We start from the raw sequence: 144,179 nt of genomic DNA, 5'->3' as shown, positions 1-144,179 counted from the left end.
ATAAGCTATCACTGCAATGTCTTCACTGTCACACTGTGTAAGGATAGCACCCAGTCCATGTGGACTTGCATCTACCACCAATTCTGTCGGTTTGGATGGGTCAAAGTAAGCAAGGGTGGAGGCATCGGACATGGCTTGCTTTAGGCTCTCAAGAGCATTTTGCTATCGTTTTGTCCACTCCCAGACAACATCCTTCAGTGTCCGTTCACGTAAAGGTTGTGTGAGGTCAGCAAGGTTTCTCAGAAATCTGCCTGAATAGTTGATCATTCCTAGCAGGCTCTTCACTTCTTGTGGTGATTCCGGTGTTTTAATCTGTAGGAAGGCTGCTATCTTCTTAGGATAAGGACGAACGCCATCAGCTGAAAAATTAAGTCCAAAGAAGTTCAGTTCACGTTGATGAAAGTGACACTTCTTTTCATTCAGTGTCAATCCAGCTTCTTGGAGTCGCTGCAGAACGGCTTCCAAGGACAAGTCGTGCTCCTGTTTTGTTTGCCCAAAAACAAGAAGATCATCACTAACATTCAGGACATTGGGGATGCCATTGAGCACTTGGCGTATGGTGTTCTGAAAGATTTCAGCTGCACTGCTGATGCTGAAGTTCAGTCGTTTGTAGCGAAACAAGCCAACATGTGTTGAGAACGTGGTGAGTTGCCTTGAGGAAGGGTCAAGTTCCAACTGGTAATATCCATTCTTTAAGTCAAGATTGGAGAACGTTGTTGCTCCATTTAAGGCAACAATGATGTCATCCACTGTTGGGAACAAATGTCGTTCCCGTTGAATGGCAGTGTTCACAACACGCATGTCAATGCAGGTTCGAATTTCATCAGGCTGATGCAGTTTAGGCACAATAACCACAGGGGACACCCACGGTGTAGGTCCTATGGCTGGCTCAATGATGTCTTCTGACAGGAGGCGTTCAAGTTCTTTCTCTGTGGCGTCACGTAAGGCAAACGGAATACGCCTGTGTGGTTGTGCAACCGGTGGGACAGTGTTGTCCACAAAAAGATGAATGTGGTGTTTTTTGAGTTTTCCAACTCCACTAAACAACTTGGGGAATGCTTCCACGATTGACTTGTCACCTTGATGCGCATTAACTTGGTATGTGATCTGGACAAGCCCCAGGTTGGATGCTGCTGTGAAGCTTGAGAGTGGTGCACAGTTTCCTCGAATGACAAAGATGTCTTCTTCAATGCAATTATCTTTGTATCTCATTGTGACAGAGACTTTGCCTAGAAGTTCAAGCGGAGATGTTGCTTTGTATGGGAACACTCTGATGGATGTTTCCTGGAGTTTCACCTTTAGCCGATAGCTCTCAAAGTCATTTTCGCCAAGAATTGACACTGTTGCACCTATGTCAATTATGAAAGTGACCGGCACATTGTTGACAGTGACAATAACTTTTGGAGATGGGCCTGTCTGAGGTGAGGTCATGGCAACGAAAACATACTCGTCACTGCTTGAACTGGTGTCACGGGTAGCAGCACATTCTTTGGTGCTAGAACTCTTCTTACTGCAGACTGTCTGATTCCTGTTTGGACCATTGTCACAGTCCACTGCTTGTACCATTTGTCTCGTTGAACGACAGAATTGTGCAAAGTGACCAACCTTGTTACATGCCTTGCATGTCTTGCCCCATGCAGCACAACTTGATCGTCCGCCTTGGTGAGTCCACTTGCTACCGCAGTTGCGACAATCTGCTGATGAGACACGAGGTCGTTGCGGTGCATAGGTTTGTCGTGGAATCTGTCGGCTGTTTCTTTGGTGTTGGCCATGGAGCTGTCCTTCCTTGTGCACTGCGAGCACCGCCGCATTGCTATTGACGTTCTTTTCGATTTCGGATACATCCCGTTCGACATCCTCGAGCATTCTTCCTTGTTTAAATAAGTCTGGTAAAGTGAGGGAATGAAGCATTGTGTATTTGCGAAGGCGAGACGACGTTGTGGCGAGGATTATTTGGTTCTGGACTTCAGCGTCGACGTTCTCGAAGTTACAGTGGCGTGAGAACTGCCGGAGGCGCGCGTAGAAGGCGTCCAGTGGCTCACCAACGTTTTGCTGAGCTTGGCGAAATTTGTAGATCGCAAATGTCGAGTTCACTCGCGGGACGAAGTATGCACTCAGTTTCGCTCGTGCGGCATCGTATTCTGGCGTCGATGGGCTCTGCGTGGTCTGGGTCGTGCTTGTAGCTGTTGTAGCTTGTGTAGGGCAGTCGGGGAGGGAGCGAAATATGCCGTAGACTTCCTCGCCGACGTAGTGCAGGAGGAGCGCTTTCTTGCGTGCATCTGCCGTGATATCACACGCTAAAAGAAAGTTCTCGAACCTTTCTATCCACTTGGTCCATTCGTGACCAGTATTGTTGGCGTCTGTGGCGCGGAGGTAGAAACTTGGGAAGGGAGGGAGCGCGTATGCCATGGCTGCGATTGTCGGTTGCCGCTTGCTGCTGAGGGATGATACGACGGAATGACTTGGTTTGGCACTTACATGGGACCAAGTAACACTTCTGACACCATTTTAGTGTTCGCGTAGACCGGGATGCGGTCTGATTGATTTAGATTGGAGTGACACAGTGATACTATAGTGCCTAGAATATACTGTAGAGAGTTTTAGTATAGCGTAAAATCCTTGCGTTAGCGTTAGCGTGCGACGCAACGCTAACGCAAAGAAAGACTGCACTGCGCGGCACAAGGTAGTGTTTTAGAATAGCGGAACGGAGAAAAGCGTTAACGTTAACGCAAACAAATACAGTGCCATCTAGATGTAAAAACACAAAGTACTGGAAAGCCGAATCCACACGAAATGTCGAGCTTATCCAATGCGGAATCCGCAAGTGTGTCCCTAAGTCAAGCTAATCGAAAGCCACAGTCGCTGCGTTAATTACGCATGTAGGTGTTTGGTTTGAGCGTTGTTTTGTCGAGAGTCGCGAAACACACCGATTATTCTTGGCATGCCGCGATCGAGTGTTCTGTGGGACTCATATTACGTGTCCTTTTTAAGTTGGGATGACATAGACGCCCTCATGCTTCGGGAATGAGAGCGACCGCGCAGGTTATACGTGTCCTCAAGATCCACTCAACGTCGAAGCTATACAGGAGGGGACGTTTCGCCGGCAATTTCGCTTCCAGAAAGCGGATTTCCCACTTCTTTCCAATTTTTTGCAACGGACGCCCACCTTGACGTCCATCCGAATGGGTTCAAGGCGAAAACCTCCTTCACGAGGTTCATATCGTCGTCGTTGGTAAAACGCACACGCATTGTGACCACAGCACCGACCACACTACTGTGTTTTGCCGAGGAAAACATGACAGGCATCGGCTTCACATGCGGCTTTACACCAAGCGAACGAGCGAAATACACTTGGGCGCCATCTCGAGGCGGATACAGCAAACATGAGCAAACATTAGCAAACCCTGTAGTTAAGCCTACTGCCCGGCTAATCGAGGACGTATATCGCAAACAACGCCCATTTGTCACCTGTGCGCCGCTGCCGAAGCATCATCACACAAATCTAAGGCGAACACGAGCATTAGTGGGGAAGGATAGAGCCTAGCAGTGCAGGCAGACGACTCGATAGATCCGAAGCGGGTTGCTCTCACTTCGACTGGCGCCGCCATCTTGCCGTACGTAAGGCTCCCCTTGCGTGCGTTAGCGTTCAACGCTAAATCCTGAAAATAGCGTACGTACGTAAGAGCTCCAGCAGCGTTTACGTATTGCGCATGCGCAGTGTGGTGCACGCAACGCTAACGCTAACGCTAACTCTTTGCGTTTGCTGCTTTACGCTATACTAAAACTGTCTACAGTGTCGTACGGAGCGCTCTCCCAATGGGAGAGGGTGGCATCGCGTGCGCTGCCTTCCAACTTTGGCCGCGAGAGGCGCTGCTCGTCGTTAAGGTGCCTTTATGCCGTCGCTGCCGGGCATGCCGCAGTCGCTGCAGTTGCATTGGTCGTGCGCGGTGTGTATTATAGTATTTTAGTCGGATCTGCGCTTTTTCCTGCGTTTTTCTCCGTCCTGTTCCGTGTGAGGGAAGACCACAGCGACTAATGACGCTAAACTCGAAGCATAAAGGCCGGGAAAAAACCTGTTTCGTGCCGCTCTGTCGGAGTGGCTACCGGTCGAATCCGGACAAAGGTTCCATGTTCGGTGTGCCCTCGGACCCAACACGGCTTGCGGAGTGGGAGCGGCTGATCAGAAGACAGGACCGCAAGTTGACTCCAACGTGTGTTGTCTGCGAAAAACATTTTGAAGACCGCTATATCGAAAGAACGTTCAAAGTGACGGTGAACGGTGTTGTCAACGAGCTCGCCCGAGACAGACCACGTCTCATGCCCGACGCAATGCCAACGCTATTCGACAACTATCCGAAATACCTTCTGCCTAAGAAGACATCGAAACGAAAAGTAAGGAACTTGTGTGACCAACCTGCCGCTAAACGGCAAAAGCGCAGTGCCGGTGCAGGCATCAGCGATGGAGCGTCAAGCACGCTCGACGATGTCTCCGACGAGCCACCAGCAACAGAAGAGCCGTGTGAGAACTCATGCCCGCAGCAGCAGATGGTTTGTATTGCTGTTAAAGATCACCATCCCTTCGACTCAATTTGTATTCCTGAAACCTGGGCCAAGCTATCTGAAGCACCTGCTGGCTCTGTAGCCTACGCACGTTATCGAGCGGAAAAAAATAACTTTGCCACTTTGTATATAGAAAGAATGTGTCCAGTTCTGAGTGGGGTTTGCGTGTGCTTCGTTCCATGCCCTTTCGTTTTGTTTGATAATAAAATTGTAGACCAGGTAAATCTTTATCAACCAGTCGTAAATGATTTATTTTCACTTAATCAACAATGATTACAGTGTAATGTCTCATTTGATGAAATCTTTTAGGTAAATAATGTCAAAATTTCGCTTGTTTTTGTTGCTGTGTATTTTTTATCTGTTTTTACTGTATTCCATATTTGTAAATAAGAATCAATTATACGATCACCATTTTCTTTTGTTCCGTTACAAAGGGAAGCGCAAGCTCATACACACCTGCGTAAGTATTTATGTATTAAGCAAGCTAGCTGTGACTTGCAAATAAAATACACCAATAGTGTGTCCTAATCTAACTGCTTGTGTTGATCGTCACATGCGATCTTTGAAGACGGAAGCCGTGGTAGGAAAGAGCGATAGTGCCTTGCTTTTGTTTTTTACCTATATGCGACGCCATTCCGGGTTAGATGTTCTGCTCGCCATTGACAATGGGGGCCACTACTCGGTCTTTCTACCTGCACAGAGCTGGCTGAGCGCTCACTCAGCATGAAGGTGTATACGATATCCTTCACCCGCGATCGCGATGCCTGATCGCAATCGACTGGCCCCTAGTCGAATAAAATCTCGATCAGAATTAAGTTTCCATGTAGCAACAATGAGTCCGGACCATACTCGATCGTTTTATCACAACAACGTAATGCGGCCAACGCATCAAATTTCGTTGCTTATTTCAAGTTGGGTACCTCGCTGAACATTAGCCGGTCAATATGACTTCTGCTTAAGTCCTCTCGCTGTTCACCACAAAGAATAAACGAATATAAATTTAGCAAACTGGACCTGGTTGTACGTGTCAAACGTTTCGCCGAGCGCTGTTTCAGTCCAGGATTTTTTCCGGATAATGCCAGGGCGGTAAGATTGTCTCCAGCCAGTAGAGTTTTTAAGCAAAAACTGCTCTCAAAGCCTTCAGAGACAGGCTTTCGCAGTGAAAAGCGCAGCGCACCAACGTCACAGTTGCCGCACCTACGCTGCCTCGGCAGCGAACGAGGCGTGGTGGCACGATGGATGGATGGATGATTGTGGCTCAACCCTTTGAATCGGGCGGCGGCGGCGCGCGCCACCTAGCCTTTAATGGTTATATATGCATGCATACCTATGTATTTACTCCTTTACTTTTGCGTTGATATTGTCCACCAATCAGATAGCCTCCGTTTAGTTATTTCTACCTGTTCAAAGTCTATTCTACTTTCACTGTCTTTAAAACCCAAGGCTTTGAATAGTTCCCCGTTAGATTCAACTGCAGGGTGAAGTTGTTTACAAGCAAGTATCAGGTGTTCCGCCGTTTCCTCCTCCTCTCTACACGCCTCGCACACCAAATCTATCTCCTGGTATCTGGCTCGGTACGTTTTAGTCCTCAGTACACCTGTCCTGGCTTCGAACAACAATGAGCTTCCCTTAGAGTTATCGTAAATATTTTCTTTGGCTATTTCTTGCTTAAACGTCCTGTATGTCTCCAATGCCGATTTGGTTTGCATCTCTGTACTCCACATACCCCTCTCTGCCTCCTTAACCTTTTTCTTGACAGATGATTCCTTACTTGTTCCCCCGCTACTGCCCAAGTATTTGCTTGTCAATTTTCTAGTTCGCTTCCTCCACCTCGTGTCAACATTCCTCGTGTATAAGTAACTGAAAACCTTCCTAGCCCACCGAATTTCCCCCATTTTTCTCAATTGCTCCTCAAATGCTATCTTGCTACTAGCCTCTCTGCCCTCGAAAGAAGACCATCCCAGATCCCCCTGCACTCAAAGATTTGGTGTCTTGCCATGTGCTCCCAGAGCGAGCCTACCCACACCACGTTGCCTAATTTCCAAGTGTTGCCGGGTCTCTGTTCTAATACATAGAACTGCATTGGCAAAAGTCAGGCCTGGTACCATTACCCCCTTCCATATCCCTCGTACTACCTCGTACCTATTGTAGTTCCACAGTGCCCTACTCTTCATAATCGCTGCACTTCTGTTACCTTTAGTCGTTAGATATTTTTCGTACTCAATGCCATTATTTATCCACACCCCAAGGTACTTGTATTTATCGACTATCTCCAGCGTGGCCTCCTGTATCTTATGCTCGCCGCAACTGTTATCATTAAAAATCATGACTGCTGATTTTTCTTTGCTAAACTTCAAGCCTAACCTGTCTCCTTCTGTACCACATATGTCCATTAATTCCTGCAGATCTTCTGCATTGTCAGCCATTAATACAATATCATCCGCGTACAACAGTCCTGGTAACGACTGTTCAATCAGTTTTCCTTGCTTGAGAAATGATAGGTTGAAGCCGAGTCCGCTTTGCTGTATTTTGGCCTCTAGACCTTGTAGGTACAGCATAAACATCAGAGGTGACAATGGGCACCCCTGCCTAAGCCCCCGCCGAATCATCACAGGCTCCGAAACCTGCTTTTCCCATTGTATAATCACCCGGTTACCTTTATAGATATCTTTTAAGAAATTGGTTACTCCATCTTGCACTCCTAAAGTTTAATTCCAGAATGCCCCACAAGCCCTCTTGAAGTACACTGTCATAGGCTCCCTTGATGTCCAAAAAAGCCAGCCATAGGGGTCTGTGTTCCTTTTTAGCTATTTCAATGCACTGTGTTAGCGAGAACAGATTGTCTTCTAGCCTCCTATGCTTCCGGAACCCATTTTGTAGCTCTCCAAGTACCCCCTCGTTCTCTACCCATGCCTGCAGTCTGTCCTTTATAATCTGCATAACCACCCTGTAAACCACTGAAGTCACTGTTATAGGCCGGTAGTTATTTATGTCAGCTTTGTCCCCCTTTCCCTTATATATCATTCTCATCCTACTTAGCCTCCATTCGTCAGGTACTTTACCATCCACTAGCATTTTGCTCACCACCTCCCTCAATGCTTTCTTAGATTTCGGGCCCAATTTCTTTATTAACATAATTGGAATACCATCGGGGCCTGCCGATGTGCTACATGGTACCCTCTTCTCCGCCCTTTCCCACTCTTTTTGTCCAAGCGTAAGCAGTGGGTTGACCGGGCTATCCCTCTCCGACGTACTGCATGTACCATTTGTCTGTTTTGTAAATTTTTCCCTCATCATGGTTCCTATATGCTCCATTGCCGCCTCTCCTTCTAACCGAGTACCTTGAGCTGTTACTATATACCTCTGCTCTAGGCTTGTCCTATTACCCAAGGAGTTCAGATGTTGCCAGAATTTTCTAGCTGCCTGTTTATCTTTTTTATTGCTTATTTTTGACAGCCATTGGGACCCTTTTGTCTTGATTTTCTCGTTGATCAAATAAGATGCTTCCCTTTTGCATTTTATGTAGTTTACCCATTTCCTCTCTACTTCTGCTTCAGGTTCTCCCTTACTTTTGGAATACCTGTGTTCCCTGGAGGCTTCCTGACGTTTCTTTATGGCCTTTTTAACCTCTTCATCCCACCAGCTCTTGAGTTTTCGTATCCCTTGCCTTGTTTTCCTGACTCGCGCCTTACCTAGCTCACGCTCAAATAGTCTCATTAACTTTGGGTAAGTCCAATCAGTTTCAGTACTCTCTGATATTTCCTCTTCAATTTGTTTGGCCGCTATTTCCACTTCGTCTTCTGAGTAAAAAATCACATCTGGCGTTTCCTCGCGCGTCGTTCGTGCTTTAGTTTCCCTCTTAAAACTCAACTTGATACGTTTGTGGTCGCTACCTATACTTCTGGAGCCCTGTTCATCTATAACCATGGCTCCTAATCTATCGTACATCCTATGTGACATTAACGCATAATCTATTGTTGAGTGTCGACCCCCTACCTCCCATGTTATGATCCCGCCACACTTTTCAGTAGAGTTACAGACAACTAAGTTAAGCCTCTCACACATATCCAGCAGCATGTTACCTGTGGAGTCTGTGTACCCATCCATATCTTCAACATGCGCATTCATGTCTCCTAATACAATTACTTCACATCCTTTTCCTAGCTCATTGATGTCCGGTGCTATACAGTCCAACATTTTTTTGTTTTCCTCTTTAGCATTTGATCCTGTCCAAAGGTATACAAAGCCCAGAAGTGTTTTCGCCCCTGTTACTTTTCCTTCTAGCCATAAATGCTCCTTGCATTCCTGTTTGACCCTTTGCCAATTTGTATTTTTATGAATGAATGCTCCAATTCCCCCACCCTTTCTGCTACCCTGCACTCTGTTGCAGTATTCCCATGCATAATCAGGGTTACAGGGCGGTTGTTCCATGTCCCTAAGATGTGTCTCTACAAACCCATAAACCATTAAGTTCTCCTGCCTTAGTTGTTCTTCGATTTCCTCCCATTTTATCCTATTTCTGCCACCTTGCATGTTAATGAACCCTATGTCTGACTTAATTTGGCTCTTGCGCTTATTCCTGTCACCTCTCCTACAGTACCGATGTTCGCGTGTTTATGGCTCCTGCCTCGAATCGTCCACGCCTACACTGCTTCTTTCAGGGCTCTGGGTCCCCCTAAAAAAGCTGTTGCCTGGCGACCCATCCTGCCCCCTATCCTTTTGCCAGTGGCACCACTGTAGTGAATACCATCCTGCACAAAAGGTCGGAAGCCGGTTCTGTACACATCCCTGTTGACCTCCATCACGAGGTACCCGAGTCGTCCGCTCAGACTCCTAATGACTGATTGGCCTCAACCACCCTCCTTTCTACCTGGTAAGCCTGGCCTTGGACCTCTGGGATAGTGCATATGGTCACATGCATCCTCCCGGAGGCCTCTCTAAGCTTACTCAGCCCAGTCTCAATGTGCCTCTCAAGGTCCTGGCTTCTCCCCTTAAGCACGTCATTCAGCCCAGAATGCATAATGACCAAGCTGTCGCTCTCCGTGCTGACCCCAATTACTTCCCGCGCCTTGGTCATTGCTTCCGCCATACCCTTGCCCGCTTGCACCTCCACCTGTACTCGCCCGTCCGCCTTCACTCTCGCCATCACGCCCTGTTCCGCCCTCCCCACATTGGAGTCCCCTATCACCAGGACCCTTCTACGTGCAAACCGTTCGACTGCAGCCTGTGCCTGCTGCCCCTCCCTTTATGCCCGCTGGCGCCCCTGTGGCTGCAGCGTCGCCTCACTCGGGGCGCGTTGTGCAGCTTCACTATAACTACGCCGTTTCACCGGCGGCGAGCTGACGACGGCTTGCTTTGGCTACCTGCCTCCCACTTCGCCTGTAGGGTCTGCCCTACTTTCCGAATTTTTGCCAACACTTTGTTGTCCTGACCCGACCTTCTCCGCTGCCCGCGTCTCCAGCGCGTCGAGCCGCCTTTCCAGTTCGGCGCTCCTTTCTTTTTCTGCCTCAAGCTCGGCCACGGTCCTTACTAACTGCGCGGCCTGGGCCGCCTCCACCTTGACAAAATTGTCAACTTTCGCCTGCAGTGCTACCCGCTTCTCCTGTTCCTCCCTCAGTTCTGCCTTAAGCTCGTCGAACTTAGCCGCCCAATTCCCTTCCAGTTTTTGGACGGCTTCCCTGACGCCCTCGCACGACCTGCACGTGAAGCTAGACCCCTCCGCGTCTGCTAAATTCTGGCACTTAGTTTCGTCGAGGAAGCACCATCGCAGGCACTCGTCGCACTGCACTTGCTCCCCGTCCCCCGCGGCCTTCGCGTTCTTCGATTTCATCGCTAGGCCTACCACAGAACACCTATACAAACTTAGAGAAGGGAAACTGTACCTTCCACAGTGCTGCGGAAATAAGCGTAGCGGTGGCGTCGTGAACTAAAGTATGGGACCACAGGTGGCGCTGTACAACAGGAAACGGAAACGGGGTTTTGCACACGCTTTAGCAGGTGTTCTGTGGCTTTACTGGGTTTCTGGCTGCTGCGCCTCGATCGTGCTCCCGCCAGTTTAGTTGCTGTGTGGCAAACGTAGCGCCTGCATATATATGTAGGCGCTACGTTTGCCACACAGCAACCAAACTGGCGGGAGCACGATCGAGGCGCAGCAGAATACATGTAGCGCAGAATCATATCGAGTTAAGGCACACTCTGAACTGACTTTTAAAGGCATCCCGAGCGGTTTTTCGTTTATTACGCCGCCGTTACCCCGAGTTGTGCCGCCGCGCTACAGCTGTTGCATTTCGTGTAGGGCTACTGACAGAATGCGGTTTCCAGGTGGCACGATGGCCTCGACTGGAATAAACGCACGCGAAACCAAAGATTGAGTAAGCCTGAAAATATTTTATTTGCATTTTACAAGTACAACAAAAAGCACACGTCTACGCATCCACACAAACGCGGTTACATAGTCAAGAACATAGTCAAGAAATGGCTCATTAATAAGGGTAGCACAAACGCACAAGAAAGAAGACCTAAGCTACAAAACGTACGGTCGGCTGCTAAGTATAATAATTTCCCTGTCACCGCGTGTCACTTTTATACAGCATCATTACAGCACTACCAGGCCGAGTAGTTTGGCGGAAAGAACGCAACAGCTTACGGCCGTCAGCTGCCTCTTCCTTACGGGTGTCATAATTATCCTAATCTCCGCATCAACGTCGTGCAAGTCCGCATACAGGCATCTGTATCTGAACCATATGTGCCAGCTTAATACATGTGTAGTGAAATTATGATAACCACTGCGTCTTATCAAACGTATTGGTTTTGCAAATGCGCATTACAGCTGACGGAACGACATACTGTAAGTGAAGCACAAGAGAACAAGGACAAAAGGAGGATACAACACTTGAAGAAATGAAGAATTAGTAGGCGTACAGTAAACAAGCGATGACGGAGAACACACAACGATGCATCGGGTGTTCTGTGACATCGGTTTGCGTACTTACGGTGTTATGGAGATCAACGGCATAAAAACGTACCTTCAAGCGTACTCCCTCAACCTCCGCCGCATTCATTATGATAATCAACGCCTAAACAAAATGAGGCACTATGTTTTGCCAAGAGTAGATCTCTTTACAGCAAGTCTATGTAATGACTCGCAGACGAAACCAGCATGCTTTCGAAAATGTTTTACCGCCGTAGTATTCGAACGCCAACGGCCAGGAAACACATCGATACCAATAGGCTGTCGGCGGTTAATCAAGTACAAAAACCTTGACGCTATGATTAAAAAGCAGCTTCAACAATCAAATAAAAAAAAATCAACTGCCTATTTGCCTGAGGTAACAAAACATCCTTAGACACCTTGATTGTTTATGTCAATGGTTTGTGTAAAATAAAAAATTCAGCATGTTCAGCGCCCCTAGCAGAAAAAGCACCAATTAAAGTATTCGACCAAATTACAGTAGCTCCACTTGCGCGCTTACGCTGAAACACGCCTCGATTGATTTTTCGCCCTCTGTGGCCATTTGTTGAACTTGAGAGTGTGCGGGGCCTGGGCCTACGTCCCGAGCATAGAGCTAGTAGAACAACTCTAGAGGAAAAGCTGGGCCGGAAAAGTGGGAACCTCTAGGGCGCCGCCCTGTTGCTACAGATCAATGTGGCCAGCGCAATTACTATTGAAAGAGCTGAAACCAAGTACAGGTCACCTTATGCTTTCTCATCTAAAAACGCATACCTGATGGCTTTATGAAGGTGGTACGTTAATATTAAGTTTACAGAAAGCGATCGCTAAGTCCGCGATTTATGTAAATCACGATGTACGCATTCTTGCAATAAAGGATGACGCGAATTTCGGTTTCGAATCTGTTTTTTGGATGCGTAGTAGTTTCGTACAGTTTAGGTTTGACATGCGATCGCGCGTTGACATCGGACGCTATGGCACACACACTCGTGCCTTGTGTGCCACCGAAGCCCCGAAGTGCTCTGGCATATACCTTCACATGTAAGTAAACAAATGTATCTCCTTGTTGAGAATATCACGCGAGTAGGCAGCTCTTGTGGTGCATCACAATCATTTGAGAAGCGTCACAGTAGAGCATTTTTCTGCATGCGGAGCGGAAGTTGCTGGACAGGCGGACCAGCGCACCGGAATTGTACTGGCGAAGCCGCAAGCAACTCAAAGAATCTGTTTAATTGTTGCACTTTGAACAATCATGCTTCTACAAAGGCCACAGCAGACAAACAGCCTGATGCCGAGTATTTCTGTGCCACGAAGTAATCAAGAGGCCAGTGCCTAATGCGGACGAAATCGAGTGCATCGAGACTTAGAACGGCAGAAAGCTCAGCTACTTGGTAAGGATTCATTATGCAAAACAGAGGTGAGGCGTGCAGACAGGACACAAGAGTAGAGAAGTGGGCGGCGCTCGTGTTGTTTGCTTGTAAATACTCTACTCTTGTGTCCTGTCTGCACGCCTCACCTCCGTTTTGCATAACGAGTGCATCAACCCACATATTAATAGCGTAGGCGTTTTATTAACTGTGCAATATTTTCAACACTTCCTTGCATGCCATTTCATATGGAATATCTTTTCTGGTCACAAATTTGTGCAGCGAATCTATTTGCATGATTGACTCCGGGCCTGCGGGAACGTTCACTTGCACTTGATGCTGAGTCTTTTACATGTATCCATAAACTGAAGATATGCACATCAGATCCCTGCGAGCATTTTCAAAATTCAATTATTTTAGACAACAGACACATATGCAATACTGACATAATCCCGAGTACCACTAAGCAGCTGGGACACATTTTTGTTGACCATACTCGCAGGTAAAATTAGTAGATCATGTGGACAGCTCCAGCTCATTCTCCTTAAATCAGTGTGTACAAGGGGTATGCAAAGATAATTTTTTTCTCGCGCACCGATTATTTTGCTGTATAAGCAAGAGAACCCACCACGTTAGTGTAACGTATCTTGCACATCACACTAATATGTGCTTTAATTTACCAAGTGAGATGAGTTACTTTTATGGCTCATTCAGTCATATCACACTGCAAGCTGCATTCATCAATCTTCAATTGGATTTTGCAAATGTTTAATGAAACATGTTTCCCTTTTATGCAGATATGCAATGGCAAGCCCTTCCGTGTGTTCCAAAGGTAAAATTTAAGCTCTAAATTAAAGAAGACATTTTTAGTCAGAAACAAGCAAAAATGGTGAATGCAGAGTATCGAAGACCAAGGTACAGAAATTATGAGAAGTGTCGAATGATTTTAAGGAAAGAGTCATATTTGAAAATGCAAGACTCTTTAGTGGAGGTCAAGTAAGTCAATATAGGTAGAATACTCTGCAAAATTATGCGAGTGAGGGGATGTCAAACAATGGGTCAGGAAATGCGTTGTTCTTCTGCAAAACAAAAGCTGATTGCCATTACATAAGTCATTTTAGCATCATGAGACTGGTGCTTGATAAATTCAGAAATAAACCAAAAAACAAGACAAGCAAAAATAAAAAAACTATTTAATGATGCTCTCTCCACAGTGGGATAAATAAAAACAAACACATCACATCTAATGTGGACATATCAGACATCTTGTGAAACACTAAAGGAAAAATTCAGTTTCGAGCTATGGAACTTGCCGCATAGTTGTGGGGGGCCTTGCACTAATAGTGATAGTTACCACTGCATTTAGAAATTGAAAGCATTCGTGCAGACAAGGATGATTCCTTATATTTTTGGCTACTACTTCAAATGCCTCCGCCAAGTGTTACAATGCTGCACGCAGCCATACTAAGGATCTCGCAGCAACACCTGCAGGTAAAAAGCAGAAGCAGTCAAAGTCCTGGTGTGTACTGGACACTATGTTTGAAAATTTTTGGGCAAGAAGAGTGCAAGAAGCAGACATAACTGCATTGATTTCAATAATTTCCCATTTGAATGGCCTTTTCTTTTTGCTTAGACAATGCCACGCCTAGTCACAGCAGCTCCCTCATACAGACTCCACAAGCCAAGAGGCCGTGGAGGCAAATGCAGGTAAGAGGCAAGAAGCAATAGCACTGGTATCGACATTCATCTAATTTCTTTCTTTTTCTTTCGTTTAGGCAGCCAGCACACCTCGAACAGCCACCTTGACTGCGGGTGTGTCACCCTAGTCGCCAAGGAAACATTTGAGGGAAAGCGGCAGGCAACGTGAACAGCCACTTCTCCATGTAAACGATACCCTTTCTCTTGGATGACTCCTTCGCCACGCCAGCACACTTGTGCACAAAGATGCCGTGGAGGCACGTGCAGGTCAGAGGCAAGAAGCAGTGGCACTGGTGTCGACATTCACCCAATTTCTTTTTCTTACACTGAGGCAGCCAGCACACCTCGAACAGCCACCTTGACTGCGGGTGTGTCAGCAGATTCCTGTTGTACATATGCTCATAATAAACTTCAGTAAACTTGAACTTGATAATAAACTTGAAGGCAAATGGGGCATTGATGCATTGTATTTTTGAACATTTATTGTACACATACAATATATGTTACACTTTGCAGTGCTACAGAGCGTATTTTGAAGCTTCCCCCTATATTTTGCACCTTTAATTACGTATGTGTTGTGTGGCCCTCAATGCAGTTCATGTTGTAGCAGCTGCTTTGTCTGTGTATCGCACATTGGCTTAAGCTCGTGATATCCACATACTTCTCTCACATATACAAAATAAAGTTCTATGTAGTCCTCAGTGTTACAACAAAAAATGAAAGTAAACAATCCAATCGTGGAATTGTGTTTGATACAGTGATTCCTATGACAGTTGACAACTTGAACTGGTCAATTGGTCCATAGCCTCCCCTATTTTTCAAAAATAAAGGAGGCTATGGATCCGTCATGGCATGGAATTGTATGTATACATAAAAAGAGGGGGGTATGTGTGTGTGTTTGTAGTAGGGGGTATAGGATTAGGGCGGTACGAAAAAATGTACCAACACCGTCCTCTAGACCCATTGCGTTAAGGTACCGTAACAAAGCGTATTATGCATAAAGTTCACACAACCAACTCTGATATTACTGCACACGCCAGGCGACGCGAGCTACATTTGTCATGACGAATTCGCGACTGTACCGGATGCCCTCCATATTATTCTCTTTAATCGTGCACACTGCACCGAGGCAAAAGAAAGATGATGGGCGCAGGTGCCTTTAAGGTATCTCGACCTTGCGAGGCTCTGCTGCGCGTGCCAGGGGAGCTGTCCGTGCGAACACTCCCTGGCACACACTTGCCTCGGCGGCCCCAACCTACGTACCGTTCTGCTTCGAGCTTTGATCTCCCCACTGTCCCTTGGGTGCCCTGGAGTTCCTGCGCCGCCTGCTTTATTATAATCTCAGGTGCTCTCCTGAGACTTCCGTTTGTAGGTTACATGTGCCCTACCCCAACTGGATCAGTGCTTATAATAATAAAAAAGCCCGACCTATCGTCGCGACGATAGATCGCGAAAGCGGCTTTTGCAACATACCGCGCCCGTGCGAAGAGAATTACGGAACGCCAACGAGGAATCTGACCACAGCTTCGAGCTCGTAACCTCGTCGAGTGACACTCCTGCAACAGGCGTGACCGCTGAAAACCGCATACCACGGGAAACTTCAACAGGATCATCCCTCGGTTGCATAACTGCCACCTGTACGGCCAACATGGACCACACCCGCACCGTTCCGCAACATAGAATAAAGAACCAACTTATAAAGCCCAAACACACGGCTGCACGCACACATCACGACACTACATGCGAGACGCCATGCTGCTACGCCATAGCTACGCTGCTACGGTTGCCGGATTAAAACTGACTCAGGAGTCAGTTAAGCGTCTCAGGAGCTGGTAACCTCGGCGCGTAGCAACATGGCGGCGCTCTTGCGGTTCCCGATTTCAATGCATGGGCCCTATGGGTAGCTTGTCCTCTAGAGTCAGTATAGTAACTCTATGGTCCCGAGGCCCTTAGTGATTGGCAGCGCCACCACGCGGTGGCTGCGGGAAGGCATTGCCTCGGCGGCCACGCGAGCCAGCGCCTTCGGCACACTAGCAAGTATATTCTAGGCATAGAATTTCCTACAATTTTTGTAGGAAACTCTATGATTCTAGGCACTATAGTGATACGCGCGTGCGTCTAATTGTCGTACAAAAATGCCTCACGTGACCTGATCCTAGGTGCCTAGGGACAGCATTGTTTAGGGATTTTTTAGAAGGCGCGATGCTGGCGCCGAGCGACGCCGTGGCGTGTTCGTCCTCGGCCTGATCGTTCTGTGGACCGCGCGTTGTTCAACATTGCTCATGTGATTGTACAGTACGTGCGTTGCTTGTGTGTTGGTTGTAGGTTCTGTGTTACTAGGCAGAAAGACGTGAGTAGTGGTGGTGCGGCAGTGCGGCTTTGGCCTCGGTGAACTCTGGCAGTACAGAATCTGCGTTGTGTGACCCGTGCTTTCTAGAGAACCCGGCGGTGGTGACGATTGAAATATCGAAGTGGCCCTATAGCGCCTCGGCAGCGAAGTTCAGCGAACCACGATGTGGCGTCGCCGTGTCCGACTTTGCTTAACGGACATCGAGGGATGTGCTGCTCGTTGCAAGTCATGTAAATGCAACTGCGTCGACTGCCCACTGTTCAGCGCTGAATGTGTGTTTGGTGCGCTGTGCTTGAAACGAGTGGTGCAGCCTGGCAGCGGGGGTAGCGGAGGAGCAGAGTGGCTTAGGGTTTGCTCGTTCACAGACATGTGCTCCCGTCTTGGTCTCATTAGTGGCTGTCGCGGGACTGCGGTGTGCTAGCTCCTTGCCTAGTATAATGTTTACGACGCTAACACACAGCATGTTCACGTTTTTCCGCGCTATATGTCATTTGCATGACGGCCGAGTTGAAAACGAGACATATAGTGTTCTTTGCGTTTGTGTGTTGCAAATTACTTTCTATTGCGGAAGTTCTGGGAGTCTTATTACGCAAGGAGTGCGAACGTAAACATAAACACATATGTGTCTCTGAAATTTTGAATTACCCATAATACCTTTTACGACTGATAAGTGGCCTACACGGCCTGTGTGAATCGGCTACCGTATGTTGCGACGCTCCTCCGTGTGGTAGACTGATGCATGGTGTGCGTTTATTTCTGTACTGTTGTAAAAACCATTTGTTTATTCACTCAATACAAATGTACGGCTTCTTCGCCGCAGTACATTTTAGGTACGCGGTGAAGCATACTAAGAAGTGGGAGGGGGCCGCTATCAGCCAGCATAGTATGTCCACTTAGGCGACCTGAGAGGCGGAGGGTTCGCGAGTGTATGATTAAAGAACTCTTGCCCCTTTTCACTTTTAGTATGCTTCACCGCAGTACATTGCTTAGGCTTCACCGCGAAATATTAGTGTATTGCGAGAAAGATGATCCTAAAAAGCCTAATTATGCAAAGTTTCTTTTGTAGCTTGCTACACCGCAATACATGGGTGTAAATAAGCATTGTGCAGTAAAGCATACTAAGAGTGGAAAGGGCACATAGGTTTGCTCATTATCTTCAATTGTGATATAATTTGCAAGTGCATCTGTGCTCGTAGTAAGCTTCATTGACAATTCTTTGTACATTACAAATTCATATTGCAGGGAAGCTTACTAAAGCACATTCGCCATTATGGTATGTGTTATTTACCTTCAATGCAGGAGCGCAATGCGGATTCTTGCCCCTGCTTTTGTCTGGACTGCACATGCTCTTTGAGAATTGATTCATTGTTCATAAGTGCACTGGTACTTTACTCTAAACTGGAGGGCTCAAGTTAATATGGAAGCACAATTTTTATTAAAGGGACAAGATGTTGCCGAGATGGTTGCAGCACAGCTTTTTTTTTTCTTCCGGGCACCCTTTATACTTGAAGCTTCCATTGCAGTGTTTCGAACCTCTTTGAACCAGCACATAGTGTATATTGTCACAGACAAAGCCACAAAAGACTTCGGTCGACGCTAGAGATCTTTTATATCTATCGCTGTCCTGGCACCTTCGTCGTTCTCTTCTTCTCGGAGCCACCCAACGTGCCTAGCATGTGGCACCGACTTGCACCGAGTGGCTGTCAGCTGTGTCGAGGTCGTGGCATTACCCCCCTCCCTAGAAGCATCGTCTCGATGCGGAACATTGACGCACTGGAGATAGCGACGGTGATACTGTTAAGACAGACGTAGATGGTGAGAGAGGTGCGGAGCTTTGCGTTCAGCGGGAGTGGTATAACTTCAATCTAGAGACGTGAACGACATCGGACAGGCCTGGGCGTCGGGGACGGCGAGTGGTGCCTTCTCCTTCAGGAATCACTTCGTATGTGACGTCGCCGAGTCGTTGAACTATCCTATAAGGTCCAAAGTAGCGGCGCAAAAGTTTCTCCGACCGACCACGCTGGCGGATCGGTGTCCACACCCATACTTTGTCACCGGGTTGATAAGTGACGTCGCGGTGACGAAGATTGTACCGGTCGGCGTCGTTGTGTTGTTGGTGGCGGATACGCATTCGTGCGAGCTGGCGTGCCTCTTCGGCACATCGAGCGAATTCCGCAGCATCAGTGACAACATTAGAACAGTAGGTGGGTAGAAGCATTGCGTCCAACGTTGTAACAGCTTCCCGGCCGTGTACTAAGCGAAAAGGGGTGAAGCCGGTAGTTTCTTGAACGGCAGTATTATATGCAAACGTAACGTATGGGAGAACGTCGTCCCAGTTTTTGTGGTCGACGTCAACATACATGGAAATCATATCAGCGATCGTTTTGTTTAGCCTTTCTGTGAGCCCATTCGTCTGGGGATGGTAAGCAGTGGCTTTGCGGTGAACTGTACCACTGAGAAGCATGATATCTTCTGTGAGCTGCGCTGTAAATGCTGTGCCCCGGTCGGTTATAACCACTGTTGGAGCACCGTGGCGGAGTACGATACCATGTACAAAGAAGGTAGCAATATCATTAGCAGTGCCTCGTGGGAGTGCTCGGGTTTCAATGTAACGTGTAAGGTAGTCTGTGGCAACAGCAATCCGACGGTTACCAGCCCTCGACGTGGGGAATGGCCCAAGCAAATCTATGCCAACCTGCTGAAAAGGGATCCGCGGAGGATCCACGGGATGGAGAAGGCCAGCCGGACGCGCGGGTGGTGTCTTGCGTCTCTGGCAGTCGCGGCAGGTCTTCACGTATTGCTTTACGTCACGGCGAAGGTTAGGCCAGAAGTACTTTTGGCGTATGCGTGAAAACGTCCGTGCGAATCCCAAGTGGCCCGAAGATTGCTCGTCGTGAGTGGCCCGCAGGATATCGTCACGCAGTGAAGACGGCACTACAAGAAGGCAGGCGGTTGCAGTCGAGGGAAAACCCAGTTTGTAGAGAACGCCATCTCGGAGAAAAAACGAGGATAATTTGCGGATGAACATACGAGGCGGCTCTGGTAGACGGTTCTCAAGGTAGTCGATGAGAGGCCGGAGTTCTGAATCATCGCGCTGTTGCTTGCTGATGTCTGATACTGTGATAATGGACAGAAATGCGTCCTCTTCATCAAAGTCGTATGGCGACGGTTGAAGTGGAGCACGTGACAGGCAGTCGGCGTCGGTGTGTTTACGCCCGGACTTGAACGCTATCGTCATATCGTATTCTTGCAAGCGAAGACTCCAGCGTGCAAGACTGCCGGATGGATCCTTGAGATTGGCGAGCCAGCACAATGAATGGTGATCTGTCACAACTCGAAATGATCGGCCGTACAAATATGGTCGGAACTTAGCAATTGCCCACACAACGGCCAAGCATTCCTTCTCCGTAGTGGAATAGTTCCTTTCAGCTGGAGACAAAGTGCGGCTTGCGTACGCAATGACGCGCTCGGCTCCATCTTGCCACTGTACGAGGACGGCACCAAGGCCAACGTTGCTGGCATCCGTGTGCAACTCGGTGTCACTGTCTTCGTCAAAGTGTCCTAGAACAGGAGGTGTGTGCAGACGTTTCTGGAGTTCACAGAAGGCCTCTTGTTGGTCCTGCTCCCAGACAAACGGAACATTATCCTTAGTCAACCGTTGCAACGGTTCGGTTATTCGTGAAAAGTTGGCCACGAAGCGTCGATAATATGCGCAAAGCCCTAGAAAACGGCGGAGTTCGTGTTTGTTCGAAGGTGTTGGAAACGAAGCAACAGCAATGGTTTTGTCGGGATCTGGTCGAATGCCCTCGTAGCTGACGACATGGCCTAAAAATTTGAGTTCGTCATACCCGAAATGGCATTTTTCAGGCTTTAAAGACAGGCCAGCAGTACGAATTGCGTCTAGAACTGCGTGTAAGCGCTGGAGGTGCTGCTCAAAAGTTTCTGAAAAGACAACGATATCATCTAAATAGACAAGGCATGACTGCCACTTGAGACCTGATAGAACCGTGTCCATCATGCGCTGAAAAGTAGCAGGCGCAGAGCACAATCCGAAAGGAAGGACCTTGAATTCGTAAAGTCCGTCAGGCGTAATAAATGCGGTTTTCTCACGGTCACGCTCATCAACCTCTATTTGCCAGTAGCCGCTGCGAAGGTCCATCGATGAGAAGTATCGAGCATTTCGAAGGCGGTCCAAAGAGTCGTCGATGCGGGGAAGGGGATAAACGTCCTTCTTCGTAACGTTGTTAAGCTTGCGATAGTCAACGCAAAAACGCAGTGTGCCGTCTTTCTTTTTCACCAGAACCACAGGTGACGCCCATGGACTGGTGGAGGGCTGTATGATATCGTCGGTAAGCATTTGTTGGACTTGATTTCGGATGGCGTCTTGCTCTTTACGAGAAACACGGTAAGCACGTTGGCGCACGGGTCTTTCATTGGGATTTGTAATAATTCTGTGTTTCGCAATAGGCGTTTGGTTGACCTTCGATGTTGAAGCGAAACAGTCTGCAAAAGACTGTAAAAGGCTTCGAATGCTAGCCTGTTGTTGACCCGATAATTTAGAATTCACATCAATATTGCTGTTGGCTGGTACGTCACAGTTAGAATCACCATCAGTTTGCCCTACAGTTAAACAAGCGGGAAAATCACTGACTGGCTCCAAATAGGCGATGGCAGTTCGTGGGGCGAAGTGCTGGTATTCACGACTGAAATTGGTCACTAAAATCTGAGCAGTCCGTGACGACAGCTGCAAGATGCCGCGGGCTACGCAAACCTGTCGAGCCAACAAGACTGACAGATTGCCTTCAGCGATTCCGAGATGGGGAGGATCATCGTCTGTTTCTACGGTGATCAACGCAGTACTCCGAGGTGGTAAAGTAGCACAGTCACCCGAAATGCGTAACACCGTGGACTGTGGGTGGTAGTCGTCCGAAATAGTTGCGTGTTCGCTGGAAAATGTGACAAGCAACTCGCGAAGGTTTATGATTGCGCCGTACTCCCGAAGAAAGTCCATGCCGAGTATGACCTGCCTAGAGCACTCTTCCAGTATAATAAATGAACCGACAAATGTGACCTCACGAATTTGTACCCTCGCAGTGCATTTGCCGATCGGCGTGAGGACATGACCGCCGGCTGTACGGAGCTTAGGTCCTGGCCACGGTGTCGTCACCTTGCGAAGTGCCGTAACCAGTTGTCCGCTCATGACAGAATAATCGGCGCCAGTATCGACAAGAGCGGTTACCGGGTGGTTATCGACAGAAACGAGTATGTCGGCTGAAACAGGCTCACGGTTTTCGAAGGAAGGTGTCGAAGGTACGCAGTCGTCGTTGTCTTCGTCGTTATCGTCGTCGTCGGGGTGTCGCAGCGGAGGATCTTTCGAAGTGCGTTGGACAGCGGCCCCACCTCCGGAGGTCGCTGTTCTCAGTTTCCCCGACTTGGGCTCGTGGGCCGGTTGCCCACGGAAGCGGAGAACGTAGTGTAGCGGCTAGGTGACGCCGATCGTCGAGGAGGTGGTGATCGTGACTGGCGCCTCTGCGGAGACGGAGATCGGGTCGTTGGCAGGGACTGTTCAACCGATGGGAACTGCGCGTACGGCGACGAAGGTTGACTGGCCAGATATTGCTGGATTTCTCTCGGACGCTCTCCCTCACGTGGGCGACGAGCGCCGGGGTGATAGCCCTGGAGTCCAATTCTTCGGTAGTAGCAGGCACGGTACAAGTGGCCCGCTTCGCCACAGTGGAAGCAGAGTGGCTGATAGTCAGGTGTGCGCCACACGTCTGACTTTCGCGTATTGATTCGGGGGCTCGTGGACCCGTACATATTTGTACGTGAACCTTGGCCCTGGAAGTGGCACAGCGGTTCTTCAGAAGAAGGCGGGTTACGGTGGTTCCCGGGTTGCGCAGGTAGCCTCACTGCTTGCGCATAAGTCAGTACGGGGGCGGCTTCAGGTCTGGTTTGCACGAATGGCTGTGCTGCCTGGCGAACTTCTTCGCGGACGATATCTGTGAGGGATGTTACGGTCGGTTGAAATCCCACTCCCTGTAGCCGGTCGAGCTCCTCACGCACGACACTACGCACAAGCTCTCGAAGCGCATCGGTGTCATAGGGTAACGAGAGCGAAGATGCTGATCCCAGATTGATTTGGCGATCGTAGACCGAGGAGCGTTGTTGAAGGGCTCGCTCCATTGTTGTCGCCTCACTGACGAACTCAGCTACTGTAGCTGGAGGCCTTCGCATCAGTCCAGCAAACAGCTGTTCTTTTACCGCACGCATCAGTAGGCGTACTTTCTTCGCTTCTGTCATGCCAGGGTCAGCACGCTTGAAAAGCCGCGACATGTCTTCTACGAACATGGCTACGCTTTCGTTCGGCCTTTGAACCCTATTCTGAAGGGCTTGCTCTGCTCGCTCTTTTCTTGCGGGGCTGCTGTACGTATCGCGTATCTGCCGTTGAAATTCTTGCCAGGTGGTGATGGATGGCTCGTGGTTAGCGAACCATGTTCGGGCAGAGCCCTCTAGGGCGAAGTACACGTTCCTTAACTTTTTCTGCTCGTCCCAATAATTGACGTCAGCCACACGATCGAAGTCGTCGAGCCAGTCTTCCACGTCCTCAAAAGGCTCACCATGGAACGGCCGCGGCCAGCGTGGGGTGTGGAGAACCAGCGACGCAGGAGGCTGTCCCGTACCGTACGTCACCTGTGTCTGGCTTGCGGTTGTGGTGGACATCCTCGGCAGGTCTTGCAGGCCGTATTCCGGAGGCAGTCTTTGAAGCCGTCGGCTTTTGCGTAGGTTGTCCGCTCCCTGTTCCTGGGGGTCAGAGTACATAGACGCGTACCCCGCACCTCACCAGTTTGTCACAGACAAAGCCACAAAAGACTTCGGTCGACGCTAGAGATCTTTTATATCTATCGCTGTCCTGGCACCTTCGTCGTTCTCTTCTTCTCGGAGCCACCCAACGTGCCTAGCATGTGGCACCGACTTGCACCGAGTGGCTGTCAGCTGTGTCGAGGTCGTGGCAATATAAAAATTGGACACTGATTGGGAACATCACCTAAGTTCATGCCTATCTATAGTAAAAAGATGTAGCACGACCAGACAAAATAAAAGAAGGGGGTGGGCTGTAGCAATACTAAGTGTTAAATGGTGCTTTATCCTTTTCCTTGAGTTTTCTGTTTTTGTGCTTTTTATGGATCCTCCGCAGTAACCATGCGAGTGCCGAACTTGAGCTTGTTGGTTTCAAGTCTCGTGGTTGTTACTAACAGAACAGTGTGATAAATGAACAAGGGCTTGGAGGCATCCGTTCACCTTGCTTGCCTCATGGTGCTGCTTCATAAGCACCATGAGCATCCAGGCCAACTAGGAAGGGAGGATTGTTGCAATTGCTTCTGAACTTTATTGCCACCAAACCAACAGTGCTCTCAATGACAGCTTTTGGACAGTAGAATACTTGCACCCAGCAAAGTCTTGAGAAGGAAGCATTCAGGATGTGCAAAATGGCCGTTTGAAGCTGGCAGCATTACTGAAGGGGCTTTGCCCATCTGCCCTTTTTATGGATACACAAAGATGATTTCCTCTGCAAGAGGGATTGTTTCAGAGGTCGTTACATGGCAACAGTGTTGGGTGTTTAGTAGCTTGTCTTTGCCCACTGTTAATAAGCTGTTTCTTCTCCAGTGCCCCTGTGAAGTGCCTACTTTTTGGACACAATGTGCTCTCCATGCATGCATGCATTTTTAGCTTGTAAAGACGTCCATTACCCCTTGCCTCAAGCTGGTCCTTGCTGATGTCACCCAAGAAGGCATTGGGGAGTATGGCAATGTACACTTACAAAACACTGTTGATACCAGTGAAACCAAATTAATGGAGCTGTTGTTCTTTTTTTGTCCACTCCATCTTTGTTAGTTACAATGAGCAATGTCCGAACAGAAGGCATATGTAGTTGGTTGTGCATAGCCTGCGCACTAAGACTTGTTGGCATGTTATGGCCTTAGCACAGTGTTTATATGTAAAAACCTTCTGATGTGTTGATGACTTCCTTCTCTTTATCATACTTTGCCTGATGGAGCCAGCAAGTGGGTCAACCAGATGTTCAACAGGCTTCCCACTAGTTTTCCCAGTCTCCTTTACCAGGGTGCTGCTCATAGATATGTTTTCTTGACCTTGCACTGCACTTCCACCATGGCCACACCTGCTAAACCTATAGCATGCAATCAAAAAAGTGCTATACATCATGTTGCTCCAAACTCGTGACATGTGCTACAAGGCCTTGAGGAACACCCTCATTTATTTACGCCCTCATCATACCGTACGAAGCTTCGCATGATAAGTGCGAGAATTAACATCTGCTGGTTTTTCAGTGTTATTCCTGTCCAGCTTGCTGAAAGCTATCCTGAGTGTTTCAAAAGCAAATGACTGCTGCTGGACAAGAAGTGCTTAAAACAAGGGTCGCTATAACCACATATGTCACACAAAATGAAAAAGGCTACTGAGTATACAGGCGGTTTACTTCATATCCAATAAGCTTGGTTCTCCCTTTGCTAGTGAGTGAACTCAACTTGCCCCGAATACATGGCCTGTGGCAAACTATGTGCCAGATGCTGTGTCCCCTGCAAAGCTGAAGATGTGTACGAGATCCTGACACCCTGCAGCGGCTTCTACACTGGGCAAACAGGCTACTATAAAAACGACTGCCTTTACTAATATGCTAATAACATGAAAACGGGCAAAAATTTGGCTATTCATTGGGCCCAACTGCAGGTGCAAAGCACTCTTCCACCAGATGTGTGTTGTTCATTGAAACTGGAGCCATACAAATGCAGATAAAAACAATGATGTTTGAAAGTAGTAAGAGTTGAACTATATTCTGCACAAGCAGTGCTATCTGCAGCGCTGGTACCTTATAGCCACAATTCATGGCTGCACCACCATGCAAAGGCACTATTCTTGAATTATTAACTTCTATTATAATTATGGTGGTCATATATTGCAATTACATATCATCCACATTGTGTGCAGTATGGTTAAATGTCAATTATGATAGCCATTCCTAATCTGAAATGCAACAAAAGAGCAAATATAGGCAACAAATTGCAATTCAAAGAGACAAAAGACAACCAGTGCACAGGACAAGTGACAGACTTCCTTTTATTGAAAAAGAAATGTCACATGTGTCATGCCACCAGCAGTGGGTAGCAATCTTTCAAGCGTGGGTGATAGAGGCAAAACTTAGCAAAATACTACAATCGCACTGTAAAACGGCCTTGGACACAAAAAACCGACATCAAATTGTACAGAATGAAAGGGCAAGACTCCGTCTAAGAACAGTCTATGGCACCACATACCTGAAATGGTGTAAAAAATGTTGACATGCCCTACCCATAAAGAAAAAGCAACAAACAGAGAAAACATGCCTTAAAATGCAACGTGCAGAGTCTGAAACCAAGAAAAAACAACCCGAAAAAGGTTTCGCTAAGTCTTTCAACGAATAAAGGGAAAATGAGACATCCACCCGTTTTGTAGCAATTGCTACAAAGGAAACCCATACGGGTTCCTCGAAAGAAAAGCCTCATAGTTGAAGAAAAATTCGTCCTGGTCCGGGACTCGAACCCGGGACCACCGCCTTTCCGGGGCAGCCGCTCTACCATCTGAGCTAACCAGGCGGCTAGCGATGGTAGGGCGAAGTCGAATTTGTCGACAACACGAAGCAAAGGCAAGAGTTTGACGTAGTAGTTCTGCGGAAACCCTGAACTACTACGTCTAAGTCTTTCAACGATTAAAATTGTCAAACTGTATCATCACTTCTTAATGAACCTGCACAGCTGAAAAGGAAGGAAGGAAAGCCCAACAGCAGGGCTGCAGAAAATGTCACCGAACAAGTATACTTTGCTTACCAACGATACCTGTGGTTTAGTTGTGGTCTGTGTATAAACTAATTGTGTATAAACTTTTCTTGTTTAGAATGCTTTAGCAGATAGGGAAAAAATGACCATAAGAGCACCAGGTGTATGCATAGTCTACGCACAAAAAGCCACTGCTTTCTTACTTTTTTTTCTCTCTACTACAGTTCATGAGTTTTAAGTGCCTTAATAGCACTGCTAACATCCTACTGCAAAACACAATATTGGGCAACTTGTAGCATAAAGAAAATTGCAGTTTCACTCATAATGGGAAGCAATGATGCAGTAGCTGGTGAAATATGCGCAGGAGGCTTACTCCATGCAGTGTTTGTTGAAGTGAACACCTGCCAATGCAAGTCGGTAATCTCCTTAAAAAAGTAAAGTAAGTAAGAGTCGTATTTATTTGTGGGAGTTGTGCCTCACAGTGTTAACGTGGAAAGACTCGGCTTTCCTTCCTCCTCTTTCATATCCGGACTTAGCCACTGATCTACACCAAAACAACACTTAAACTAAATTCGTTTTGGTTTTCTCAAATCTATATTTGGGCTAGCCATTGCTAGGTCTTGCACTTTGCTTGAGGAAAACAAGACACCAACAGCTCCATCCAGTAAATCTGAGAAGCCAAGCACTAGAAGAAGATTAATGAAGCAGGTGCACCCAATCATTGTCATCACATGTAAGAAGAAAATTTAACATAGGACTGCCTTCACAAGTGGGAAGGTGATGCGTAAGAACTTGAAGGTGTGGATGCCAGCTCTATATACAGTACGCAGACATTGAGCAGGTGTTAGCCAATCATGGCACCTGTTGGCTAGATCACGCTCTCCGGGATTGGTATTCACCGCGACTGAACCTTCAGCAGAGTGGCTAAAATGTAGAATTGTGGACTGCTACTCTTTTGATCATATGTTTGAATCCTCGCAGCACAATGAGAACATTATTTGCAATATTCCAGCAAGAAATTCGGGAATTCCAGTGACAACACCAGTAACATCAGAACAACCAGGGGAGTTCGCCCATAGCAGCTATTGCTGTAAAAAAGAAGACTGGCATAAGCACAAGAATTGAGATGGGCATACTATATGCCTTTGTTCTGGTAGTGGTCCACTACTTTGGTGCTACAGTTAATGATCTCCAGTGTCACTGGACATAAGAGTTCTTTAATTATACACTCGCGCACCCGCCGCCTCTCAGATAGCCTAAGTTGACATACTATGCTGGCTGATAGCGGCCCCCTCCCACTTTTAGTATGCTTCACCGCGTAACTAAAATGTACTGCGGCGAATAAGCCGTACATTTGTATTGAGTGAATAAACAAATGGTTTTTACAACAGTACAGAAATAAACGCGCACCATGCATCATTCTACCACACGAAAGAGCATCGCAACATACGGTAGCTGATTCACACAGGCCGTGTAGGCCACTTATCAGTCGTGAAAGGTATTATGGGTAATTCAAAATTTCAGAGACACATATGTGTTTGTTTACGTTCGCACTCCTTGCGTAATAAGACTCCCAGAACTTCCACAATAGAAAGTAATTTACAACACACAAACGCAAAGAACACTATATATGTCTCGTTTTCAACTCGGCCGTCATGCAAATGACATATAGCGCGGAAAAACGTGAACATGCTGTGTGTTAGCGTCGTAAACTTTATACTAGGCAAGGAGCTAGCACACCGCAGTCCCGCGACAGCCGCTAATGAGACCAAGACGGGAGCACATGTCTGTGAACGAGCAAACCCTAAGCCACTCTGCTGCTCCGCTACCCCCGCTGCCAGGCTGCACCACTCGTTTCAAGCACAGCGCACCAAACACACATTCAGCGCTGAACAGTGGGCGGTCGACGCAGTTGCATATACATGACTTGCAACGAGCAGCACATCCCTCGATGTCCGTTAAGCAAAGTCGGACACGGCGACGCCACATCGCGGTTCGCAGAACTTTTTGCCGAGGCGCTAGGCCACTTCGATATTTCAATTGTCACCACCGCCGGGTTCTCAAGAAAGCACGGGTCACACAACGCAGATTCTGTAGTTCCAGAGCTCACCGAGGCCAAAGCCGCACTGCCGCACCGCCACTACTCATGGCTTTCCGCCAAGTAACACAGAACCTACAACCACCACACAAGCAAGCACGCACGATCACATGAGCAATGTTGAACAACGCGCGGTCCACAGAACGATCAGGCCGAGGACGAACACGCCACGGCGTCGCTCGGCGCCAGCATCGCGCCTTCTAAAAAATCCCTAAACAATGCTGTCCCTAGGCACCTAGGATCAGGTCACGTGAGGCATTTTTGTACGACAAATAGACGCACGCGTGATACGCACTGATTGCTCAACCTCCCATGCTTTACATAGAGTTTCCTACAAAAAAAAATAGTAATTTTGTAGGAAACTCTATGATGCTTTATTCCAGGTTGCCAACCGAGTACTCACATTCGGCTAAATGCTGTTAATAGACACTACATCATCTGCAATACAAAAGTTGCTTTGATATTTACCATTGACCTTCCCTCCTAACCCTTCCCAGTCTAATAGTTTGAATACTTCTTCTAAAAGTGCAGTGAATGGAATTGGAGAGACTGTCTCCTTGCCTGACCCCTTTCTTCATAGGTATCTTCCTACTTTGCTTGTAGAGAATTAGGGTAGCTGGGGAATCTCTGTAGATATTTGCCAAGATATTCATGTGTGCCTCTTTTACTCCTCGATTATAGGCACTGCCTCTGTGACTGCTGGTATCTCTACTGAATCAAATGCTTTTTCATAATCTATGAAAGTCATATAGAGAGGTTGATTGTATTCCTCAGATTTCTCAATTACCTACTTAATGACATATGGATGGGATCCGTTGTAGAATATCCCTTCCTGAAGCCAGCCTTTTCTCTTGGTTGACTGAAGTCAAGTGTTGCCCTGAATATTCTATTAGAAATTGTCTTGGTGAATATTTTATGAAACACTGAAAGCAAGCTAATGGACCTATAATTCTTCAATTATTTAACGTCTCCCTTCTTATAGATTAACATTGGAAGTTTACTGATGGTTGAAGGACACCAGAGGAGCACCTGCTTTGAGCAAGTCCATATACTGACAAGCCCCTGGAGCAGGTGAAATCTGCAACAAAAAAAGTTGCTGTGGTCTAAAAACAATGTGTTGCTGCTGCTTGTGTGTGCACCTTGTGTGCTACAGGTAATTTGTCATTATTTAATAAAGTTGCGCATGTATCCCTCAAAAAAGATGCGCACTCGATCAGGGCAAATTTGTGCTTCCATCTACCTCTCGGTATCGTTTCTGTGGAATTTTATGAATCTCAACACTTCCAGGTTGGCAGGGACGTTGTTCACAAAAAGAGGGGGCACCGCTGCAGAGCCTGCTGACGTGCTCACAAGCCATATCCCAAATATGGACTGGAAAGTATAGCGCACCTTGTTTCTGCTCTTGTGAATTTTGCTCGACAAATCCTCCCAACCTGCTGTGCGTGTGCTCACCAGCAACATTATAACACTTAATGAGGTTTACAGTCTCCAATGCTGCACTTGATATACGGCAGCTGCTTCGGTGGTTGGGCTTCATATTAATTTCGACCACTGAGCTTCATTTAACCTGTAGCTAAATTGAAGTGCGCGAACTCTGTTGCATCTCACCCTATTATGGTTAGGGTCCTTCGTTTTCAGGTAGAGCCTCATAATTCCTGCTTTTTGTACCCCGAACAAGTTTAATCGAACTCAGGCTAAACCCAAATTCGCCCTGAAGTTGACTCTTATGTTAAGATAATAATAAATTTACAAAACTATAAATGAATGCTGCCCATCTTGTGTGAGCAAGTGATCAAGATATATTGTAATAATGTGCACATATTAATGCGATATATGCTTCCTTTCTTGCTAGAAACTCGGGCAGAAGCTGGCGTATATAATATATCCAGCACCTAGCCTTTGAGTAAACGAAAGCTTGTTGTTGCTTTTCTAGCAGCCGAGTTTACAATAATACTACAATGGCTCATCACAGTACATCTTCCGCTTTTCACGTACATGTAAACGGCCGTAATTAATGCACAAGTGAGCAAAGCGCTGATGCTTCTCTGCATTGCAAACAGTAGTTGTGACATTGATAGTATGTTTACTCAACTATGTCAATTTCACAGAGTGCACAAAAACCCTGTCATTAACAAGCTTTATTCGCTCCTATGAACTTTAATGGTTGTAAAGAACATGTCAGTATTATGGGCACCTCCATGCATGGGCACAAAGGCATCGATTATAATACTCTATGCTTGATGATGAAATTGCCACATTCATAGTGGCCTTCTTATATAGCCCAATTCATGGCTGATCCCTCAGAGTGGTTTGCACCGTTTCACTAGGGAACAACCAACCGACGTTAGTGATAGTTTTAGTTTAGCGTCCGCAACTATAGCGTACGCTATACGCTACACTCTTAGGTAAAGTTACACCCTTTGGCTTGCCCCTTCTGCCACACAACAATATTCGTTATCTGCCTTGATGCGTTTCCTTTCCTTAACGCTGCGAGCCCGGTACTTTCCAGTAACGAACGGCACGCGCGTTATCAGCATAGAACAGTTTACACCCTTTGGAGTGCAGAAGCGTCTCCCCGCAGGCTGGCTGTACCTAAAGCCCCTGCATCTACGCGCCACCGCCGCTTTCTTAAGTAGCGACAACCTTTGTAGTGCGCCGGCTTTTCCCCTCACACCAAATCCGGTTCCGGTATTTCCGGTTTCGGCATTCCCGGTTCCGGCGTTTCCGCTTCCTGGAGTTGCGCTGCGGGAATTTCCGCTTTGACTTCTGTTAGACGATGGCTGTGTACGATGGTGCGACGCCCGCGCGTGCTTAGCAGAGCTGTGGCAGTCACCATAAGAAAAATGCAAAAGGGACAAGCTGTTGTATTCCGCTGAAGTATAGTTCGCGGTTGCCGTTGTCCAAATGCACGAAAAACGGCAGTGGTCTCCAAGCGACCAGGCACTACATTCCACTGTACGTTGTCGCTCTTGCCACAACCCGTCGCAGGTTGACGCGAAGCAGCGAACACGAGCAGATCGCTGGTTACAGTAGGCGGTGGTTCTTGGATGGAATCGCATTCAGTTTCAACCGCAGCTCGTGCAATTAAAGCCTCTCCAGCGGCGCGAAAGTAAACAACGCTAAAAAACAAAGTGTCACTTCCACCCGGAACAGGAAGCTGCAGCTACGTAAGTTCCGCTTGACGCCGGAAGCTAAGGGGGTGAGTGGGAGAGGAACGTGGAGGAGGTGGGCAGGTTGGCGGTACTTAACCTGGTCGGCGGAAACGTGTATGGAGGGGCTTTAGCTGTACCTAAAGCCCCTCCATACACGTTTCCGCCGACCAGGTTAAGTACCGCCAACCTGCCCACCTCCTCCACGTTCCTCTCCCACTCACCCCCTTAGCTTCCGGCGTCAAGCGGAACTTACGTAGCTGCAGCTTCCTGTTCCGGGTGGAAGTGACACTTTGTTTTTTAGCGTTGTTTACTTTCGCGCCGCTGGAGAGGCTTTAATTGCACGAGCTGCGGTTGAAACTGAATGCGATTCCATCCAAGAACCACCGCCTACTGTAACCAGCGATCTGCTCGTGTTCGCTGCTTCGCGTCAACCTGCGACGGGTTGTGGCAAGAGCGACAACGTACAGTGGAATGTAGTGCCTGGTCGCTTGGAGACCACTGCCGTTTTTCGTGCATTTGGACAACGGCAACCGCGAACTATACTTCAGCGGAATACAACAGCTTGTCCCTTTTGCATTTTTCTTATGGTGACTGCCACAGCTCTGCTAAGCACGCGCGGGCGTCGCACCATCGTACACAGCCATCGTCTAACAGAAGTCAAAGCGGAAATTCCCGCAGCGCAACTCCAGGAAGCGGAAACGCCGGAACCGGGAATGCCGAAACCGGAAATACCGGAACCGGATTTGGTGTGAGGGGAAAAGCCGGCGCACTACAAAGGTTGTCGCTACTTAAGAAAGCGGCGGTGGCGTGTAGATGCAGGGGCTTTAGCTGTACCCGGTTTGGAGGCAAACCGGATGTGACGTAAGCCAGTGGCGTACTCCCTGCCCCCAGATAGGTATGTACTTGTACGCCTAGGGAAGGACGCTGCTAGGTGCTGCTGCTAAATCCCTGTGGTGTGTGCCGGCCACATGCCATGCACATGCGGCCACTGCCGGCTCACGTAGGTTCGTTCGCGTGGTCTTGTTACGCCTCGCTGGATCGTGTTCAGTCATGCCGTCCTTGCGCGGCGTCATTGTCGGTGAGTCAGGTTAAATTCTTAAATAGGTCGCGCCTGCGCCTAATTGAGTCTATGAAAGCCTGCACATTCAGTTTTGTGGACTACAATGCAGTGCGGCTGGCGTGAGCTGTCTCCACGATGCGCTTCGAGCGTGTCGATTTCGCCGTTTATGCTGGCGGAAACGACCTTGAAAGCAACATGGATCCACAAGAAATATGCGACAACATCAAGGTAAGTCTACTGAAATCACAAAATTTGAAACAATAAGCGCTAATAGTTGTGTTGTCTCTTAAATTTTAGGCCTTGAGACGGCCCCCGTCGTGCTGGTTTTCAAGGTGCTCCCTCGCTGCGTAGAACATGCTGATGCGGAACAGAAAATGCAAAATCGTCGCTTGCTCAACCGCAAATTGACGGCTACGCTGAAGCGCATGCCGTGTCTGCAGAATTTGAACCCCGAGGTATGGACCCCCCTTTTCCCAGCGGCATGCCGTTACATACCGTCAGGAACACGCTTGGCTTTTCTCTGACTCGGTAAAAAATGACTTTTTCTCGCTGCTCGCTGCGGAAGAAATGCGGACCGTTTGTCGTAGTTGTCTCCATTACAGGGTGGCATTACTGCGGTGAACAAAGCAAGTGTTGCCGTACATACTGTGCGCATTTCACCCTTTGTTGGGCGGTCGGAAAATATTGGTCCCACTTTTCAGGGCAACTTCGCTACTCTGTAGCGGTGAAGTGTAATTTCTACCATTGAACATTCCTGTGTAGATATGTTTCTGAATCACGTTAAGCACATTTTTTCGTCCATTTCTTTGTCAAACAACGCGATAGAGCGATTGCGCAGATTCTTTACTTCCCGTTCTACAATGTTTATTTTAATCTATTCTATCGCCTTCCTTCAAACCACCACAGCGGCAAATGGCCTCTTTTTATCGAAATTCCGTGTTTTCATATAAGCTGAATTTTGGTGCGGTTAGGTGTCTAAATTTCTCGTGCCCACAGCTACCAAAACAGGTGATCAAATTATTAGCATCGCGAACAAATCGCATTCCTACATATGCTTGTCACGGTGAGTTGGTGCGGGAACTTGAAGGTGTCGCTTTTCCTTCATTTTTGTGTGTCTCATGTTTTTGCTAAGGCTCTTGCCACAGCAAAGTTGCACTTGTGGTATTTTAGAAGGGTAATTTACTAATCACCTAGGCGATGTCATTTCCTTCATTTGGTTGCACTTTGTGCATCAGTGCAATAAATAGGTCAAACGGCTTAATACGAAATGTTGCCAGGCCATTTTGGCGCCAACACTTGTGGATAGCATTTTGGTGTGGCTTGGGCGAGACTGAAAGAGAGAAATTGACACATACAAGCACAAAGGCCAGGCACTGTTCCCTTGTGGCCTGCACAACCACTAGAATAGCAGCTAGTCTTATCAATTCATACTGAGTATCACAAAGTGTAACGTTGCAAAAGCTTGGTTGATGAGACAAGGCACTTACAGCTGTAGCTGAAACATGTGTGATCAACATGTACAAGGTTACAATACTCTACACCCTTTTTGTATTTAAGTTTTTAACTTTGCCCACAATCTGATTACAGCTTTCCAGAGTTCCTTGGAAAATCCTCCCATGCACCTACCATGTGGCGTGCAAGATGGCAGCAGCAGCTGTGGGAACAGTTGAAGAGGCGAAGAAAGGTCCACTTTATAATAGGTTGTATGTAAATAAAACTGATCGACCTCAACCGATTCGGCTTCCACTTTTGTCAAGACAATTGTCAGCAAAGCAATGGAGCAATTTCAATGGGCGATACTAATAAATAGTGCATAGAAATTCTTGGAAGCCCCGTCTGCTTTCTTGCTGTTAACAGGCTGTGTTGGTGAGGTGGTTTAGGCAGGGAATGCCAATTCATGAGGGATGGTCATGGCCACCATGTTCAATGTATGTGCAGCATTAATCAGTTCTCTAGACCGAGTGCACTAATGTCATGGCAGGCCAGCACTTTGTCACATGATACATTTTCGAACCTCGCATGCTTTCTTTGGGGCTGAGAAAATTAATGAAGCATGAAACTAAAATCGGCATGTTGCAGTTTTCAATTAACCATCACAGCATTTGTCCATTCTTGAAACAAATTTTATTGTACCAAATGCATACAGAATGAATTTGTCGAATATCCAAGGTACATTTTGCTTGTTTTGGTCAAGCAGCTGGCAGAACAAATCCACAAAGTTCCAAAGCAGAAAGGTAACACTTCTTTTGAAGTACACAATTGGTGAAACAGTGTTGCTAACACACGAGTGCAAAACTTGTCGCCGATTAAAAAAAGAAGGGAGCTGCTACACACCACTTGGTTCCTTGACCATTCATTTTTTCTTTTGTGGCTGATTTTTAAAAATCCTTGCTATAGCAAATGCAAGGACATCAGAAAATCAACGCACAACAGATATTGGTGCTATGGTGTAAAGTAATAGATATAATTTTGCATGCACATTATTTAGTCTGAAATAGAGGGATACAGCACAAACATTACTCTTCAATCCCAATAAAAAATATGGAACTCGTGGGCTACACGAGGGCTACGGATAAATCTTGAGGGCCTCGGCTTCTGTAATGTGCAGCTATACTTAAGTATATAAGCATTTTTGGATTCTGCCTCTACCTGGGTGCAGCTTTGTGACCTGGAATGAAAAGCCACAGCCATCAAGCTGCTGCAGTGGCGACATCACAGTAAAAGGTAATAGCGAAAAATTAAAACAATAATATGGCCATGCAACTTGCACATCAGATAGGTCACCTGAAGCTTCTATTTCCAATTTTTCTGGTGTTGCATAGAAGGACAAAAATTTTGAAAAGTAATAGTGTACGATTTTCATACATTAACAATTATGCATATCTAGTTTTTTTTTTTAACCATGCTGATATTTAGCAAAAAGTTTTGAGCACGGAGAGCCCGGCATTTTTGCAAAGGAGTTTCTAGGTGAGGTGGACACACTTTGCTGCTAATGCTAGTTTCAGAAAATTAATTTTGAAAAATTCAGTCACTTTTTTATTAGTAACTTGGCGGCAGCCTTCTAAATGGCATATTTGGAGGCAGTCGCATGTGAATGCACACCCTTTCTTTTTCTAAATCTCGAAAATTGCACTTATTCTGAAATATTGATTATCGCGCTCAATTGAGTACAATCAAAGCTTGGTGCATCCTCCTCCACATCGGGCGGCAGTGCCCTGTCAGGAAGTGTGGGACAAAGCTTAAATGATAGCCTGACATGGCACACTGACGCACATGCTTGCCAGGCAAAGTGTGTCGTATCAGCAGCTACAATGACTGGCCAAGATGTTTCCATCTGATGAGATAGCGGAACCTTCTTTTCTGCGCTCCCAGCACACTCGGTTCCAATATTGCCTCGATTTACCAGTGAAATTCAATGATGAATATCTTGAGTTAGGTGCAACTTTCAAGATTTGTAAGAAATGAGAGCGCATTAAAATGTGACTGCCTCCAAATTCGTGGAATTCCAAAATAGAGGAATTCCTCTGCAAGAATGCCACATTTGCCGCGCTCATAACTTTGAAACAAGAAAATCTGTACGGTAATAAAAGACACCCTGTACGTATACAGTGTGCATTGGAGCATTTCATGCAACCAATATTCAAGCACCTTCTGTCTACAAAGAATTCATAAAGCAAATTTATGCATTAAGACTGGAATCAGTTACGAGCACTGGAAATGCAAACACTGTTACGAACCCTGGTCACATGCCAGGCATTGTGTTGCTGCTCTCTGCGTAGGGCCTATGAATAAAAACCACCTTCAACATCGTACAGTAAGCTACCAATTGCTATGTGTAGGAAGACTTGCAGTTCTTCAAATGTAATTATGACCTAGACATTCTAAAGCTTTTCTAATAGTGTACTTTTAGTGAACAAGTACCCCAAACTTGAACAACTCTGAAGCTATAATGCCATTATTATCTGAAAGATGCACTACACATTTTTTTAACGCAGTAAGGAAACATTCATAATCGACAATGCCACCATAGACATGAGAGTCATATAATATTGCACTGTGTGCAGCAAGGATAGCACAATCTCGCACAAAAGATTAGTCTCTCCCGCAGCCTTTGAGGCCCCCTTTATTATGTCTCGCTTATGATGCCGTGACATGGTACGAAACCATGATGACGTAACTTATGATCATGAGTTACTCTTGAATGAAAGCTTGTGCACACATGCATATTCCTGCATTGTAATTCTGGAGTGCACTTACAGTAAGGACACTGTGAAAAGAAGAAAAGGCCAACAGCAATGACCAGGCAGCGCAGTGCTATTTGCACCTTCACAGCAGCAGAGTCGTGTTATGCGGCGAAGCATATTTATCATCATGCAGTGAAGCATATCTGAAGTTAAAGGGGACACTGTCACGGGGCCCCTGCTGGTGCTTATGGTTACCCGACACTATCAGCTTAAGTACTCGTACTGTGACCTCTTCATGCATTTGGACAACACCAATCGCCATGTGAAAACCTCTGTTCACTGCTGATCTCGCTAAGAGCCTAAATTGTTTCCAAACTACAAATTTCACCAAGTGGCAAACTTGGCAATGCTTCTGGAACCTCATTCTCAAGTACTTTAATACTACCAGGATGCTTCAATGTCAAACTGGATTGAAAACCTGGGATGAGATTGCGCAAGCTTCTAGCTTTCTGACTGTTTGCTTCACCTTCTACATCAGTGAGTAGGCAGTGTTCAATAGGCGCTCCCGCTTCACCAAGCAGATGACCGCTGACGAAAGCACGGTGAAGGCGAATAATGAGAGCGCAAGCAAACATTCAGAATGCAAGATCTCGCCCTTGGATTTAGAGAAAGGAAGGATAATTTCAACATCAAGGAACCCAAGTATGCGTTCAACAACAAAAGCTTCTGAACGGGCCACTTCCACATCAGCACTGCGGAAAGACTGATGAGCTTATCATCCAGCAGAAATTTTCACTCGTGGCAGAAATTTTCACTGCCACAATCGCAGGTTCAAAGATATTTGCATGATGACATTTTGGGCCAAAAAGAAGATCCGTTTGAGTGATGGTGTAAGCGTGGTGCCCACTGTTGGCTTGGCTTGTGAAGAGCGACCTGCTGATACCAGACACTCTAAGCAGCTCTTTTCGATGTCTGAATCGATGGTGACATGCACTAGATGTCACTGCTCTTTGAACATGTTGAGCTGTTGTCCTTGCTTCATGAAACATTAAGTAACTACAGTTATGACATTGTCAAACAAAAGTGTTGTATTAGAGAATTTTGTTAACCACGAAGCATAATATCCCTGTACATTATTTGCTATGCAGTAAGCTATTTTGCACCTCTGGTTGGTGAAAAAAAATGGATTTTTGCAATAGCAGTAGTATTCATATTCGAAAAATATTCGCTTCGCACTTAGGTTTCATTATTCGAATTAGCTTTGAAATTGAAAAATTAATATTTCCACACCCATAGTTTTGCTCAAATACCTGGAGCATAAGTCATTTGAGGACGTAACTTCAGGATTAGCAACAGTATGCCACCAAAGAGTCAACACAGTTCAAATTTTTTTACATTCTTTTACAATTGTTTCCTAATGTACATTCATTAAAACCATCTTAAGCCTCAATAATTGACTAAACTAAACTTTGATAACAGCTGCATGCTTGGATCGAACGGTGCATGTTCCGGCCACTCTAGGGTAGCAGTTTAGGGGAAAAAATATCCGTTACTTAGGAATTCCACTTGGTGACCTTGTGCAGAGAAACCCCGGCTGGACCTTACCATCTGAAGCTGCTGCACAATGGCTATCACTGGCTTTTTTGGTGTTCTCGATGGCATCCACTTGCTTGAGAAGCTTGACCTCAGACGTCTGACCACTGGCAGCACTTATTTCTGTTTATCACAGATGAAAATTGCCTATGAGCTCTTATTTCGCCCAAAACACAGACTTTTGCCACATTTAAGAAAGTGGCACTCTCCAACTCAGTGTGGTCAGCATGCCTGGCATGCACTTTCATCTCCTGCGTCAGAGTGAGTTACTATCCCAGATTAATGTGCTACAGAGATGACAGAGAGGTTGGCGAAGAAGTTGTGCCCAGACAGATAGAATGATAATATTTATGTCTATTGCAATTCAAAGCCATCTATTAGAGCACCTTGCACCACCAGAGAAATCCTAATGGCTTCCTTTTCTTTCATCTCATAATGTGGGCGGTAACACCCCATTAAATGATCCCTAAGATGGTTTTTGTCAACCCTGAGGAAATCTCTCACAGAAAACTTGTAGACAGTCTTAATAAGTGTTGTCAGATTACTTTTCAATGTGTTCTTTATCATCACTGTGGTGGTCGTAATTTCAATTCATGTGCAGCACTCACACAGTGCGCACTCCTTGCAGACATCTGTAACTAGTGGCAGTTCACCAGCATATTTGAAGGGAGGAAAAAAGAGCATGGCCACACAACCACATCACAGCATGTGTATGCATCAGATGACATTGTGGAACCTAATTCTATGTCAGCAGGAAATGCATGGCTGCTGTCGCTATTTCGAGTTCAAATATTTGTCCCACGGGTACAGAGAAGTCATTATGGCAACCACATAATCCAGGCAGCTTAGCGCTGGGCAACTGCAATATTTATGAAGCAGCACACTGCATTCAAAGCCAGGCACTGTCACACTTGTCTGGGAAAATCGGTGCTTGTATACACAGGGGCCGGACCATTTCAAACCACAGTCACATTGGAACTCTGTCCACTCTTGTAGGGTGCATTTTCTGTGTAGTCGATGCCACTGCAGGGATAATTTTCTTCCAACTGCACAAAGAGAAAATTGCAGCACTGTGCTCTTCAGTGCTTGGTGCAAAGGCAGAACAGCCATGAGCCTTCTCCCATCCACAATTCAGAAATCCGCCAATACATAGATGGCTTACAGTGGCATCCCTACAGGCAGCACACACCACCTATATGTCGCCACTTAGTTTGCAACACACTGAGGGTCTCCATGCCTTTATGTAAATGCTCAAGTATACTACAGGACAGGACCTTTAGGGAATAAAGGTTGTTTCACGGTCCTCACATCTATGCTGTGACAAAGCCAACTCCAACTGCACAGGTAGAAATTGCTGTGGAAAATTAAATTTTACAGTTCCATGTACCATATTTTCCATACAGTACTATAGTCTGCAGGATCTAATTTGGGCTGAAAAAGCCCCTCTCATTAAGCACCATGGCAAATTTTAGTTATAGGTACATTGGTACGTTGGAAGCCGTCAAGGGAGCATTTTCTCAAACAAATATTTCTAATTAGTTCATTATTAAAGGAAATGGAAGAAATTGAAACGTTGCATTTTCACGCTGCCAGGAGGCGAGTGCTAAAAGCAACAGCACTCAACCCCTTTGCCTCCAAGTGATCTTCCTTCTTCATCTTCCCCCATGACGGAGCCAAGGGTTCATGTCACACTCGCATGACAAGCCCTGTCTTTTCTTTCCTTTTTTTCTTCTCTTCCTTTTTTGCTGTGGGGCACACATCCAGGGATGGCATTTAACATTGTTTGGCTTACGAAAGTCACGTGCCATGGTTGGTGATATTGCAGGCAGCACGTTTTACATAGAGACATTTGTGCATGTAACCTTGACTCTGGCTGAAGCAGGGCTTCGTTGCGACCATGATGGCTTTTGTTTAAAATTTCAGCTGTTTTCCCACTGTGCATCATTTTGATAATTTGGAGACAGGTTTGTTAGTGTGTGATCAATGCATTGCACTTGTCGGTTTGCAACTTCCAATCTTGGTGAGACGCCTTTTCAAATAACAAAGTGCGACTGAACTTCCTGAAGGCATTTGCCTTCAGGAAGTTCAAGGGAAGCAGCCCACATCCGCATACCTTATTCACAGCTGTCAATTCTTTTTTTGCTGCTGCTCCGTATTAAAGATGGGAACCCAAGACTGTGGAAGTAGCGTGGGCTTGGTGGTCTGGAGCTTACCACTGGTTGTCGGATCGAACCGCTGGCACCAATTCTTACAAACTGTGCACCCAGGTGCTCAGGATCGTGCCGCTGACTGCATTTTGCAGCGGCTCGTGAGTCCTCAGGGGGCCAGGCAGGAGATACGGCAACAATGCAACGAGTAACAATGAATGTTTACTTCACATTGTTACGGAATGGTCAACTCTGCAAGTTTCCCGATGGAGAGCGACAGACATGCTAGTTTGATCAAAAACTGAAGGCTCAAGTCCATTGGCGAAGACGTCCTTTATAGTGTTTGGAATACCCTTGCTCAAAAGAAGGAGAGAGAAAACACTTTCCACGCTGGCGGCCGCCGCTCGATACATGGAAGTGTTCAACAAATTTTATAACCCCCACTGGCTCAGCAGAAGGAAAGGCACTGACGTGCGCGCGCGAGCACACAGACACACACACACACACACACAGAACGCTGGCACCTTCCCTGCCGAGGACGAAGAGAAAGAGCGAATGCACACACGAAGCTTAACCGTCCAACTTGCTGAAGGGAGACAGCACTGTGGAGACTACGCAGACATCAGGGTGTTGTGCAAGCCGTGGGTAAGAAGGTGAAAATGCCTGTACAAATGATAAGGTCTTTTTGCTATTGGGGCCTCCTAGGCGTTTTCCAACGGTTGCAGGCGGCTCGACGTATTTAAAAGGTCCAGCCTTTCACTGTTGCTTTGGCGCCGCGACACAAATCGTTGACCACACAGGCCAGTCATAACATCAGTTAGACTAGTTCTTGCGCACGCTCAAGGACACTGAGCTTGAACGACGCCATGAATGCTCTGTCTTTTCAGTGCTATTAGAACTGTTCTTGTATTTTCTGTGTATACGAAGTCGATTATAAATCTCTTGTGCATTTTGCAACGTGGCCTTAGATATCCAAGCACTGAAACGCAGCCACATGATCAGAGTGAGCAGCATTCACTTGCATATCGTGAGTTGCCAGAATAAATTTAAGATATTGTGCTGCGACTATCATTACTGCGTCATGAAGCAACCAGAAATGACAGCACCATGCTTCACAATGCGACTTTCATTTCTCCCCTGGTGCGCTTGTACTTCTCTGGTCCCCTTTCCACTGTGTAGGGCTCCCAGAAAAGCTTTTCTCAGGACAGGGGATGGTGTGCCGGACTCCCGCTACTCTTTCTAGCCGGTTGGCCACCCCGATCATCACGAGGTTGAAGAGAAGCGGGGAGATCACCGAGCCCTGCGGTGATTCCACCGACAGGAGCGGGCAGGAAAAGAAAGAACATGGAAGTCAAGTACGAGCGACCACAGATCACGGTCAAGACAGCGGGAGGACAAGTGATATCGGAGGTCGAGAAGATTAGAGTGCTCGGGCTGCTCATCCAGCGAAATCGAGTCAACGGTGAAACGGTCAACAAGCTCGCGGGCAAAGCGGCCGCGGCAATGAGACTCATCAAGAGGGTGTCCAACAGAAGAGCGGGGATGAAGGAGGAGAGCCTGACTAGGCTCGTTCAATCCTTCGCAGTTAGCCACATAACGTACGTGGCCGCCTTCCACAACTGGAGGCCGAGCGAACGTAACAAGATAGACGCCACCATACGCAAGGCGTATAAGGCGGCACTCAGCCTCCTCGGAAGCACGAGCACCGAAAAATTCATGGCGCTGGGAGTCCACAACACGCTGGACGAAATAGCCGAAGCACAGAGAACGGCGCAACTCGAGCGTCTCTCTGAAACAAGAACCGGAAGAAAGATACTGCGGGACCTTGGCCTCGAGCCGAGGGAAGGCGAGCAGCAGAAAGACGTGCTTATACCGGATAGCATCAACAGAAAGCTCAGGGTCTGCCCGATCCCGAGGAACGTGAACCCCGAGCACAACAAGGAGTGGAGGTTGGCGAGGGCCAGGGCTCTTGTGGACCTCCACACCAGAGAAGAAGGCGCCATCTACGTGGACGCGGCGGAGTATCGAGGGAGCAGCGACGCATACGCGGTGGTGGCTGTCGGGGCATCGACGGGTGCAACGAGGACCGCGGCGAGCGTCCGGACTCGAGAGGCACACCGGGCGGAGGAGGTGGCCATCGCCTTGGCCGTCTCCGACCCCGGATGCACTACAGTGTTGTGTGACTCTAGAACGGCAGTAAAGAACTACGCCAAGGGTAGGGTATGTAGTGAGGCTGCGCGCATACTGCGCAAGGCCGAAGACATCGGATGCAAAAGCGCTGTGGTGATCAAGTGGTTTCCGGCCCACATGGGCAGTGACGTGTCGGAACGCGGGAACGTGAACCACAACGAGACGGCCAACTCGGCCGCGCGAGGACTAACCAACCGCGCGGCTGCAAGCACGGCCGACTCGGAGTGTTGGTCACGGTGCAGTGCCAAGGACAAAATGACCACCTTCAACGAAATAGTGAAGTGGTACAGACTTAACAGACTATGCCGCCACCTCACCCGGGGCTTACCCGGGAGGAGGCAGTGTTATACAGGCAATTACAGACGGGGTCCCTGCTCACCCCGGTGCTAGCTAAGCACGTGTGTCCGAGCGTGTACGCGAGTGACGTGTGTAGACTGTGCGCTAAGGAGAGAGCCACCGCGGCTCACATCATTTGGGACTGTAGTAGAAATCCACGAGAAGCCAGTGAGAAGACGACGATCCCGCCGCGGCTAGAGGCTGCAACGAGGACCTATGACCAAGATACACAACTAAAGGCCGTCCAGCAGGTCTCGGCAGCTCTAGAGAGGCAGCGACCTCGCGAAACCGAGGAGAAGGGGGGAGCACCCCTAGGAAGGGGATGGCGGCCCTCTCGGATCCGCGGCAGTAGCGAGGAACCAAGACCTCGAGGAGCACAATGCACGAGACTGACGTAGTGGCCGCGTCGCGGTAAAAGCTTGTCCTCCCTGTGTGGAGGGAGCCTAACCGACTCTGCAGGCATATTTACTAAAGTTGTTCTCTCTCTCTCTCTCTCTCAGGACAGGGGACCATACTGTGCGCTCAACCAGGTGGCACCCATCACCGCAACATTGCCCCAATCAGTCTCACCTTGTCATCTCTCGTCCTGTCCAGTGACGTCCTTCACATTTCAAGGATGAAGGTTTAGCACTGTGTTTCCGATGACTCTCTTTAGAGCTCTGGGACAGCGCTTCCGCTGCCAGGGGTAATGCTACAGAACAGCGATTCCACTGACCCCAACCAGGTACGCCATGTTTGAAGAGACAAAGATAAAACCTTGTACAGGCTGTCCGACATGCATATACATCTTTTTCTGCGCCTCTTTCTAAGCAACAATACTTTCACTGGTGAACAGGAAGGCAGCCTTTGTTTCTTTTTTTCATTATCGTTTCTCAGTTTTACAAGGCCATAAAGAAAAATAAAGAAAACAAGAAAGATTGCAAACCAGCCCTGCAATTTTTCTGAATTATTGGAAACGAATATGTGCGAACAGAGGATGCCAAATGAAATGAACAGCCAGGTGCAACGACAAGTGACATCATTCAGGTGGTGCAGGCGGTTTGGCGGGCCCATAAAATGCCTTAATAACGAGATTTATTTGAGCGTGAACATGGTGAGATGGCTGCTTCTGCCTTGCAGTGGTGTAAAGACTGCTGCATGTCTGGAGGTTAAAATGCTCATCATTCTATCATACATGGAAGTATTCCGACTATTTAGTGGAGTCACGGGAAAGCCACTCAAGCCTACATTAGCAAAATGTGTGGTACTGATTACAGCGAACACACTCCCTCCATATTCATGCAACCGAATGCAAACCTGAGGTGTACCTGACGAGTGTACCTGCCAACAGCCCATAGGACAGGAAAGGCAAATCCCTGTGCACGCATAGTGAATTCGTCACTGCTGTGCATGCTCATTTCAGCAAACTGGCATAACAGATGAATTGCGAGTGCAATATGTGACTGTAAAGCACGCGGCGCATCTTTGTCACCATAGCTTGAGTTTGGTGAGAATCAAGTGGTTTGATAAATGTACAACAGAGTCAGCAATGGTGGGACAGTTCTTAGAAACTTCACAGCATGCCCGTCTGCCTCTACAATGTAAAAAAAAAAATTGGCTTTGTTCCAAGAGCCAGATCTTTCTGACTGGGCAACATTCATGCAGCAGCTTTGTCAGTTTTTTGATGCTCCCACTACTTGTGCTGAGGTCGCGAGAAAAGCCTGGAGAGAGTATAAAATTCGAGAATGATGTACCTCTTACATTGTGGATGTCCTTGCACTGTGCTAACGCATGAACACCACCACGTCTCAAAATGATCGAATGCGACATATTAAAGGCACAAACACTGTTACCTTATACGTCCTTGGTATGCAGAACCCCAGCACCTCCACCACTTCTAAGGAGCTGCTTTATTCTTGCCGAGCTAGAGCTATGGCGAGGAAGAAGCGACACACACTACGTACGGATGAGGAAGATGAAGGAAAGTCACATTGCGCTCACAATATCGCTAACGTGGTAGTTTCCCAAAGGAAGCGGTCACACCACTGCATATAAAGTGTATGCACAGGGATTCTCATATGTCTTCCCTGTCCAAGGGACTGGTGGCAAGCACCACAGAGCAGCACTGGTCAGGTGCATTCCAATTAAATTCTTAAGAATTGAGAAAAGGCCGATTCAACACAAAGCAACGATCTGACACCCTTGCCAACAAACCTGTTGCACTGGCATTAAGTTTCAGATATTTGCGGCCACACATAGGTAAACCAATGGGCAAGGTTCTGACTGGTGTTGTAGTGAGTACTGCTCCAGGAGGGCACATGTAACCGGCAAACAGAGGCCTCAGGAGAGCATTAGAATATAATCAAGGAGGCGGCAGGGTACCCAAGGGGCAGCGGAGGGATCGAAACTGGAAGCAGGGCGGTCCTAAACTGGAAGCAGGTTATGTTGCTCCAACTCACGGACCATCCTGACTCCAGCCTTGTCCGCGAAAGCGGACAGCTGATCTTAAAATGCGTCAGAAAATTCGGAAAGTACGACTTACACACAGCCTACAGACATCATAGATATACTACTAGCACGCGCAGGCCTCGGCGAGCCCCAACCCATGGACCAGTCCGCGTTCTAGCTCTGGTGTCCCCGTTACCGATTTGGTGTCCTGGAGACGCCGCCAATAATATGAAATAGTGACACGTTGTTACTAGTAAAAAACACGATTTAAGCCGCTAACGCTACGTTCAGCACTGCCGCGCCCAACAACTTCTACAACGCCTGTGAGAACTTCACCAAGCAATGGTTGTTCTTGGCAATACTAAGAACTTGTGAATTTTGTGCACCGCTCATGCTTAACTTTGTAGTGCACTGTGGCTTAGTGAAGCACTACGATTGCGTGTAGCATACGTACACATCTTACCTGATAGACGGTGAACAGGGTCTTGTTCCGGTGAATATCCGGTGAAGAAGAAAAGAGTATACACCTTCACATGTGTTAAAACACATGCCAAACTTGAAAAAACAGACGTACGATGAACCTCCACACGTTAAAATAGCAAAAGCATCACTTAAAAGGCGAAAACTATTGAAAACTTTGCAAGCGCCATGGCAAACGCAAATCCGCCATTGCTGCTGATATTGATGTTGATCAGGCTGTCCCCTTGCGATCGAGTCGGCAAGCGCGTGGAAGCGCGTTTCCTTATTCTATGGAAGCGCAATTGGCGCAATGTAGCCAAAATAAATAAAGAAAACTGCATCAACTCCAAATACACACACGCAAAAGAAAATCGTCGGGATTCTCTATAACGACGTTTCCAACCCCTTGACCGATATTTTATACAGCTCGTTGCATTAATTAAAATACCTCCAGTGCATTGTTTTCGTAACGCGCTAAAAAAATTCTGCGCTTAAGCTTACCCGCACAAAAACTCGGCGCAAATTCGTAGAACGCCACCAGTGCAGCCCCCCACCCCCCAAGAAAATATATGACTAGTCAATAATAATAGCATACAATTATAACGTCAGCGTCGGCGCAATCAATGGAGAATTCAATTTTATTTGTTATAGAAAATCAAATGCAATGCAGTAAACAATGGATAGAATTAAGCATATAGCTTCCTGGAGTCTAAAAAAAATCTGCCTTGAAACTTGACGCGGTGACGCGGCAAATTGTGAGTATATGATTGAAAATAATTTGTGTTCGTGTATGAGTAAGCTTCTCAAAAGGAGTTTCAAGTGTTTCCATGGTATGGTAAGCTTATATCTTGATTCCTCAAGTTTTTTTTATTCATATAGGTCAATTATGTTTAAAAAGCGAATTGGAAATCCCAATGGTTTTGTTTTTTACCGGGGGAACACAGAGTTGAGCCACTGTTTTGAAACAAACTTTTATTTAAAGTAGTTACAAGTAACACCGACACCCTCGCTCATGACAAAACAGCTTTCACTCACTGTGTCCAGACACTTGGTTCAAGTTGCATGTAATGCTTCATCTCCAAGCTTTGCGTGGTTTCTTAAAGGCATTGTGAAATCTACACGGTGTTTTTATTTTACACCTCCTCATCTCATAGCACAAGATCTAAAATGTGTGAACAAGAAGAATCAGGCCAGCACATATTCACAGAAATGAACTCTTCACAGTGCAGTTGACAAGTGCAAAAATTACAGCAGAAACTGCCAGTCACATGATATGAGCAAAACATAACTGTTCTTTTTGCGGGAAAGCCTCAGTCCCATGCCGACATTAACCCATATGGTGGTCACCACTAGCAATGTTTGAAAGATTTTCATAAAATAGAGACTGAATGTCTGGAGTATTTATCATAAGGGAAGTAGAAACTCGCACGTCTTCTAAACAGCCCTTTGCAGTGCTAAATGTATGCTGGCTATTGATAGTAATAAATAGTATGACTGTTACAACTGTTAAACAAGACAAAAACTCACAGGAATATGAAGGCTTGAAGAGATAAACAGTGTTTGGAGGGAGAATGTAGCTGGAGTGAACCCTTTGACAAAGATTTGTCTTCATCAGTGCCGCAATTAAGTTCGGCACAGCAATCTTTATGCACACTTAGCTCACTTTCCCACACCCTCAATGTAGGATGAAGAGGAGAATAAGATAGTGCGTAGAATGAAGTTGAAGTGTAGAAAAGAAATGGGGATAGAGAAGGTAGGAGCACTGTTGTAGATTATTCTTCCAAGGTTACTCTTCCAAAAGAAAGAAAGAAAAATATTAAATGTGTAAGGAAGCATTGCCAATTGTTATTATGCCTACTCAAGTAAGAGATGCACCATAAGGGATGCAATATAAAACTGATCTGATATGTAGGGTGGCCTAAAGCTTTCTGCATAGTCTTTACAATCATTATGACACTGTCTGCTGCAGCTAAATATGCAGAAGTTTTAATTGAGTGCTCATGACCAGAGCAACTTATCCAGACTGCACACAATACCATTGCATATGCCCTCTATTTTGGTAATCTGAAAAATAAAAGTTTATTCAAATGGGCAATAAGAACATCACATGGAACACAAAATCTAGATCGAATTATGAGGCATGCCAAAGTGCGGGACTCAGTATTATTTTTGACCACCTTGGGTTTTGTGATGTGCACTTAAATTCAATTACACACTTTTTTTTTTCATTTCACCACCACTGAAATGCAGCCACCTTTGCTGGGATTGAACCCGCAAGCTCGAGCTCAGCAGTGCAACATCATAACTACTGCGCTACTGAGTGTTTACACAAATTTATAAGTAGCAAAACACATTGGAGGCTTTTGCACACTGAAGCACTACACACCATCCAATGGACTTCCTTACATCTATGTACAGACATACTTACCAGCGGTTCATATGACAAGCATGGAGGCGTGCTCTAACACACTACCATCCAACAGCTGCCACATGACCACTGGGTTTGTACCTATTTTCACAGAACACTTACCAGCAGCTCATACAACAAGCATGGTGGCCTCTCTCGTGCTCTAACACACATACCATCCAGCTGTGACATATGGCTGCACACCACAGACAAAAACAGACGGGCTAATCATCAGAGACCACATGTCATGATTTGTTAACATGCGAGCCCTCAACCTGCTTCAATAACGCATGACAGCACAGCACTACTGCACCACTTCTCTCTTCCTAACTGCACTGGAGGCTTGTTACCAGTAATCGTGCCCTGCTGACGTGGTTATCTCTTCAGTTTCTATGTTGCTGTCCCTAAGCTGTTATTTAAGGACTTCCTTTTGAGCTTCAGTGGGCCTTGAAAGGCTAGATGATGGCTGCCACAATCTAGGGTTTTTTGTAGAGTGAAATCTTAACAGGTGCACAACTTTTTTGTTGGCTGGTTCATTTTAATGGTCTGGTATCTTTCTTTTTGGGTCACTTTCACTTTCAACAAGCATGAAAACTGGCTCAAACAAATTGTTTGCCTTCTCAGCCACACCCTCAGAGACTTCACTATCTGATATTGCCTGTCTGACTGAGTCCATTTTTGCTCTTAAGAGTGCCGAGTTTGACACTGCTTTGGCTGCTTCCAGCTCTGTTATACTCTGTACAATGTGCAATGCCCGACTTGCCTCACATGCTTCTTCGGGTGAGCTCTCATGGGCCTTGTTGCTGCTAGTTGGATTAGCGATGACCACACAGTGAATGTGCTTGCACACTGTAAAGTGTATAAGATGGTCATAGCAAGTGCACATATAAGTATGCACACACACTGCGCATTCCTTGCACCTCAAAGGACAGCAAGCACCATCTCCCACTTTTGACACTTTATATGAGAGCCCTTTAATAGACTGAGATGGCACAGTCCATATGCCATCTTCATTTAATTTGGCACAAGCTGCCATTTCACTGCCAGACCTGTGGTTCTTCTGAATTCTGCTCAGCTTCTTACCCTTTGCCCCTTTCATCATCTGGATAGCCCTTATCATTAAAAAATGATTTGTCAAGTCCATGAGGGCAGAAATTAGTTTGTCACCATGCTTATTCTGTTTTCTCTCCAGCATAGTATGCTTTAACGTCCTGTGCTTGCTCTCAAGGTGCATGTTAGTGTTGACAGCTGCTCTAGTCCTAAAGCAATAGGCCCACTCTTGCGGCCTAACTATATAGTGGTCATTGAAGTACTTCAGGAAGTCCCTCAGTTTTTCTTCCTCACTAGAAAGGAATTGCTTAAAATAATCTTCAAATGCCTTTTCCGCGAGGAACTCTAAGAGTAGCCACACACTATGGTAAACATGTGGCCTTAACTGTTTCTCTACACACTCGAGTATCTTCTTATGCCAATTGTTATCCACATGCCAGGCACAGAGAAGTTTCTGTTGTGCAGCACCCATGACCATGGACCATGCTTTGTAGAATTGCGACGCATCATCAGATATCAATGTCTTAGCAGCCACTTTTTTGGCCATGGCAGACTCCAAATATTTGAAGAATGCTGTCAAAGTTTGCTCGTTCATCCGGTTGCAGATGAAATAAGCTATAGCTACACCTGATCCTACTTTATCTAGCACCAGAAGAGTGGTCAGCTCAAACTGGTACTCTGTAGTTCCATGTGTGGAGTCAAGACATACAGTACCTGCAGGGCCCAATTTTTCTAGTAGTTCCTTCTGAGGCTCTGTCATCAGAACAAGAGCAAAGTCTGCTGAAGGAAATGTACCACTTGGGTCCACTGCACCTTGTGCCTTGTACAGGGGGACAAGTGTTTCACCTTTTTCTTTCATCACAAGCACCCACATGTCTACACTGATAGCGTCATTAGTGTGACAATGTTCAGGAGCAGCAATGTTCAACTGCTGTTTGATGTTATGCAGGGTTGAGCACTCTGCCAAGTGCACTGGCCTCAGCTTGGATGCCACAGATGTTCTTACTCGCTTTAGAATGGTTTTCATGGGCACACCCCTTTCTAGGTTCTCTGCTACGCTGGCCTTTTCCTTGTCACTCATTCTCAAGTGCTGAATTTCTGGCTTATGACCATAATGGTTTCTTTGATACTGTGATGTTATTGGGGCCGGATCACTCCAGAAAAGGGAGAAGCAGCACGCGAAAGCACGAACACACATCGGACTTGTATTCACGTACACGACACAGATAACGGCACACACACTTGACAATGCCTCATAGGCGACATGCACTATCTCTATGGATGGGTGGATTATGATTGGCCTACAGTTCCGGCGGAAGCGTGTGGCGCCTTGTCTGAGACCTCGCGGAACTGATGCTGGCCAGCGGGGTCGGACAGCAGTGTCGGCCGGCGGGTCGGACAGCCGTGTAGGACGTCCGGGTCGGACACCTGGGTCGGACAGCCGGGTCGGACGGCCGGGACGGACGGCTGGGTCGGACAGCCGGGTCGGACCGCGTCGCGGGGCTCAGGTAGCCGGCCGCAGTCACCGGGTCGCGTCCACAGCTGGCGGGGTAGCCCTGTGGCCGCTCACCCGAACGCTCGACCGCCCCGGTTCAGGACCGCCAGCCTCCTGGACCAGTGCCCAGCGGAAGAGCGGGGCGAGGTAACCTCCCAGCAGTCACCGTGTTGCTTCGGGTGTGGCGTATTGGCGCGGGCGGCGATAGCTCCTCTGGGCCAGACGCCCAGCGAGGAAGCTGTTTTCCGTCGACCGCCGAACCTCGCGCACTGCTCACGCCACGGGCCACACTCTCGCGCCACGCTTTTTTGAGGCGCCACTGCCGACGCTCCCGAGTCGGCGTCGATGATGATGATGACTCTCTTGCGGGTATTTGCCCAGATTCGTCCTCTTCGCCCCCGCACGGCGCACCGTATGTTTGTTTTGCACTCCCGCATAGCACATATTATAACAGATACCTGACTTTTATGGTGGTGCCTTCAGGTGTCGGACTCTGAGTGTTGTCCATTGTGACGGTAATAAATGAAAGACATATCTTACCAGACCTACAGCTCCCCTGACTTTTCTCCCGACGGTCACTATGACCTTCCTTTTTCCTTGCCTCGCCTGATCTATTACAGTAATAGTGGATCCTTGTTTCTCCACTGGCCAGCTTTTTGGGGTCCCTGGGCAAAATGAACCAGCAGTTTTGGCTACCCTCTTCTTCTGCTTTCCATTCATGAAATTCTGTAATAAAAGCACAAAATAGCATTAAATAGTGACAAGTACTATTGGGAGAGAGATGCAAACAAAAGTAATCGCTCTGAAGGCTTTGGACACGGGCTAATGTAGCATTTATTTTACTCCTTCACCTTCAACTCGACTGTGTCATGAGGTCACCCTTGATATTGCTCAAATTTATGTTAAAATTGAATTTCAAATGCAATGCGCCATAACTTGAAAAAATTTATCATATTAGTTTTGTTTTAATAAGAAACAAATATGAAACTTAAGCATGATCTATGCTCACTCCTTCCTCAATATTGAATTAGACTGTACATTCATAGCAATGCTGTTACGATAAGACAGACGAACTGAGAGCACGTGGTGGAAGCTACGCCCCAGAACAGTGTGAATCCCTTCTCTCAGTTTCTTCTTGAAAAGCTCCTTCTTTTCAAGAAGAGCTTGATTGTTTACTGTACATAGGGGCTTGGCGAGGGAGTGTTCCATCGTCACGCGGTTATGATCTGGCTTGGGCATGCGCCATGGTTCGAAGAGGCAGCATTATGTGCGATTTCAATAAACCAGTTGCTAGTCTGCGTTCGTCCTGTCTTCTTGTACGTTGGTGTCTTTTCCCAAGCGCAGTTTACGTTCACAAAAAGATGTCTTACCAAGTAGCCTCCTAACACACTCTTCTTAAATAAAAAAGGATTGCGCGTGCGTCAAATTTCGCTATACTTTATGAAATCTACAACCAGAGTCCTTCAATTGAAGGACTGTGGTACTACTAAAGAATTTTCCCAAAGTACGCCGGGAGACCAAGCCGCTGACAGCCGCAATTGCAAGTGTGGTCCTGGACCTACGTCGGCCTGCATTTGGACCTATTGCGGCCTGCACTGAGGCGAAGACTACACCACGCACGCAAGTAGCGCAGAGCAACGTCAGAACGCTGAGCAAATTCCTCCTCTCGTTTAAGTAAAAAAAAAAGGGGGGGGGGTTGCGCGAGCGTCACATTTCGCTCTATTCTATGAAATGTACTGCTAAAGAGCTTGCCCACAATACGCTGGGAAACCATACCGGCGACATCCGCAAATTCATGTATGGTCCCGGTTCTGCGTCTCTGCCGCATTGCAACGTGCACTGAGGCGAAGACTAAGCCACGCACGCATGTGGCACAGAGCAACGTCAGAACGCAGAACAGCTTACTCCTGTCGCTTAAAAAAAATAAGAAGATGCACAAACGTCAAATTTCACTCCAGTTGCTGTGCAGGATAGCAGACAATGCCAAACGTATGTCATGTAGCGCATCGCTGGGAGCGCGCACACATGACTATATACTATAGATGGATAAACTTAAAAAAAAAGTCCAAGATATAATATTGCGTTTAAACGTCATTTGCTCACGATGACTGAGAATAAATTTAATAAAACTGTTCCTCACCCTTACTGTTCCGGAACACCAGGTGCACGTCAGCCTCGAAGTTGTGCGCAGCGATCTGGTGCACCGAATACTTCTCCATTGTAGGCAGGGAAGTGCCACATACGTCGCATTTCATCAATTTCTTGACATCCACGGCCATTTTGTGAACGTTCCTGATGTGTTGCAGCATGTTCTTCCTCTGTATGAATAGTTTGCTGCAAAATTCGCAGCGACGATCGTCATCGCCGATGGCAGCTCGATCACAGACGCGCGCCATTCCGAAGCGGAGTAGCCGACGTTTGGAAGCACGTGGTTTCTGTGTCATTGCACGCACTACAGAAATACAGAGAAGAAACCTCCCCAATCACGTGACACACTATAGGTATTCGGTGGCCCCATAGGGACAGTTGGAAACCAACATCCGGGAACGCAGGGTCACGTGGATGTTGCCTTCTATTGTTCACCGGCCACAGCCGGCCTGCGGAGAGACGCATGTTGGAGTGCTCCTTCTGATAACGCGCGTGCCGTTCGTTCCTGGAATGTTGCGGGCTCGCAGCGTTAAAGAAAGGAAACGCATCAAGGCAGATAACGATTATTGTTGTGTGGCAGAAGGGGCAAGCCAAAGGGTGTAACTTTGCCTAAGAGTGTATAATATAGCGTACGCAAAGCAGCGCACGTTTTCTACAATTTTAGTTGGCCGGCGATATCTTCGGATCTCAGAGGCCATATGCCGTCGGTGCGGCTATTTCGCGCCTTTAGCGACAGGTGGCGCTGACATCTCGAACGTTTCTTTCGTTAGGCTTTGACTCGTTCGAAACGAGAAGCGATCTCGAAAACACCACGAGGTTATCCATAATACTCTGTCGTCAAAGCGGCCTGAGACTAAGCGAAAGCCGTTTACACAGTCATTTGCTACGAACGAAGTGCATTTTACAAAAGCAACGCCAAATTCAATTCGAAGTGGGCAGCCGGGACCGCCGCCATGTTTCCCGCAAGCTCCGCAAACCCCGCAAAAACGCTAACGCTAACTAGTTTGCGTTGCGTACGCCCGCTATACCCGCTATTTCGTTTAGCGTTCAGCGCATGCGCAGTGACGACCCGCTATTTTTTAGCGTACGCAATGGAATAGCGTACGCTATACTAAAACTGTAGACTCTGTGACAAATTCCAAACTTGTTATCGGTAAAACACTGATATATAATAAACATGTCTTATAATTATTTATATGATGACATATAAAGTATAATAATGTAATGATCACATTGAATACACTTGGTGCAGCATGCAGCATAAAACCCGTGGGGAAAAGGAGGCAGAAAGTTTCTTTGCCTCTTCCTCCAGGTTCGGCATCAGTGCCTCACAGAGTACTGCGCGCTTTGCCGCACAGCTGCGATGCGGAGAGGGAAAGACAACTGACAAGGGACGTCTCGCTGAATAGACTCCGTGGTCACATGATGGGGGCATGCGTTCGTTGTTCCGAATGGCTGGGGCTGCCATGTGCTGTACGCAGTGCCGAGCAGTCTCGAGCTTTCTTTTTATTTTACAGCAAAGCTGTTTATGGCCAGGGTTTCGTGCATTTTTGTTTTTCGTGTGCAAAGACTGTGGGCCGATCCAGGAGATGGTGCAATACCGGGCCGACCCGCAGCGGAGGTGATGCAGGCTTCAAGCCCTCCGCCAACTTGCCAAAAATATATTGGGTCCAATAGGACCCATATCAGATATTAAGCTGTTAACAACAGCTACTACCGTAGCCTAGCTCCTAGATAAGTTGTCTGTGAGGCTCTGATACTACACCATCACCCACGTCGGCCATGTTACGTTCCTTTCTTTGTCGGTGTTCCAAGCACTTGCGTATACCTACTCGCCTTCCGTTCTCCCGTGGTGGCGGTCCCGTCGAAACGTTGTGTGTCCTCTGTCTTCTCAGGGCGGCAGTTCGTGTGCCTTTGTGCAAAAATTCTCGCGTGACAGAGCTCGGCTGGCCATCCACCTTCACAGGGTGGAATGGCTCGTGAATTTTTTCACAGAACGCACTGTCAGTGGTCGTATAATTCTTAGGATGCAGCACTTCTAAGTGCTTTCCTTTTCTGTATCCAGCATCAACATGGAGCGCAGCTTTTCCCCAAAACGCCACCAATTCTCTGACAAGAATCTCTGGCAATATTTATTCATATATTTTAACAAAAAGCTTTAGTTGTAAATATTATACTCCACTGCCTTTACTACAATAACGCCTTCTCGATCGTTGCTTTGTTTACTTAGCGATGTAGATGCAATGTAAGTTTTCAAACCATGAAAGAGTCAGAAAGTCGGCATTGCAAAAATAAAAAAGGGGGGAGTGCAGGGTTTGTGGGTAAGTGCTGATTTTGCCAAGCAAAATAATTGCTTACAAGCGCCTGCTGAATATTAAAAACAAATGCCTAAAATTCCAAGCGCATCACAATGGCAAATAGAATGAATGAGCTTACCTTGCTTGCATGAAAAGGCAGCAGCAGATCGTGTGAAAAAGTTGTACTCTTGCTTGGAACTTAAAAGCTTAAGAAACCAGTGCAGTTGAACCTTGTAGCAAAGCCACACCTGACACAGGTGCCTTTATTATATCCACTATAATACTGATTTTATAAGCATATGATCATTACATGCTGATGGCAGTCATAACATTTTAAATTAACTTCCTCATATCTGATAATTTGTTGCATCAAAGTTCACCATATTCAGGCAGGACTGTATATGCATGCAGTCAGTTTCTGGGAACACTGAATGAAAATATTAAGTCATGCTGGATTGAACAATATATTAGGCTTCTCAAATTTCGTCATTAATAGTGAGAACAGAGTTTCTATGCAACGAAAGCTTATAATGGCACAGAAAAACAAAAACTTCTAGACTAATAATCTGTCAATTCGACTCCATATTTTCCTTTAGTGTTTCAATGCCATCTTAAAAATTGCGGTAGAACCCATACCACAATGACTGCTGATAGTAATGCATTAGCACTGAATAAATATACAGCAACACTATGTATTGCAACTGTCGAAATGGCTTGTGAGGTGTAGAATGCAGTGGAATTCCTCTTTCACGCTGCCCTAAAAATGCTCGACACCATGTAGCGCCGCCACGAAGCCTGGCCTCCAAAATACATGGCACGCACTCAAGGGTGTGAACGCTGAGAAACGCACCATGCCTGGCTCTCCTCTTGCACTTGTTTCTTAACACTCTGCTCCACCTAGCAGCACTACCAAGAAGTCCAGGCATGGCCTCCGAGAAGCGCGGTGCGTTCTGGGAACTGCTTGCCACACACTGAAGGGCACATGCTCGTTGTCCCAAGCTGGCAATGGCTCCAGCGGTCGGTTTTAAAACTTGTTCCCTCAGCTCAGGAGCTCGATGTGCTACCCATTCGACCACATACAGCCCAGTGACACAAACAGGCGGGAAAATGGTTAGATAGGAACATGGACGGATGGATCAACAGACGGACAGACAGACAGAGACAGACAGATGCCCGGAAAGTTCACGGAATCTCCAATGAACGTCTTTGATGCCGACTTTGGTAACTAGGTATATCACACTGGAAATGTGCTGCTCTACAGTGATGAAAAAGGTGTCCTAAATTTCTTCACTGCTGAGTGGAATCAATCCGAACTCGCAAGGAATCCTCAAGGAAAGTAGCCCAATGCATTAGCAGGCTGCGCCACAAATGCAATGGGTATGTGCCACGTTTCAATAAATGGCTTTCATGCCAACGCTTTAGCGAGCTGTGCCATGAATGCACAGGGTATGGACCCATCTTTTAAGTGGACCTCTCGCCAACTTGGGTTGCCGAGTATGCGCCACCGAGTGCGTGGCAAGTTGGGGAACAATGCTCAGCGCTTGCTTCTCGCCTCGGAGGCCACAGGCAGACTCTGCGGCGGTCAGTGGCAACAGCCTGTCCAGATCAGTGGCAGCACGCCTTCCCACACACGCCATGCATTTCGAAGGCCACGTGCAGGCTTCACGGCAGCGACGCTGAACAATGCCGAGGGTTCTTGTGAAAGCACGAAAGAGGAGTCCTGCTGCCGTAAATGCCTCATACATACCTCATTTCGATGGTGGCAATACGTTGTGTGGCTATGTTGATTCAATGGTAAATGCATTATCATCAACAGTCATTGTAAAATTGGTTCTGCTGATATTTTTTTCTCAACCATCACGTTCCTTGTATGAGGGCAAATCATTGAGGAATTGAGGCTGCTGCAATGTGCTTATCGCCAAAAAACATGCTCATCTGCAAAGCATCAAGTGTCAATGCAGAGAAAAGCGCTTGCAAGAACTTGCGATTCTCAGCAGTTGTGCAGCCCACCAAGTGCTACTAACAAGCAAAAGAACACATGCTGTAGCAGCAAAGTGGGGAACAATGACAAGATGCCACTTTTTATTTGAAATAGAACATAGTGAGCTTTTCATGTTCTTTGGCATTCTTTTTTTCGAGAGAAAAAAAATATTCAAGGTACTCTCTGCCTGACTAGTATATAGTAGCATTGTTAACAGGGCAAATTGGTGCTTCTTCGCAGAAAACTTGACAGCGCAAACCACACTTTCACTGTCCCTTGTGGTTATACGTCGCAATTAGTGCCTGCTGACTTCATTTCTGTGCTTGGCTCAGGTAACAGCACAAGTTTCAAGTCTTTGTGCACAGCCATGCAGTGTAACAGAGGGCTCTTCTGGGTGGTAACACACGAGCAGTGGTTGCATTTGTGAGCTCTGTGAAATATGTGGGTCAAGGACCAAGTTCTCAAGAAGTAATTTCTGGAACAGGCTCATGGTGCTCGCAAAGTTTTCTTCATCTTTGTCCTTCTGAAGTGGACATGGCGCGCACCAAGGCAGCACTCCGAGAAAGTACCGTTGGCCGCGGACGGCACTTGAATTGTTCTTCGGTGCCGTGGTTGCGCAGGTGGCGCTTGTAATTGCCACTCTGTGAGAATGCAGCCGGGCAGTGCCTGCACTTGAACGGCTTCTCTCCAGTGTGCACTCGGACGTGCCTCTGGAGATTGGCAGCATTGTTTGAGACGTACGGGCAGAAGCGGCACGAGAATCGGCCACTGCTCTCCGAGGCTTCCCTTCTGGGCAACACTCTTCCACGGGAAGCCTGGCCCACCTGCAGCTCGTCCATCGAGGTCCAACAGAAGGGCATCCCACAGTCATCGGGACCAGGAACTGCAGTGGAACAGAAACAACTTGGCATCAACAAATGGCAACAGAAGTGAAATGGTGTGTAAGAGCATCCCTAGGGTTACGCTGTTCTTTATTTACTCATATACATCACAGGCTCAGAACATTGCTTGAGGGGAGGTTACAAAAACATTCGCAGTTCATTTTGTTATGCTAAGAACTGAAAACGACTGAACAACAGGCAAGATAACCAATATACAGTACTTATTGATGAAAATAAGTGCAATCCACAGTGTTAGAAGAGTTTGCACAGTAGTAACAAATGTTCTCACATGGTTGTTGCAGTAGGCGAAATTTTAGTGAGTGTCCAAGAAATCATGCGATATGTATTTACACAAAGCAGCACACCAGCATAGGTAGAACAAAAGATGCTGAACTGCCAGTAAAAAGGATGCATTGTAGAAGAAAATAAAGACTCAAAGCTGAGAATTCAACAGCACAAACCAAATGAGGACAGAGGAGCAAGACATGCATGCAACGGAGCACATTTAGTCTCTACATTTCAGCCCGTCAAATGTAGTTGCCCTCTTCAGCATGGCAGAGGTCATTTTTTGGTTTTGCAACGAACCAACTGCACAACAATGAAAATACAAATACTGCAGGAGACAGGATTAATATAAATGAAAATGAAGTGGTGCTGCTAACAAGAGTGAGCCAAAGTCAGGGTTAACTGTTGTTCATCGCAAATTATGTGAGGTAGCAAGGAAGCATTGCTTTGACACAGCAGACAGCAAGAAAAGACTCGCAGGAAAGAAAAATGGGCAAAGACAAAGCGACAAGCTTTTATAATGTCACCCAAGATGCCTGCCAACCTGTACTGGTTGGGGAGTCCAAAAGTACTTGCACACAAATACTGACAAATGTTTTAGAAATATTCTTCAAGGGTGCTGAGTCTGTGTGTGTCAATTACTACACCTATAGTTTCAGAAATATGTGAATGAGACAAAGTTAACCGGTTGTCTGTAGAAGCTGTTGCTCAATGTCTACAGTTCTGCGCTTCATGCCCCACCCATGGGTCAAGTGCCATAAGCCTCAGTGCATCGTGACAAACTAACGAGTCACACATCTCAGTTGGTTCACTTCTGAGGTCACAGAGAGGCTGCTGACCCTGCAGTCGGTCTTGTGAACATGCACTATGATGAATGATTTTGGGTGCACTAGTGCTCCACATGGCACCGAGCCATTAAATGCTGCTGTAACGCCCAGGCACACCTCAATGAAAAATGTGACAACACTTTTATTTGTGGCCATGAAGAGTATATTTGCAGACAAAACAACAGTGAAATGTTACCAGAGTTATAACTTAATTAGTAGGGTAAATAATAATGAGTAATTGGTCTGCTGAACTATCCACAATTGAAAACTTTTTTAGGTGTATCAGAAACGCTACTATAGACTGTGCATTAAGTTTCCTGTACTTAAATCAGAATTCCGAGCTTTCAAAACAGCATAACGTATATGATGCTATGGGCAGCATCACAGGGGTGCAGACAAGGACTGTCACACTTTCATTTAGATCTACAAACATTTCTCGGGTAAAAATAAAGACTGTTCTGCAGTGGACATCTTTAACCAATGCCAGTAGCATGATCACTGAGACCTTTACCAAAACAATCTGCATTTGAAAGGAAGAAAGGTGGGGACAGGAAAGCAAAATATTATTTAAAATAGCAGTCTGTTCATTTGAGTTCTTGGCACATCTTGTTGCACAGCAGATGTTTTACAGGAAGAAGAGATGGGGCACAGGCAAGCCTGTCCTGTGACTCTAATCTTCATCCTGTGTCGTGCTGTTAAAAAAAAAAATCTGCCTGTTCGACATTATGTAAACTAGTTTCCTTTCTGAAACCCACGTAGCTGCCAAAGAGCTATTGTGATTGAGTCCCATGTTTTTTAATAAACACTCAGTTGGCGAGGCAGTTGTTCATGTCTGTTTATACGAGTAGACTTTTCATAACACCATTTCGCATAATGTTCTTTCTGGTTAGCCTTTGTTGAAGAAACAACACACCACCACATCTGCAAGTAAGCTCTCACTAACAAAGTAGACAAGGAATCTAAGCGCTCTGTTGCACTTCACATACCAATGTTACAAACTTACGTTTTAACTTGAATCACTAGAAAACATGGCAAACCCAATCACATTTACAAGGCAGACATAACAGTACTAGTCGCAGTGAATGCTTAAAAAATATAATGCCATGCTTTCTCACTAAAAGTTCATCTTTCAGTTAGAAACATCAGCTAGCAGCCAAAACACATTGTGACTTTGGTTATCCTGTAGGTTATTAAACCTCATGCGAGGTCAGCCAGATACGACTGGGAATTGGGCACACTTCCAGGAACATAGGTTCATTGATTCCAAAATGTGTGGCTGTGTAAAAATACAATGAAACAATTTTATGTAGTGTTGGAAGGTGACCACTGTGCAGCCAAGAGTAGCAATCTGAAAAGAAAAGCAAAAGGCATCACGTGTACAGGAGAGAACTTCAAGAAGCACAACAATCCACTAACAAGCACACCTAGGCACTAAGTGAAGGACCAAGTTCATGGATAACCCTAATTTTTATTTCATTCAGTCACACTGTAGCGTAGTTTACAATTTTTTTTGTTGAGATTATAAGGTTGAAACCGTTCCCAACTAAACCTTTTTCTCCATTATCTCGTTTCTTTTATTCTCTCACTGGCAACCACAGCTCACATTTTTAGAGCTCGATCTTGAATGACTCCTTTATATATCCTTTGTCAGAAAATTCGAAGACTCATTTTTTACAACTCCAGAAATGGGTGTTATTGGGCTGCTTTATAAGTGCTCAAAGCAGACATAGCCTTGGAAGGGTTTCCATGTAAACTCGTCAGGGACAAAGCGGTGCTTAGCAACACAGCTGAACCAGTTCAGTTCACCAGCTGTTTGGTTCATTGGTGCACTTAGTTCGATGTTACATGAGTGACATGATCGACACAAACTTCGCGCAGAGAGGATTGATTTCTGTGTTAGGCTAGGGAAAACCCCTGGTGAGACATGGAACATGATTCTGCAAAAGTATAGTGACAGAGCATTATTAAGAAGCCGTGCCTTTGCATGGCACCAAAGGTTTTTGGAGGACAGAGATTTGGTGCAAGGCGACCTCAGAGCTGGCCGCCTGTCAACACACTGCTGCACATGTGTGAAACGGACAAGGCAAGAAAATCACCGTGCTGCTGTGCACATGATAGATCTTAAATTGAACAGCAATGTTTGCCACCAGAATACAAAACTTGCCCACTGCAAAAGCAAGTGCCACTATACTTTTGGAAAAGGGCCAGATGTCATTCTGCGCAAAGCATAACTGCTGAAGTCGGTGCTGCCAGTATGACCCGCAAACAAAGCGACAAAGTGCCGAATAGCAAAGTCACAGTTCACCCGCCTCTAAACACTAATGCAACGACCCTCAAAAACAAACACAATGTTGATTGCATTTTTTATGCTAGAGGCTTGGTGCACCTGACAAAAAAAATAAGCTAGAGCAACGGCGTGCTAAAACAGCTGCACCCGGCAATTTGGCACCGCCCCATATGAGGTGTGGGAAAAATGTGGACAGGTACTTCAAGAAGTTGAGGATTATATGGCCCCTGCCATGTGTTAAATAAAAGAAATATGTTTTTGGTAGTTACAAGGCACTGATCTATATCTGATATATTAAACAAGGTTTTGTACACTTCTGTGCCTAAGAAGCAATATGAAAGGTGCAAAAGAAATAATAAACTAAATATCACACATAATCTAAGCCTCTGGCTTGAACACTTATTCCTCTTATCTGTCGTACAAGGTTGCAATGAATTAACCTTTACTCAAAAACAAAGCCCTGAATGATAGGCACTTGTGCATACATTGGTGCATGAGCCTCCTTAAAGGTCAGGTTGCAGTAAAAGAGTAAAAAATAAGCAAGAAGAACATGTCTAGTTGTCAACAGGTAACATACTGTGCAAAATACGAATGGTGGAAAGAGAGACAGGACAGAATGCACTATGTTACTACATTCAGTATGAGTCTAACTAGTTCACAACAAAGTACTTCTGGGATGTACAGTTCCTTTGCCTGTACATTTTGTTCTTTGACACGTTTTACAAGATTTCACCAATTTACTACCTTGATTCAGTTTTATACATATTTTCTGCACTGTAAAGGCTGGAGCCGATCCGGTTTCACGAAGTGGCAATTTCGAGCTGGTTGCATTTGGTGCCATTCAAGAAGCATGGCGCAATGACACTAGGCTGGCCACAAAATGCACATATTCACATGCAGAGCTACATGTTGAATAATATGAGAGCTTGAACATATACATACTAGACCCAGAATAAAGGTGGCATGGAGATCTCGGGGCAGACTTCGCACCCCAGTGATGTGGAACTCTAGGCAGTCAGCTGTGTGCTGTAGGTACGGAAACATGCACATTTCATTTACCACAGTAAAAATGTGAATTTTAGAATTATCTGTCGAAAGAGGCATCTCTGGAAGTACACTTAGGTTAATGTGGGTTTAATTGAACAGAGTCAGGGTATATAGTTAATATTTTCGCACTATATGAGACTTTGAATGCCTTCTTAACTGTACACTTGTCATACCAGTCTAGTCAAAACCTCGTTATAATGAATCAATATATAAAGTAGTGAGTGAAATGCCCCTTGAAACCCTCAGAGCAAATAATATCACAATACTACATGCAATAAGGGACATAATGAAGTAATTCTGGCTCTCCCTTATCAACTTGGTTATAAGAAGGTTTTGCTGCATTTACCACTTAATTTTCTGCCTGGCTGTGGAGCATGCATTCATGCTATGGGCAGCTGCATTGCATTTGAATATGTTGCTTCACCATCACCCATATTTATGTATATGATTTCGCTGTGAAAACACAAAACTACATTCTTTCATCCCATTACCTGCTAAACGGCATATATAACAATTAACAAGCCCAATTTGTCACGTATATACGATTCAAAGTGAGTCCACAAATGACCTAGCTGTGAGTGGTTATTTTCTTCCCCCGAACCACTTGCCAATGGATTATTCTCCGGGCTCATGCAGATGACGGGTCCACCCATGTGTAGCTGCTTAACCACGGAGCAAACATTTGGAGACGTGCAAACGCGGCATCAGCTAAATTTTTTGTTTTTTCTGCGCCGTGGTCGTGCAGTTAACACGCCGGGCGCTGGTCGGGATACGTGTAACTCTGCTTTGGGTTGCATATGGATCGAAATTACGAAACATGTCCACCTAAAGGATTTCTTTCGCGGCACCGGTAGTCTCCAAATTCTTGCTCGTGATTGCACACGAACATTGCATAGCTGCACACGAACAGGAAGAACCGAAGAAAAAATAAGAAAAAAGCGGGAAGTATCGATGGCCTGTGTCTTCTGTCGGTCTGCTACCGATCATCTGTAATTCGACTCGTCAAGAAGTCATCCGCCGTGGAGAACGGCCGCAGAGACGCGTGCGGCGGTTTTGTCGCCGAACCACTTCAAGTTGCAGTGAACTTCACTCGCAAAACGAATGCGTGTGAGCAACACGGCTTTAGCAGCGGCATTCAACACCACCACCGGAAAGTTTTGCGGGTAAGTGGGCTCTCTCGAAAACGTGTGCCCAAGGTCGGAGAACGAAAGCAATCACCACCGACGGTAAAATGTCACAACGCTGCTTGCAGAACTAAAACAGCCGCTGGCTACGGAACACTGGAACGTCAAGCGAACTCGCAGTCGCAGAGTCAAGGGGCACAGTTTGCAGGTCGTCCTCGTCGACGCACGCGAAACGCACATTGTTTTTCAACCCATCTCAGAACCGCCATCAAGTTCCGGTTTCGGAGTTGTGTTTCTTCCGTTTCTAAAAAATATAAAATAAATCATGATGATGATGATGATGGTAGAATTACAAAACAAGCCAATGCAATCCGCGTTACCTTCGCTATTGTTTGTTGACAATGGCAGGCGAGTGCAGTGCATGCTGTGGCCCACTTATGAAGAGACTTGCCGCGGTAACGTGAGTAGATAACACTAGCGTGGGCGACGTCGTGCCATGTGCACGCTGACGGCAATCGTACCAACCTCCACGTTGGCTTCCGCGAACTGCAGCGCAAAAGCGGGTCGCATTCCTTGCCTGCTAAGCAGCTTGCACATATTCTCATTTCCCACGCCTCAAGCCGTCGTCGTTGCAGCCCGTCTGAGCCCGATAAAAAAGCGCGGATCGCTGCGCGTCGCATCACATATCTCTTGGCCTGCCACTGAAGGCCTCTTTGCTCGAAAGCTATTATGCGGCGATGCGACCGGTGTCGTTTCTACGTGGCCTAGGGACATGCTTTCGAAATTGGTGGAGCACCGGTTGTAGGCGGCGTTCTTTGATGCATGTGTGCCCGACTGATTGCACGATGCTGCGGGCACGGTACGCAGTCTCCAAGTCGACTTCATCACGTTGGGCTTGTGTCTCGCTACGCGGAATGCGAATTACAGGCGCTCACTTTCCTGGCTTGCAGTCAAGTGCGGTTTGTGTTGTTCACACTTTCATCGGTGCGCCGCAGTATTGTGTATGGCCGCAATGCGTTTCCAACACGGCCATCCCCCCCTCCCTCCCTGAAAAAAAAAAAAGCACCAATAAAGAAATAGAGGGACGTGTGGGATAAACCTCTCTGTAGCGCCGGATATATTAGCGAATGTACAACGCAGAATTGTCTGCCGAGGTTAATATTGAGATGCAAAGTTGCAAACAGTCCGTGCGCAGTTTTGTCTGTTATCAAGGTAAATAACATTTTTGCAGACAGAATGCTATCTATGGCCAGTGTTACATCTGTAATGGGTATTCCTTTACTCAAATGATATTGCGCGACAAAGAAACGACACGGGCGTGAGAGAAGACGACACACCAAGCGCAACTTTTCAACTAAGAAAATTTAACGTTAGTTGAAAATTTGCACTTGCTGTGTCGTCTTCTCTCACGTCCGTGTCATTTTTTGTCGCGTAATATCACTTGAGTAATGGATTACCAACTTTCCCGGAATGCTGCTCTCATTAAGGGTATTCCTTATTTCATTACGGTAGGCCCCCATTATGGTTCTGTGTACCTTTGCTGGACATTTCCCTATCGAGTAGGGGGAACATCGCCTCGTGCTTGCACAGTGTATAACACTAAAAACAGGTGCACAATGACCCAATGCTGGTTCAACATTTAATTTCATTTTTTGTTTGAAATATGGTATCACGCAAACCATTCACTGTCGAACAGATTGGCTGCTTATTTCCAAAAAATAACGAAAACTTCCATTCTTGTGTTAGAGAAGGCTTGCCTGCAAGTGTTGGGAACCAAGCACTGGCAGTGTACCTGGCCGAGTGGCACTTTTGTCCCCTGAAGAGAAAGGCACTCTCCAAGTGGTCCAAAGCAGTGGCAACAGAGGAATCATAAAAGAGGCAGAACATGAACAGTCTGACATTAGGATGAAATGGGACGCACACAGTTTGCAATGGCGGACCAGTTTCTTATCAGAAAACACAGTAAGTAACATTCAGGGAAAATACGGGAAAGGCGAGACATGGAAGTTCAAGACGACCGGCAAAATGAGAACAAGGTAAAAGCGGGAGCCAGTGTTTAAACAAGCGGACTTTTCTTTTTCAAGGTGACATGTGCTTCCTCGGCACAGTTATGTCTAGGTGGGGTTCTTCTAAATGGGAGAGAGGGTAAGAAGCGGGTGAGACAACGACCAAAGGTGTGTTAGCGGCGAGAGTGTAGAATTGAGAATAAAGGGGTGCTATGCACATGGCTAGTAACACAGCCGACATGTCGATGGCCGTGTGCACAGCACCCCTCTATTATCTGCTTCGCTGGAGGTCAGTGGGCTATTATCTCTGAAAGAGATAGTAAAAGGAGCAGCAGAGAATGGTGCTCGTGAAAAAAAAAGGAATGTATATATAAATAAAAGAAAGAAAAAGAACGGGAGAAAGAGACAAAGCATCCAAATGAAAATAACTAAGTGTTGTTGCTATAGCTTGAAATGTAGTATAGTGAATAGATTCTAAAGCTCTCTTTTGCAAGGTTCTTTCTTTCTTTATTACACTCACGCATTTCATTACACAAGATACGCACAATCTTTATGGCCTCTTAGCCAATGGCTAGTATGGGACCCATTTCAAAATATCCTTATACAAAACTGTTAAAATAATGCTAGTAAAGAGTCTCAAATATATCAACAAAGAATAAAGGAAATACAACACTTTGCACTAAATACAGGAATGAGTATTCGTACACGGATTCGCAAAATGAAAACTTATTGTATAGGTATTATTATTAGTCTTCTCGAAAAGTTACCAAGGAGAGCTTCAAAATTGCAGCACTTCACAATAAACACAAGAAATACCTGATGGAATAATGTTTATACACGGTTTAGCAAAAAGAGAATACAAGAATCAGTTTAAAAAGCAGATAAAATAATTTCAAAATATAACTTTTTCATTGCTCTCAGCAAGTCCTGCAAGTTCTTTATGTAATGTGAAATACCATTCCATACCTTCGCTCCAACGTACTGTAGCAGTCGTTTACCATAGGTGTTTTTTATTGGTGGGATATTTAAGTTACTAAAAGTTTGGTTCCTAGTGTCTTGTTGTGGGGTGCAGAGTAACGAAATAGGGAATGGCTCGTTGTATCTTATAACATTGTTAATACATGTGGCTATCGCAATTCCTGTATTAAATCAAAAGGCAAAATTTTTAGCATAGAAAACAGGGGTTTGCTTGGTTCATAGTGTCGTGAGAAAGTTACCATACATATAGCTCATTTTTGCAACTGTCGCACTGGTTCAAGGTAGGAGTTATATGTCGAACCCCAGGATTCTACACGGTTCAGTAGGTGGCAGTTCACTAGAATAAAGTATAAAATGGCGAGGATGACATTAAAGCCCAGCCTATTAAAGCAGTTTCTCCCATAATCTGTGGCCCCATGGTACACATTTGTAACCGTATATTATCAAGTGGAATTTTTCCTAAGACAATGAAAATTGCTTGTGTCACTGTAATCTTTAAGGGTCGAAAGCACAATGACTTGAATAATTATAGACCAATTTCGGTATTGCCGGTATTTTCCAAAGTGGCTGAACGTATTATATATAAGCGTCTAAATAGTTTTTTTCTGGATAAAGGCATTATCTCGGATAAGCAATATGGTTTTCAGAAGAATAAATCGACCGAAATGGCATTATTAAGAGTCCGAGATACAATTATAAAAAACATAGAAGAAAAAAACTTTACCATTGGTATATTCCTAGACTTTCGCAAGGCTTTTGATAGCATAAAAGATAATGTATTACTAGAGAAACTCCAAGTATATGGCATTAGAGGCATACCATTAGAACTTATGCATAGCTACTTTGAATCTAGATTTCAGTACACTTCCTTGAAAGGGTACAGTTCTGAAAAGAGCATGATTAAATATGGGGTACCACAAGGCTCCAATTTAGGGCCATTTTTATTTACATAAATGACCTAACATTCCATTGACAGAGGAAATCGTACTGTACGCTGATGACACTAATGTCTTTTTTCCGGAGCAGACCTGCACGAACTAGAAGTTACCGCAACCCATTGGTTACAAGAACTTAGTGAGTGGCTCTATCTAAATAAACTTGACTTAAATGCAAAAAAAAAAAAGCGAAATTTACAGTTTTTTATTCCAAGAATAAGCAAACAGGTTACGACGTAAAACTTTTTATTCTGGATCGCAACTTGAACATGTCTCAAGCCATTTGTTTCTGGGTGTTACATTTCACAAAAACCTAAGCTGGACAGAGCACATAAATAAGGTACGCACTAAGGTTGCACGAACTGTTGGCTTGCTACAACGGATCCGATGCTTTGTGCCTATCAGGCTTCTCATACTTTTTCGTTTGTGTACTCGCATCTTAGCTACTGCCTCTTAGTATGGGGAAACAGTAATAAGACAGATATAGAAAAATTGGTACTACTGCAACGGCGAGCTGTTCGGTTGCTGAACTTCTCGAAACAATACATAGGATCTTCTATACTAATGATGCGCTACAACATTCCTAATATTAGAGACTCTTACAAAACAAAGATCTGCATACGGCTATTCAAGGAGATCTCCAGCAACAGGGAACTATTTTCAACTCTTTACCTGAGTAGGGACACAGGATACAACCTACATCACACATCAATAATAAAGAAACCAAGGACAAAATATGGCACGCAAACGATCGAATATGAAACTATGTCTTTATGTAATACGCACCCTAACATTGTTGATGAAGCTATAAATTCTAGAACAATTTGCAAATTTAAACATGCAATACAAAACATAATATTTTCTGATCACAGTGTGTTTAATGAATGTTAATAAAGTTTATTTGTTTAATGTCAATAGTAATGTTATTAATGTTCTATTCTGGATGTATAACTTTTGTCAATAACACAATGTTCTTATTTTTGCTGTGCTGTATTTATTTAGTTAATTGCTATTTGACAAACGGTTGATACTTTTCAATGTGTTTAAAATTTTGCTGTACATAGTTCTGAAGTTTTGTGTCTTAGTAGTTGTACTTTGTTTTATCCGTTGACTGCTACTTCTGCTGCTCCAGCGGGGTAAAGGCCTTAGTCAGGAGGATTACGCCCGCATTTTGCCTTACCTTGTGGGCAAACCTTGTATTTATGTTGCCCAAATAAAATGAAAAAAAAAAAGAAAATACGGAGTATTGAAACGTCAAAGTATTCACGAGCTTGCACAAGGGCATAACAACTTGAGGCTAATTTAGAGCAGACAGCACCTAGCTGAAACTGCCAATTTAAGCAGCTGTCTAGAAGGACACCAAGGTAGGAGAACGAGTCAGTATGATCGAGGTGGCAATTATTAATGCGTAGTATTATATCATTAAGTGGAGTAGTATTATTTCGGGAATGGAATACCATGCATTTAGGTTTATTAGGATTAATGGTAAGCTCGTTAGCAGTAAACCAATCAGCAATTTTGGCTAGTTCAGTATTCCTTTTTTTCTATATCTGAAATATTTTCACCAGTAATAATATGGGCAATGTCAGCATACATGAGCATTTCGGCAGTGGTTAGTACTTGTGGTCAGCCATTTATGTATAGCAAGTAAAGCAATGGACCTAATACCAAACCTTGTGGCACACCTGTTCGTATGGACTGAAGGGAAGAAGTAATGTTGCTAATTGTTATCATTTGTTGACGACCTTTGGTAACTCTCTAAGAAATACCATATAGTGTTGCGGAAGCCATATTTACGTAATTTGTAAAGTAAGATTTCGATGTCTGCAGTGTCAAATGCTTCCTTGAGATCAAGAAAAACTGCTACAGTGAATTTGTTATTTTGAAGGATGGTATTTAAAGTTTGACTCAGTGTCAGCACAGCTGTGTTTGTAGAACGCATTGGTCGGAACCCATGTTGATGTGGACATAACACATGATATTTGTCCAAAAATAAATGCATGTGTTTTGCGGTTATTTTTTCAAAAGTATTGTTAAGGACACTCAGTACAGATATTGTGCGGTAGCAAGAAGGGTCGGACCTTTCTCCCTTTTTATAAATAGGGGTAAATTTGGCTATTTTAAATGTTAATGGATATATTGGATGGATGGAGTGAGGGGTTGAATAGATCGCATAGCATGTGTCCGAATATATCAATATTATCTTTTATAATGTGCGCTGGAATCTCGTCTGGGGCCGGCGCATTAGTCATTACCAGCTTACTCACAACAGACAGAATTTCATAAAGCTCTATATGATTTATAACGAAACTATTGGTCGTGGAAATAGGTTCATAAAAAGCTTTGCTAGGACGAGGCAGCGTTTTATCCAGTGAGGGACCAACATTTGTAAAGTAAGTGTTGAAGTCATTGACAGTATTCTCGGTAACATTATTAGGTACAATTTTTTCATTGCAAGGACGTCCTGTTGCTTCATTGATTATTTGCCAAGTTTTCCGAGAATTACCAGCAGCTTGCTCAATAAGGTTAGGGTAATAGTATTTTTTTACATTTATGCAACATAGCTACAGATTTATTACGGGCAGTTTTGTACTCAATTAGAAGATGGGCATTATGCTTATCATGTTTCCATTTATGATACCAATAGTTCTTTTCCTTAAGCATATTTTATAAATTCATAGTCATTCAGGGGCAAATTGGCATCATACGTACGCTCATTGATTATAGTTTTGGAGTTTTTAACGGAGTCTGTAATAACATTAATTAGCAAATTCTTGGTCTACGTCGTCGTGATAAACCTCATGCCAACTTATTGAATGTAAAAAATTATGAACCTTTTATAATCAATTCTGTAAGTTGTTCTGTGGCCAGCATGGCATAGCATAGGCGCTTGTTCTAACGTGACAAAGGTTGGTATGTGATCGGTGACAGGCTCATCAAAAACGCCTGCTGTCATGTCAGTAGGAATATTAGTGAGCACACGATCTAAAATGGTCTCTGATGTGCAAGTCACCCACGTAGGCATAGTGATTAAATTGTGAAAATTATATGATTTTGTTAGGTAAGTGTGTTCTTTGTGGCTAGCACTCAAGACATCAATGTTTAGGCCGCCATGAATTACAACTTGAGTACAACCAGTCCTTGTCAAGGCTGAAATAATTTCCTCAAGTTTGACAAGAAAACAGCTAGTGGCTGTGTTTGGCGGGCCGATAAATCACACCGACAACAACAGTCGATTTGATCTGTAGAAAGAGTGCTTCAATATACTGACACGTGTATTTGCTTATCGTTATCAAGCGACCACGTTTCACCACCTAATAAATGTTATTGCACAGCGCAGGACGCACCTGCATGTATCAGAAGTTTCTGGAATGTTATTGATGGTTCCATCCGCTGTCTGTCACCAAACCTTGTGTAATCTGATTGTATGCATGCACTACTCGAATAGGGCATAACTTTATGGAAGACACGCGGGTCCCAGCGATTACTCTGGGGCATTCGATGACTAATGTATAAAAGCCGACGCGCTTGACCCGCTGATCAGATTTTTGACTATCGCCGATTGTGTTCGCCGCTATTGCTGTCCTTTGAGTGCAACTTGCTTTTGTGGGCACAAGTTCGCCCAATAAAACGCTAGCTTCGCCATTCACCGTTTTGCTTTCTTCACCATCACTACCACGTGACAATACGTTATGCTGCATGTGAATTCAGATGGCATAGATAAGGGGAGTTTGTTCTTGATGAAAAGAGCAACGCCTCCACCGCGGAAATTAGATGCATGTGTCTTAGATATCACTTTATAGCCAGGTATGGTGACTGTTTCTTCTTTTCTCTGCAAGATGTAGAGTTTAAGTTCGTCAAAGTTATGACCTCGTTGGTTGAAATGCTCAGTGACGGCTTTGGGAAGCTTTTTAGCTGTGTCTGCGGGATGTCCGTTTAACTTGACATTCGTTGATGGTCCCATTTCACCGATATATTGTTTCTTACGGAAGGAACATTCAAGCATATAAATGACATTCGAACTTGTGCAAGTAAAGCTAGTTTTCACTTTGTGTGCATAACTATTTGCGGTGCCTTTAATTTTAATGTCACCTTGAAGGTGCCTGCAGGTTTTGCACCTGGGGCAACAACATGCTTTTGTTACGAGGGAATGATGTTGGCTGACTTTAGCGTGCACCAACAAGTTTTCTTTTGTGGCTACAGGTAACCCCTGGGACATTCTGGAACCCTTTTCTCAAATGCTTGTTGCTTAATAATGTTGGGTGGTGTTTTCGTAGGATGTTGTTATGTTAGAAACATTGTTATTTGTGAAGATTCATTGAGCCACGGTTAGGGCTATAGTATTCAGGCAGCATCTTGGAGCTCCAGAGCTACAGCTGGAACAGACAGCTCGATCAGAGAGATTAATAATATGAGGGGTTAGTGTCATCTTGATGGTGTTTTCGCAGGATCGATATGCTGTTATAAGAAAGTGGGCAAGCTATCTGCATTCATCGGCATGCTGTGAGCTTGAGAGAGAAGGACACATTCTGAAGATTCGGACAAGTAGGGCCTAGTTGTAGAGATTGTGCAGGAAAGTTCGCAGCCGTATGGTAGGAAAAGCAGAGAGATACTCGTCTTAAGTCTAATGGCAATGTTATAGACTCGTCTAACAAACGGAAGCATGATGTCCCTGTTGAAATGTTGGAATGGTCTTGTGTGACGTATGTGCCCTCGTGCCACCAGAAGTGTTGCTGAAATGCTCTGTGAGCCTGTTAATCTTTTGGTGGTATGTGTTCTTAGCACAGTAGCTGAGTAGACGATCTGATTCCTTGTGAAGCAGTGAGATAGCTTTGAATTGAAAAGCACACTAAGCAGTTTGTAAGATTCCGTAACAAAGAGTGAAGTGGTATAATTCAAATGATGTGACGTCTTGGGCAGGCAGTCAACTGTATCAATAATTCACTGGTTGCCTGTAATGGTGTAGGGCGGTTGATCACAAATATTGATTCGTACATAATCAAAGGGGTTGGTCAGACGAGAAAGCGGCAGAAACTAAGTTTCTAGAACCACATTGCGGCAGTGACATTCGAGACAAGACGCGTGTACTTGCAAACATGCTTATACAAACCAGGCCAGTAATATCGAAGCTGAAGGTGGGTAGAGGTCTTAAATGCACCACCATGATGTACATATGGGATTGTCCTGTAACAATGTGCATAGAAATCTTCCCTAAGATTTGATATAAGCGCAAGCTATGGCTGATCTTTGAGGACGTAGTTGCAGTGGTAGAGGAATCGGCCACAAACAATAAAATTGTGTTCCTATTGTGTTTGCATCCTGCATGCTGGGACTATTTTTGCATATGTGAGAAACTCCAAAAGGGAGGTAACCCAGGCGTCTTCACTCTGCCCAGAGTGCATGTTGTCAATGGCAACTGCTGGAAAGCAAAACTGAAGAAGCCAAGACTGTCCTTACAATATATATTTCTTCATTACAGCACATATTAAAGTGCATTCCTATGAATAACCATCAGTTGGAAGACAGAATTGGTTAGGGATGTGTCATCTGCAGTGTGAAAGTGGAAGAGCGGAGGATTATTAAGCCTATTTTGATGTGATGTAGGATTTTCATTTGCTCTTGAGCAGAGGAAGGTGAAAGGTCTGAGGCTGACATGTGGTTCTTGGCAAACTTCTCTAACAAATGCATGTATGCCTCGCTGTGGTGCAGTGTCTGCCAAAGGTGTGCAAGTTCCATGTATTAAGGACGTGTGTGTGCACCAAGGTATCCTGGTGCATTGCTCAAAAGCTTGGGGGGCTCCCTCTTTGGAACATTGTCGGAAGAGAACTCTGGCATCCGCTTCCTGAATCATTGGCATTCGGGTGAACTTTTCTTCAACTGCAAGGCTTTCTTTTTGAGAAACCTGTATGGGTTTCATTTGCAGCTTTGTGCTGCAATTCGGGTGGATGCAAATTTTTTTCGTTTCATATACTTTCCTTCACCTTGCGGGCTTCCGCAGAACTGATTTGCCATATAACGATTTAGCTCCGAGAAAACATCTTAATTTGTAAGCCATGACCTCATTTTATGCTAAGCCACATTCAAGACAGGTCGTAGTTTCCAAAGCCTATAATTCCCGTGGTGCCACCTACGCCAATGTACTTCGTCTCGTAATGAGCAGGCAACATTGCAGAAACCATGCAAGTAGTGCGGTCAAGGAAGTCCTGCTCTACGCAGATTGCAGTGCAGTTGCTCTTGAGCTGCGGCGCTTTCAAGGTAACCCCTGGGTAACCCCAAAATATTAGAACATGTCATATTTACTCACTTAGTTAACTTCTTGGAGTCGAATAACTTTTTTCATCCATCCCAGCATGGTTTTCGTAAACATTTTTCTTGTGAAACACAGCTACTAACATTTACTAATGACCTTCACGCGTTCCTTGACGGCCTCATCACTGATTGCATATACTTGGATTTTGCGAAAGCCTTTGATAGTGTAAACCATGAGCTCCTTATACTAAAACTAACCAGCCTAAACATTGACCCTTTAGTACTGCACTGGATACGCGACTTTCTAACCGGACTCAATTCGTCACGGTGAATGGAACCGATTCCATGGAGGCACCTGTTTCCTCCGGAGTGCCATAGGGTTCAGTTTTAGGCCCATTACTATTTTTGATTTATATTAATGATTTACCTACTAGCATCGCTTCTTCTGTCTGTCTTTTTGCTGATGATTGTGTTATCTACCGCAACATTTCTAATTACACTGCCACAATAATCCTTCAAAGTGACCTAAATAATATTTCTGCTTGGTGTCAAACGTGGAAAATGAAGCTTAACATTCTTAAATGTAAATCAATGAGAGTATCGCGTAATAACATGCCTTGCCCAAACTACCTTCTTCACAGCACGGCGTTAGAATCCGTAACTACCTATAAATACCTCGGTGTACATATTACTAATGACCTTTCCTGGAAGTACCACATCGAGCACGTAACATCAAAGGCCAATCGCATGCTTGGTTACCTGAAAAGAAACTTCTCTCTCGCATCTTCATCACTCAAGCGACAGTTATATATCACTTATGTCCGATCTAATCTCGAATATGCATCGTCAATCTGGGACCCTGGCCTTGCAACTCTTACCAATAACTTGGAGGCAATGCAGAATCGCTCAGCACGTTTTATCCTAAGTAACTATCATCGAACTTCCAGCGTAACTAACATGAAATCGATACTTAATCTGCCCCCGCTTGCACATAGACGGAAACTATCTAGACTTGCATTGTTTCATAAGATCTACCATCATAATCATGTTCTTAGGACCCGTCTGATTAAACCGCCTAATTTTGTTTCATCTCGACTTGATCACAACCATAAAGTCCATGTCCCTCACCAAAACACTGCAACATACTCGCACTCTTTCCTGCCCAAAACCAGCCTCGACTGGAACAATCTTCCCGCCTCATTAGTTAACATTACCAACTGTGACCATTTTCGTGAAGCTCTTTCCAGCGGAATTTAACGCATTCCAACATTTTTTTTACTTCTCTTTGTTGGTTGGAAACTTCATCTTTTAGTGTCTCAATCGGTTGCAATGGTATGTTCTTGCCGTAATCATTGTACAAGCCTTGCATGACAGTGTGAATTGTCGTTATAAGAAATTACATTCGTTCCCATTTTTTAAAATTTTTTAATTGTGTATGTGCAAATAACTGTATTTATGTTGAATGATTGACCCCCTCCCCTCTATAATGCTTGTATGCCTTGAGGGTACAATAAATAAATAAATAAATAAACTGCTTCATATATTGCAACCGAAAACTCGTAGACACGGGCTTATGCTGAATTGCATGCTATTTGTGCACCTTTTCTGTTTCCCGCATATACTGTGTTTCAGTTATGAGAGCAATTGAGCTTGTTTGGTTCTAAATAAGTTCAGACCTTCGACACATTGCATGTAATGAATACGCCATATTGTCACGTGGTGGTGACATTGAAGAACACAGTAGCAATACTGTGAAAGACAAAACTAACTTTTATTGGGCGAACCTGTGCCCATAAAAACAGGCTACACTTATAGCACAACGATAGCGGCAAACACGGTTGGCGATTGTTGAAAATCTGCTCTGCGGGTCAAGCGCGTCGGCTTTTATACAGTCAACAACCAATTTTTCAGACCCTCTAGGGAACGTAAAAACGTCCGAAAATTCAGGCAGTCCGAAAAAATGAATGCATGCAAAAAAACTCACTTTTTCTTTTTTTATCGGATCTTGAGGTAAAGGGCAAAGTACCAGGCTTCCGAAACCCTGCCAAAGCATCAGTGAAGTGGCTATAAAAAGAGGCGTTCAAAAACTGTGTATGCAGCCGACTGCCGGTTTATTATGTACATTGCATCGTCGGGCAGCCGGTGTTATTGCTGCAGTGGCTTAAAGAACTTGTTGATTGTTGTTTGGACGGCGTTCCGGTTGCATGCGATCACATTCGCCTCGATCTGAGCAAGGGTAATGTCAGCACTGTACACCGATGAAAGAGTCAACAGTGCACGCGTCAACTCTGTGCTTGTAGTCGGCGCAGACATTGGCTCCTCATTTTCAACATCAGAGTCTTTTGAATCCCTCACAACCTGACGGACTATTTCCTCGTCAGTCAGTTCTGCGCAGAAGTCGAGATCGTTGTCAGCGTCAACAAACTGTTCGAAAGTTATTTCCGTGGGTATGGAAACCCCAGCAGAGCGGAGGTCGTTGATCACGTCGTCCATGGGCGCCGAACTCCTTGCTCACGCCAGCCTGGGATCGGCCGCTCACGACTTGCTTAATAATGGCAGCTTTCTTCTCCATCGTTAACCGACGGTACTGCTTTCCGCGCTTCGATGCCATCGGCGAGGACGACGAAGACGGAGTGGGGGCCATCGAAGGCAAGCGAAATCCTCAAGTTGCGAACAGTGGAGCTCGCTGATGAGCGTCGAAGCACGTAGGCCTAGCGTCGCAGAGCACACTTGAACAGCACAACCACACACCACGCTAGCCAAAACATGGCCGGCGTAAACAAACGAAATGGCGCCGCTCCGGAAACTCCGCCGGAGGCGGAAGTGCAGCGATAAACATAGCCAGCGTGGCCAGACCAAATCGGTGTGTGGCGGCTAGATTCGGCTAGTTGTGGTTCAAAACGGTGATATGCTTCAGCTGCAAGTCGATTTCCTTCGCAAGGGCGCTGCGCGAGGAGCCAAAGAACCTTCCGTCGCGTCAAAAAGTCCGGAAAATTAGACGGCGGGTGGTTCGAGCGTCTGAAACTTCAGATGTCCTTATACATTGATTCTATGGGGCTCGTGGCGGTGCCGCGAAGACGTCCGAAATATCAGGCATGTCCGAAAATTTGGGCGTCCGAAAATTCAGTCGTTGACTGTACATCCGTCGTCGAATGTTCCAGAGTAATCGCAGGGACCCAGGTGCCTTCCACAAAATTCTACATAATTCGCGTCGCGAACACATGCGATCAGACTATACAAGGTTCAGTCACAGACAGCAGATGGAAGCATTGATAACATTCCACAAACTTCCGATACATGCAGGCACGTCCTGCGCTGTACGATAACATTTGTTAGGTGGTAAAACGTGTCGGCCGATAAAGACAAACAAGTACATGTGTCAATACCCCCCTTTTAAAGAGCATCGACCTGATGCTGCAAACGAAAGTAATAAAAAGCACTCGTAGCAAAGAAAACAACAAAATAAGGAAGTTCGTCAGCGTGCGTAAAAGGGCTTCAGGTGCACTACATGGACCACTTCAGATCGTGCCCGGCGCCACTGTGACTGCGAAATGCCGTCTGGCACGACCTCATAGTCCAGTTCGCCAACACGTCGGATGACCTTGTAGGGTCCAAAATAGCATCGGAGTAGTTTCTCACTCCTCGTCGGCATATCAGGGTCCATGCCCAAACACGGTCGCCGGGCTGGTACTCGACGAAGAGTCGTCAGAGGTTGTAGTGTTGGCTGTCGGCCTTCTGCTGGTTCTTGATCCGCAGGCAGGCGACCTGTCAGGCTTCTTCGGCGCGCTGGAGATAGGTAGCGACGTCAAGATTTTCTTCGTCAGTGACATGCGGCAGCATGGCATCGAGCGCCGTCGTCGAGTTCCTGCCGTAAACCAGCTTGAATGGCGTGATCTGTGTTGTTTCTTGCACCGCCATGTTGTAAGCGAATGTTATGTACGGCAGGACCGCATCCCATGTCTTGTGCTTGACGTCGACGTACATTGCAAGCATGTCGGCGAGGGTATTGTTCAGGCGCTCCGCGAGACCATTCGTCTGCGGATGGTAAGCAGTTGTCCTCCGGTGACTTGTCTGGCTGTATTGCAGAATGGCTTGCATGAGCTCTGCTGTAAAAGCCGTTCCTCTGTCGGTGATGAGGACTTCTGGAGCACCATGTCGCAGCAGGATGTTCTCGACGAAAAATTTCGCCACTTCGGCTGCGCTGCCTTTCGGTAGACCTTTAGTTTCAGCGAAGCGGGTGAGATAGTCTGTCGCCACGACGATCCACTTATTTCCGGAAGTTGATGTCGGAAACGGTCCCAACAAGTCCATCCTGATCTGCTGAAAAGGTCGGTAAGGAGGCTTGATCGGCTCTAGTAGTCCCGCTGGCCTTGTCGGTGGTGTCTTGCGTCGCTGGCAGTCTCGGCATGTCTTGACATAACGGACGACGTCGGCTGTTAGGCGCGGCCAGTCATACCTTTCTTATATCCTCGCTAGCGTCCGGGAGAAGCCGAGGTGCCCGGCGGTCGGATTGTCATGTAGGGCACCCAGTACTTCTGGACGCAGCGCCGATAGAACAACAAGAAGGTAGTTGGCGCGGACTGGTGAGAAGTTTTTCACGAGTAGATTGTTTTCAAGCGTGAAGGAAGATAATCCGCGCTTAAATGCCCTGGAGACAACGTCGGTGTGCCCTTCCAAATATTCGACAAGGCCTTTTAGCTCCGGGTCTGCCCGTTGCTGTTCAGTGAAGTCTTCCGCGCCACATACCCAGCACCTCCACCAGATGTCACGTGGTGATGACGTTGAAGAATACAGTAGCAATACTGTGAAAGACACAACTAACTTTTATTGGGCGAACCTGTGCCCACAAAAACAGGTTACACTTATAGAACGATAGCGGCGAACACGGTCAGCGATCGTCAAAAATCTGATCCGCTGGTCAAGCGCATCGGCTTTTATACACCCGTCGTCGAATGTTCCAGAGTAATCGCTTGGACCCGCGTGCCTTCCACAAACTTTACATAATTCGCGTCGCGAACACATGCGATCAGACTATACAAGGTTCGGTCACAGACAGTGGATGGAAGCATCGATAACATTCCACAAACTTCCAATACATGTAGGCACGTCCTGCGCTTTCACCGCCTAACATTTGTTAGGCGGTGAAACGTGTCGGCCGATAAAGACAAAGAAGTACACGTGTCAATATTCTGAAATATAAGATTTGCTCCCACACGCATGGTGTGGGCATCTTTCATATGGGACGAACTATTTTTGGCCACTAGTGCGAACAGTGAAAGACGTCACTCTCTCACCTACATAGCGTTGCCTGCTATGCATGGAACGAAGCATAGGGAATACTAAGAAACTGCACGTCTTGCTCAGTGTTGCCTTCTCGCTCTTGTGACAGTCCACATCACAAGTGATCAGCATTGATTCTTTATCACTGTTAAAGATGCGTCTTTTTTGGGCCACATTTGGGAGAACAGTGGGTGCACTTCGCATCAATGCAGGCTGTCAAGTCAAAGGTACAACCCTTCTGGGAACAGGATTGTTCCGCCAGAGCATTCAGCAATTCGTCTCAAGCTAATTTTTTACTGCAGAGAGAATTCATTGTATCTTGGCTTTTTTAAAAATGAGGTAGGAATAGAGCTTGTGGGTTAAGCCCTTTTTTGCCGATATCATCAAATTGAAATTGACCTTTGGTATTGCACTGTGATTAAGAATGCAACAATGAACTAATGCCGTTACCTTGTGTGTGTAGAAACTAACTTTTTTGCATGATTTGTGATTGCCGCCATAGTTTTGTTCAAAGGCCTTTAGGGCAATGCCTGGAAGAACAACAGGTGCATTGAGCATCAATGCAGATTGTTCAGCTTCCAGGTCATTTTCATTTCAGGCTATAGTTTCGTAGTTTTTCTTGTTTTTTTTTTTTACTTGTTGGTTGCATTTCGTGAACTTAATTTTTTTCGTGTCACTTTCATCACCTTAGTGCACATGGTGTGAAAAAGAAAGTATGGTGCTCTTGTTGTTATTACCTGTATTAACCACTCTCAGTGTACCAATAGATATTTTGTTGTATATATGTTCCTTGCTTTGAATAAAGGCACTAGCTGCTAGTCAGGTATTCACAATCTTATTTCATACCTGCTGTATACTTTATCCTGCGTCACGAAGCAGGCAAACTCATACAAGATCCCCGTCACTGTTGTTTTAGCTTGTGATGAGACAGTTATGTCTGACTGTGCATGGGAAGCTTGAAATGTTGGCTTGCTCAGAACATGGAAACGCTGATAAATACAACATTGAAATTTTTCATTTGCTCATGCAAACGAGGTGCCGTTATGTGTGTACTGCAGGGCAAAGGCTCCCGGAATATCTTTCTCTCGGTGATCTCTGATTGTTGCTGTCTTGCATCAGATAATGCCACCCTTCTGTGCCTGCAAGTATATTAATTTGACTGATCCTTTGACTGTGTTAAGTGACTTGCTTGGCATGCCTTATCTTTGCATATACCTTCACCTTGCATTTGTTGCCATGGCAGATATGTTGCAAAGGGTTAAAGAAAGAGGCTTTCTGACGAAATGTTCGGGCCTCGCTTTAGCTCAGGCCCAACTCCAAAGGCACCTATTCAGGTGCGCATAAAATGCAGAGAAAACCCCTGGGCCGGTTTTAACGAAATTTGTTGCATTTTAAAGAGTAAGTTACTCTAGTGACTGTTGGAAGTGAAATTTTCATTTCGAGCTTCAGTTTTATGACAGATTTGTAACAAACTAAATAAAAAGAAAAGAAACAGAAGCTCAAAGTGTACAAATTTGTCTCTCTGCATCAAAAACGAATATCGAAGTTGTGTGAACTGCAACTGTTAAAGCATCTGGAGGAAATAAATTTGATATAATTTTTATGTTACGTCAATATGTTACAATGTTTACCAGGGCTTTGCAAAACTCCTACTCTCATATTAGTGGTGTACTTAAGTACCATGTATAATATACCAAATTTATCTTCTTTAGATGTACTATTAGGTGCAGTTTACAGAATCGTGATGCCATTTTCCGTGGCCTAGTTACAGAGTTGTAAACTTGATAGTTTGATTTTCTAAAAATTCACAATTCTCAAAGATTTTATTGAAAAGTTGACAACCTAAATAGAAAATTTGCTGTTAACAGTCACTAAATTTGAACTTCTCAAGTTCAACAAGCCTCGTCAAATTTGGTACAGTGTTTGCCACAGAAAACAATTTCTCCTTTCCCATCTACTTGCATAGGAGCCCCCGAGCTAAAGCTTCCCCTTAATGTGTACACACTGGCATCATGGTTTTATTACCCACTGCAGCGGCTGTGGTGTTCCGCTGCATTGCATAATGTCGTTGTTTTGTATTTCCAGGCATTACAACAGCTGCATCCTGACGAAAGCCAAATGCAAAAAAAAAAAATCAGCAGGATTCATCTCACGATGAACGTGGGCAATGAGCGTTGGAGCTATGTCACGAGGCACATTGTTGCCATCGCAGACGCACCAAGGGGCACTCTCGCTGCTAGCCACAACACCGAACGGTACAACGCGACAGTATATCTTGTGGTAACCACTGCAACTCAGTTGGGACTCTGCAGTATGTCCCTGTAGTATCGCTGCTGCCACTTCGTTGCGGTTGCTCTCCATCAGGCGGCTGACAAGGTGGTGTATGTCATGGATGGGGCGCTGTTGCTACAATGTATTGAAGGCTACATACCTCTTGCGCCACCTTGGCGCATACATTCTTGGGGATTGGCAGAAAATGGGCACGCACCATTATCACATACACAGTGACCCAAGTTGTCTGCTAGGCCAGCCAGCAGCAAGTTTGGCCAAACACCCAGTGGCCCAAGCTAGTGGACCACTTGGGCATGCCAAAGAGGTTATATACATACATACTGCTGAGTGGGTAAAGCTCTCAAAGAATCATAAGTGCATTGAAACGCTCATGTAACTAGATGGGCCCTAAAGAACACCAGGCAAACTAATCAAAAGCCCCCTTACCATGGTGTCCCTCATAACCCATTGGGCAGTTTTTGGGCATTGAAACTGGAAAACATAAATTTCAGCAGTTTTATCAGAATGCCATGAACAAGATTGCTCGGGATGGCTGTTCACACTGTTCAACCACACTGTTCCAGGACATTCTTCTGCTGCACTGTTCATGTTGGCAGGAATAAATATAGTGTGAGGAAAGGTTGCTTTACTGCAGAAGCTTGTACGCGTGGCTGCAGGAGAACACAGATGACAACAGGAGCTCTGTAAAGTTTGGCTGATCCTCAGGGCTAGTAGTGGCTTTACCTGACATTCCGAGGCAGTAACACCAAAATTGACATGTTCAGACTAAAAATCTATTTCATTCCATGAGAGGGTGGCCACTCACCTTGCTGGTAAGCTTGAAAACTAACATGTATGACCAACGTGCAGAGGAGAAATTGACATGACACAGACACTTCTTGAGGTGATAGCCAGTCTGCTTTATTGCTGCAGCCCACAAAATCTGTGCTTTCTCGACCCAGAGGCATTCCAGTGAAGAATGGTAGGTTTAATGCTACGATGGTTTGGGTGTAGAACTATATAACAAACGGTTCTTAGATCATAGTAGAATGTATGCCAAGGGGAAAATAAACACAGTCGGATGTGGCAGAGGTTTAGCTTGTGTCAGTATACGATTTTCAGCAGAGGTGGGAGAAACAGAGTTTAATGAAAGTTCAAGATGTCATCCCTACTATATACAGGGCTTGCTACTTCAGAAGCTGTGTTTGAGGTGACGAGGAAAAGAATACTGGAGGCAAAGAAGACAAAGGCAAGAAAAATATAGGAACAAATAAACAACTCAAGCACAGATGACTAACGAAAGCTCAAAGGGTCATAAATATCTCTTTCCTGTATCTGCCCACGTACACTGACTGAAGTATTTTACTGCTAACTTACATTGGTATAGTGCTGACTATGAAGCAGCATGGGCTCAGTATCACCAGGTAGTTTGCACTCATTGCAAACGAGTGATGCAAGACTGGGATAACTGGAGATCACTAGGAGAGGATTTTCTCATGCAGTGGACATAAATGGGAGGATGGCTATAATCTCATGTTAATGTGACTCCGTCGTCATTTCAGCAGCACTTGATGACCCGACTTGTTGTCTTCTTCCAGAGTGAAGCAGGACAAGAAGCCTGCAGAGGTCACAAAGGTACCACTGGAGATGCAATCAAAGACCAGAAGCTTGCTTTTCCTGTAGCTCTTGTAAGCACGGCAAAGCCAGTGTTTGCAGCCAATGTATAGCTTGGGAAACACATCAATGCTTTCATTTGTATTTTTGTCACAATGTACATGTTGTTGTTCAGTGAACTTCACGCTCAGGACATTGATGTTTATGTATGTATGCTAGGCACATATGGAAATGCTGTGTTGATTTGTGTTGTGCCAATAGGAAACCGCAGAGAAGAAAAAAAATGTTGCTTAGTAGCATGTTGAGGTCACTTGATGAGGCAGTGCAGGGTGTCCATGTAGTGCTGTTTCATGTTGTGGTGTTCATTGTTTTAGCACACGGCACATAGCTTTCCTTCCAAGCCGTGCCCCACTAAGTTGTGACCAGTTGCTGTGTGATAAGTTTTATTGTGACATGCTTTTTTGACTGTATGAAAGAAGAAAGAAAAAAAGACACATTTTCAGCGCTAAACTACATCTATTTGGTAAGCTCAAAGTACTTCATGATGATGATGATGAAGTGACAAAAAGCAAGTATTTGTCCAATTTCCCAACGTTATCGCCCATAACTCCACAGCACGTACCTTGCGGCAGACAGTATTTTTTGGCACTGTGCATCCCTCAAAAGAACTTTACAGTCAGCGACATACATACTGAATAAACAAACTCAAATGTAGAGTTGACCAGTACCACGGGGATGTGAAAAATCAGTTAAAAATTGGTGACGTCCAATTTAGCAATCAATTGAACATTTTCAGTGGTTTATACCTATTTACGTGAACAAGATATAAGTACCCGGTGGGTTGGAATATATTCGCATACTAAGACCAAGATATCTGTATATTTTTTTGCTATACATTACGAGTATTTACTTAAAATTACCTGTGCTAGGGGGTCAGAACTAGTGTTCAGACGCTTCTAATGCCAGTTATATTTGCTTAGTGGGTCTTTGTGCTTAAAGCAACCAACATGCTGCTCTCAGCTTAGCTTCCCTGTCCAGTCTTCCGTGCTTGTGTAGATGATGTTGATTTCATGGAAAAGGAGATAGCATGGGGTGTTCTTGAAGCAGAACTTTTGTTTCAGCTAGTTGGTTAGACATGCCAGTGTAAGTGTGGCTCATCCTATTTGTGTGTGTCTCTGTTTGTCTCTTTTTTTTTTTTCCCACCCTACTGCTTATGCCGGTTCCTAAGCATAAATGGGATGGGATCATAACTCTGAGCTGAAAAGTGTCCCTTTTAGCATTTACGCCCTGATTAGATGAGCACGTAATGTGCCCATTGGCAATTCCTTCTAGTGATAAGTAGCCTGATTCTTGACGTATTTTAATTCAAGGGTGTTTTCCTCCCTGTAGGAAAGCATAGTGATATGTTGGGACTTTCAAACACTGGCTGATAGTAAAAATTAACGACTTCTGAGTTAAGCCACTGCAATTGCTCAGTAGTTGGGCTTCTGAGTGTAAGGTCGCAGATTTGATTGCAGCTGCGGCTGCGGAATTTCGATGTGGGTGGAAAGCAGAAAAACTCGTCTATGATGCTTTGGGTGCACAAATAAACAACCTCAGGCGGTCACAGGTCAAAATCAATCCAGAGCCCTCCACTTCGGCACTCCTGTGTTGTTTCAGGATGTTATACCCAACACTTTGAGTTACCTTTAAATTCATGATAGTCAACTGGATAGAGCACATAGCTACTTCGGTCGTAGGTTTGACCGAAGGTGCATTTGACAGAAGTCAACAAGTATTAGAAAAGTTGCAGGACACTTTTCAAGATGAAAAGCAAATGATTTTAAGGGACACTAAAGAGAAAGACTAAATCGATTTAAACTAAAATATTCCTTCAAAACTCTATTTTCATTAATTTCATAATTATAGGCCAATTGTTAAGAAGAAAGTGAAGGTCAAAATTCCATTTTTTTAATGTCAAGCTGGAGCCACAGTGCCAGCATTCCAGTGTGATGTCACTAATTTCAGAGCATATTTGTTGTATTCAAGCAATTATGGCAGAGTAACAGTTCCTGAAACTTACCAGGTTTGGGCTTAGCATTTTAGAGTACAGTGTAATCCATCTTTACCAATAAAAAATTAACTGGGCAGGTGTCAAAATTTAGGATGTCATGGTGAGCTGGTGCAGAAACTTCATGATGGTATTGTCTTCTGGCTAGCCTCTTTTCATGCCAGGAGTGTATGTTTTGGGTGTTGTAGGAGGGTAATTATAATGAACTTGTTGTTAGAATCCCTAGCAGTAATCCAGGGTGTGATTAAACATCGTCTGGCGAAGGGCATACATTTCTTTTGGAGATAAACATGCCAGTGGCAGCAAAAAGAACAAAGTTTTTTTGTTGCCTGTGGCGAGCGTTTATCTCCTCAAGAAAAATCCTTTCATCTGTAAGGTGCATCCTTCTGAAATGATTCTCAAACGATGGAAAACATTCCACATAATTTTGTCAGGAGAGTGGCACTTAGATCATGTAGTGCAGGGCTGTTAGTCTGAAGCTTTGGGATTGCACTCTTGTGATCTTGTTAGTTTTCTTATCCTTTTGAGCTCCATTTTCTTTCACAGTTCTGTGCCTCGAATGAAGTGCTTGAACAATGAATCATATTGTCTGGGAATTCGGTGCACACTTGTTTTGACAACAGGGAACAACATTGTTGACACATCCATCCTTCTGTTATATCAAAATAAGTGTGGCCTGCATTTGCAGAAAGTATGAGCTGCCTAGCTCAGCTGAGAATGGAGTCAAGCCCACCCATGTGTAGTGCATTCGCAACACTGCAGTGAATTTGCACTGCTTAGTGCAAGCCAGCGAGTCATGCTTGTTGCATTCCATTCCTCTAGCAATATGATCAGTGCTTATTGGTGAAAAGGCACCTATTTTATTTTAGTGGAGATAAGCAACACGGATAGCTTGCGTAGCTTGCAATGGTGTTTTAGGGTAGCACTAACACTTTTCATGCAACCCAAGCATTACTGGACAAGTAGCAGTTGTTTTTTGTGTTCGTACGTGTCATCACGCATGTCATCATATGCCATACATGTCATCATACGCTTGTTTTAAACTCGCATTCATTTTCATGTATGATTGCTGAATGTTTCTTACTGTAGGTTTTTTTATTGTTACCTTCTTCGTGGGGAGCTGGGAATAGTCAGGCTGTCATCACGCACCTGGTATTGTATTGTACCCGCAACTTGTGTTAAGAAATTTGCCAATGTGGTAAATAAAATTGGACAGACTATAATTGGCTTGAAAATGGCATCAAGTCTTTCCTGTAAGGAAAAATGGGAGGTGTTTTGGAAAACAATCCGGGTGTCGTAAATGCTGCCACAGCTGCGAATAATGGCTGCTGTGCTGTGGCATTCTACATTTAAAGTGGTGACTGTGCTTCGCTTCCAGGCCCACGTGTGGTGGCGCTGGGCAGGCAGTCACCGGGTCCGAGCAATACACGGCGCTTCTGCTGCGACCTCTGCCAGTACTCGACCGCGTTCCGCCGCAACCTGACCGTACATCGGCGCACCCACACTGGGGAGAAGCCGTACACATGCCGGTGCTGTGCCCGCCGCTTCACGCACAAGAGCGGCCTAAACCGCCACATGCGCACCCATGGTGACCAGCCCCGACACGAGTGCCCGCACTGCGCCAAGTCCTTTGCCCAGGGCAAGCACCTGGCGGCTCACCTGCGCTGCACCCATGGCGTGTCAGCAGCCGCCGCAGAGGCCAGCGTGGCCGTGGCCGAGCTGGAGCGGGACCAGCCCATGAGTTGCCCGCTGTGCCAGCTCACGTTCGCTGGCAAGAAGGCGCTCATGCAGCACCTGCAGCGTCATGTCTCCAGCGATGGCCACGTGCTCTATCCCTGCACCAGCTGTGAGCGGGTGTTCACCGAGTCGTCGAGCCTGGAACAGCACGTGGGTGAGGAGCACCCGTCGGAGGACGCTCCCTCTTTGCCGGCCAGTGAGGAAGAGGACGACGACAATGAGGAAGGGAACAGTCTCCTAGGACTGGCTTGAAAGTCCTACGGCAGCTTCGTTGGCCTTTGCTGTAATGCTGAAGGGCCCTGCTGCCTCGTTGCAGTCGTCTGGAAAACATAATTGTCAGCTGACCGCTGCGTACACCTGCTGGCTTAGGCAAACCACAGGCAGAAGATATGCCTTTCCTGATGTTCCCGTGTGCCATGTGTTGGGAACCAACGCTCTACTGGGGCACTAGTGCATCTCCATGTGCCATGACACTCTTTCCATCTGCGTAATTACGTGCGAGTTCCTGCACACCGGACAACGCAGTTTGAAGAGAGGCATCGTGCCTCTGCAAGTTTTGAAGATTTCCGCTTGAGAGTGCTTCCGGGGCCAGTTCACAGGAACTTTGTGGTGTCATCTGTTCTTTGTGTTCTGCATAAGCGATATGGAAGTGTGCGATGACTTGCACTGCCCTGTTTGTGGGCACATTCTCTGCAGCTGTTGCCTGCTTTTGAGTGCGCAGTGCTTGTTAGCATCTTGCGAGTGCTGCCTGTGTCCGCAGTCGCCAAAAGCTCAAAATGGGTTGAGCAATGTGGACCACCTCATGCAGCAGTCTATTTCAAGGGTCTGCCAATGGTGGTTTGTGGTGAGCAAATATAACACTGCATACATTTCTGCGCACAGTGCTGCCTCAGTAGATCGTTAGTGGCTTGGCACTCTCTTTGTTCGCTCTTGTTTAGAAAGGCCAATTGTGTACACTGTGCTTTTTCCGTGCATTCATGGGTGCATATAGTGATGTTGACTAGCACATGGAGCTTGTAAAGTTTGCTGCTTAAGAGGAAGCTTTAGCTTGGGCCCAACTCCGACGCGGCCTATTCAAATATATGTAAAACGCAAAAACGTTTTTCTGAGATGACCCCTGGGCCAGTTTTAACGAAATTTATTGCATTTGAGAGAAAAAGCTAAATTCTAGTGACTGTTGGAAGTGGAATTTCGATTTAGGGCTTGAATTTTCTTAAAACAATTTTCAAATATTTGACCGTTTGAAAAAAATAGAAGCACGAAGTTTACAAATTCATAGCTCTGCATCAAGAGCTGATATCACGGTTCTGTAAATGGCATTCATTAGACCATTCAAAGCAGACAAATTCTATATGTCATTTTACATCTTACGTGAATTTGTTACGTTGGTTACAAGGGTTTTGCAAAAGTTGTATTTCCCTATTAAATTTTTTTATATTCGTGTGTAACATATCAATTTTGTCCGCTTTAGATGTACTATTAGATGCAATTCACAGAATTGTATTATCATATTTAGTTGTTGAGCTAGAGTTGTAAACTTGATAGTTTCGTTTTTTGACAATTTTGGATTTTTGCTAATTTTTAATAAAAAAATTGACAACCTAACTCAAAATTTCGAAACCAACGGTCACTAGATTTTGAGTTTTTCTTTTAAATACAACAAACCTCGTCAAATTTGGTGCAGTGGTTGCCGAGAAAAACGAATTCTCCTTTTACATGTATTTAGATGGGAGCACTCAAGCTAAAGCTTCCTCTTAAGGAACTGGGTAAGTGATGTCAACATAAGCAGACTGCAAGAGCCTTATCTAGCCAATTTCATCAGTTGAATAGGTACACGTTTAAGTGCTGCTTATGTTAATCTTGTGAAGGCCTGCTTCATAGGGTTCTATACTAAAAGAAAATGTAGCATTGTTGCCTGCTTTCGCTGGTGGTATGTCAGTTCAACAAGCATGGGGATAACGGGCTGTGCTTAGATCTGTGTAATCATCTCTCCAGCTTCAGATGTCCATGTGACTTCTTGTACTAACCTTGATGTTGTACGACATTGAAAATTAATTACATAGTAATTAGTCTTATGCGGACTCGCATTGCTGCTGCTTCAGAGTATTTCAGAGAGAAATAATTGTACAGAATATAAAAAATGGGATACCCATGGTGAGCATTACTGATCACGTGATGTCTTGATTTAGTAACACGCATACTCTTCACTCTTTTAGGGCCAAACACAACTATACGGTGCTGAGAACAAGTCCCAAATGGACGCTGTATATTTACTATGCCATCTGTATGTTTGAAAAACGCGTCAATTTTTCAACTCTCGGTTGCCCAGCAAGTGTGGCCACCCTGTGTGGATACAGGGAATTGTTTGCTTGCACCGTAGCCTGGGTTTTCATTCCACGGCTTGCTTATGCAGGCACGTCAGCAACCACTCATGCATCAGTATGTGTGTGGGTGTGCGGCAGTTATTTTTGGTATTGTCTTGCGGGCTGTTTTTCCTTGTCACACTCCAGGAACTCACGTCTATTCTATCTTTTTTGAAACCTCTCAAAGAGCCACTGCTACATGCTCGCTCGTTTATTGCTCACAGGAGCATGATGACATCTTTTCACAGTTTTGTGCTAGTATATACAAATGATGCCGTGGTAGAAGAATGATGCTTCCATGAATGATGTTCCCTTTCTAGGGACTCGTGAAAACTGATTGCCCTCCCTTCATAATGGGACAACAAATTACTGCACGTTTCTCTCCATTTGGTTTCTCTGATGGGTGCACAACCATTTAGTTTTCCTGCGTGCACTCACATACACAGTTCGATTACACAAAGAATGTGTGTGTTGGTTGATTTTCTCACTTTATGGTTACTATAAAAAAAAATTATGCTAAATAGTCTTTGAAATAGGCCACTCTGAAGATTTTCAATCCGCAATAAAAAAGATAAATCCGCAGGGGTCGCATTTTGCAAAAAAAAAGGCACTCAAAGTGTTAACAGCCATTGTTTATTTATTCTCTCATAATTACATGATCCAATGAATTATTTGCAATTGTTAAGCTTAACTGCAGGAACAAAGGGCATGAAATTGAGCCCATTGGTGTGACTTCATGACGGAAAATGAATGCAGAATCCTTTGTTCCGTTTGTCGTGCTGCTCATCTGTCATGTAGGTTCCAGGTCGCACACACGGAGAAGCTGCCGTGTGTTTGCAGTCCAGCCATGCTGAATGTCGAGCGAGGGCATCGCACACAAACGACCTTTGACTGAACCAACTAACTTCAAGTTTTGCAGAAAGGTGTCACTTTGTTAGTGTGCAAGTTCAGGTGCATTCCTTTTCTGCTTTGTCCAGAATAACTTCATTAGCATGCACCGTGTGTGTTGATGCCAAACGTAAAAATGTAGATTTTTCAGCTGGATAATGGTAGCATCGTCATTGTTAGAGTGAAACATGGTTTTCCATGTCTTGCCCTGGTAAGGGCAGATGGCACTGATGTTTTGTCACAGTGAAATCATCAGCATTTCACCTGACATTGCCACAGGCAACATGTACTTCCGATTTATCCTGCATTCCTGCCAACTTTCCCGTATTTTCCATAACATTTAGGAAATTAAACTGGTTCTACGATTTAATATTATTTCATCCAGTTTTATCAAAAGTTCCATTCATGAAAAAGTTTTGCTGGTCTGACTAAGACCATACCTTTGCAAGTCTTCTCATGATGAAAGTGCACCAGAAGGCTGCCTGCATTGAGCAAGTTTATTCAGACAAGTCCATGTATGAAGCAAAATTGACAACAGCAAATTAACTGTGATCTGCATACAGTGCGTTGTTTGCCAGTCTCTGCTGGTTCAAGTCTGCTGTTGCTTGCTTGTGTGCGGCGTCTAAATCAGTCATTCTTAATCTAGTGGGAAATGATACCATACCTGGTGTCAAGTCCGTGAGATTTAAACAAACTTCAAGTTTGGGAGGTTGTCAGTTGCAATCCTGGCATAAACAGGCAAGCAGTGCACCCATGTGTGTGGCACCACGAAATGCTGCTTGAATGCAAGCAAGCCGCTGGTTTAGCTAGAAGAGCCAGTTAAACCTAGCTCTCACTTGCACAGTATTCAGTTACTCCCAAACCATTATCCCTAGTGGCTGAATGATTGTAATGCCAGATTTATTTTCTTACAAGACCTGCGTGAAAGTTCGAGGCTTGAACCTTCACATGGTTCAGCACAAGCCTGGGGCTGTATACTCAATCACTTTCTGGGATGCAATCACTTTCATAAGATTTCAATCAATCTTTTACTTCCAGCATAAGCTGAGTGTCTCATAGGTGAAAAGCAGTTGCAAACCACTTGAGTGCGGCAAACCAGTTCTGCGGAAGCCCGCAAAGTGGAGTGGAGTACATGAAAGGGAAAAATTGGCATCCACCCGTATTGTAGCACGAAGCTACAAAGGAAACCCATACGGTTTTCTCAGAAAAAAAGCCTGGCAGTTAAAAAAAATTCGTCCTGGTCCGGGACTCGAATCCAGGACCAATGCCTTTCCAGGGCGGTCGCTCTACCTTCGGAGCTAACCAGGAGGCTAGCCGATCGTAGAGCGAGGACAAATTGATCGACAACTCGAGACAGTGGGACACTGGTTATTGCAAATGAGTTCTGTGGAAGCCCGCAAGGCGATGGGGAGCACATAAACGGGAAAAATGGGCATCAACCCGAATTGTAGCATGAATTATAACCACTTGAGTGTATCTGAGGGCCTGTGTATATGGTAACAATTTTACAGGCCAGATGTGAACATTAGCAAAGAATTAGAAACAAAATCACACATTTGTTTTCTGGTATACAGAGCAAAGGCAACGTCTGCCTGTTCATAATTGTTAAGCAAAAATGGCAATGTGAACAAAAGTGATTGTAGAAAATAGCTTGTGCACCAACACTGAGCAGGCCACCTGTTGGAGCTGTGAGTGCCCGAGTCACTGTGTTGTGTGCATACACCAGAAAAACCTTGCACTTAATTGTTCACTAGCAAAGAAATGAAGACAAAGTGAACGAAAATTGAACCTGTGCTTCACACTATTTTATGACAAGGAAATAATGTGTCAGTAAAATTAAGGTGAACAATGTTCACACTGTACTGAAGGGATTTTTTTTTATAGAAAGATGGTATCTACACATCAGGACATTGCTGTATCCTAATCCAACATGCAATAATTTGTATGGATAACAAACAGTGCATGATAAATTATAAGCTAAACTTTTTTGGTAGAATTTGACTTCATCGTGATAGAACACCAGCTGCGCGTGGTAACAATTTGGCCAGTGATTCACTATGGTACGTCCGTGTCACAGTGGAAAAAGGGATGCTCACAATTTTATTTTTATCTTGCTCAGTGGGCAGATTTTACATAACTCTGTGAGCCAGATGCATTGGCATCTATGTGCAACCGTGTTCCTTGCACAGTTGCCTTGGCACAGTGCCAGCCCAGGGGTGCTATGACGCCATTGAGTCACACAAGATCTCTAAAATAGAGTCGCTCAGTGCTGAATATTGTGTGCTTGTGGCTCTCTCTTAAAGGAGCCCTGCAACACTTTTTGAAGGCCACCATTTTTGCTTTAGGCCTTTTCTTCGCATGTCAAAGAACTGACTGAAAAAGGGATTATGGTAATAAACGCACACAAACAAAAGTTATTGGTCTAAAAAAGAAAGACAAACGAGAAAAATGTGAGTGATCTCAGCTCGAGTTTTCGTGACTTTGAATCCCACATTTCACGCTCTCGTGACATCATAGTGTGCTGCCCAATAGTGACAGCATCATCAGTTATCAGTGAAAGGAAGTTGTCACACCATAATTTGGCAAGCCAGCTCAACGTGTTGATCCTGTGGCTTGCGCTGTTGGGCAGTGCACAATATTATTTCCAAATTCATAGCATTGCTTCTACAGTTACAACAGCATCCGCAAGGTGGCCATGGGTATGCCATGTGCTCGGAATGTTGACGTGTTATTGCCGTAGTTGTGACATCTTGCCTGTGGCTGTACGGTGCTTAAAATCATCTGAAAACGCAATGCCCTGTCTTTCTTTTTTTGCCCTATTTGAATTATTGTGCAAACTTAATTGCACATTGCATTTTCAACAGGTGATCATAATGCCACTCATTGATGTCACATCCTTCGCAGAAAGTGCACGAAATTGCCTCATCGTGATGCTCCTATCAGTGCTGGTCTACAAGCTCTCTCAAAAGTGTTGAAGGGCCCATTTAAATGGGCTGAAGTAAGTGTTAGTTTTAGTGAATTGAACTTACTGGTATTGTACTCGTAGATAGTCAGCAGCCAAGTCCAAATCAACAGGGTTATCATGGCGTCATGAGGTTGTGGATGCCAGAAGGAGTGGGCAGTGAGCTGTCACTTGTGTTTTGGATACCAGTCCTGCTTGTGTTGCTCCTTGTTGTACTGCTACTACTGTCTTTTGTGTCTGCTTCTATAGCCAGTGTAATTTGGGTGCACATTTGCACGTGGTACTAGCGTTAGGAGCCCTTGACACTGGGAAAGGGCGAACCAACAGGTCAGCAGATGGCGATGGTGAAAAGCTTCTTGAGGTCACTTTTGATGCTAGCACCACATAGCCATGACTGGAGCTTCGCCTATGCTATGCTTTGAATCAAGCGGCGAGTTGGAATTTTTTGCTTTTCAAGCTGTCGAGAGAGTAGCTGGCAATTGGAAAGGCCTCTTAAAAGCTCCTTAAAGGAAAATGCAGGTTCAAAGTTCATTTCTAAAAAAAAAGGAAAGTATCGCTTCTGATTTTCACTCAAAATTATGATGGAATATTGTCTTATCGCACTTTAAACAATTTAAAGGGGCAACAAAGACAATTGTGTTAAACTGGTTAGCTAAATTACATTTCCAGAATACCAGGAACATCAGGGTACAGAATCTTATTAAGCTAGAAAAAAAAAACACAAAAAACTAAAAATGAGCTCCAAGTTCCTGCACTGGTTCTCCTGTGATGTAAAAAAATTTGGACCGCGCATGCTCTAGACTTGTTAACGATCTTTTAATGAACATTGGTTACATTGCATTCTAAAGGACCCTAAGGCTCGACCTAGCTAGCTTTAAGAGCACTTTTCTTTGTCTTCTAATAACCAACCCTTTCCTGTAGAATAAGAGCAAATCGAATCGATCATGTGTATTTCATCGTACATAACTGAGTCTTGCTCTAAAGTGAAATAGCAAGAGCACATCTTGCAGAACTGCACGGGTTTGAGAACATGCAAATTTGTTCATGGTTTTGCACCTGTTTGTCAACATCAGGCACTGCAGAGTTGCAGCTCATCTGCATATCTTTTAGGAGACTCTCATACTGTCAGAGGCAGATTCCACAGGTTTTGCATTCGCCTAGGAAACAACGCACCATCCACTTGCCGTCTTGCTGTGCCTGCACCATTCTCTCTCCGTGGGGGCACCTACTGGTTGGTTTTTTCATGTTTTGTGCTGGGGGCACCCGTTAACCTGTTTCTTCGTTTTCGTAAACTCCTAGTGTGCGAATAGTAATTATCGAATGTGAATCAAATAATGGCCGAAGCGAATCAAATATCGAATGCTTTCGAATAATGAGCAGCAATTTTCACATTTGATGTAAAACAATATAACATTAGCAAGTTTCTGTTATTGTTTGCATGTTATAGAACATTGTTTATTAAGAACAACAAATGGAGTATTAGGAATAATTAAGAAGCTTGTTTGCATACACAGGACTATTTTGAGAGTGCAGGTAATCACTGGAAAGCTGGTCAAGTCTGGCTGCTTGAGCAACGTAGCCTGTACCACTACTTGTGTTCTCAAGTTCTATGCCTATGCTATGCCCATTTCCATGAAAATTAATGGATTTTTGGTCAAATTATTTCTTTCCTTGTGCCCAGTTGATGTTTTAAAATATTGAAAGACTATTTGATAAACATTTTTTTTTACAAATAGTGACTATTCGATTCGAAGACCGAGCCTAATACGACGTGTCTCAATTTGTTATTTGAAATTTTTGAATATTCACACACCCCTATGAGCTACGCATACTATGTGCTTAGAAGATATACCCTGTGCAGAGCGAAGGCCAGTGGGTGTTGGTTTGGCTTGCAATGGGCCGAGCACTACACACACCTCCTAGACATTTCAGGCCTGCGTGTCATCATGTCCACCACGTCCCCCTACCCGCCAGCTGGCTGACTTGGCGCCCCTTGCTGCTGGTGTGAGGGAAAAGCTGGTCGTATGTTGCGGTCTGCGGTGCTCATGCATCGACAGCAGCTAGGTGCTTTGTAGTGGAGATCGGCACATTCTGGGAGAACGTAGGTGTTTATTGAGACCCTCAAGTTTTCATGGTTTGCACAATTTCTCACAAAACAGGCAAGACATAGTGCAAGAAAAGAAAGATGGCATACAGAAACATCTGGTGCACGAAAAGCCTAAGCGGCTCTTTCTATAGTGCTGTTGCAGAACACTTCAATACGGAATGCACACAAACAAGTCAATGCAAAAAATGGAAAATCACTGGAAATGCAAAGCAAGAGTGCAACACTGTACCCCTGGTACATAATCCTGTGTTTGTGCTTATGGGAAAGGACACCTGGTTATAGAGTACACTATAGCGAACAAGTACACAAACAACAACCGCATGTGAAAACAACTATTTGTCGGGTTTATGCCAAGTGCCTTTCATTTCGTGGCATTCGCAACCTTTGCAGTGCGATACAAGTCGCTCTTGCTTGTACTAGAGAAAAGACGGGGAATGCGGGAGATGAAGAAGACAAGTCCACTTGTCGAAACGTCGGCTTCTGCATTCACCTTGTTCACGTTTTGCTCTTGCTTGTACTAGTTATTCAGTGGGTTATTTGTCGTGCAGTTGTCAATTAAATGTATGAGTAAGTTATCCGTGTGTCCATATACACACATTGTTGCCTGTTTGAACTTTGGCAGTGCTTGAATTGCGAACTTGTCTAGGAGGTGTTGGTGCTACCGACCAACGAAACTTTTATAGCATGCAATAATGACGGACATAAAAGGGATAAAACAAGTACAAGCATTAACTTCCAACTAAACTTCTATTACCAAGGTTGTTATTTGTACACAAAAAGAAAAGTGATGTGCAGGTGCACAAAAGGCATAGAAAAAAAGTGTTTGCGGATTGCATCTTTGTGTAAAAGGAACATAATCTCAGTAATAGAAGTTTAGTTTGAAGTTGGTGCTTGTGTTATTCCTTTTTGTCGGCCGTTTCTACATACTGGAAAAGTGTGGTCATTGAATACAACTAGCACACTGTAAAACCACTAAATAATAGGACACACCAGACAAGAATGACTGAGTACTGTCCTTTTTTTTTGTGTCTCCCAAGATAAAATAAGAAGACACACGCATGTGTTTAAGCTTGAATGAGTGGCACGAGCAAGATTGCTCCATTTGTTTTTCTGATGGATTTACCTTTTTAGACTCTGCCGTACAGTGCAGCAGTGTGATGTCACAGTCATGGTATTGCTTGTGCCACTAGTTTGTGCTTGTGACAACTACGCATGCATTTCTTTTTATTGGGAGTAATAATTTGAATACATGCAACCATCTGTCACGTTTAATTCCGTTTTGCTCCGTCTTTCTTCTACTGCATTCCTCTCTGTATAGTCAGCCTGTCGTGTGTCACAATAATTAGCTCGGACAATATTACATAAGGACTCTTCCTGGTATTCTATTCATTTCTGATCGTCAGTGGATGGCTGATAAGGAAGGCACGCCATCATGCCAGCCAGTGATGAAGTGCAGAAACAATGGATAGTGAAAACGATTGTTGCAAATTACGGCCCCTGATGGCATGGTGTTATTGTTTCACAGCGCTAAAGGAAAGCGACAAAGAACACAACATGCTCGTCAGGTGAAGGGCTTATTCAAGCAGTCCCTGCAATGGCTCAGTGGCTCTTGTGTTATGCTGTTAAGTGAAAGATTGTTGCTTCAACCGTGCCCGCATTCCAACAGCAGCATAATTAAAAGGTGTGCATGTTGCAAACTGCACGGGCTCAAAATTTCAGTGCCGCATGAATTGGCCTTTCTGGCTGTCGTTTATACAACATGCATGTCAGCTGAAATAAGCAGACAGATGCTATGTTTGAATAATGGTTTCATTTTGTGCAGCACTCCTTGACACAGTGTCCTATGCCATAAAGTGAACTAGTATTGGATTCACTGTTGCCTGGGCCATCCTGAGTCTGCAGGTCATGTCTGCTTTGTGCATCAGATTATGCAACTATTAAATGTATTTAGAACAGGCAACATGGCAAAGCCAGACAGATGCCAGTGTGTCGTAAAACAGTGAGTCTCATCTGGCAACACCACACGCTGAATGTGTGCAAAACAATGTACACATGGCGCATCTCGTGCGTATGTTTGAGTGCCTTGTCATTGTGTTATCTTTAGCAAGTCACAGCAGTGTGCAACTCCATGGGCCATGAAAGTTGGCTGACATGCACACTGGTGTATCCATGGATGTGTCGGAAATAGCAAGTAGCCTTTCTCTTCTTGCTTCGGTATTGAAAGATGATGAAATGGAACTGTGGGCATTGCTCACGCAGTGGCCAGGTCAGCAGATAAGTATCTGCAATGTTGCACTGCATGAGTACGGCCCTGTTTTAATTGTGAGATGTAAGTCATTAGTGTTCTTGCACGCGTGGCACGCAGTGCTGAGGGCCATTGCCTTGAATATCCTTCTGAAGAATGAAATTTGTTTGTGTGGTGGTTCTGCTTGTTCACCAACCTCCCTTGATAGTCTAAATTAGTTTGACCTCTAATGCATTAGGACACTACGAGAATAAGCTCTTCAAAGTGGAGTTTGCAGCATTGTTTGCTTCAAATATGATGGCTGTTATTTCGCTTGCTATTTGAAGTTGTCCATGAAGTTAGCGGCAGTTAACATACGAAACTGCAAAACATGGTGCCAGTGGTTAAGTCAAAGACTACATGAAAGCAATGTGGAATGTTTTACATGTAAAGTAAGACCACAGGCACTTGTAAATTGAATGCTGCAGCCATAAGCGTAGGTGCTGACGTCCCATGGACTCATTGTCATTTCGTCAGGTGCTCTCGCATCTGGTGGACACTGTAGTGTCTCCTTGCCATACTTGTTTATACTTTGTTATAGAGCAGAATTTAATTTGTACTTATTAATGCCCTTCTGTTTCTTTTCTGGAAGTGCTACTTTACAAATCAGCAGTGTGTTTTCTTATGGATCAGCATGAAGATGCAAAACAGTGCTTGTCAGACTGATGCCACACACTTTGCATGAAAGCTTGTCAGAGGCATCTACATGGGCTAGTCATTCCACTCTTGTGAGCTCCTTGTGTGACGTGTTTGTGTGCTCATGTGGCATTGATGTACATACGAAATTTCTGTTATGGCACGCAAAGCTCAAGGCTATTGTGTTTCACTGCAAAAAATTTAGGCATTTACATGAGAATGTCCCGTCATGCATGATTTAGACTCTGCTTTGGGCTTATAGCGTGGTCACTGTGCTTACGACTTTGCTTTGCGCTGTATTATTGAAAGTGGCGAGATTCTAGTCACTATCGGTGACACTGCTTATGCTTAGAATCAGCAGAAGCTTAGTGTGGGCGAGAATGTTTACATTTATTTCTAGTCTGGCATAGACTCAATGGCATTGTCTTCTAAACACTAGAGAGCAGCCTTCTCACCTTGTGTACCTGACCAGCAAGTTGTCTCTGGTGCACTGTTTTCTCCTTTGACTTCACGAGAAGCACTTAGAGACTGTAATTACTGCATGTGTGTGTGAGGGTTCTTGTATGTGTGTGTGCAGTGTCCATGCAATGCAGAAAGCAGTTTTACAGTGCAGTTCCTAAGTATCTGGTCGTCACAGCGACGCTGATGAAAAAAGGCTTGCCTGCCCTCAGTGGGCATTATTGTTGCAGGTGTAATTTTCATGGTGTCGTCTATTCAAGAGTACTGCAGAACTGTAGTTAAAGTGAAGTGTACATGCTTTTCTTTTTCCTTTTAGCTTAACAAGGTGTAAGATGTATTTTATAGCTAGCACATACGTAGCAAGTTTGAGTCATGCTTATTACAGGCAGTGGATCTTTCCTTTGGGAAGTAAATGGCGATGATACCTCTAAGATGTGTGTTTTTGTTTTCTTACCTTTTTAAGAGATGTCTACAAATGCACAAACCATTGTTCAGTATGATAAATATTTGTGTTCCATGGGTATGCATCAATATGTTGCGTCACAGATTTATGGAGCGTGTGCTGTGTGTTAAACTATACTTATTCTGCCTTCTGTGTGAATAAATTACACCAAATGTGAAATAAAGCGCAAGCATTGACAAAGTGATTGCATGGTTTCTGAAGTACGAGACAGGGTGGCAAGGACATATGAAAAGGGAGACAACACAAGCACCGACTAACAGCAGTGGCTTTATTGTAGCAAGGCGCTACATGGCGTGCACAGCCATAAGCATGTCTCCACATCAAGGGATGATAAGGAATGAAGTAATAATATATCGACAGAAGGAGGTCGCGAATGAGGCACAGAAAAGGGGCAGCTCATCAATGGTTAAAACATAGTGTGTCCCCTACCACTGCTGAAAGGGATATTTCTGCCTCCAAGCTAGGGTGCACCTTTCTAGAGAGCGATTTTTGTTTTACTTAACCTTTTTTGTCCCAAATACCTTTTTTTCAGAAAGCCACCGGAATTTCCGTAGTTCTTTTTATGACATTCATTGTGAACAGCATTTATTATTGCAATATCATGTTGATTTGTATTCTGCTTTTTACAATCCATTATTCTTTCATGGTCTTGCGTTGCAGATAGGCCAGGTCACAGAAACAGCCTATATAAAACACAATATTTCTTGGAATAAAAGTAAACTGTGCCTTTACTTTCGTCCATGTGACACATTGATGGCGTGGCGCGGGCAGCAGGTCCCATAGGCACCAGCAGCAAAGCATTAGTCGAGCCGCTTCCATGCGACCAGTGCTGGGCTGTATCGAAGGTACATGTATCCTAGATACTCTTTGGGTATCTTGTATCTCTACCATGATACGTCTGGTGAGACGTGTATCAGTAGCTGTATTTTCCATAGATGAAAGAATGTTTGGGTATCTTATTAATGTTAAGATACAAGCTACTGCTATTGCAACATTACCGTGGGAAACTGTAAACATTGGCTGAACTCCGTTTCTCAAACTGACACTGCTGCCACTAAGCCGCCCGAGTACAGTAAAACTAAAGGCAGTGACATTCTTTTATCTTTCTACTAGAGCCCTCCAGCGACGGCAGGTGATGAAGTCTGCGTGTCCCTGTTGGTTGAGCACTGTCATGTGATGGGGCTCAACAAAAACATGCGCACAGCCGATCTTTCATTTTCTTTATTTTTTGTTTTTAGTTGCATCGGTGCCATGACACTTGCTCATAGCCATGGTACTATGCTGCGTATGCCAATGCGTGCGGCGTCTTTTGCACAAATTCTGATGCTGCTATAGTGTAGTTATCAAATTTTCTCTTACGTGGTGCTTTGTGACTACAATATGTATGAAACGTTGAGAGGCAAGTTTTCTCGTAAAAGAAAAATCATAAAAGGATTGGACGTTAATGAATATGTTGCTAACACTTTATGCAAGCAGATAAGTAGAATATCGAAGGTCATTTCAGTTTTATGTGCCCTCTGTATACATGATAAGTCACAAGAAATGTTGCTACCGATGTTGCTGCTATACACCTGTCAGGTGATCCAGTATTGCATAAATGGTAACGTGTGTACGGACAAGATAAAACTCCACAGCAGTATTTGTGCCATTGTGCATCATCATCATCAGCCTATTTATGTCCACTGCAGGATGCAGGACGAAGGCCTCTAACTGTGATCTCCAATTACCCCTGTCCTGCGCCAACCGATTCCAACTAGCACCAGTAAATTTAGTAATTTCGTTGCACCACATAGTCTTCCGCCGTCCTCTACTCTCTTGGTACTCATTCTGTCACCCTAATGGTCCAACGGTTATCTAATCTGCACATTACATGACCTGCCCAGTGCCGTTCTTTTGTCTTGATGTCTATTAGAACATCGTCTATACCCGTTTTCTCTCCGATCCAAACCACTCTCTTTCTGTCTCTTAAAGTTATGCCTAGCATTCTTCATTCCATCGCCCTTTGCACGGTCCTTAACTTGTTCTCAAGCTTCTTTTTCAGTCTCCAAGTCTCTGCCCCATATGTCAGCACCAGTAAAATGCACTGATTGTATATTTTCCTTTTCAATAACGATAAGCTCCCAGTCAGGAGCTCACAATATCTGCCGTATGCGATCTAACGCATTTTTATTGTGTGAATTTCCTTCTCATGGTCAGGGTTTCATGTGATTAGTTGACTTAGGTAAATGTACTCCTTCACAGGCTCTAGAGGCTGACTCGCTATCTTGAACTCTTGTTCCCTTGCCCGGTCATTTACCATTATCTTTAACTTCTGCGTATTAATCTTCAACCCCACTCTTACACTCTTTCTGTTGAGGTCGTCAATCATTTGTTGTAACTCATCTGCAGTGTTGCTGAATAGAACAATGTCATCGGCAAACTGAAGGTTGCTGAGGTATTCGCCGTCGATCCTTACTCCTAAACCTTCCCAGTTAAATAGCTTGAATACTTCCAAGCACGCAGTGAATAGCATTCGAGAGATTGTGTCTCCTTGTCTAACCCCTTTCTTTATAAGTATCTTCCTACTTTTCTTGTGTAGAATTAAGGTGGCTGTGGAATCTCTGCAGATATTTTCCAGGGTACTTACATAAGTGGTCTGTACTCCTTGACTACGCAATGCCTCTATGACTGCGGGTATCTCTACTGAATCAAATGCTTTTTTGTAATCTATGAAAGCCATAAAGAGAGGCTTATTGTACTATGCGGATTTCTCTATAACCTGATTAATGACATAGATGTGATCCACTGTAGAAGTATCCTTTCCTGAAACCGGCCTGTTCCCTTGGTTAACTCCAGTGTTGACTCTTTGGAGAGTCCAGTGTTGCCCTTATTCTATTGGAGATTATTTTGGTAAATATTTTATATAATACTTGGAGTAAGCTAATGAATAGATTGTTTCCCCAGAAAAAGGAAAATAAGGACTTGGGACTTGGACTTCTTTAATGTCTCCCTCTTTGTGGCTTAGTATAATGTTTGCATTCTTCCAGTTTTCTTGGACAATTGCAGTCGATAGACACTTCGTATAGAGAGCCGTCAGTTTTCCTAGCATTATGTCTCCTCCATCTTTGATTAAGTCAACTGTTATTCCATCTTCTCCTGCCGCTCTTCTTTGTTTGATGTCTTGCAAGGCCGTTCTGACCTCATCGAGAGATATAGGAGGAGTTTCTGTATCCTGTTCATTACTGTTTCTAATTGAGGGATCCTGACTCCTCTGAGTACTGTACAGGTCAGTGTAGAACTCGTCCGCGGCTTTTAGGCTTTTACTATATCGACTATATATACTATATATTGCTTATGATATTACCCTGCTTAGCTTTCAGTGCATACATCTTGGTTTGTCCTATATGCCAATTTTCTTTCTCACTGATTTCAGGCTGCGTCCATTTTTTACGGCTTCTTCAGTTTTTCTCACGTTATAATTTCTAATATCACTTATTTTCGCTTTGTTGATCAGTTTTGACAGTTCAACGAATTCTGTCTTATCTCTCGAGTTGGACACTTTCATTCTTTGTTGTTTCTTTATTAGGTCCTTTGTTACTTGGGAGAGTGTGCCTACTTGTGGCCTTGGTGCCTTGCTCCCACTTCAATTGCTGCCTCTGAAGCCACCCTCGTTATGGTTTCATTCATTACCTCTATGTCGTCATAATCATCTCTCTGTTTAGTACCAGCGTAAATTTTTCACCTTTTACCCTTACTGCCTCTAAGTTGACCTGTTTTTTCTTGACCAATTTTACTCTTTCTCTGTTCAAATTGAGGTTAATCCTAGCCCTCACTAACCTATGATCATTGCACTTTACCCTACCTATCACTTCTACATGCTGCACTATGCTGGGATCGGCAGAAAGTATGAAATCAATTTCATTTCTTGTCTCACCATTGGGGTTTTCCAGGTCCACTTTCTTTTGCTACGTTTCCTGAAAAAGGTGCTTCTTAGAGGCTTCTTGTTGGTGTCCTTGTAATTCAATGGCCACCCGCTAGCTGGTCGGCAAGCAGAGCAGCGACTCCCACAATTACAAACGCAACCATCAAAAACCGCTGACAGTGCAGTGCATAAAGAGCTCTCAGATTAAGCAGCTAAAGCAATCCCAATAAATTATTTTATAATGAAAGCCATACTTTGAGCAAGAAAGACAAAAATTTGGAGATACTAACACATTTCATTAAAAATAAACAATATTGGTCGGAGTTAACAAATTTCCAAGCAAATATTTCTGCGGATACGCATTTTCTCTGCATTATATAGATCTATAATAAGAAATTTGTGAATCTATGGAAGTATCTTAAAATACTAATGTAAAGTATCATATCAGATACAATAATTGCGGTAATGTCTTGGAACTGGATCTCAAATACTTGTTGCCCAAGCATCATGTATCGTCTTATGATACAATTGCAAGGTATCTTTGCCCAGCCCTGCATGTGATAGAAGTTTCCACAGGCTCTAAATCTTTCTCATCATTGTACTACGTGGAAGCTCTGAGTACGACTTGCAAGAGCTTCTTGGGTCTATTTGTTTATCTGGGGTGAAGGAACATCCAGAAGCACCATGGTTCTGGCATTGAAAAGACAGCCGGCATCATTACAGCCGCCATTTTTAAAACCGCTGGCAACAAGACTTACGCTTCATGTCCACCAACTGCACCTTAAGAAATTGCTTTGTGGGAAGCTGGTGTTGTATAATTAATAGCACCGTATTCACACCAAAATGATGAAACAACTGCCACTCTTCTATGGCACTCACTAGGCAAATGCCTGGACGTGTGATACTGGCATATTTTGGAGTAGCCATGTGGGCAGGAGAGACTCGTCCCTGCCATGAAAAGGGTTAAAGCTATTGAAGGCACTAGTACACTTAGAGGAGGTAATAAAATGCATCCACCAAGAAATGCCACTGCTATGCTATACTGTATGTGCAAAAAACAGCCAGCATTATAGGCTGAAGAGCCATGTACACAGCTGAGTGCCTCTGCAATGAAATGAATTGTATAATGAGGTAATAATTCGGTGCTTGCTCTATTGTGAGCGGTGAAGTGCGCGACATTTACAATGAAGTGACCTATTCAATGAATGATATTGGAGGCGCCCAAGCACTTCCTGATAAAAACCTGGTGACATAAATATAACCAAATAAGGCGAGAGGGTGTAGTCACCCTGTGAGCCAATCGAGAGGTGAAAAAAATGTGAATTTGACAATATGGCAGAATTTCGCCATGTCCAGGGCCAGGATAACGTAATGATTCTATTCCAATTATTTTTATTTTTGCTCTTCCTCGACGTTATCACTGTGATTAGCTGGTCATGAGTGGCAGATATTGTTGCAAAAGCTTACAAGGTTGTATTTGAGAGACTACAATAAGAGCAGTGCTGGTGGGCATAAAGCTGTCCACATGTTCTGAAAACTGTATATTGTGGCATAAAGTAAGAAAGTGCATGTAGTTTTATTTAATTTTGCTTTACTCTCTGGAAAGAAACTCCCTAGAGAGGTTCATTGCTTGAAAGCTGTTATAAACAGCTTGGGAATTGTTCAGGATCATGACAAAGTTGTGACGGCATTATACATAGTATTTTGTTGTATGTTAAATGGTTTGTCTAATTATTTTGTCAACTGTATATAGTAATCAATATATAATTAGGAATAATCTCGTGCTTTTTTTCTAGAACTTCCTTTTTTGCTTAAAGTGCGAAAGTTTTTTGTAGAGAGAGAGTAAAACATCTTTATTAATAATATCTGAATGGTGAGAGCAGTGTGGGAGGAACCCTCAGTCCAGGGTCCCTAAGATGATTCCGGCGATGTTTCGAGTCCGTTGTATCACAGCTCGGAGGACCTCGGGAGGTCCGTTGCGGAGGGCATCGTCCCACAGCTCTTTGTTGCGTAGGGGGTAAAGGAGAGTTGGCAAGGGAGGAAAGAGGTTTGCAGTGCACTCAATTGTGACGTGGAAGATTGTGGGCGAGCTGCCACAGCCAGGGCAATGATCTGCATAACAGTGTGGGTAGAATTTATTGAGAGAGACAAGATTTGGAAAAGTTGCGGTTTGTAACTGGCGTAATGCCACTGCTTCCTCCCGCAAGAAGGACGGCGGTGGTGCGGCGTGGGTGCGACGAATGCGGGTATAATGACGGAGTATGTCTTTGTAATGGAGCAAGGGATCCCCCCACTCTGAACTAGTCGCCTCACCACGCCGAGTCACCCGGAGGGAAATTTCTCAGGCAACCGCATGTGCGCGTTCGTTACCCGGCAGCGAGGTATGACGAGGGGTTCAGAGTAAGTGGATGCGGGGAGGTGTAGTTGGTGTATTTTTCGGGATCCGTTTGAGAATTTGGTGCGCCGCTCTCGGGATGCCATGTCCTGATAGGAATGCCCGGCATGCCTGTTGCAAGTCTGTCAATATATACACTTCCTCAGGAACACGGATGGCGTGTCGAATTGCGAGAGCAACACCGAGAATTTCTCCATAAGCGGCATTTGTTCCGTGCATTGCAGCAGTCTCTCAGGGATTCGGTGCCATCCAAAACTACCGAGGTATAGCCCTCTTGAGTGCATGATGTGTCCGTGTATAAAGTATGTGTTTCCGGGATGTTTGCAAGCATGCGGCCAATGTATCGTACATGGGCTTTGTGCTGCCCTTTTTCATGCTCGGGGTGCATATTACGTGGCAATGGATGAATACTTAGTGCTTGGCGTATCGCTGACGACAAGATCGTTGGACGGGTTTCAGACTCAAGGGGTGGGACAGAGTATCCTAGCCGTGTGAGAAGATGGCGGCCAGTAGGAGTGAGTAGGAGGCGCTGGCGATGGCTGACCCAGTGTGCCTCTAGCAGCTCGCCTAGTGTGTTATGTGTCCCTAAGTTAAGGAGACGGCGTGTGGAAGTATAAATCGGGAGGCCATGGGCCAGCTTCATCGCTTTGCCAATCATTGCGTCTATACGAAGTTGTTGCGCTTGGGTCAACCGCTGAAATGGGAGATGGCATGTAAGGCGGCTGATCACGCATGCCTCCACCAAGCGCAGCAGGTCCTCTTCTCGAAGGCCCGAGCGCCTGTTGGAGACCCTCCGGATCATGGCCAGAATTTGCTCAATCTGTCTGGATAGAAGGGAAACAGTGCAGTTTGACCTGCCATCCGCTTGGACGTGTAGGCCGAGGATACGAGCACGATTAACCTGTGGTATCGGTGTGCCATCCACGTGCACAGTGATAGGGGGAGTAGAGGAACGGCTCCGGGGGCGAATGATTATGAGCTCCGACTTTTCCGGAGCACATCTTAAGCCGCATTTTCTCGCGTACTCGGAAACTGTATCGACTGCTTGCTGCAGTCGGTCATGGATGGCTCCGTCGGAACCCCGTGTCGACCAGATAGTAATGTCGTCCGCATAAATAGCGTGGACGACATCAGGGATCTGGTCAAGTAGCCGCGGGAGCTCTGCGAGCGCGATATTGAATAGCGTAGGGGAAGGAACTGAGCCCTGGGGTGTCCCACGTCTTACAAGGCGAATCGTACCGGATCGATGCGGTCTCATTCCTACGGTGCCTGTGTGATCTAGAAGAAATGCGCGGATATAGTTGTACATGCGAGTTCCACAGTGTGAATGTGCAACATTGCGAATGATGAGGTCATGTTCAACATTATCGAATGCCCCTTTTAGGTCTAAGGCGATGAGTGCTCTCGTTTGGGCGGACGACGGAGGTCCTATGACTTCCTCCCGCAATTGTAAAAGCACATCTTTGGCAGACAGATGAGCCCGATATCCGAATTGTGAGTTAGAAAAGAATGATTTTTCTTCGAGGAAGGGCTGCAGACGCCGCAAGAGTACATGCTCCATGAGCTTACCAATGCAGGATGTTAGGGAGATGGGTCGTAAGTTTTCAACCTTAACAGGCTTGCCCGGTTTGGGGATCAGTGTGATGTCGGCGTGTCGCCATGAGCATGCCCTTGTGCCAGCAATCATTGAAGATATGGGTGAGGTGGTTAATGTCCGCGTCACTGAGGTTACGAAGGGTGGCGAATCGAATGTGGCCGGCTCCCGGTGCCGTGTTGCAGCGTTGGTCTTGTAGGACCACCCGCACCTCGTCAGATGTGATGTCTGCATCTAGCAATTTGTTCGCCTCGCCTACATAAGGATAGTCGGGGTACTTCTAAACTAGAGGAAGGACATGCAGCACTCGTTGCTGAACTTAAAAGCGCTAGAAAGGGGGAGACTGCTGCGCTAACAAAAGTAACCAAGCTTGAGCAAGGCAATGCTCTACTACATGCTGACCTTAAAAGTACTAAAGAAGAGCTAGCAGCCGCTAAGAGCGAGATCGAACTTCTTAACGCAAGGGTAACGCTACTAGAAGCAAGCGCTCCGTCAGAGCGCTCGGCCGATTCAGCCATTGGAGCCGATCTTCTGCATGGTGTTTCTAATATATTTTTTTCTGGGATGAGACAAAGAACATGCGCGTAAAAATAATGAATAAACGCTCTTCGCAGCAAGAAACCTGACGCTCCTCCCAAGAATGCGACAAACACTTGCGTATTATTAACCTAAACGCTCGCAGCATCCTAAACAAAACAGAAAATCTTGAAATTACTTTATTAGAGCACAGCCCACACATTGCAGTTATAACGGAGACATGGCTGCGGTCCGAAATAAGTGACGAGGATGTGTTCCCACCTTGTTATCAAGTATTCCGCAAGGATAGGAATTCTAGGGGAGGCGGTGTTGCAGTCCTTATTAAACACCATATAGAAGCTGTTCTACTAGAAGACGATAAAAGTCTTGAATGCTTGTGCATAAAAATCACGTGTTGGGGTCACAAATTCCTTTTGTACGCAATTTACAGACCTCCCGATGCATCACCTGAATATAGTCAAGCTACAAGAAAGCATGTCCCAATTCCAGTCAAACAAATTGTTACTTGTGGGTGACCTAAACTTACCTGACGTCATTTGGGAGCGTTTGCAAGCACTTTCACGGAACAATAAAGATTTAAACAGCATGCTTAACATAATGCTAACGCATGACCTAATTCAAGTCGTTCAGGAACCCACACGTGTGCAAGGACCTTGCCAATCTTTGCTTGATCTGGTATTTTTGCCCAGAATGTTAACTGAATATACCGTTGCAGTTGTAGAAGGTATATCTGATCATCTACTTGTCAGTATCGATATATCCATAGTCTCTTCCACCCCATCTGAAAAACCTGTGAAGCGTTCCTTCAAGGACTACTCACGCGCTAATGATGCAGCCATAATAGAACATATGGAAACATGTCTCACCGACTTTAACGACAGTGATGTGACAGCACTCTGGCACCGTTTTAAGAACATGTGTGAGTTCTGTATTGATAAATTTGTGCCTGATAAATACAAACTAGTCCGCAAACAAACACCGTGGATGACACGCGATATTATCCATATGACCCGCAAGATAAAAAGGTTAAAGAAACCACGATTACAACCTGATCGAGTTAAAGAAATGAAAGAAAACCTTGCGCGTGCAGTATGCACCTCGAAGGAACACTATTTCAATATAGTACTACCAAACTTTATTGTTGAACAGCCCGAAAAGTTCTGGAATTACTTGAGCGAAAAAAAGAAGCCAGTAGCACAAATCTGCATCGATGGTTCAATCATTACCGATCACAGGGAAATTGCGAGTCACTTCAATTATTATTTTCATAGTGTATTTTCTAACTCTGGCATTAGTTCATCTACAGACAAAACGTTTCACCCATCCGAAGCTAATTTTATTTCATACCCTGGCTTAGTTTCGACGCTAGTTAACTTAAAAACTAAATCTTCTTGCGGTCCTGACAACCTTCCGAACATTTTTTTGAAACGTTATGCTGAAACTATTGCAAGGTTCCTTCTTATTATATTTCATGCTTCGTTGCTTGCTGGAAAATTACCGGATGACTGGAGGGTAGCCAGAGTTGTACCCGTATTCAAGAAGGGTGACTGTTCATTGTTAGAAAATTACCGGCCAATATCATTGACATCCTCATGTTGCAAACTAATTGAACATATTATTGGCAATCAGATTAACGAATTTCTAGATAAACATTCAATACTGTCTAATTTTCAACACGGATTTAGAAAAGGCTATTCAACAGTTACACAACTTGTCACCGTAATTCATTCACTCGCCTCATGCCTCGATAATAATGGTCAAATTGACGCCGTATTTCTTGATTTTAGCAAAGCCTTTGATACAGTTCCACATGACAAATTAATACTAAAACTTAGACATTTTGAGCTCCCTGAAATATTAATCGCATGGATAACAAACTACCTAACAAATCGCCGCCAGTTCGTGGAAATTAATCAGCAACAGTCTGGCTGTCTTCCGGTCACCTCGGGAGTTCCTCAAGGAAGTGTCCTAGGGCCGCTGCTCTTTTTACTCTATATAAATGATATTACTACTTCAATCCATCCCAGCGTGCAAATTAGGTTGTTTGCTGACGACTGTGTGCTTTTTAGGGAAATCACTTCAACCAATGATCAAACTGATTTAAATGCTTCTCTAGCTGGCATTACTGATTGGTGCAAAACATGGGGAATGCGGCTTAACGCTGAAAAGACGGTCTTTCTTCGCTTCACTCGTCAGAAAGCTCCACTAACCTTTAGTTACACGTTAGGTTCGTTGGCCTTGCAGGAAGTAACAAAATATAAGTATTTGGGCGTCACAATTACTAACAACCTATCGTGGAATTTACACATTGATAATATCTGTTCTTCAGCCTTGCGTAAATTATACTTTTTGCGATATAAACTTAGAAATTCCCCACCTAATGTAAAACTGCTTGCTTATTATTCATTAATTAGACCTAAACTTGAATATGCATGTGTTGTTTGGGACCCGTTTACTAAACAAAATATTAAATGTCTCGAAAGGGTACAGAAAAAAGCCGTACGATTCATATATTCTAAATTCTCTCGCTATGATTCCCCCTCACGAATAATGCATGATAATGGCATCGAAGTCCTTCAGCAGAGAAGGCAACACTTAAGAATTCGATTTCTTACCATGCTTATTAATGGAGACTTATCAATTAATCCTGCATCGTATCTGTTCAGTACAACGTCTAGGCTTACTCGACACCATCATCCGAATTCACTAACACCTTATTTTGCACGGACGGATGTATTCAAGTATTCTTTTTTTCCCCGAACTATAACAGACTGGAATAACTCGTTGTTGCCTGTTTCAATTGTTTGACTCATTGTATTACTGTTGTGTCTTACCACCTTACTTGATTGAATAATGCATTGTAATATTGTTGTGTTTAACCACCCTGCTTGGACCTGTTTTAGGTCTGCAGTATGAAATAAATAAATAAATAAAAAATAATCAGCTAGTAACAATCACCTCTAGGTGCGATGACACGGAAAACAGGCTGCGACGATGTAACTTGCTTTTCTTTGGCATTCAAGATGACCCAACAGAGGATTGGGCAGCATCGGAGATGAAAATAATAAAGTTTTGCGCAGAAAAGCTGGACATAAACATAGCTGGTGCACAGTTGGAACGTGTACATCTACTAGGCAAATACAATGCAGACAAGCACCGGCCCCTCATAGCAAAGTTCACATTTTTTAAAGACAAAGAACAGGTACTTGCAGCTGCACGTAAGCTTAAAGGCTCCTCATTTTTCATACGCGAAGACTTCTCGCTTACCACTCGCCAAGCCAGAAGAAAACTGATAGAATTTGCGAAGACGCAAAACAAACCGTATAGGTTATCTGTTGATAGGCTGCGTGTTGGTACAACAACATATGTCTACGATATTTAGCAACACAAAATGTTGCGCGGTGGAATAGGTCGCATGAGAGGCGCACGTGCACTCACGACCGTCGAGAAACGCGAATATCGCCATCGTTTACTAACATCCGAAGCCTAATATCAAAGCATGAAATGGTGTCACCCTTCCTTGAAGACGCCGATTCTGACATAGTCATTCTCACCCAAACCTGGCTGCATCCAGATATTTCTGATGATGATTTTTTTTTTCTCGCCTGCACTGTTGTAATCGCACCGCTGGCGCGAGTTGTTGGGAACTCGGCGCTGACGCCCGTGGTTGCACCTGGGTACGTTGGGATGAGTGGGTGATGCATCCGCCGGGCCGGTCAGACCTCCTCGCTTCACAGTTGGGGGAGCTCCTCTCCCCGGCTGCCGCGCTTTGACAAGCGTGGGCACCAACATGCACACACACACACACGCACACCGAAGACACGTGGCATTGGAACATGCCTGGACGCGCTTGGCGGGGAGGCGTAGCAGCGGCGCCGAACGGGCCAAAATGTCTGCCGCTTTGACCGAAGCCCCGGCGTCCGTTGCATCCGCGCCGGCTATACCGCGCGTCGTAGGCGAAACGTAACAGACCGCCCCGCCGGGGGAAGGAGATCCCGATGGTCAGGGGACTGCATCCGCTGTCCGGAGGGATGTCGCTCGATGATGCTCATAACCGAAGTCGGGCGTCCTTCGACGTTTCTTGAGCGCAGCGCACAGAGAAGGCCTCGTTTTCTCGTTCAGGTTCACACAGGACACTGCAAAGTGACTTCGGGAGAGTTCACATTTTTGTTCTCGTTCCCGGCAAGCGTTTGAACTACGCTGAAACTCAACCGCTCAGTCAGCAAGCACGGCACAACCCTCACTAAGCCCTGCCAGGCTCTTTCCCCTTTTATACCACTGCCTAGTTCCTTACAGTAGTCTAGCAGCACTCAGAACGCGTCCACAAATTGGAAAATTGCACTAGAAAGCATGTCATCACTTTGAAACACTAAACAAAAACAATATGTTAGAAATCCTGCCTCAGGAAGAAAAACATCAGTAACAAACAATTTTGAGGCTGATTCCTACGTTAGGGGCTTCGACTTAAGCCATCGGCGTTACCGTTGAGACTCCCCTTTTTGTAACGCACCTCAAAGGAATATTGTTGCAAAGCGAGGCTCCAGCGCAGGAGGCGGCCATTTTTGGGAGAGATGGTCTGCAGCCATTGGAGAGGGCAGTGATCCGTCTCAATGATAAACCTCGAGCCGGCTAGATAGCATGACAATTTCTGAACGGCCCACACGAGACACGCACACTCTTTCTCGGTGGCGCTATACGCCTGCTCACGACTGGTCAGCTTACGACTAGCATACAGGACGGGGTGTTCTACTTCTCCATTTTCCCGTTGGCACAGTACAACGCCCATGCCTCGCTCACTAGCATCGCACTGAACAACGAACCCTTTTGTATAGTCTGGCGATCGTAGCACAGGCTGGCTTGTTAGGGCACTCTTTAGGGCGCTAAAAGCTCTTTCCTTTGTCTCGTCCCAGACGACTGTTTGGGGCTCTGTTTTTCTTAGAGCATCCGTCAGGGGAGCCGCGATATCAGAGTACCTGGGGATGTACCTCTGATAGTAGCCGGCGACACCTAAGAACGACCGAATATCGGTCTTCGTGCGCGGTTGCGGGAAGTCTCGCACAGCGGCCACCTTTATTTCAGAGGGGCGGCGACGACCCTGACCAATCACGTGACCGAGGTAGACAACCTCGGCCTGTGCTAACTGGCACTTAGGAGCCTTTACTGTCAAGCCCGCTTCGCGCAGGCGGGTTAGCACTGCCCGCAAGTGTGCCATATGCTCAGACCAGGATGCGGAGAATATCGCTACGTCGTCTAGATACGGTAAAGCGAATTCTTGCTGTCCCCGCAACACTTTATCCATGAGGCTTGAAAAACAGTATGGCGCGTTCTTCAAACCAAAACTCAACACTTTAGGACGGAATGTTCCCATTGGTGAAATGAACGCCGCATACCTACTAGCCTCTTCTGTAAGTGGAACCTGCCAATAACCCCTGACAAGATCTAGGGTGGAAATAAACTGAGCGCTACTAACTTTCTCGAGGCGCTCCTCGATGTTAGGCATCGGATAAATTTGATCCTTAGTGATGGAATTAAGCCTGCGGTAGTCGACGCAAGGACGAGGTTCCTTGCCCGGTACCTCAACTAAAATCAAAGGGGAGGTATAATCACTCTCACCTGCCTCAATAACACCGAGCTGTAGCATTTTCTTTACCTCAGCCTCCATAATATCGCTCTGGCGGGGTGACACCCGATACGCCTTGGATCGTACTGGCTCTGGGGAGGTAAGTTCTATATCATGAGTAAGGACAGAAGTCCTACCAGGCCTCTCAGAGAACAGACCTTGAAACTCTTGTAAGAGCTGGTGTAGTTCGGTTTTCTGCTCAGGCGACAGCGATGCTCCACTGACTAAGTCACTAATGACTTGACCGGTGTCTTCCCTGTTCGTCACTGAGCCTAGTCCCGGAAGCTCGACCGGGAGCTCTTCAGGAACGTTTACCATCATGCACACCACTGCTTCCCTTTGTCTATAAGGTTTGAGCAGATTACAGTGGTAAACTTGCTGTGCTTTCCGCTTTCCTGGCAGACTCACCACGTAGTTAACGTCCGACAGTTTCTGAACAATTCGTGCTGGGCCCTCCCACTGCACGTCTAGTTTGTTGTTTAGCGATGTGCGCAATATCATGACCTCATCGCCCACCTCAAAACGACGGGCCCTGGCGGTCCGATCATAATAAACCTTGGCCCTCTGCTGGGCCTTTGCCATTGCTTCACCTGACAACTCCTGTGCCCTTCTTAAGCGTTCGAGGAGCTTAAGCACGAACTCCACCACGACTGGGTCGTCGCCCCTGCCTTCCCACGATTCTCGAAGCATGCGAAGCGGAGACCGAAGCGAGCGACCGTACACCAGTTCAGCTGGCGAAAACCCCGTAGCCGCATGCGGCGCGGTCCTTAAAGCAAACATCACCCCAGGCAGACACAGCTCCCAGTCAGTTCGATGTTCAAAACACAACGCTCTCAACACGCGCTTCATGACGGAGTGGAGCTTCTCAACGGAATTCGACTGTGGGTGGTACACTGAGCTGTGTAGCAGCTTTACCCCACACCTTTCGAGAAAAGTTGTCGTCAAAGCGCTAGTAAACACTGTGCCCTGATCTGATTGGATTTCCGCAGGAAAACCAACTCGCGCAAATATGGACAGTAGTGCATTGACTATCTCAACTGAGCTGAGTTCTTTAAGCGGCACTGCTTCAGGGAACTTTGTCGCTGGGCAGATCACAGTCAAAATGTGTCTGTACCCCGTGGCTGTTACCGGCAGAGGTCCCACTGTATCAATAACGAGCCGTCTAAAAGGCTCCGTAATGATAGGTACCAATCTCAACGGCGCCCTCGATTTGTCCCCTGGTTTGCCCACCCGCTGACAGGTGTCACATGTCCTCACGAAATGGTCTGCGTCTCGAAAACACCCTGGCCAATAGTACTCTTGCAAGAGACGGTCCTTAGTTTTCTTAACTCCTAGGTGTCCGGACCACGAACCCCCGTGCGACAAGCGCAACAGATCCTGACGATAGCATTGAGGCACGATCAGCTGATCGAACTCCACTCCTCTGCGGTCTAGATACTTCCGGTACAGGACTCCACCTCTTTCCACAAAACGCGCATTTTTCCTGGCGATACCTTCCTTGACAATGCAGCGTATGTTTTCTAGGCTGCCATCCTTCTTTTGCTCGGCTATCAAAGCCGACCGGCTGACTTTTAGCAACCTATTAAGTCCATCTGACGTAGGCGCGATGAGCAAATCTGCAGATAGCTCTTCTAACTTTCCCGCATCGGGATTTTCCTCTCCAGTATCTGGTGCCTTTAACGTTACATACTCAATTTTATTCAGTTCAGGCGTGCTCTGAATATCGGCTTGCTGCGCCTCTGACCCTTTTTCATTGTTTGATAACGTCGGCCCCGCAACTACCGCCTTTGCAGCGAGCTCCCGAACCTTCGATCTGGTTAATGCCTGAACGCTAGCCTCACCAAACAAAAGCCCCTTCTCGCGCAGGAGGTGATCGGACCTGTTCGAAAATAGGTACGGGTACTGTGGGGGCAGCATAGATGACACTGCCGCCTCCGTCTCAAGCGCTCCGAAAGGTCCTTCAATAAGCACTTTTGCTACCGGCAGACACACGCTATGAGCTTCCACGGCTTGCTTGATCCATGCGCACTCGCCCGTGAACATATGGGGTTCTACGTAAGACGGGTGAACTACATCCATTGTAGCTGCGGAATCGCGAAGCACTCGGCACTCTTTCCCGTTCACGAGGAGGTCTCGCATGTAAGGCTCGAGAAGCTTCATGTTCTCGTCAGTGCTGCATATTGACAAAAACACAACTTTTGGTGTTGTTTCCGGACACTGCGCCGAAAAGTGACCCGGCTTCTGGCACGTATAACAAACGCGCGCTTGCCTCGTCTCGAACCGCTTTCTGCGTTCGGCTTCGGCTGCCGCCGTCTCCTTAGGTTCGGTCGCACTGCTTTCACTCGCATCCGCACTACGTGTGTTCCCCTTTGCTCTCATGGGTGTGAACTTCGGCCTCTCAAACTTCGAGCCAAATTCACCCTTTTGACCGTCCTTAGCTCCGCGAGCCCGACGCGTCACAAACTCCTCGGCTAGCTCAGCGGCTTTAGCCACCGTACAAACGTCTGGCCTATCCAAGACCCAGTACCGCACGTTCTCAGGTAACCGACTATAAAACTGTTCCAGCCCGAAGCACTGCAGAACTTTATCGTGGTCACCGAACGCTTTCTCTTCTTTGAGCCACTCCTGCATGTTTGACATAAGCTTGTACGCAAACTCCGTATATGACTCACTTTTGCCTTTCTCATTTTCCCGAAACTTCCGACGGAAAGCCTCCGCTGACAGCCTGTACTTTTTTAGCAGACTCGATTTCACTTTGTCGAAATCCTCTGCCTCCTCTCTATTCAAGCGAGCGACTACGTCGGCCGCCTCGCCGGGTAACAAAGTGAGCAAGCGCTGTGGCCACGTTTCCCGAGAGAACCCCTGCTTCTCGCACGTTCGCTCGAAGTTAACCAGGAACAAACCAATGTCCTCTCCAAGCTTAAACGGCCGCATCAGGTCAGTCATTTTGAACAATACTCGTTCTCCTGCACCGTGTGCCTGACTTCCATTACGAGCGCGTTCCATCTCAATCTCGAGACGCTTCATTTCCAACGCGTGTTGACGGTCGCGCTCTTCTTTTTTCTCTTGTTGCTCTCGCTCTTTTTGTTCTTTAAGTTCGCTCTCCTGTCTTTTTGCAGTCTCCCTCTCCTCAATGGTCTCAAGGCATTCCGACAGCTCGTCATCCTCAGCTTCTAACTCAAGAATAGCCTTTAGCAGTTCTGGTTTTCTGAGTTTGTCCGAGACATCCAGACCCAACTCTCTTGCAAGCTCCAACAATTTCGGTTTGCGCAACGACTTCAAATCCATGGCTGCTCTGAATGCTGCTTTCTCTACTGCCTATTATTGTCTTGCCGCAAACTAACCCGGCAGCAACGACAACCACAACTACCAGCTCTGTTTCTGACACTAACAAAAGCCTGGCAAAGCTCAGAAGAAGAAAGTCCCGCACTCACCAAACCTCGCAGCCAAGAGTTCAGCGCAGTCGTTCCGCTGCAGGCAACCAGTCATCACACAGGGCTCGTTGCACTGCTCCCGGATCGTCGTTGAGCTGCTCAGCATACAGTCAACTGCATCTCTTCGCTGCTGGCCTTCGTTGTCGCGATCTCACCGCTGGCAGACAGTTGTTGTAATCGCACCGCTGGCGCGAGTTGTTGGGAACTCGGCGCTGACGCCCGTGGTTGCACCTGGGTCGCAAGCCCCAAGGGTAGCGTTGGCCTGGCGGCCTGGGGTACAACTGGAAGCATCCGAAGGTCCCGGCAAAGCATGAGTCGACTGGTAACAACAAAACAACTTGTTTATTCTAACATCGCAAAGAGTTGGCGGTCAGGTTGACCGAAGTAGAGAGACGGGAGTGCACTTTACTCAACAGAAGAAATCGGAGCCCTCCCTCGGCATCCGGGAGCAGCTGCTCTTATACTCTCGGAGTCGAGGGCAAGAAGGAACGTCTCTGGAAGGGGGCGCACGTGACGGCGCCGCTCGGGCACGTTGGGACGAGTAGGTGACGCATCCGCCGGGCCGGCGCCGCTCGGGAACGTTGGGATGAGTGGGTGACGCATCCGCCGGGCCGGTCAGACCTCCTCGCTTCACAGTTGGGGGAGCTCCTCTCCCCGGCTGCCGCGCTTTGACAAGCGTGGGCACCAACATGCACACACACACACACGCACACCGAAGACACGTGGCATTGGAACATGCCTGGACGCGCTTGGCGGGGAGGCGTAGCAGCGGCGCCGAACGGGCCAAAATGTCTGCCGCTTTGACCGAAGCCCCGGCGTCCGTTGCATCCGCGCCGGCTATACCGCGCGTCGTAGGCGAAACGTAACAGCACTAATACAGTATACCTGCATGACCGCCTTGACAGGCGAGGTGGTGGCGTCATTCTCGCGATTAAAAAAATCATTACATCTTATTACGTTAACTCAGACTCGAATCTCGAGATCGTTTGGGCCGCCTGTTTAACCCGTTCTACAAAGGTACTCATTGGTGCCTGTTACCGTCCTCCTGATTCACTTCAAACCTTTGCCACCGACCTTCGTAACAGTATTACTACTGCAATTAAGGCCTGCCCAGCGGATATAATTTATCTATTAGGGGATTTTAATTTTCCACACATTGACTGGGCAAAGCTAACCTCTACCTGTCGAGTGTCATTAGATTTCATTAATTTAACCCTAGACTTCAACTTCACCCAGATTGTAGATTTAGTACTGACAACCAACCCTGAAACAGTTCAGCAAATAACATACTTGGATGGTTTTAGCGACCATAATCTACTCCAATTAACCCTTAATATTCCGTTACCATATACGGGTATAGTAAAAAAACAATTCGGAACTATAACAAGGGTGACTATACTACCATTAATGCTGATCTAGACCTTTTTTTCAACAATGCACTTCTCCCTTCCTTTTACAGTAGAACGGTCGAGGAAAACTGGGTACTCTTTCGAGACAAATTACAGTCATTAGTAAATCAGTACATCCCATTAATCAAAATATCCAATGATAAATCGAACCCATGGTTCACCTGTTTCCTTCGCCGTCTTCGAAACAAAAAGAAACGCTTATACACTCGTGCTAAACGATTTAACACCCCATCGGCTTGGGAAAAATACAATCAATGTTTAAAAAACTACAACACCGCGTTATCCGCTGCTAAAGATAAATATTTTTCACATGACCTTCCATCTCTTCTCAAATCCAACCCTAAAAAGTTCTGGCAAATTATCTCTCCGAACCGCGACAGTAATCACATTTTTTACATGATAGCGACCATGTGCCCCTTTCAGACAATGAGTGTCCTTCATGCTTCAACACATATTTTTCATCTATATTTAGTACTGAAGATCACTCCACCCTACCTGACGTTCCCGATTTAGACCATCAGTACATGACACCCATCGACATTACTGTCGACGGCCATTGTATCTCTTATAAACAATCTTAAGTTATTTAGTTCTTGTGGCGTCGATGAGATTGATTCCAAAATACTAAAGAACACCGTTATGACTTCTAGCAAAATACTATATCACATTCTCAAACAGTCACTAACTTCAGGAGCGCTCCCGTCAGATTGGAAGACTGCGAAAGTAGTTCCCATATTCAAGAACGGTGACAGATACTCGCCAGATAACTACCGGCCAATTTCGCTCACGTGTATTTGTTGTAAAATGCTCGAACATATAATAGCTTCTCATATGTACATCCATCTGGAATCAAACAACTTTTTTTTCACTAATCAGCTCGGGTTCAGGAAGGGTTTGTCATGTGAGACACAGCTTTTAGAATTCACGACTGACCTGCATTTAGACATGGACCATAATGTACAGATTGATAGCATATTCCTTGAATTTTCCAAGGCGTTTGATCGCGTAGCCCATTGCCGCCTAATTTCAAAGTTAAATGCACGAAGATTGGATTCACTGACACTAACTTGGCTTCGGAACTTCCTTTCTAATCGCCGACAATTTACCATCGTTAACAACCTTTCTTCGCCCCTTACCTATGTCACTTCCGGCGTGCCACAAGGTAGCGTTCTTGGGCCGCTACTATTCTTAATATATATTAACGATCTTCCTAATAACATCCCGAGTGCGAATATTCGCAGATGACTGCATTATTTACCGCGCTATAACCAGCCCCGATGACCACCTCTATCTTCAAAACGATCTTCATCTCATATTCGATTGATGTAACACTTGGTTAATGAATATTAATTCGTCTAAATGCAAAGTAATGTCTTTCACCCGTAAACACTCAATCTCTTCCTTCCAATATAACGTAAATAATAAGCCAATTTCTGTAGCTACTTCTTACAAATATTTAGGCATTAATCTCGCACCAAGCCTTTCCTGGGCCCATCACATTACTACTATATGTGCTAATGCTTCAAAATCACTGGGGTACTTACGCCGAAACCTACGTAATTCGCCATCTAACATCCGTAAGCTAGCTTATCAGACGTTTGTTCGCCCCCAGCTCGAATTTGCCTCCCCAATCTGGTCACCCCATCATAACAACCTAATCAGCTTATTAGAATCAATTCAAAATAGGGCCGCCAGGTTTATCTCGCGTAACTACACCTACAATTCAAGCATCTCACAAATAAAACTTGATATTTCACTTCAGCCACTAAGTACTCGACGCGATTTTGCACTCATATATCATTATTTCACAAGTACGTTCATGCGGATAGGAAATCTTCTTTACGGCTTGAAGTCTCACCTTTCACATCTCGCAGATTACATAATCACCTCAGCTTCACACGCATCTACGGGGACACACATGCATTCAACTGGTCGGCGCTTCCTCGTGCCATTCGATTGCGGAACGCTCTTCCTGATTTCATCGTCTCCGAACATAATCCCGATAAATTCCGCCAGCTCATCATTTCATATTTCACCGCGTAACTTCAATAAAGTGCACGATGCTTTTTTTTCTTTTTTTTTTTCAGTTGTGTGCTCTCTTGTTTATGAGCTCATTTCGCTTATTACTCTTGTATTCTTTAGTATTGTTTAGTATTTGTACTAGAGTGGCAACATTATTTTTCATTGTTTATTAAAGAAACTGTATCGTTAGTTTTTTTCTAATATGTACACTCCAGACCTTGTTATGTTGTACAATGCTTTTAATACTTGTATAAGATAGGCATATGTTTTTTCACTGTCGATTAATAATGTATGTCTATTATGTTTTTTATATGTTCTATGTACTCTGTTAATCTTATTGTAACGCCCCCCTTACCAATGCCTCATACGAGGCCTGTAAGGACATTGTTAAATAAAAATAAATAAAGATACTGCGGCGGCGGGCCTGTGGGTATGAAATGCTTGTCTAGCTCTCTGAGGAGTGTCGAGACATCGTCCCTGTACTCGTGCATTAGGATGTGCAGCTGTTGAAATGTTTTTCCCTTTGTTGTGGTGGGATCTGTGAGTGGGCGAAGAATCGACCACGTTTTTGCTGTGCTCAATGTGCCTGAGAGGTGATCGCAAAATCCACACGAGTTATTCCTCGTAAGGATCTCTGCATACTCCTGAGATTCAATTCCTGAGATACTCCTGAGAGTGTAATTTGATCTATACGTTTCCTAAGTTTGCGGTTGAGGCGTTGTCGTTTCCATCGTCGTCTCAACCCTCTGCGGGTGTCAAATGAAAGTGAGACAATGCGAATATATGACACACGGGGTACTTTATTTAAAAGTAGTCACCATGAGTATTTAGACGCTTGTCCTACTAACGAGTCTGGTTATTCCCGTCTCATAAAACTCCTTGGATTGCTGCCTCAAAAATCTGTAAATGACTACACGTCATCTTCCGACACGAGTCTGGTTCACTTGAGCAGTTTCTTCAAATTTTACCAAATGTGGAAGACGCAAGGCAACAGGTCTGGGCTGCATGAGGGATGTTGCAGCGTTTCCCACTTGAACTTTGCCAGATTTGTATTAACCACATCAGCGACGTGGGAACAGGCAATGTCGTGAAGCAAGATGTTCCCAATGCTCAATTTTCCACCTCGTTCGTTCTTGATTGCGACACGCAGCCGATACGACCTTTCACAATATCTGAAACGATTTAGGGTCTCTCCAGGTTTAGAAAATTCGATCAGCAATGGCCCCTAACGATCTAAAAAGAAGTCAACACTTCGGCAGAAATGACGGCCTTTGTTTTCCTTGGGAGTGGTGAATTCAAATGTTTCCACTGTAAGCTTTGCCGTAATGTTTCAGGCTAGTAGTAGCGGCACCATGAGTCATCCCCGGTAACAATTGCAGACAAAAAGGCGTTACCCTCATCTGGGGTTCTTTGAAGTGCACCTAAATCTAAGTACACGGGTGTTTTCGCATTTCGCCTCCATCGAAATGCAGCTGCCGTGACGGGGATTCGATCCTGCGACTTCGTGCTCAGCAGCCCAACACCATAGCCACTGAGCAACCACGGCCTTTTCAATTGTGTTGGGGGCGATTGCACGGTGGCTTTGACCCGGCCACGGATCGTCTTTGTAGCTTTCATGTCCTTTGAACAGTTTGCTACAACGCTTCACAGTGGCCAATGAAACGCAATGTTCAACGCATACGGCAGCCATACGGCGAATAATTTCTTTTTGGGAAACATCTTCATTTATCAAAAACCTCACGACACCAAGTTGTTCAACTTTTGGATTGTCCATTATGTCACGCAACCATGTTCAACCCAGTATATGAGAGCATTAAAGAACATTGAACCTCACCTCTGCATGTCACTTGTAAATGAGATGCGTATGTGCTACGCGCATGCCTCGAAAATAATGAACCGAACCATTATTGCGCGGGGCGGGTTGTCTCACTTTCACTTGACTTGCCTTCGTACATTAGAAATGCGAAGATACAATGGAATATACAAATGTGAAGCTACAGCTTGATACAGGGCAAAAAATTGTTACTGGAAACAAAGTTCACTGCGCATATACACAAAACCTCGCAACAAGATATTTAAATATACGTATAAGTCTCCAATAAATCTACGTACCTAAGAAAAAGTCACTATATATAATGCGTCAAACAAGGCAAATAAACAGGTTGCGCAACCACAGATTCACAGATCACAGCACCACCCCCCCCTCCTTCCACTCCCAAAATGTATTGCGTGCGACGGAAGGCGGCGCGCTTCCTCCCCGCTTTTCTCCCTTGCGCACACAAGACTCATCGTCGGCTCCCCCCCTCCCCCCCACGCTTTCATTCGCACATACAGCATGCGGCACGCGGTCACGATGTTATCACCCTTGGACTTTATACGAAACATGAGAACATGAGGGCGACGGGAGGAATGCGCCTGAAGTGCCCATATAATTGCTATCGCAATAATATAATAAGAGTATCTGGCAACTGAAGCGTCCCGTGGCTCATTACTTTCCACAAAAAAAGAAGTAACAAAATCGAACTTTCACCATGCGACAATTCGCTGCGCCGCAACAATGTCTTTTTTTCTTTTGTGGGGCGGGGCGCGGCGAAATAGAATAACGCAAAGGAAAGCATGTTGGCTACAATCGAATGCCTACTTTGGGCACCTAGTGTGGCTACCGAAGGAATATCGAAGAAAACGTGTGACGCTTGGTCCACAGAAAACCATACGCATACTGCTCGGTATCCTACACCGGCGAGACAAAATTTTCCGGAGAGGTTGCGCTCAAGCGAACGCGTTGCAATCCGTCGAGTCCCCGCAGTGCTGGCGGCGAGCGACTATGCATTGTTTCTTTTTCTCGTCTGCTAGCCAGAAAGAGTCCAAAACTCTGCCATGCGAAAATGCAGTCGGCCAGAGAAAAACGAACGCGCATCCTAGTGCGCAGCGCGGTTGTCGATGCAGCCCGAGAAAAACGCATGCGCTCTGGCTGGATCGGCAGCCCGCGGGTTAGAAGAACAAAAGAAAAAAAAGAGAAAGAGGCTCAATGTATCCTCGCGAATAAAAGTCTAGGTAGAAAAATAAATAAGAACTCAGTTACAATGGTGGATTTAGTGTCTTGACATGGATGCTTTGGCGCAGGTGGAAAAAAAAAATTTTCTTATTCTTTTCTGTGACCTGACGGCACAAATGAACCACCACAACGCTTTGACTCATCGGACCTCGCTGCGTGTTTTGTCAACTTGTCTGATAGTATGTTGATTTGGCTTGTCTCGTTGTATGGCCCGATGTGCGACTTTAGAAAAGTCGATGCACCTTTGGCGTCAAATGTTTACAACAGCTTTAAACCCACAAAGTTCCGTAATTGAAGATCTAAAGCACGACTTTGGAAATGTCAATGCACCTTTCGCATCAAAATGTTATGAGAACTTTATACCCACAAAGTTTGAGACTTGAAATCCAAGCGCTCCGTAGATTCCGCGGCCTCCGCGAGATGCCGAGACGAGCCCGCTTGCCATCAAAGCTCCCTTGAAATTTTGTGCTCGGTGGGGCTCCTTGCGTTGCGATATGTGACTCCCGAAGCATGGGCGTTGCCGCGAAATCCAGCCCGATTTGGCAATGTTCGCTCTAAAATGTCTTTTCGAGCGTGAATTAAGGTCATTCTAGACAAAATCGAGCATGATTTCCGGCGCCGGGAGTTTTTTGGTCGGCGGCGCATGACAGCACGAAAGAATTTCGGGGGGGGGGCTGAAGCCCCATAAGTTGGCGGGGTCGATGGGGGTAGCAGCGGAGTTCTGCACCATAGAAACGCACGTAGCGAGGCCCTTTAAGTCCTTCAAATGTTACCAACGCAACGTTGGTTTGACCCATCATTCGTGCTTGAAGTATTTGAGTTCCAGGAGCCAAAAGCTCATCCACTAGCTTGGAAGACGGTGTATCGGGCAAAAGACCAGGAATAATTCCCTTGCATGAGTTGTCTGGGGCCGCAAAATATGTTGTGATGGGATAGACCCGCTAACCAAGGTTCAGCTCCCTCACCTTGTACAATGCGTCGGCTACGTGTGACTGGGGTGTGCTTATGATTGCCAAGCTCTGCTGAGGTCGCAGTCGGAATATGATGTCCTGACGATCGTCAGTGGTCAAGCCGGCTGCACTCCATAGAGCACTGGCGAGTTCTGGGCGCGTCCACTTACTGAGACAAAGTCCTCCGTGAGGCCGCAGAATTATCTTTTCATCGTGCAAAGGAAGTTGAGGGAGGTTCTGATTCCGAATGCGCTTGCGTTGTGTTGTGCGTTGTGCGGAGGGTTGTGTCTTAGCGCGCGTTTGACGGATGCGTCGCTTATGTATGACTGTCTTCCAACAGCCACCTCTGTCGTCGTCAGTTTTGTCGTCGTAAATGTTCGGGGCAGCATCTTCCTCCATCCTTTCCCCGATCGGAGTGTCCACCTCTCGCTGTTGGGAGGGAAAACTGGCGACGATGGGATCGGCGGCCACTCCCGCGGTATCCACCTCGGGCGTATTCGTTGTTGTTGAGGAACGCGCGGCGGCGTTCTCCGTCGCCGATTGCGCCTTCTGCTCGTTGGAAAATGACGTTGCGGTAGATAAATGCTCCATCGAAACAGAGCGGTGAATTGGCCGAAGGCCCTTTGCACTCCCGTTTAGAACATGGGCCTCGGAAGAGCTGGTCGCATGGCGCTCTTGGTTCATGGTGTAGAAAACACGCCAAGACAGTTATGGCCCCGGCAGGGGCAGCCGCGTTGGAACTGCTTCAGAGCGTAGAGGCGCGGAGAGCGGCAACACTTTGGCCGACCGAGTGGAACTCCTTTTTGTAGAAGACTGCTTCAAATTGCATTGGCATTAACATTTTCATTCTGTGTGTCTATATGTGCTGTCAAAGTTCCCCATCACCTACATCGGCTGCCCCTAAGCCATTCTGATTGATCATCGAGGGCTGATGGGGGATTTGGAATAAAGACAGATTGGAATAGTTTTAACACAATAGCGTTAAGGGCCCTGTGTCGTAGAAAGTCCAGTGTCGGCATCCAGTGTTTGCACTGGCGTTGACGCCTGGTGAGCGAAAATTGGCGTATATATTTAGATACATGTGTATGCCATGCCTTGCCATGAAACATGCGGCATACGTGTGTTATATTGCCACATCATTCTATCACTAAAGTTACTCGCACTTTGTCTTACCTTCTTGATCAAGTTCTTCCTCTGGATTTTTGAGAATGTCAGCCCACTAACAAATGTCTTGAAACACTGATACTATGTGCCTTTTATGTTAAACCTTCTCAGACTGAAATATCAAAAGTGCGGAACAATAATAGAAGATTGGCCCATGCAAGAGGCCACGTTTCTACCAGAAAACTCTCCTTCGTGCATAGAGTTCATCGCCAGCGTTTCCCGATAAACATTATGTTTATAGACTCTGCAGTTGCCGGGAAGCATGAGAACCAGTCGGGGATCTTTGAACGCTATCGCATTCCACTCTTAAAGGCAAAAGTTAAACATCCTCCAAATTTTTACATTATCCCAGCCGAAGCTGCATGCAGTCCTAGTCACCTTGTTTGTATACATCAGCTTGGAAATAGCCACCTTCTTGAACGTGGCAAAATCCTTTGCTTTCTGGCGAGACAAAAAGAGCTCGTGGTCAAGTGTAATCTGCAACAAAGGACAACACTGAGCCAATGGTTCAGTGTTGTTCAAGCAATTTAGCTTCCTCGGCAGATTGAAGCCATCATGAGATTCTTGAAAGGCCACTGCCAAGGAGCTTCAAATCCCTATTTTTCATAGTTTCTAGGCACAAGGCCATCAGGTGCCTTTCTTAAGCAATGAATTTCTTTCCAAAAGTGGTTGGCTCTTAATGGTGCTCTAGTTTTGAATATTTAAAACCTTTTACAGGGTGCCGACTTGTGATTGAGTAAGATTGTTTTACTTCTGCCAAATGTATATAAGAGGCATCACGTAGAGGGAGAACCTTATTTATTATTATTTTTAATAATAATAATAATAATTTTACAGGGTGCCGACTTGTGATTGAGTAAGATTGTTTTACTTCTGCCAAATGTATATAAGAGGCATCACGTAGAGGGAGAACTTACGACTAGCTGCACAATGCTGAGAACTCGCCAGAGGATTCTTTTGTGGAAGCACTGGCTGGCATCAAGCACCATTTGATGCGAGCATACTATGCTGTTAATGACTTCGAATTCAGTCGCATATATTCATGCTGAAGATAGTTTTATTGAACAGTCATTTTAGAAAACTGTGGTAAGATGGTGTCAAAAATTTGGAACAAATACATTTGATTTGAATCAATCATCCGAAATATGTATCATTACTATTCTTGAAGTTACTGTTACTCCATAACTTTGCACATCCAGTAATTCATGTTTTCCATCTTTAGTGTCTGTTGGCCTTCTTGACCTTGGGGACATAAAGAAATAAAATAAGAAAATTACAGGGCTTAGCCGCCCTGCGAGCGAATCAGCTGACGCAGTGGCGAATTCAACAATAGCACTGTACAGAACATCTGACGTATCAGTGCGCCAATGTATTAAGTGACTGGCCACCGGTGTGCGGTGTGTGGGCTTCAATGCGGTTTGTAATGACCAATTCCCGAGGCAGCCGACCAATTTTTATATGCAGTGCACATTGTCTTCACAAGATCTTTAATGGGGTAGCATTTTGCACAGATCAAAATGGCCTTTTGTCATGTAGGGAGGCATGTCTTGGGTGGAGCAATTGGCAGGGTGAGAGCGAGGGAATGGTAAAGAGGGAACTACAGGCGTAGTTTCTCACTATATTACCTAGAGGGAAATCTAGCGCTGCTGCGATGGGATGGGCATGGGAATGCCAGTATAGTGAATTCAGATTGACGTCGTTTTTCGGAGAGCCAGGACGCTTCGAAGACGTGCCTGGCTAGCATTGTTCCGTGTGTCACAATGACTTGTTTCCCATCAAAACAGCTTGTAAAAAGCTGTTTCATCATTGCTATTACACAATAACATGTTAATTTTGAGAACTTGTTGTTGCATGTACAATTATATGTAGCGTAAAATGTATCTGCGGGCCGCTAAAGTTGGAGGACAGGTGACAAGATTTGCACTCACTTTGGAACAGTTTGTCGTCTGTACTTGATTTTCTTTGCTTGGTTATGCATTGTAGGTGAGTAAACTTAATTGGAAAATGTAATATGGACGAACTAAAACCTTCTATAAAGATTTTACTTTAAGAACATGTTATTTGTGCAGCCATATTCACGCTTTAGACAAGACCTCTTGCAACAGAAGCCTCGCACACATATACCGTCATTCCCATGACTGCACAATGCCCCTTCCATAGATGGTGGCGCCATATTTCCCACTAGGTGTTATAGTGAGAAACTCTGACTACAGGTGATAGAAAGCATAGAGTTCCCGAGAATAATTACTAGAGGAAACACTGGCACTGTGATCGTTCAGCCACCATCGGAGTGATGGGAAGTACATGGATTTGTCTGATCTTCGTAATTAGGGTTTCAGGCTTTCTTCAGGAGTTCTTGACCTTATTATGCTTCAGTTGCCTGCATTATCCTCAATTTCAGAGCAATCAATACGTTTTCAAGGCACAGACGATTCTGCAAACACACACAATTAGTACTAATGGCAGCAGTTCAGCCTGCGGCCAAATCGAAATGCACCAAGCGTCTCAACATGCTGACTTGCCCGCGCGTAAAGGCGTTCTATATGGCTCTTCTCAGCGCATGCGCCCTTGACGTAATGGTGTGAATACCGAGCCTCTGTACTAGGGGCCCCATGCTCGAACCCTGATGTCGAAAAATTTTAATAATGTTTCTTTAATTACTTGTTACACAATACTTCATTGAAAATTAAGTTTACAAAGCCACTAAGCCATTGGAAGCCAGAAGGACGAAGTTTAGGCAAATCCATGTAGTTGCCATAATTTCCATGCTGGCTGAACCCCGATTGCAGCTCCCATATACACTAATGCCAGAGCAAGTAATTATTGTGTGAAACACTATGATAGGGAGAGTAGGGGTGGGTTAATCGAATAACATAAGACACCATGATGCAGGGCTGCCAGGTTTGGGGATTTCTCGCCAAATTGGCTACTTATAGAGGCTCTCTGCGACCGAAAATTGTGCTTTTTGGTGCTGGTGATTCGTATAGGTATACAGTGTCCGAATCACACTCCCCCTGACAGCCCCCTCAAAGCAACAGCCGCAAACGCCAGATCATGAAGGCCATGCTTTTGTGTCTTCCAAGCTCCGGAAGCAACTTCAGGAGATGAAAATATATCGTAGTTGGCATATGGTAAATGGTCAGTGGGCTTCTTCGACTTGTCGTCCTGGGCTGTGCAGGACTGTCCAAGGTGCTTCATATGTGATGGCCGTAGGCTACAATCAATGCCTCGGGCAATTCAGGACTGTCGTGGATGGATAATTGAAAAGGCCCAAGCACCTCCCTCTCAGTAACAGGAATGACCCAGTCTTAAAGGCATCTTTTGCATCCTTCATAGGACAGAAGCAGCAGGTGGTGTCCTAATATCACCCCCAGCGAAAGTTAAGTTTATAGGGAATCTTGAAGACCATCATTCTTGGCGCCAGAAACGACTGCAACACTCTTAAAACATTTGCACCCTTTGGGGTGTATATTTGTCCCACAACGATAATCATCATCTGCTTTGCTTGCATTTCCTTTCTTGAAAACTCGCCACTCGCTACTTTCTTGTTGAGAATGCTGTGTCACACTGATAACGCGCAAGCCATTCATGACTTGGACGTATCTGGCTTGCAGCCTTGGAAGAAAGGAAGTACGGGCAAGGCAGAAGACGATTATCATTGTGGGACAGGATAAACCCCAAAGGATGTAAATTTTTTAAGAGTGAACAACCAAAAATGCATCATGACCGCCATGCATGCAGCCATGACGTTACAGGTGCCATGTGATTATGCTACTGCGTACCAGGGACAGTAGAACGGGTGTGACATCATACCGTTTGCACGTGAATGCTTAAAGTGAGTCGTAGCGGTGCAAGGACAGCGTGCTGCGAGCTTATTGTACTGAAAGTGGCGACACCGCTTCGGCTATGAGAAAGCACGCATGCGTGTAGCAGAAATTATCACTGAATGTCAGCTGGTCATTAGAGAGCTTTAGATTCAAGTGTTTGGGGCCCCCTAGAGCTTCGGCCGCAGGCCATGGTACTGCGCATGCGCATGTCCAAAGCACTAATGCTTGCATCCCGCTAATTTATTTTATTTATCACAATACCCACAGCGCCCGTAGGCATTACAGCGGGGGGGGAGAAGGAAACAAAGAACCAATAAATAAAGCAGGCAAAACAAAACATATACCCGGAATGCTTTCATACTCGTACATACCCACCAAAACAAAAAAACACTATCTTACTTCAGTGGACGCATAGAGCTTGAAAATACATCATTTGAAAGAATCATTGCGACATCGGATGGTAGCTTGTTCCATTGGCTTATGGTTCTGGGGAAAAAGGACATTTTAAACGCTTCAGTTTTGCAGGCTATTTCTTTAACCTTAATTTCATGGTCCAGCCGTTGAGAAACGTAATCAGGCTTGGAAAAATATTTCCCGGGATTTATACCTGTTCGAGAGTGGAATATGTTATGAAAGAGTTTCAGTCTGAGATATTTCCTGCGTTGCTGCAGTGGCTCCCAACTGCGGCTTTCTTTCGCTCTTGAAACACTGAAATTCCTAGTGTAATTTGAATAAACAAAACGAACGGCTATGCTTTGAATTCTTTCTAAAATGTTCACGTCACGTGCCGTCCACGGATCCCACACTGCACACGCATAATCCAGAAAAGATCGGACATTTGATTTGTACAATGATACCTTTGTCTCCAGTGGCAACATTTTTGCATTTCTGCGCAGGAAACCTAGTGATGTGATCAATGTGACGGCTCCAAGAAAGAACAGGTGTGAAATAAACGCCTAGATGTTTGTGCTCCTGAACCGATATCATCATGGTTGAATTTAAAGAGTAACAGAAGTCATGAGGGGTTCTTTTCCTCGAGAAACGCACATGAACGTTTTTTTTCATGTTAATGTGCATGTGCCACTTGTTGCACCTTAAAACCTTCTATTATGGTAAATTATGATATAATAATATGTGATAACATTTGTTTTATTCTGGTATTTTTGTTTGCCATCAGTCTAGCAGGAAACTGCGGGTATTTTTTGCCTTCTCCATTTTTGTGTCAAAAATTGGCAATTCTTGGTTGGTTGCACCGTGGCTACTTTTTTGGCTACAAATTAACCTTTCACTCGGGTGTTCCTGGCTGTGACGCAACCCCAGTGTCGGCTTCGTTTCGGGAATATCGGGGAATGAGCATAGCGACTTATTTGGTTACGATTACGATAGAAATAACATAGTCATCGGAATATGCACATTTTAGTGTTCTGCAGGTGTTGCTAATAAGCAAAATGGAGATAAATGAGGAACGCACAAAAAAACCCCACTGTGCTCAGTACTTCTTCAGAGTAGTAGATCTTGAAGCATGGGTCCAGGCACAAGTCTTTGTCGCGCTCAGCACACGTAGCACAGATGTCTTTTCCCCTCAGACAGTGTTTGCACACACGTGACACCTCCATTGGGTGCGGCTCTCTCTGGCTTCACTTTGAGGAACCATGTGGGGAAAGTCCCGTGCCTTGAGCCTTGTCGGGTCGTCACCGCTCCGTTTTCCATATCTCTTAGCAGTATGGTACTCTTGAATCAATCGATACACTACATTCAAGGGAAATTCACCAAATGTTCTGCATCGACCATTTTCACACCACAGGGTGAAGGCATTTAGGAGGCACCTCCCCATGTCGATCATATATATATATATATATATATATATATATATATATATATATATATATATATATATATATATATATATATATATATATATATATATATATATATATATATATACACACTTTTGTTCCACTTGAGGCTCTTCCTAATGCTTTCAGCGAAACTCATCATCATGTCCATCTTGTCAACTAAAATCCCACCTTCATATTGTATTCCAGTACACATGCTGGCTTTCGCTTGTTCTAGCCTGTGACCCTATCCACCTTGCCTGTGTCTTCGAGACGTGCATCATGCATCGACGTTAGGACATGTACATCCCTCGCGTCATGCCATTTGAGTGCAAGAAGCAGCGTCTTGGTATGAAATGAGTCCACTTCTTTTTTAATCTTTTTTTGAGAAATTCGGAAGCCCCTTTTTGTTGGTCCAGAGATTGCCATTTGTTGGGCGTGTTGGTAAACTGAAAGCATATTTAGCGCCAGCAAACAAGGACGGAAGGGAGACGACACCACCAATGCGCTAACTTCAACAACTTGATTTTCAGGAAACATCCACCTATTTAACCCATGCACAGTGGCGCCACCTCATCCAAATCTTAACCATCCAAAAAAGCCGTCTCCTTATCTAACAAGTTGACCGAAGGGGCACTAACACATGTATCACTATTCCGCCAGATAGTCTGAGGCTCAATAATCTCTCGCACGTCTTTATCTTTGTGCTTCGCAAGAACTTGGCAGGATCCATACAACGGCGCACAGCCGCATTCCTGACAGTGAGTTGACAGATGACTGTATTGCTTATTTTTCACGTTTAGGCTATGTTCCCGTAATCGGTCATTAAGACATCTCCCTGCCTGTCCGATGTATTTTTCCCACAGGACAGCGGAAGCTCATATACAACAGCTTCTATGCAACCCACTGGTGCTTTTCGATGATTGGTAGAGCATCCGGCAGCTGGCTTACGATCCGTTAATCGTGAAATCGTTAATCGTTAATCGGGTTCGTTAATCGACATATTTTTGACAGCTTTTCTGGTGCTGAAAAGATAACTTTTGTGTCCACCCGGCTAGCCATTTTCTTAACATTATATGCCGTTCTATGCAGGTAGGGCACTACCGCTACCTTCCTTGTGCTTTCCGTCCGTTGATTTGCCGCGTCCCGAATTGTGCTATCTGACCTGCACCTTTTTAGCAGCCCCTCTACCACCGAAACTTGCACTTATTCCGGAAACCCTGCTGCTGATAACCTTCCCGACTGATCCATAAGACTCGTATAGATCTTATGGTGGCAAGACTTCTTTAAAGCATTTCCAAAGCATAAGTTGGCAATGCTCCTCTTGACGAGCGGGCTGACCGATACGATAACAGGGCCTTATTAGCTCTAGGTTTATATTCCCAACACGTATGCCATTCCATCATTATTCCTTGCCTCAAAATAAACTAATAACTTGCGTAGAAGAGTGCATAGGCGAGTATGGCGTGGTTTCGTTCCAAAATTCAGCCGGTTTGTCAGTTCAGGGCTTTTTAGATATGCTTAGTTGCTACCTTCACTCTATATATGCAGCATGGAATGACGACATATTTATTCAAAAGCAAGGAGTTTGCATCGGTTCGTGTTTGGCGCCCATACTAAGTGACATTTTTCTTGCTCACTGCAACAAAAACCTGTCCCGTACTTTGTCGGAGCACAGGGTGGTTAAAGTTGTCAGATACGTTGACGACTATCTCGTCCTTTTTGAACCAGACGCACGTTTTACAGCAGGCAAGCTTTACGAAGTTTTTTCTGCAGGCCTTAGCCCACTTACTCTAACCATTGAAGAGCCCACCGATAACGTGCTGCGTTTCCTAGATATTCAGCTCGAGTTCATGGAATGGCACACGTGTTTGGAATATAAACCTAGAGCTAATAAGCCCCTGTTATCGTATCGGTCAGCCCACTCGAAGCTCATCAAGAGGAGCATTGCCAACTTATGCTTTGGAAATGCTTTAAAGAAGTCTTGCCACCATAAGATCTATACGAGTGTTATGGATCAGTCGTGAAGGTTATCAGCAGCAGGGTTTCCGGAATCAGTGCAAGTTTCGGTCGTAGAGGGGCTGCTAAAAAGGTGCAGGTCAGATAGCACAATTCGGGACGAGGCAAATCAACGATAACGCAGAAGGCAGGTAGCGGTAGTGCCCTACCTGCATAGAACGGCATATAATGTTAAGAAAATGGCTAGCCGGGTGGACACAAAAGTTATCTTTTCAGCACCAGAAAAGCTGGCAAAAATATGTCGATTAACGGACCCGTAACGTAAGCCAGCAGCCGGATGCTCTACAAATCATCGAAAAGCACCAGTGGGTTGCATAGAAGCTGTTGTATATGAGCTTCCACTGTCCTGTGGGAAAAAATACATCGGACAGACAGGGAGATGTCTTAATGACCGATTATGGGAACATAGCCTAAACGTGAAAAATAAGCAATACAGTCATCTGTCAACTCACTGTCAGGAATGCGGCTGTGCACCGGTGTATGGATCCTGCCGGGTTCTTGCGAAGCACAAAGATAAAGATGTGCGAGAGATTATTGAGGCTCAGGCTATCCGATGGAATAGTGATACGTGTGTTAGTTATCCTTCGGGCGACTTGTTAGATAAGGAGACGGCTTTTTTGGATGGTTAAGATTTGGATGAGGTGGCGCCACTGTGCATGGGTTATATAGGTGTATTTCCTGAAAATCAAGCTGTTGAAGTTAGCGCATTGGTGGTGTCGTCTCCTTTCCGTCCTTGTTTGCTGGCGCTAAATATGCTTTCTGGTCCAGAGAGTTCCATATGCGTTGTTTCTTATTTTTTTTATCTTGAAGGCCATTCAACAATGCTGGACTACTGTACAAATTTTCTACAAATGCCCTTTTCCTATGTAGCCTTCAAGTAGTTCTAGAATGATAGAGCCAGAAAATCCAAATTCTTTGACCATGGTCAAATTCGTCATGGCTCCAGTGTACACAATACATTTCTGAATGTAGCCGGTTTAGGCGTTGCTACTGGCCAGAATGTGTTGTGAGACCTTGACGGAAATGAACTATAGTAAGCACGAATTATAATTTTAAATTGGCAAAGGAAGTCTCATGGATGGATGGGTGGATGGAAGGTAGGAGCGTCCCCTTTGAAACGGGGTAATGGCAGTTGCCACCATGCGCAGCTTTTTATTTTTGTTTAACTGTGTTGTAAGCTATTAAAATTCGCCATTTTCTTTAAATACATCTTCCTACACTTTTAACCTTATGTCACCTATCTGCTTTTGAGCCACCTATCCTCCAATCGCCTTTTGCTAATATCCACCGCATATTTCTCAAAAACCAGTAAGTGGCGAGACCTGGCAGTGAAATCGTGGTACTTCGGATGTATTCTGTGAGATTACTGCACTTAAGTCGAATAGCTGTTATTAATCAAAGCACAATTATTGCTTAAAATTGAATTTGGCATATTATTAGACACTCGCGCATTATTTTATGGTTCGGAAACCAAGACGCACGCGTTGCTACGGCAACACGCTGAACTCCGTATCACGTGTAAAGGCGTCGTTTCGTTTCCAATCCGATTGGTTTCGTTTTTACAGGGTAAATACCAAAGCAGTTGGACAGGAAACCACGGAAACACATAGCTAACGGAAACACATAGCTATTATCGCAGAAATAATTTAGCAATTGGTAAAACACGAATTGCAGGAACATCGACTTGATGAAATAAATCATACTTGTTATCGTTATAACTTTGGCCACACTTGTCCGTCTGCCTCCCACTAATACCGGCGTATATTCTCTAGAGCCGTAGAGTTACTATAAGTTGGTTATACTAACTCTATGGCTAGCGAGCTCACCTATCACCATTTCCAGCATGGTTCCTGTGAACGACTACATCCTCACTGCAGTTTGAAAAATTCTGATAAAAAATGTTCCACGCCATTTTCCGCATTAGCACTTCATGATAGACACTCTCACAAGTAAACTTTCCATGGCAAAAAATAGGGGGTGGGGTACCGTGAGAATTGGTTGTCTGTCCGTTTTATTTAAAGCTTTTGCCGCAGTTGGCAATTTTTCGGAATTTTTCAGCTACCTTTTCTCCCGAAGACCTGATGTCACAGCCACAGAGTCGTTATATATTATTAAACTCGTTGTTATTAAACTCCTCCATGGTTAACATAGAGTTACTATACTGGTTATACTAATTCTATGATGGTTAAACTTTATGCATAGATTTTCTCACTATAACACCTAGAGGGAAATCTGGCGCCACTGTCTATGGGAGTTTCTTAAGGTGCGCCGTGCCGTCATGGGAATGACGGCATGTGTGTCTGCGAGGCTTGCGTTGGCTGGTGTTGTAAGAGGCTTCATCTAAAACGTGGATATGGCTAGACAAATAACGTGTTCTTAAAGTAAAATCTTCATAAAATGTTTCCATTCATGCATATTACATCTTTACTCACCTACAATGCATGACCAAGCGAAAGAAAGCAAGAACAGACGACAACCTGTTTCAAAGCAAGCGCGAATCTTGTCGTCTGTCCTCCGACTTTAGCGGCGCCCTGAGACTTTTAGGTATCATATAACTGTACATGCAATAAAAAGTTTTCATAGTTAAACATGCTTTTGTGTAATATAAAGCTAAAACACCTTTTAACGGGCTGTTTTAGTAGAAAATGGATCATTGTGACCATAGAGTTTCTCACTACAATAACTAGTGGAAAATCTGGCGCTGCTGCGCTGTGGTATGCATGGGAATGCCGGTATATTGTGACTTCGGATTGTCATCGTTCTCGGAGAGACAGGACACCTTGAAGACACGCTTGGCAAGCACCGTTCCGTCTGTCGCAATGATTCATATTGTTACGTAGGAAGACGCAGACGAAAAGCTATGTACAAGTATATTTACAAGAAAATACGCTGCGCTTGGCCAAGAGGCAACAGCCCGCGCTAGCTTCTAATCGTCGTCGTCGTCTTCTTACTGCTCCGCTCTTCGTCATTGGAAATACTATCCCGTACGTAGCACTACACCCGGCGGCAAAAGCGCCGTCCCGGAGCGACTAAAGGCCGGAGTCTGAAGCAGTGTAGTAGGTCTTGAGCCTACTGACGTGCACGACATCACTAGATGCCAGAGTAGATGACGAGGTTGAGCTCACAGGAGCAATTTCGTACGTCACAGGCGTCACCTGGCGCAGCACGCGGTAGGGCCCTGTGTATCGCGAAAGGAGCTTTTCTGAAAGTCCGACGTGACGAGAGGGCGACCACAGGAGCACGAGTGCACCAGGCGAAAACTGTACGTCACGGTGGCGGGCGTTGTAATGACGCTGCTACGTGGTTTGCGAGTCCGTAAGTCGAGCAAGGGCAAGCTGGCGTGCATGGTCGGCGAGGGCGATGGCGTCGTGCGCATACTCGGTTGTTGAGATCGCAGCAGGAGGAAGTACCGTGTCAAGTGGCAAGGTCGGTTCGCGACCGTAGAGTAGATAAAATGGAGAAAATCCGGCGGTGTCGTGCCGGAAAGAATTATAAGCAAATGTGACATACGGAAAGGTAGCGTCCCAGTCGTGGTGGTCCTCCGAAACGTACTTGGACAGCATGTCGGTAAAAGTACGGTTTAACCACTCTGTCAGGCTGTTGGTTTGAGGATGGTATGAGGTATTGAGCTTGTGTTGAATAGAGCAGGAACGCACAATGTCGGCGATAACTTTTGAGAGGAAGTTACGACCACGGTCAGTAAGCAGCTGTCGTGGGGCGCCGTGCACTAAGATAATGTCACGCAAGAGAAAGTACGCGACGTCAGTGGCGCAACTGGTAGGGAGAGCTCACGTGGCAGCGTATCGGGTGGCGTAATCAGTTGCGACGGCTACCCATTTATTGCCAGAGGATGACGTGGGAAAGGGACCGAGGAGGTCTAATCCAACACGAAAGAACGGTTCCACAGGGGCGGTGATCGGCTGGAGATGACCGGAAGGTAGCACCTGGGGTGTTTTCCGACGCTGGCAGGGATCACAGGCAGCAACATAGCGTCGGACGGAGCGAGCGAGACCAGGCCAATAGAAGCGGCGGCGGACGCGCTCGTACGTGCGGGTTACCCCAAGATGTCCTGCAGTGAGTGCGTCATGCATCTCAAAGAGCACAGTCTATCGCAGATGTTTTGGCACGACAAGAAGAAGATCAGGGCCATCAGCGAGGAAGTTCCTTCGGTACAGAATGCCGCCCTGGAGGACATATCGGCGAACAGATGCGTCGGTAGGTGTAGAGCGCAGACGCTCGATGAGTACTCGCAGCGATAGGTCTCGGTACTGCTCATCGGCGATGTTAGCGAAGGCAGACACAGAGAAAATGCCATCGGCGGTACTGCTGTCGGCGTCGTCAGGCTCGTCTACCGGGTAGCGAGACAGGCAGTCAGCCTCCTTGTGTAGTCGGCCAGATTTGTAGGTGACAGAGAACGAATATTCTTGGAGGCGTAAGGCCCAGCGACCAAGTCTTCCTGTAGGGTCTTTCAATGAGCATAACCAGCAAAGCGCGTGATGGTCTGTGACAACGGAAAACGGTCGGCCATATAAGTATGGGCGGAACTTCGCAACCACCCAAACTCGGGCGAGGCACTCACGCTCAGTGATGAAATAGTTGCGCTCCGAGGATGAGAGGAGGCTGCTGGCGTAAGCGATAGCACGGTCGTTGCCACGCTGGCGTTGTACCAGTACTGCGCCAATTCCGTGACCGCTGGCATCAGTACGGACTTCGGTAGGCGCAGAAGGATCGAAATGAGCCAGAACGGGAGGCGTAGTGAGAAGGTCGATTAGAAGCGAGAATGCAGAGGCCTCGTTATCGCCCCACTGGAAAGGGGCGTCTTTTTTCGAAAGCTCGGTTAGTGGTCGTGCTATGGCCGCAACATTTTTCACGAAACGGCGAAAGTACGAGCAAAGGCCGATGAAGCTGCGCACATCCTTGACACACTTTGGAACAGGGAAATGCGTAACAGCATGGATCTTGCCTGGGTCCGGTTGCACTCCGTTCGCGTCAACGAGATGCCCAAGGACTGTAATCTGGCGACGGCCGAATTGGCACTTCGATGCGTTGAGTTGCAGATCGGCTCGCCGAAAAACGTCCAGGACTGCTGAGAGGCGCTCGAGGTGCGTAGCGAATGTTGGGGAGAATACTATAACGTCGTCCAAGTAGCACAGGCACGTGGGCCATTTGAAACCGTGAAGAAGGGAGTCCATGCGTTCAAAAGTGGCAGGAGCGTTACATAGACCGAACGGCATCACTTTGAATTGATAAAGACCGTCGGGTGTTACAAAGGCAGTCTTTTCGCGGTCGAGATCGTCCACGGCAATCTGCCAATAGCCGAAGCGAAGGTCAATAGACGAGAAATAACGAGCACCGTGGAGGCAGTCAAGGGCGTCATCAATCCGAGGTAGGGGATACACGTCCTTTTTGGTAACCCTGTTAAGGTGCCGATAATCCACGCAAAAGAGCCATGAGCCATCCTTCTTTTTACCAGCACTACAGGTGACGCCCATGGACTACATGACGGTTCAATAATGTTCTTGGCAAGCATTTTGCGAACTTCGGTGTGAATAACTTGACGCTCAGCCGGTGATACTCGATATTGGCGGCGATGAATAGGAGGGGCATCGCCGATATTAATGCGATGTTTGAAAGCTGTTGTTTGGGCCAAAGGACGATCGTTAAAGTAAAAAATACCTGGGTAGGAAATCAGAACGCGGTAGAGCGCACGAGCGTGCTCGGAAGGCATGTCGGGTGCAATCATTTTCTGTAAGTTGGCGATGGTACAAGTTGCCGACTGCGACGGTAGAGGAGGATCGGCTGAATGGTAGTCTACCGAAATCGATGCTACAGAGTGATCCTCGAATGAGCAAAGTTGGGCCAGAGACATCCTTCGTGGCAGCACTTGTGTCGTCAAGCCAAAATTGACCACTGGCAGGCAGACGCAATTCGCCGTAATAGATAGAACTGTATGAGGTAGTGTGATCCCGTGTGTAAGGATGGTGTCTTGCATAGGAGCCGCGATGTAGTGACCGTCGGGGACTGGTGGGGATGACACGAAGTCAACGTAAGTCAGTGCCGAAGGTGGCAAGCGAACGAAGTCGACGGAACTGAGGCGACTGGAGTACGGTTCAGCGGGATCCAGAACAGGCAGGTCGAGGCGGAGAGTACTGGCGGAGCAATCGATGAGAGCAGAATGTGCGGAGAGGAAGTCTAAGCCGAGAATGATGTGGGGACAATGAGCGATGACTGTGAATAGCACGATTGTTGGGCGATCGACGAAGGAGACGCGGGTGGCATACATACCAATTACGGGGGCTGTTCCGCCATCGGCGACACGGACAACAGCTAGGCGTCCTGGCGGGCGTGATAATTTTCTTGAGCTGGCTACGAGGGTCAGCGCTCATTACGGACAAATGCGCCCCAGTGGCTATGAGTGCAGACACAGAAACAACGTCGACTTGCACGTCAAGAAGGTTCAGATGAGTGGACAACGTCAGTAGAGGATTTGGCGGCGTAGGGAGCAATGCTGCGTCGCCTGGAGGCGCTGCATCGTCTAGTTTTCCGGCTGGGAGCGGCGTCCGAAGGGAGTCGGCGAATAGGAGCGACGGGGCTGGGGATAGCGAGATTGTCGTCGTTGGGGCGAAGGCGAACGAGAATAGGAGCGGTTTGGTGCAGGAGAATCAGCGGCGGCATTATCGGAGCGTGCGGCATACGGACGAAAAGGGCCACCTGGGGGGCGAGAGTAGGCAGTATAAGTAGGCCGGGTCGGAGAACTCCAGCGACTGCGACAGTGCCGAGAAATGTGACCGATTCGATGGCAGTGGAAACAAATGGGCTTGCCGTCAGCAGTTCGCCATTCAGATGGGTTGCGGAAACGTGGTGAGTAACAAGATGCGGGACGGGGCAGAATCGAAGAAGCCAGGCGGGTAGCAGGACGATGGGCCGAGCAGATGGTGTGAAGACCCATGTTTTCGAACTCTTGGCGGACAACTGCCTGGATCAGTGAGACCGTGACTGCAGATGTGTTGGTGGGACTGGAGTCGAAGGCAGCCGGATAGGCGGCCTCGATCTCACGCCGGACGATCCTGGTAACATCGGCAGTGTTGTTGGAACGAGGAGTGTCGGCACAGAAAGATGTCGCTCGGGTGTTGGGCAGACGGGCAAACTGCTGGTCAATACGTCGGCTTTTAGCGAGTTCCAGGAGGCGGCACTCTTCTATAGCAGCATCCACCGTCGCTACGTTGTTGCAAACGAGCAAATTGAAGGCGTCATCGGCAATGCCATTGAGGATGTGGGCAACCTTGTCGGACTCAGTCATGTGGGTGTCAACTTTGCGGCACAGAGCCAAGACGTCCTGAATGTACGTGACATAGGGCTCTGTTGACGTCTCCACACGGCCGGAAAGCGCCTTCTGCGCTGCAAGTTGGTGACCGTAGGGGTTGCTGTGTCTTACGTGAATCCCAACTGGTGAGCTCATCTTCGTGCGTGCGATACCAAACTCTAGGTGTGCCACCGAGGTAAAAGACTACGTTGGCTAGCATAATAGTAGGGTCCCACCGGTTATTGCGGCTGACGTGTTCTTACAGGCTGATCCAGTCATCGACGTCTTCCCCATCTGTGCCCGAGAATACGCCAGGATCACGGGGAGCGGGGAGAGGATGTAGGTCGTTGAGGTGGCAGCAGGTGTCGGAGCCGGCGGAGTCTGGTTGTCGTCGCCGGGAGCCATGAAGGAAGGCTCGACGTACCGTCCACTGCGAAGCTCCGTGATGAGGTACAGGGAACGTCCACCTCCACCAGATATGTTACGCAGGAAGACGCAGACGAAAAGCTATGTACAAATATATTTACAAGAAAATACGCTGCGCTTGGCAGAGGCAACAGCCCGCGCTAGCTTCTAATCGTCGTCGTCGTCTTCTTACTGCTCGGCTCTTCGTCATCGGAAATACTATCCCGTAGCACATTCTACTAAAACAGCACGTAAAAAGCTGTTTTGGTTTTATTATTACACAAAAACATGCTTTGTTTAACATGAAAACTTCTTATGGCGTGTATGATTATATGTTACGTAAAAAGTATCAGTGGGCCGCTAAAGTTGGAGGACAGACAACAAGGTTCGCGATCGCTTTGAAGCAGTTTGTCGTCGTTTCTTGTTTTTGTTCGCTTCGTCATGCATTGTAGGTGAGTAAAGATGTAATATGCGTGAATGGAAACATTTTATGAAGATTTTGCTTTGAGAACGCGTTATTTGTGTTTTAGACGAAGCCTCGCACAACACCAGCCAACACGAGCCTCGCAGACACATATACCGTCATTCCCATGACGGCGCGGTGCCCCCTTATAGGGCCCCTGAAAGGGTACGGACAAATTTTGTAGACGCGTAGGGTACTGCTTAAGTAGAACATTCCGACCCGCCGTGGTTGCTCAGTGGCTATGGTGTTGGGCTGCTGAGCACGAGGTCGCGGGATCGAATCCCGGCCACGGCGGCCGCATTTCGATGGGGGCGAAATGCGAAAACACCCGTGTGCTTAGATTTAGGTGCACGTTAAAGAACCCCAGGTGGTCAAAATTTCCGGAGTCCTCCACTACGGCGTGCCTCATAATCAGAAAGTGGTTTTGGCACGTAAAACCCCAAATATTATTATTATTATTAGAACATTCCCACCACAATTTAAGTGAAGCGTTACGTATTAATGGAGCTACGAGCGATTACAAGTTACCCTCCTCCCTAGCCATGCTTTTCCTCCTCAACTCGTTCGCCGAGCCACGGGGCCAAGCTCCACTTTCAGTGGTTCTGCGTCACGATGCGACGTCAGATCGTCTACTTCCGGTTGTTTTGGAGCCCGCCCCCGCCCGCGCGAAACCTCTCCGCTAACCGCTTGGCCGTCGACCGCAAGCGAGAGCTATCGAATCAGCGTGCGTTGCGAGCATTCTGTCGCAGCGCCGAACGTGTCTGGTATTCCGTTAACCATGCACTAGCGGAACGTTTCGACTGAACGGTGGAAGCATAAACTCAATCTGATGAAGGAACTTTAGCGTAGACTTACGTGAGCTGCCTGATCGGTCTCCACGGTCCAGCCACCCGTTGGCGCAGAGCTTAACCAGCCAAAGAAAGAGCTAATATTGCTCTAACCAAGTGCAAAACATTTTAAACATTTACAAAATCAACGTGTTGACGATTACACTCCTGCGAAAAATTTACACCAGCAGCAAAGAAGAATACATTTTGTTACTGCTTCTGTGTCGGGTTGAGCTCTATGCCACCAGGTGGCTGCACCGTGCCGACCATTCATATTTGCGCTTCTGTTCATCCCATGAAACGACACGCAAGGGGACACGGCCAGGCCCTGTCCCATTTGCGCTTGCGTTTGCCCTAATACCGGACTCGCGAAACGATATTGCGTTAGTAATCTTCCGGTGTAAAGTGACGGCCGCAATCGCGCAAATCCTGGCGCCGATCGGATAGCGGCAGTCCGATGCGCAGCAGCCAGTCCGCTCGTCTACTGGCTTGCAGAGGGACACGATGTCGCAGCTTGACATATTGTCAGTCGCTGCGTTTGCAGTCCAGAATTATGGGGTTTTACGTGCCAAAACCACGTTCTGATTATGAGGCACGCCGTAGTGGAGGACCTCGGAAATTTTGACCACCTGGGGTTCTTTAACGTGCACCTAAATCTAAGTACACGGGTGTTTTCGCATTTCGCCCCCATCGAAATGCGGCCGCCGTGGCCGGGATTTGATTCCGCGAACTCGTGCTCAGCAGCCCAACACCATAGCCACTGAGCAAACACGGCGGGTGGTTTGCAATCCACAATGCAACAAAGTAGAATCGTAGCACTCGCGAAAAGACAGACCGACACTGACGGCGGAGCTCTCGTCAAAGACGGAGCACGTTGTAACACAAGCAGACGACACTTGGTGTGTGCCGGAAGTGCTTAAGTGTACTGAAAGATTGTTCTTGTGCATTCCCTTTATATTACTTTCTTTTTACAAAAACAAATTAACTAACATTCCAACTATTACGAAAATAATTTGTTTACCATAAAGTTTGAAAAATTATCGATCACGCGCCCTGGTCAGCCTGTCGGATAGCTCGCCCCACTGACGTCATATGGGTGATTTGCGTAATATGGGTAGGGGCGGCTTAAAATTCCGCCGCACAGTATGCTGCGATCGGCAGCGATGTGTATTTTTAAAACCTTATAATAAATTACACGCTTTACGCAGAGCACATAGATGCGTAAATTAATGCTCAGAAGGACCTACTCTAACGACTCAGCACGTTTGCAGAAAATCGTCAAAATAGTTTCAGGGTCCCCTTAAGAAACTCCCATAGACGGTGGCGCCAGATTTCCCTCTAGGTGTCATAGTGAGAAACTCTATGATTGTGACAGAGGGAACGGGGCTTGCCAACACCTCCTATACTTGTCAAGGCCTGCGCCTCACGTGACGTGACGTCAGCTACGTCCCGCCGCGCCGGCTGGCTCCCTCCGGCCCATCTCGAGCGCGGCGCGGTGCGACTCATGCGTTTAGTGCGTGATACCGCTCGGTTTCTTGGCTTTTCTTTCGTTTGAAAAGCAATTCAGACTCCCTGTTGTGGTCCGCGCTAGCATTAGATAAATAGAAATTAACAATTGCAGAGGGGGTGCCTGAGTGGGGCCGGGATGCGTGTTTCTATTTAGGCGTAAGCTGCTGACACGCACGTGGTAGTAGCGAAATGCCATACTAAAACGCTGCTGCCACGCACGGAAGTGACGTCAGAGTTATGATGACGTTGTTTAAACAAGTATGACGTGTTCCGGTTTATAGTTTTGCGCGCGCTGCTGGAGCTGCTTCAGCTTTTCAGCTTAGCTAAGACACAATTTTACGGTTTCTTACTGTATTGTGTGCTATAATGTTGTTCTAGTTGCGCTGGAAGAATCGGATG

General features: G+C 45.7%; 4 protein-coding genes and 1 non-coding gene across 12 annotated transcripts in view; 2 read left to right on the top strand and 3 right to left on the bottom strand.

Annotated features, from left to right (window-relative positions):
• Positions 1-47,205: 47,205 nt before the first annotated feature.
• Positions 47,206-53,760, bottom strand: LOC142558251 (uncharacterized). Its single transcript, XM_075670412.1, has 3 exons — positions 53,493-53,760; positions 51,893-52,078; positions 47,206-47,562 (listed from the first exon to the last, which is right to left on the bottom strand). Exons 1-3 carry the CDS (start codon positions 53,746-53,748, stop codon positions 47,549-47,551), a joined length of 456 nt encoding a protein of 151 aa, XP_075526527.1. The 5' UTR covers positions 53,749-53,760; the 3' UTR covers positions 47,206-47,548.
• Positions 53,761-55,067: 1,307 nt separating this feature from the next.
• Positions 55,068-55,255, bottom strand: LOC142558692 (U2 spliceosomal RNA). Its single transcript, XR_012823091.1, has one exon. It is a non-coding gene; the product is annotated as a U2 spliceosomal RNA (small nuclear RNA).
• Positions 55,256-57,851: 2,596 nt separating this feature from the next.
• Positions 57,852-65,005, bottom strand: LOC142558249 (uncharacterized). Of its 3 annotated transcripts, none has more exons than XR_012823000.1 (3): positions 64,062-64,525; positions 63,001-63,084; positions 57,852-58,661 (listed from the first exon to the last, which is right to left on the bottom strand). XR_012823000.1 is itself a non-coding variant. In XM_075670407.1 (3 exons), exons 1-3 carry the CDS (start codon positions 64,907-64,909, stop codon positions 58,107-58,109), a joined length of 939 nt encoding a protein of 312 aa, XP_075526522.1. In that variant the 5' UTR covers positions 64,910-65,005; the 3' UTR covers positions 57,852-58,106. The 3 variants fall into 3 exon arrangements, 2 of the variants coding, with proteins under 2 accessions (XP_075526522.1, XP_075526523.1); XM_075670407.1 differs by lacking the exon at positions 64,062-64,525 and adding an exon at positions 64,610-65,005; XM_075670408.1 differs by having other exon boundaries at positions 63,001-64,520.
• On the top strand, positions 64,614-99,695 carry LOC142558250 (zinc finger Y-chromosomal protein-like). Of its 3 annotated transcripts, XM_075670410.1 has the most exons (4): positions 64,626-64,689; positions 80,736-80,818; positions 81,763-83,636; positions 86,991-99,695. In XM_075670410.1, the coding sequence occupies exon 4, from the start codon at positions 87,188-87,190 to the stop codon at positions 87,599-87,601; it is 414 nt and encodes a 137-aa protein (XP_075526525.1). In that variant the 5' UTR covers positions 64,626-64,689; positions 80,736-80,818; positions 81,763-83,636; positions 86,991-87,187; the 3' UTR covers positions 87,602-99,695. The 3 variants fall into 3 exon arrangements, with proteins under 3 accessions (XP_075526526.1, XP_075526525.1, XP_075526524.1); XM_075670411.1 differs by lacking the exon at positions 80,736-80,818 and having other exon boundaries at positions 64,614-64,689; positions 83,547-83,636; XM_075670409.1 differs by lacking the exon at positions 64,626-64,689 and having other exon boundaries at positions 68,302-83,636.
• A 44,240-nt stretch (positions 99,696-143,935) lies between these two features.
• LOC142558248 (uncharacterized) overlaps positions 143,936-144,179 on the top strand; it is a 7,257-nt gene continuing 7,013 nt past the window's right edge. For all 4 annotated transcript variants that reach the window (XR_012822999.1, XR_012822998.1, XM_075670405.1 and 1 more), the window contains exon 1: positions 143,936-144,179. This exon is cut by the window's right edge and continues 82 nt beyond it. Coding sequence is in view for 1 of the 4 variants with exons in the window: in XM_075670405.1 (XP_075526520.1) it covers positions 144,177-144,179 (3 nt within the window). In the remaining 3 variants the exon portion in view is untranslated.

This window comes from Dermacentor variabilis, chromosome 9, assembly GCF_050947875.1.
Source record: "Dermacentor variabilis isolate Ectoservices chromosome 9, ASM5094787v1, whole genome shotgun sequence".
Lineage (NCBI taxonomy): Eukaryota > Metazoa > Arthropoda > Arachnida > Ixodida > Ixodidae > Dermacentor > Dermacentor variabilis.
This window is presented reverse-complemented; position numbering and strand designations above follow the sequence as displayed.

Excerpts from the sequence above, each read along its gene's own strand:
- LOC142558251 (XM_075670412.1), bottom strand. The coding sequence starts at position 53,748 with ATGGCGCGCGTCTGTGATCGAGCTGCCATCGGCGATGACGATCGTCGC. Across the intron at positions 52,079-53,492 it reads GGTGTTCCGGAACAGTAAGG|AATTTCATGAATGGAAAGCA; the intron begins GTGAGGAACAGT and ends CTTTTATTACAG.
- LOC142558249 (XM_075670407.1), bottom strand. The coding sequence starts at position 64,909 with ATGCGACGCGCAGCGATCCGCGCTTTTTTATCGGGCTCAGACGGGCTG. Across the intron at positions 63,085-64,609 it reads GTCAACAAACAATAGCGAAG|CACACAGCTGACTGCCTAGA; the intron begins GTAACGCGGATT and ends CCGTACCTACAG. Across the intron at positions 58,662-63,000 it reads CCACCTTTATTCTGGGTCTA|TTCCTGGTCCCGATGACTGT; the intron begins GTATGTATATGT and ends GTTCCACTGCAG.
- LOC142558250 (XM_075670411.1), top strand. The coding sequence starts at position 87,188 with ATGCGCACCCATGGTGACCAGCCCCGACACGAGTGCCCGCACTGCGCC.